Raw genomic sequence first — 144,179 nt, 5'->3', positions numbered from 1 at the left:
TGGACATTGCTGCTATAAACATTGGGGTGCACGTACCCCTTCAGATCCCTACCTTTGAATCTTTGGGGTAAATACCCAGTAGTGAACTGCGGGATCATATGGTAGCTCTATTTTCAACTTTTTGAGATGACATGATACTTTATGTGGAAAACCCAAAAGACTCCACCTCAAAGCTGCTAGAACTCATACAGGAATTCAGTAAAGTGACAGGATATAAAATCAATGCACAGAAATCAGTGGCATTCCTATACACCAACAACAAGACAGAAGAAAGAGAAATTAAGGAGTTGATCCCATTTACAATTGCACGCAAAACCATAAGATACCTAGGAATAAATCTAACCAAAGAGGCAAAGAATCTGTACTCAAAAAACTATAAAATACTCATGAAAGAAATTGAGGAAGACACAAAGAAAAGGAAAAACGTTCCATGCTTATGGACTGGGAGAACAAATATTGTGAAGATGTCAATGCTACCTAGAGCAATCTACACATTCAATGCAATCCCCATCAAAATACCATCCACTTTTTTCAAAGAAATGGAACAAATCATCCTAAAATTTGTATGGAACCAGAAAAGACCCTGAATAGCCAGAGGAATGTTGAAAAAGAAAAGCAAAGCTCGTGGCATCACAATTCCAGACTTCCAGGTCTATTACAAAGCTGTCATCATTAAGACAGTATGGTACTAGCACAAAAACAGACACATAGAGCAATGGAAAAGAATAGAGAGTCCAGAAATGGACCCTCAACTCTATGGTCAACTAATCTTTGACAAAGCAAGAAAGAATGTCCAATGGAAAAAAGACAGTCTCTTCAACAAATGGTGTTGGGAAAATTGGACAGCCATATGCAGAAGAATGAAACTGGACCATTTCCTTACACCACACACAAAAATAGTCTCAAAATGGTTGAAAGACCTCAATGTGAGACAGGAGTCCATCAAAATCCTAAAGGAGAACACAGGCAGCAACCTCTTCGACCTCAGCTGCAGCAACTTCTTCCTAGAAACATCACCAAAGGCAAGGGAAGCAAGGGCAAAAATGAACTATTGGGACTTCATCAAGATAAAAAGCTTTTGCACAGCAAAAGAAACAGTCAACAAAACCAAAAGACAACTGACAGAATGGGAGAAGATATTTGCAAATGACATATCAGATAAAGGGCTAGTATCCAAAATTTATCAAGAACTTATCAAACTCAACACCCAAAGAACAAATGATCCAATCAAGAAATGAGCAGAAGACATGAACAGACATTTTTCCAAAGAAGACATCCAAATGGCCAAGAGACACATGAAAAAGTGCTCAACATCGCTCGGCATCAGGGAAATCCAAATCAAACCCTCAATGAGATACCATCTCACACCAGTCAGAATGGCTAAAATTAACAAGTCAGGAAACAACAGATGTTGGCAGGGATGCGGAGAAAGGGGAACCCTCCTACACTGTTGGTGGGAATGCAAGCTGGTGCAACCACTCTGGATAACAGTATGGAGGTTCCTCAAAAAATTGTGTACCTCTTTATTCCTTCCAAGTCAGATCATCTTGCCCAGGAGATATTCTTCCATCAGGCAAATTCAGATCAGGCATGGACTCGATGATGGTTCTGCCCAGTTTTCAGTAGTATGTCTCATCTTGTCTGTGCCTTCAAAGCACAGATTCAAAATGTCAAGAGTTCCTGGAGCATATTCCTTCAAGACACAGGCAGTATTTGCAAACCTGTTGACAATTACTGTCACCCTGAACATTCACCAGATAATTCTTGAGTTCTATATTGATCTTACTGGGTTTTTTCCAATATGTACAAATTTTCTATATTAAAACTATTTGATATAGCTGTCCTAGTCTTCAAGGGGGCTTTCCAAGTGTGCTGACTTTGACTCTGCAGCAGTTTTAATTGAACTGTGTGGTTCAAGGTCAGTAATTTCTCAAGACTTATTCTTTTTTTTTTTTAAAGATTTTTTATTTATTCATTTGACAGAGATAGATACAGCGAGAGAGGGAACACAAGCAGGGGGAGTGGGAGAGGGAGAAGCAGGCCTCCTGCAGAGCAGTTTCATTCTTCTGCATGTGGCTGACCAATTTTCCCAACACCATTTGTTGAAGAGATTGTCTCAAGGTGCCCCTCAAGACTTATTCTTTAGGAGGCAGTCATTTTAACCTGCTCTTTAAGATCTTGCATCTCTTCCTCTATTAGAAGTTATTGGACCCTAGTTATCCCTTGTGAATTACTGAAATGATTCCTCTAGTTTATATATTCTCTCTAAAAGAAATGAGATCTGGAAACATTTCCTTTTCTTTTTTTAAAGACTTTTTAAAAAAAAGATTTATATATTTATTTTAGATGGGGGTGGGGGGAGGGGCAGAGGGAGAGAGAGAATCCTGAAGCAGACTCCCAACTGAGCACAGAGCCCGATTTAGGGCTCGATCTCATGACCCTGAGATCATGACCTGAGCTGAATCAAGAGTCAGCCACCTAACCTACTGAGCCACCAGGCACCCCATCCTTTTCTTTTTTTGTATCTGTTTATTATGACCTTGAAGATCTAATGTCATTTTCCCCTTCATATCCCTCTGGAATATCTTCTATGGTCTCAACATTAAAGAATGCTTTCTCTTCCTCAAGTTTAATTATTTGCCTTCCTTGCTTTATATTTATTCTTCTCTTGCTTCTTTCTGAGTATATGTCTGAAGCCTAATTTTTTAAACCAATTCTTGGGCACTGTGATTCCAGGAAACATGTTGTTGCAGGTACAGACCTGTACTTTGCAAAAGGTTCATTGGGTTCTTTCTCTGTCTCCAGCAAAGAAGAAGGGATATCCTCTTTATGGGAAGGAATGACGTAATTTTATTTTTTTCATGAATCATGAAAACTAAAATTGACCACACTAATATGAATAAAATCCCACTTTGGGCCTCTATAATGTGGAGGTCAGAACAGTCGGAACTTGTGTAATGAACAAAACCACAGCCATCGTGAGCCCCTGCGGTGACGGTGGTGGAGGGTATGCACGTGCAAACATGTGGACAAGGAATATGAACAAAAGATGTTAGCTCTTACTTTACCAAGAATGAAGTTTAAGACAACACAAAGAAGGATGAGATTTCAGGCAGCTGATACGGCACCGTCTGTTCGGGCCGGGCACTAATAATTTAAAGTCTGAAATTCACTAGCAGAGTCCACTTGGAACTGGGCAGCATGTGCTGTGTGAAGTCCCACCTGACAGCCTGGCTGAAAAACAGCACAAACAGCCAACATTTCTCTCCCTATTAATGTTCAAAGGAACGAATCCACATTCTGTCTCTTGCAGTGCCAAGTCAAAATAGAGTTTATAGTCAAGCTACAGCGGCTTGTCTTCCAGAGTCTATGCAGCAGACATCTGCCAAGGCCATTATGGCCCATTTTTGCTGAGATACAGTCAGCTGCCTGAGGATAAAGCCACCTTCCACTGTGATGACCTGTCAAGGTCAAAATAACCATGTAGCCTGCACACAAAAAATCCCAAGTCTTACAGCCACTCACCTAAATCATGCCAGTTTAGTCAGCTCCACAACCTTAAAAGCATGTCATATAGTACAGTTTTGACTACCATCTGAGTTAAAAAAGAAAAAAAAAAACAGTTGGTTCAGTAAATCACCATCCAAATCTTAAGTCCTGGTTATATTACCAGAAGGCTAAGAGCAGAGCACAATATATTTGCTAACGGCAAGAGATTGCAAAGGAAATCCAGAGAGGCCGGACCACGCATGCTTGGTTCCTTCCCTCAGCGTCTCTAAAGAGCTAAGGCATTCCTCCCTCACAAGAGGCCTAGAATTTTATTTGAGGGCCATCATACTACGTCATTAGTTCTTAATTGGGAGCCATTTTGTCCCAGTGGCAATGGCTGGAGAAATTTTTGGTCATCAAAATTCGGGGGTGGTGTTACCAGCATCTAGTGGACAAAGGTCAGGGATGCTGTTAAAGAGCCTATGATGAATAAGAACGCTCCCACAACAGAGACTTCTTGGGCTCAAGATGATAGTAGTGCAAGGCTGAGAAAAACTGCTCCATGCAGAAGTATGAAAGCTGGGAAATAATAATTCTTCCTCACACTTAGATTTACTGCCTCACTAAAATTCCACATGAGGGAGGTAGACCAGGACAGCAGAGTGCTGGTAGAAAGGGGGAAGATACCAGAGAATAAAATGATAAATGACCTTTTCAAAATTATGTGCCTCTATATGTGCTTGTATTTGGAATTGTTAACTGTCTACGTGGCAGTATTTTAGGTGACTTCATTGTAATGTTTCCTTTTTTATTTATATTTAAATGTTTCTACAATGGATAATTAGTATTTTTGTGGTGCTACATTTTAAGAAGCAAATCACTGCCTTTACTTAAGACATCCGGTCTGAGGCCAAGTCAGGGGAAAAAGAAGATATCCTATGACATGATCCTGAGCTTCCTAGACACACCAGGGAGCCTGTGTCCCCAGTTGCAATATTGCAAAGAAGTATGTTCAGATTCTGACAGTCCTGCTGGGAATAAAGAAGAACTTATGACAATTATTATTACTTATCTTTCAAGTGGCAACAGAACTCTCACTGCTCTGCGGAATATAAAGGAACAGATGACTAGGCAAATTCTTCATCACAAGTTCCCCGACGCCTGCATTCTCCTCTTTTGTGTTGCATAAAGGGGGAGACAGAGTTGCTTGACTCTTAACATATTATTAACTCTAAATCACATCTGAAATGGGAGCCCTGTGAGGAGGATTTAGATAACAACGCATCAAAGAAAAAAAACACAGTCTAAAAATATTTGGTTTAAAATCTCATTTACAATGTGCCAAGTATTATTTTCCTTGACATGCTCTCTTGCCTGCCTTTGCAAAACCATAATCGCAATAATTTCCCAATCATATTCAGTGGGGAAGAAGGTGGGGATTTCGGGACCCAGCCGGCACATTTATAGAAACTGACGAAAGTCCAGTTCAGAGAACTCTGGAATCATACAATTCTAGAGTGAAAAGGCAGTTGTGATCATCCAAATTAACTTCCTTATTTTCAGAAACATGGAAACTGAAACTCAAAAATGGAGGTATATCTTGCTGAAGGTCACATAGTATGTTAATAGAAAAGCTACATGTCTTAACTCTTGTACCAGTCCTGTCTCTACTCTGTGACACTTTCTCATCTATTGTATTGTCCTTCCATCAAATATTCATTGAACATCCATTATATGTCTTCATTTACATTCATTCAAAAATGAAGCACAGAACTCTTACAGAGCTAACAGTTGGGGAAGAGGAAGGTCTTGTATATCAGTAATTATAAGAACAGAAGGTAAGTGATACGCGCCCTAAAAGAGATACAGGCACCAAAAGAGAAAATAAGACAAATGAAATTCAAACTTCTCTAGAAATGAGACAGGTTACGTAAACAAGTGAAAGACGCTGTGTGTGATTAAAGGGATTAGTGAGGATCGGGGCAAACAGAGAATCCAGAGCGTTTACACTGTCAGCTCTAGCTAATTACCACCAAGAAGGAATGCAGGCTCATTTTTTTCCCCCCAAGAGACACTAAGCATCTCAATTTTTATGTAAAATGGTCATGTTTTTAAATGATGTCAACGAAATAAAATTGTTTTAAAATCACGAATTTTGTACGTGGAAAGGGAGGAATGATCAGGAGAAGAGAGAAAAGGGATAGACCCACCGGAAAGGAGCTGACAGGTTTGGGGACGAGATGGCCATTAGACAGAATGCCAAATATTAGGCAGGTCGGCAGCTGACCTCGCGCAGTAATCTCTCTCCTTAGGATCCTGTCGTGTTCTATATTGATTTCTTCGGTTTTGTTTTAGAGTAAGGTAATTCTTGAACAAGCTATTTTATATATGTTTTCATTATCTCAATAATAACTGGCACATTTTCTGACTCTAACAGCCTTCATAGGTACCCTGGGTCTTACCATTTGCCTTCTTCTTACAGATTGAGATGTGAAACATCTTTGCCGCTCTGTGCTACCCCCTTGAACCTTAGGTGGGCAGTGAATCTCTTTTGTGACAAGTCCATATTGAAACTGAAGAACAGATGGGAGTTGGTTAGAAATCATAAAGAACAGAGAGAAGCCAGCCGTGAATTATGATTGCCAAGAAATCCTCCAAAGTTATTCTGTATTAAGTAGCATGGAATATACTGGAAAACCCAGAATACTGAAAGGATAATGGAGTTCATTGTTTTTGCCTTTTTGCCAAAGAGTCGTAAAAGCTTTTTGATAGATTTTAAGCACCTGCTTTCCATCTCCTGAGACAGAGTGCATGATGATTTCCTTTCAAACCTGGACTGGTCAGGATACAGGGTGGGACGTGGTTGGTCCCCAGGTCTTTCTCCCTCCCACAACAGGAGGAGCTGTTCCACTAAAATGTGAAGTCTTGTGCAGTAATGGCACAGCAGAGGAGACGGAGATTCTGTCCTTTAGGGTGCTTACAAAATACAACACGTGAAGGCATGAATGCTATTTCAGCCACATATTGGTATAACAAGAGAGAGAAATTGTGCTGCTCTTAAATCAGATCAAGGAAAACACAGAGACACTAGACTTTATTCATTATGGGTGATATTCTCATTTCCATAGTTGTTCTCTTTGTCAATGGAGAAGCCATACAACCACTGGGATAAAATATTTATTGAGTACTTACTGTGTGCACGGCATTGTCTTCTTGCTGAGATTTGTCAGATGAACAACGTAGTTCTTGACATATACCATGCTCGACTTGGCCTTGGAAAGGCCATTTCTTCTTTCTGAAATGCAATTCCCTTCTATTCATTCTTCAGATTTCAGCTTAAAGAATCTCCTGTTCAGGAAGCCTTCCTGACCCTGCAATGCTGGATGAAGAACTCTTCCTTGTGCACTATCCTAAAGGCCTGTGCACATCTCTATCGTAGCACTGACTTCCTGTTTCCTCCTCTATACTGTAACAGAAGGTAGAGTTTTATTCAACCTTACAGCCTCAGTGTCTCTCATGGTGCTTAGGATACTGCACACACTCAGTGAATGTTTATGGCATGAATGAAGAAATGAGTGAGTGGATGAATGAAGAAATGAATCATTGGATGGATGAATGCCTGGATGGATGAAATATGTCAGGAATATAGAGGGAGTGACTTACTTCACCTCAAGAAATCAGCAAGGACTTTACAGAAAGATAGAAATACTTGTTGGGACTTTTTAAAAAAGATTTTATTTGTTCATTTGAGAGAGAGAGAGAGCATGAGCCGGGGGAATAGGCAGAAGGAGAGGGAGAAGCAGACTCCCGGCTGAGCAGGGAGCCCGATGCGGAACTCAAACCCAGGACCCAGAGATCATGACCTGAGCTGAAGGCAGACTCTTAACCATCTGAGCCACCCAGATGCTCCTTGTTGGGACTTTAAACATTATTTAATTCATTTAGTGAAGATTTCTTGAGGGTCTACTTAGTGCCATATGCTTTTTAAGGCAGTAGGAATACAGTACAGTACAAAACTGCCAAGTTTTCTGCTCCCATAGTTTACAGAGTAAACTGGAAAGAGAGAGAAAGAAAGAAAGAAAGTGGTAAAGAAAGATAGGAAGAAAGAAAAAGAGAGAAAAAGGAAGGAAGGAAGAAAGAAAGAAGAAAGAGAGAGAAAGAACATTTTAGGTAGTGATGAGTGCTATATGAAAATAAAACAGTATTATATGAAAGGGTGTGAATAAGGGCAAAAATGAGTAAAGATTTTCCACAGCAAAGCTCAACCAAAACTCTAATTTTCTTAACAGATTCTCCTCAATTCTCAAGCTTCCTGCTTATGGGAGGTGTCAAAGCTTGTTCTAAAGGATGATTTCTTTAGTTGGGCTGGACCTTCGGTCCTTCACTGTTTTTTCCTCTTTCCACTCTGAACTTCCTGAAATTTTCTACTTCACTCTCAACAATTTCTCAACCCCTTCTTTCTGCTTATTTAAGCCTACAATCAAACTCTAAATCTCTTGGAAAACCATCTGTATCCTTTTTGCCTCCATAGCCAAATGATCCAAGGAAAATGAAAGGAAATCAATTAGAAGGTGGCATGTTTTGTTTAGGCTTAGAAAGAAAAGAATGGATTGCAGGAGTGGGTGGTTACAGCAGGCACTGAGACAACACTTCCTCCCAGATGGGAGAGTCAACACTGGGAAACTGTCTTGTCTTTGGGCTTTCTGCATAGATATGTCATAAGTCTTTGGCAGCATGATGGGGCGCCCGGGTGGTTCAGTTGTTAAGCATCTGCCTTCGGCTCAGGTCATGATCCCAGGGTCCTGGGATCGAGTCCCGCATCCGGCTCCCTGCTCTGCGGGAAGCCTGCTTCTCCCTCTTCCACGCCCCCCCCCCCACTTGTGTTCCCTCTCTCGCTGTGTCTCTCTCTGTCAAATAAATAAATGAAATCTTTAAAAAAAAAAAAAAAAGTCTTTGGCAGCATGAGATGCATGGCAGTCCAAAATTCTCAGCAGAACTATGTAACTAATAATCAAGGAATTTAGATACTGGTCAACCCAGAATATATATTACAATTAAAAAATATCTAGTGGAAGCATTGACGTGTCAACAGAGTTGTCAAAATTCTCTCTTTGATTGAATGTGAGCATATTCAGTGTAGGCATCTCATGACTCATGCCCACAGGCACTGTGGCTGTGTTCCATAAAAACCCCCAAATTCAACAGAAGAACTACAGATGCTTAATGAGTCAAATTCCACTCAGGCTTACTGCATAGTAAGCTGTGTTCTTCCAATGGTAATGCATGGATGTTAGGCACTGGGACCTAACAACAGGTCATCTTTGTTATCTGAAACATCACTGAGCATGAATGATAATACCCACTATTCTAGCTTCTGCATCACAAAGGCAAAAAAATCCAGTTTGGTGGTAGATTTAAGATGCCTATATTACATACAGCGCTTCTCAGTATTCAGCTATCCCCGCTTTTCAAAAGTTTGTGTTACAACCACTTTGCTATATTAGTCTCTGTTTTCACTAATCAAAGGAAATTTGAAAAGAATTTTCACTTCTAGGAAAAAGGAGAAAAGCGAAAACTAGTGTGGCGTGTTTGCTTTGCTGTGTGCCGTTATGGAGGCAGCGGGGGCCCGAACCGCGAGAGCGGCTCCGCCAGGCTCCTTCTCCGGGACCTGCCCTTCGGCATCGTAGCATCAAGATGCATCTGTGAACATCTGCGCTTTGTCTTCATGCATTTTGTTCATCCATGAGCAAGATGTGTCCTAAGGTACCAGAGGAGCCTAAGAGAGGTTAATTTTGGGGTCTGGGAATGCTTAAAATTTTTCCTATTTAAATTAGTATCATCGCTTCACTTTATGCCATTTCGCCTTATAAAAGCTTTCGTAAGAATGCTTGACTTTTGGATAGCCAGGGGAAACCTGTAACTTGCTGCTTCCAACTTGGACTTTTTAAGCGAACAAATACAAATAGGCACCTTAAGAAAGCTGCCCTGTTCCACTAGAGCCCAATGACAAGTGCATTCTAGTTATTTATTTATTATTTATTTAGAACAGGAGCGGGAGGGGCAGAGGGAGAGAAAATTTCAAGCAGACTCCGCATGGAGCCCAATGCCAGTTTTGATCTCACGACCCTGAGATCACGACCTGAGCCCAAACTGAGTGGTTGCTTAACCTGGAGTACCAGGTGCCCCCAAAAGTGCTTTCTTTTTATTGACTTATTCAACAAATATTAATGAAAACCTACCCTGTAATGTAACATTATGGTAGTTGCTGGGGGTGCAGTGGAGTTTACTTTTTAATTAGGAAAATATTAATCAAATAATTATATAGACAAAAATAAAAATACAAATGATACAATGGTTACAAAGGTAAGACATACGGTGCTTTAAGAACAAGTGATAGGGACCTAGACAGAGTCTGGAGAGTCAAGAAGTCTGCCCTGAGGAAGAAGTAAATGATGTGAGATCTAAGGGAGTTAACTGGGTGAATGGAGGGTAGCCGGGAGCGGGACTGGGGAAGAGAGCTCCAAAGAGAGGAAACTGCATACGAAGTCCCTGCACTGACCTGGGTGGCATCTCAAAAAGGGCCAGTGTGGATGAGAATGATCATTCTGAGATCAGACCGGAGCGGTGGGTTGAGGCCAGACCTTGTAGGGTGCAGTTGGCCACTTTAGATAATTTCGTCTTTATTCTTAGAACAATAGGAATCTCTTAAAGAATTTGAAGCAGAAGCATGGTCAGGCATTCAAATAAATTTTTTGTTAAGTATGCCTCATCCTACATTTTAATAAAAATGAATAAAATCTTGTTTTGCTGTGCTTTAAGGGTGGTAAACAACCTTTCCCACTGAGACCATTTCCTTGTTGTGAACAGGTTTACTTCGTTTCGGATCAGCAGGGAGCACCTCACTCAAAGGAGATAAAGACCTGCTGTACCTCAAAGATGTGAATATATTTTGAAAAGTAAAAAAAAAAAAAAAAAGTTCTAGAATGCATTTATAAGGAACGACATAACTTACAAAAACATTATATAATCAATGATGTAATGGCTTACATAACTTTGGGCCTAACCAATCAGAATGAGATTGATACCATTGCAAACCAATAGAATGTGAGGCACTTCCAGAGTTCCAGAGTGCCGATTTCCCCAATTAGCATACCGCCTACTGGGCCGACCGTTAGACACATTGACCCATGTATCCTAGAGAGTGTGCAGAGCTGGCTGCAAACTGTTACATGCAGTTAGGTACCCCCTACCCTTGGCAAAAACATCTGCAAATGAGACCCTGAGATAAACCTGCTGGCAAGGAGCAAAGGCTAAGCTGGTGAGAAAGACATGTGCCCTCCAGCCACACCCCACCTTGCTTACTTGTAGATAAGTTTCAGCTTCTAGAGCTTCAGGTTCTAGAGGAAATAAAAAAGTAAAAGCTTTTTAAGCTAAGTGTTTATGTATAATTTATCTTGGTATCGAAAACCACAAATGCCAAACCTGGGTCCTTGTTTTGACCTTAGCTGTATTTCCATAGACCGAAAAAGGCATGCCTTTTGAAAACCTTTTATTACACCAGATGGAGAACTGCCCCTCTGGACACATTTAGCTTTTTTGTTTTGTTTTGTTTCCTTCATCTGCCTGATCTACAAATGTTAGTGTGACTGAGGCATCAGCTTTTGGATGTCTTCTCTTATTCTCCTAGTGAACTCATTCCATCTCATGGCTTTAAATACACTGGTCAAATGTTGAAGGCTCTCAAATTTATATCTCTAGCCAAGATTTTTCCCTCTGAACTATAAACTCATAAATCCAGCTGTCTGATCAACCACTCTGCTTAGATGTTTAATAAGCATCTCAAACTGCACATGGGAAAAACTGGATTTTTTTGATCTCCCCCCCTCAGTAATGACAATTCATTATTACAGTTGCTCAAGCCAAAAACCTTTGACTCTTTTTATTTCATAAACTATTATGATTTATTAAAACATTCTGGCTCTATATTCTAAATATATCAAAAGCCAAATAACCTCTTACCACTTAACTAGTCTCCCCACTTGTGCCTTGCCCCTTTCGGTCTGTTCTCAACACAGTAGTCAGATCTTGATGAAACATATCTGATCATGTTATTCCTCCATTCAAATATTTCAGTGGTTTCTCATCTAATTTAGTACAAAAACTGAATTCCTTAAAGTGAGCTACAAAGCTGTAGAAGAAGAGATTCCATATCGCTTCTTTAATCACACCTCTACTATTCCTTCCTGGTTCATTCTGCTCTAGCCCATGGGCCTCTTTGCTGTTTCTTGAACACATTAGTTCACTCTCACCTCAGGACTTGAATTTGCCCTTTCTGTACCTGGAATACTCTTCCTCCAAATACCCATATGGTTCACACCTTCACTTCTTCTAGGTCTTCATTCACATATCACCTTCTCAGAACCCAAAACTGTTTTCTTGACTGTCCCTTATCCTTGCACACTTCTTACACATCCTCCCCTGCTTATCTGTCTCCTGTAGTTATTATCATCCAACATAATCTATGTTTTACTTATTTATCTTATTTACTATCTGTTTCTACCAGCAGAATATCAATTCCTGAAGGGCATGGATTTTTGTCTATTTTATGTGCTCTTATTATCTCCACGGCCTAGAAAATTTCCTGACCCTTAGTTGCATTCAAAATATATGAGTCGAATATAAGAATTCATGTTCATAGCACAGTGAGAAAAATGTAGTGAATGCATCCAGTAAAGACTAGGCAGCAGGGGGAAGTACTTAATTAGATGAGCAAACAGTGTCATAAATAAATATTTTTTTTAACTGAGGTAAAAATGACCCCCCAAATAGTAAAATTTGGCAATTTGATACATTTGAAAAGTACACCATGGTGATTTGATATATGCAGACATTGTGAAATCTTAAGAGCATAGTGATGAATGAATAAAAATAAGATACAGAGTATAATCTTTCACATGGTAACATTTATACAGTTTAAAACCCCATTATGCTGAAATAACATCATATTTCTTGCAAGTATATCTGCCTATAGGAATATGCAGAATGAGAGAAGTAAATAATGGTGATGGGGGTAGAGGGAGAAAATAGTAACAGATAAAACAAGAGAGGAATGTTGTATGGACTGGTGATGATACTGTGCCATGAGGTGAAAACTATGAGTCACTCGGCTTTTGACACCCAGGGCCCCCCAAATAACCACACATGCAAATGGGAATCGCTCCTGACACAGTGTGGAGAATGGCTTGCAGGAGGCAAGAGTCCATGTAGGATGACCAGATATCAATGCAATTGTCCAGTGAGATATGGTGGTAGGTTGAACTAGCATGGCAAGAGATGGAGATAAATGTATGCATTTGAAAGGTACCGGAGAGGTAAAAATCTATAGGATCTGATGCTGAATTGGCTCTTGGGTGAGGGGAAAGATAGGGAGATTTCAAAGACAATTCCTAAGTTTCTGGTTCTGATTTTATCATTTACTGGGAAAGAGAATATTGGCATAGGAATTTCCTCATCATTTTTGGTTCGGTCGTATATTTATAATTTTGACCATCTATATGAAACACAATCAGGTAGTAGTGTTCATGAAGCTAATACCACAATATTTTTCATTTGATAGATGCTTGAATTATGCTTTATGGGAGTCATGCTTCATATCTCCTGATTCATTCATTTCTTCAGATAATAAGATGAATTAAATTGAGTCCAGTAGTACTTTAGATTATGGGAATTTACTAGATTAAAAAAATAATCTTTAAAGCTTCAGGATTCAGGGCTTTGTACTTTGCAAAGCATTACTTAAACAAATTGAGGGAATGACAAATGAAGAGCATAGAGTCTGATAACATAAAATAAAAACCCATAGCAATTATTTGCAACTGGCTGAGGTCAATTTAGTTGAAGCATCTTGCAAGAGATAAACACGTGCACAAGTTTAAAATGAAATTTAAAAGTGAATATCTCCGAGTATTGGAATTAATCATTCTCATTCCTGTCTTCCTATTGTGCTCTGTACCTTTATGATAGCACTTATCACATTCTGTGCTGAATTATAATTACTAGTGGTACATGTCCTGGGTTTTCTACTCTTACTGGGCAAAGACGATGTCTCATCTGGTATTCTACTCAGTGCTCACACTGCATAATGCACTGCATAATAATGCATAATGGCCACTCATTATATGTTTGTTGAATTTAGTTAATCTTTTATTTTATTTTTTAAAGATTTTATTTGCTTATTTTAGATAGAGAGAAAGAGCATGAGCTGGGGGAGAGGCATAGAGAGAATCCCAAGCAGACTCCACGCTGAACATGGAGCCTGATGTGGGGCTCAATTTCACAACCCTGAGATCATGACCTGAACTGAGGTCAGGAGTCGGATGCCTAACCGACTGAGCCACCCAGGTGCCCTGAATTTAGTTATCTTTTAAATCTAAGTTAAATTTAAATTTATCTTTTATATTAATTATTATGTTATTGATTTTAACATTTTTTAATAGTTGAAAGAAGATCCAAACCAGTTTTCCTAAGAAAATGACTTACAAGTGTGAGTTTATATTTGACAAACTCAACTGCTGGACCCAGAAACATGTGAGGTTTATACTTACTACCTTCTGAAGCTCCATTCAAGGAATTTGCCATTTTCCTGCCTTTCTGATTCTTGTTCCCTATTCTTCTTGTTGTTATTGTTTTGACCCAATTACATATGAAGAGGTAGTGATGTGACTATTGTGTCTCAGCATCTACTGTGGATACCTGAAAAGCAAATCTTAGGCAAGAAATGATACAAGTCTGGGTTAACAGAAGCTTCAATTTTGTTACTCATATAAAAGAGGAAAACAGGTAAATTTGTATGTGAATTTGTCAGTGATCAGCCCAATAAATCTTCAATTTACCTTAAATCCTCTCTGTGCACTACTTTTCTCCCTCACATCATTCAACAAATATTTATTGAGTGTTTTAAGTAGTTGGGACACATCAATGAATAAAACAGACCGAAATCCCTGCCCTTGTGGAGCTTATGCTCTAGTAGAGGGAAATAGACAAAATAAAATAAACAGTACCGAAAAATGGACAGAGTGAGAAGAGAGAGGATATATAGATATATATGTTGGGTGGTGGTAAGTACTAAGGAAAAAGAGTAGATAGAACAGGGTAAGATGGGTTCAGAGCATGGGGGGTGTGAACGGGCAATTTGCATTAGGAACTAGAGAGGTTAAGATAGGTCATGCTGTGAAATTAAGACTCGAACAAAGCTTTAAAGAATCTGCAGGAATTAGTCAAGCAGTTGTGTGGAGGAGAGTATGCTGGGATGAGAGAAGAGCTAGCGCAAAGCCTGGTGTTTTAGAGGAACAACATCGAGGACAGTGTGATCGATAGGAGTGGGCTAATGGAGCCTTGCAGACATTGTAAGAAACTTGGGTTTTACTCTAGGTGAAGAGTCATCACAGGGCTGTGAGCGGAGGAGTTACACAATCTGACTTGTCATTTTAAAGGATCTGGCTACTGTGTTGAAAAGAGACTGGGGGTGGGGAAGTTACTACAACCATTTAGGTGAGAGATGGTGGCCCAAATCAGAATGATGGTAACGTGAGTAGTTTCCACTACAGTGGTCAGCTGCTGGATATATTTTTGAAAGTGGAGTCATCCGAATTTCCTAACATACTGGATGTGGGTTGTGAGAGAAATAGCGGATTTGGGGGTCACTCTGAACAACCGGCAGGGGAGAGCTGCCATAAATTAAGATGGGGGGCCTGAATGTGGGGGTGGGGTGCTCAGGAGTTCCGTTGGGGCTGGGCTGAGCTTGAGATGTCTGTTAGTCATCTGAGATCCTCCCTTCATACTTCTTAGTTGAGAAAGAGCTTGGGGACTCTGATAAATACAATATTTGTTGGTCTAGTCAATACTGTTTCTTTACAAATTGAGGGGTTCATTTGTCAAAAAGATTGGATGACGCATACAGAGTTCTACAGATGGAATTGTTGTCATGAACAGTTGTTCTGGTAAACTGCCATCTAGGCATTAAATCAGAGCCAAGCTCAGAATGCTCTGGCCTATTTAAGGGAAAACCGGCCAGGGGTAATGATTTCAGTCACTGGAGAAAGGGCTTATAAAAAAGAACTCCCTTGTAATGAAGACATAGAACTAACACTCATTACGAGTTTGCAACATGCCAGACACACTGTCCCATGATCTCCCTTAAGGCTTAAACAGCTCCATGAGCTAGATTCTATGACTACTCTCTCTGTTTTACAAAAGAGGAAAAGAAATCACACAGAAGTTAAGGAATTTGCTAGTATGGGCAGAGCTGGGATTTAAACCCAGCCTTCTGAGTCTAAAGTTTTGTGCCATTACCTTCTTCCCTCAGCTTTAAGTATTTGAGCCCTATAAAACTTCAGTTGGTGCTCAGAAGGGTAATTTGGGAAGCTGGTTACTATGTCTTTTATAGCAATTGAGGTTGTGACAACAGGTGTTGAGCAATCACATATATACTGGCATACAGGGAAGATGGTGGGGGTGGGGTGGGTGGGGGGGTTGGGGGCGGGTACAGAATGAAAAGGAGTTAAGGAACTGGGAAGGGAAGATTAGGACTGCCAGGTTTCAAAGTCAAATTTTAGAACTTAATTCTAAGACTGATTATTTTTTGGAGAAGTCCTGTCTAAAATAAAAACCCGGGGCGGTGGTTTTTAAACATGAAGTGATTAAATTAAAGGCATACAGGAGGTGGATCTCTCAAATTATTCAAGAATAATTTGTGTAAACTTGCCTATAAACAAGAATTTTTACCATGATTTTATTGATTGCATAGTTGATGGCCTGGAATTTAATTTAAAATGTGCCATTGACTAAACCAAACTCTTGGTACTTACACACTAAGTGAAATTGTGGCTTTGCTTGTAGTTTTTCAGCTAGATTTTCTATGACTCAAGAGAACTCCTAGGGAAGTCTGTGTCTGCAGCTTAACTATGGTGATATCACAATGTCCCCTTTTTTAGACATGTGAAGTCACTTCAGGAAGTAAGCGGGGTACATATGTACCCCCTTCCTTTCTTTAGTACTTGCTCACTTTCGGAGAGAGGAGACACTGCTTCCTCAACTCAAACCAGCAAAATGATGATTGATGAAACCCTTTAAAAGATACTGAGATGAAAAATGGCTGAGATGGTTTGTCTTAGCTACACCTTCTGGCATCCTTTATTTTCAAAACAAGAGAACCAGTGTGTTCATCAATACACTTTATTTCTTTGGCTTTGTTTGCATTTCCTTTGCTGTAAGGATTTGACATTTTCACGTCTTCGTGATCGAGGAGCTGTTCTTTCAAGGCCTTTGTCTGCCCCCTGGTGGTCAGATAGAAAATTGCACTTGCGAGCAGTAGACAGCCATTTGTATATTTCTAGGCCACGTGAAAAAATTGTACTTCAAATTTGCATTGGGAAGTTCATTGTCTCTTATTTTAGCAACAGATGGATGCTGCATTAGGTTACATCACTGTTTTCTTAATTTCACTGAAGGTTTTAAATGATATAATGTATATCCTAACATGTCTACAAATTTCTATTTGCTTCATTTCAAGTGTACAGAGCTATAGTCTGGGGAGGTCAGTTGTTAGGAAACAAAAAAGGAGAGAAGCAAGATTTAAGAGTCATTCCTGGAAGAGAGAGGAAGACTGGTGTTTCATGAGATGCTTCCCAATTGCTGGAGTGGTAAGACCAAGGCTTTCCTCTGGTTCCTTTTCTTTTTCTTTAACACACACACACACACACACACACACGCTGAATGGTGATTCAGTTTCCTCTAAGAATAAAGTATGGGTAATGGCTTTATGTTTAAATTAATTCCAACTTCTTCATTCAATCCCCAGGGTGAATTGCTGTCTCTTTCTCTAAGGGGAAAGAGACTTGCTTCTATACTTCGAATTTGCTACTCTTCAAGTCTTTACCATCACCATCACGGAAAAGACAAAACAAAATCCTAACAACCTTAGAACCTCAATTTCATCTAGGGCCCCCTCCCCACTATTTTGTAACTAATGACAATTCTCACTGACTTTACCATGCTTCCCATGATTAGAAATAGCTCTCAAGATATACCTATTTCTTTTAAAAGTAAAAAAAAAAAAAAAAAAAAAAAAAAAAAAATCCAGGTACCGCTTGCACAATAAGCCGTGGCCAGAGAAAGGTAAGCCATGACTCTCGAGTTCTTATATAGCAGCTCTGTGTTTTGTGGGAAACGGAGCATGTGTTCGACTTTCTTTGTTCATAATTTCCAGTCAAGGTATGCATGAGAATGACATCTTTATACTGTGGTGTATTTCTGTCCAATATGAAATAGGAAATGCAAATCTCTTAATGCTATGTTGAGTGTGATCCCTCTCTAAAAGTATACTTGAAATGAAAATTGTAAATCCAACAGCTTGCTTTTTTCCTGAACATACGAATTTCTGAAAATTTCTCAGCATAGAACTACAACAGGCCTCGTTCCCTTGGCCTATGCAGTTTCTTTGGCAGGCTGGGAAAGCAAACTCTTGTCTGAGAGGTTTGTATGCTTCTCTCTGACCTGAACCAAGCATTCATCTAAATGGAGCAGGAACTAAGGAAGAGTACTAAGGAGATTTCGTTTTAGACCCAGGAAACACTGCATGAACATCATTGTGTTGGGTGCCTTGCAATTGGTATTCTGACCAACCAGCTAGAGACTGGAGGTTCCAATGACCCCCATCATGGTTTCCATTAATTTGCTAGAGCAACTCCCAGAACTCAGAGAAACATTTTATTTACTAGATTACTGGTTTATTATAAAAGGGTACAGCTCAGGAACAGCGAGCAGAGGGCAAGGTGTGGGGAAAGGGCATGGAGTTTCCACACCCTCTTGGATCACACCACTCTCCCTGAATCATCCTATGTTCACCAACCGGGAAGCTCTCTGAACGTTGTCCTTTTGGGATTTTTAAGGAGGCCTCATTACATCAGCGTGGTCGATTACATCGTTGGCCATTGGTGACTGAACTCAATCTTCAGCTCCTCCTCCCTCCTGGGAGGGTACAGGGTCGGTCTGAAAGTTCCAACCTTCTAATCATGTAGTTGGCTCAGCCAGCAATCAGACCACATCCTTAGGAGACTAGGGAATTTCTAGAAGTCACTTAATTAATATATCAAAAGACTCCTTAGTGCTCTCTTCCCAGGAAGTTCCAAGGGTTTTTACGAGCTTTGTGCCAGGAACAGACGAAATACTTCTTATTATAAATAACAGTATCCCACAGGACTATTGCTCTGATTGGTTCAGTTCTGAAGCAGATCCATTGCTGTGGTTGGACTTTATTAAAACGTAAGCACTCATAAAAGGGTAAAATAAGTTTAAACTTAGAATGAGAATTATTATAAGTTCATGAATTTATTGAACATCTCTGTACCCTACGGTATAAATGATATTGTTTGTTTTTCAATTTTTTTCAGCAATTTTTTTTTTTCCTTAATTCTCCCTTGCAATCTTTTTTTGGCAGTATCTTGGGCAGATTCCACAACTTTCTGTTTGCTTTTGTCTATTGAAATTAAATCTAGGTTCTATTTAAAGCCGCAATCTTTATATTTGATCCAAAGTTCTTCTGCAAAGTATACATAAGCTGTGCTGTTTGTAGCGGGGGAAAATTTTTACCTTCTTTCCTTCTAGATTCTTTGGTTGTTCTAATAATTAAATTGACACATGACAGATTAACAGGAGAAAAACAAATTTAATTTAGTCCATATGGGAGCCCCAAACATATGAGACTCCAGGGCAAGTCAGGCAATTGAGGCTTATATATGCTATCCAGAGCTAAGGAATAGGATAGGGGCCTTCAAAGGGGAGGAGGGTAATTCACAGGGCAATAAGAAGAGCAGATGTTTAGTTTAGTAATTAGATGTTTGCCCTGCCTTACAGATAGGTCTTTTAGATAAAAACTTATCTCATAATAGTTCTCTTTCTGGGCCAGGGCCCATATCTAAATTCTTTTCGGTAATTAAGGGAAGGGTAAAAGTTTTTCTTGAGTCTGCTGGGTCTTGATTGCCTTGAGCTCAAAATAATCCTCATGCCAAAGTGGCATATTCTGGCAAAACCCCTTCCCTTTCATGTTCATAGTGTGGTCCATGGTTTACTACTGATAGTGAATAAGTGAGAATAAGCATTTAGAAGCTTGTATAACAACTTGACATTGATGCAACATCCAAGTTCATTCAAGCCCCTCCTCTAAATTCTATACTTCATCACACAGACCTATTGGCACTACTGAGAACCCTCTTCTGGGTACCCTGAGGGCCACAGGCAATTGGAATGAAGCAGAGATTTGTCCCCATCTTCTTCCCAGGCACCACATTCCCTTCAAGCCTTACAGCACAGGTCCTGAAGGAGGCTCCCTGTCTTTGGGCTCCTTGTTCATGTGTGCCCCACACCCAAGGGACACATCTCAAAGCTCCCCTAAGAACCCTCTCATTGCTCTCAGCTACAGAAGCAATGACACTGTGGGGAACGATGTATTTCCACAGTTCAGCAATTGTTCAGCGAGGGAGTGACTTTCCAGGGACTTTTTTTTCTTATAGTTACCCTTACGTCTTTATGAGAGCTTGTCTTGAAGCTCTCCTCTCTCTCTCACATGGCTTGGGCTGGATGGGAGTGGAGGCAGAAATGGAAAATTTTCTCTCTAAAAAATTACATTCTCTACATCTCTCTGTCTCTTTGTCTCTCTCTCTCTCCCTCTCTCAACTGTTGCGATGTTTAGTGATTGGGTAGAGGTTGAAGTACATGGGGCCAATTCTGCTACCTCTTAGAAAGTTTAAAGCTGTCTTCAGATTCTGGTAATGTTTGGTAAATTCTGCTTTCATCCTCAAGCCTTAACCATAATTCTGGCCAGTAGAAAAAAAATCATCTCAACATCCTATTACATCTGCTTCAGTAGATTGCATTCTCTTTGGGAGGAAGAGGTTGAAACCGTCTGTGACGGTTAATTTTATGTACCATCTTGAGTGGGACAGAGATGTTCAGATAGCTGATAAAATATTATTTCTGGGAGCATCTGTCAGGATGTTTCTGGAAGGGATTAGCATATGAATTCGCAGACCAAGTAAAGATCACTCTTACCAATGCAGGTGGGTGTCACCCAGTCCATTAAGGGACTGAATAGAACAAAAAGGCAGAGGAAGTGTGAATTTGATCTCTTGCTGGAACTGGGGCATCCATCTTCTTCTGCCCTTGGACGCAGGCTGTGCTGGTTCTCAGGAGGCCTCGAGGCCTTCAGACTCAGACTGAGTTACACCATCAGCTTTCCTGGTATTTTAGTTGGCAGATGGGAGATTGTGGGACTTCTTAGCCTCCATAGTAACGTGAGTCGATTCCTAAAATAAATCTCTATCTATTATCTATCTATCTATCTATCTATCTATCTATCTATCTATCTATCTCCCATTGCTTCTGTTTCTTTGGAGAACCCTAATACATCATCCTATTAGTTGTTATATTCTACATGGGCAGCTGGGAACCCAAGCAGCAATTATGCAGAGTAATCTGAATTCTGAGGACAATAGCCCAGAGTTCAGGGAATTCCTGGCCTTGGACTTAACTATGGTTACATCTAGATTTCTAATAATAAGTCACATCTAGATTTCCATACGCAGGTAGTCTATTTCTCTGAAATGAAAGATGTTGTAAAAATTAAAATGTGTCCATGTATGTTAGGCTCTTAGAACAGTGCCTGGCACACTGTAAGCTCTTAATAAATGTTAGCTGTTAACTGTAGCTTTGTCTACCCAGGATGCTTTCTCAATCTTCTTATTTTTGTAAAAGCATTGTTGCAGACTGAAAAATGGCTCAATTTTCTGTCCCTCTCTGTATCCATGCCCTCTGCATTGAACTTCTCCTATCAAGAGGTAGAGGCTCTTTCCCCAATCCTTGAATCTGGGTTGGCCTTGTGACTTGTTTTAATCAATAGAATGTAGTGGAAGTGACATTGTGTCAGTCTGAGCCACGTTCTTTGTGGACTTCAACCTTCTCTTCAGTTCCTTCTTTGGTCAAGAGAACAGGCCCAAAGTAGCCTGCTGGAATGAGGAGTGCTGAGGCACCTCAGTTAGAAGATAGCCGCCCCTGGTCAGCTAAGCTGCTGAGCTGATAGGCAACTGACTGTGGACACAGGCAGAGGCCCAGCCAGCCACACCCCAGAAGAACTGTCTATCTGAGACCAGGCTAAACTGGTGGGCTTCAGAATTAAGAACTAAATGAATGATTCCTGTTTTAAGCCCAAGATTTGGGGTAGTGCTCCTCCTCCAGTCAATGGCCATCTCAGTGTGATTCCACACCTGTCAAATTCCACTTAACTTTTAACAGCCATTTCAACTGACATCTCTTCTAAGATGTTTCTAATTTCTTCAAGCAATGTGTTCTCTCACCTGGAGTTGAACCTTCATTTTTATATTGTGTCCCCTTTGTAGTTCTTCTCTTAGCAACTCATATTGGTTTCTCTACAGCTAATAAGTGAACACTCAGTAGACACAAGGATGCAACCCAGACCAAGGTACTCATTCCACTTTTTCCCATGTGATTTGACCCAAGAGGGCCAAGCAGAGCCATTCAGAGTCTGCTTTTATAATATAGACCTGAGGAAAAGAGTCTAGTTTCTCTTTTAGATTAAGAGCTATAAGGATATAGATCTGGTGCCACACAAGGAGAGGAACAGATAAGGGAGAGGAACTGAGTGCCGGGGAGAAAAAGGGCCACGAATAACGCGGAGAGAGCAGCATTGCTGAGGATGGGAAAAAGGGGCATGAAAGAAGTGAAAAAAGAGGTAAGAAAACTGTTAACATTGAGACCCTGGATCTGGCCTGCTTTGGGGGTTGTTAATTCACTTTTTTACTCAAGCTCTGTTGGGTTGCGTTCTGATTATTTGTAACAAGAAAGATCCTTATAATCATCTTGTGAATTGAAGGTTAATATGAACCATCATCCCAGCACTTTATCACCTCTGAGTAGGTTGACAACATAATGTGTTGTCTAAACTGAGGCACTTCTAAGGGTTAAAGGGAGTGCTCTTAGTAGTTATTTTGAGAAAACAGGTATTAACTGAAACCGTCCCTGAGTTCCCCAGAAGAACAAACTGGAACTGCAAAGCTGAGGACCAGATGCTGGGAAGTCGTGTCACAAAAAATCCAGGCATGGAGCCTCTCTGGATTTCCTACCATGGCTGCCAGTCAGCATCCCACTTTTACAGCCTGTTTAGATATAACACAGTTAATGGACAAGAACCCACAGGAAGTTTATTAGACAGGTAGCAATTGAACTCTTTGAAACTATGTTGTGCTCATGTAGGAGATTTCTTGGAGTTCTTTTTGTAATCATTGTAACTTAAATAATTAAAAAGAGTGCAGGTTTTAGTCTCTGCATGGGAATTTTCCTGTAAGATACTGTATTTTCTATTCTGTGGAGAGAAATAAATGAATATCATGTTTAAATCAGATGTTGAATGTGTTTGGTATATACATGCCATACTCAGATAAAACTGTGTTGGCCATTCAAAAGAACACAATGTGTGACCAGAGCTGGAGAAATTTTAAAATTTCCATTAACTTTGATTTTCCTATATGAGCTAAAGCAGAGACAATATATTTAGTCTCCCAGCCCCCCATTGCAGATGTAGTGGTTTGGGGGCTCAGGGAACAGGAGGGCTAATAATGGGTAGCTAGGCCTGTGTTCTAGTGAACAGCAGAAATAGTCGGGACCATTAATACAGGACTGGAGTCCAATCAGAATATGGTGCCCATCTTGTTTGTTCGGTTGCTGACTTGAAACCTAATTTTACCCTTTACCATTTTTTCCCATGTAATATGCAACCAAATAAATACATGGGAATAAACCATCAGTAAAGTCACTGTATGTGTATGTATGTGTGTAGAGGGGGTGGTGGTGGTGGTAATATCTAAAATATTTACATCAACCTTCATATTCATCCTGAGAGCAAAAATCAGATCAGAAAAACCTAAGAAATAAGTGATAAGAATTAACACTATTATCTTTATCTTTTCTTTTTAATAAAAATGTTCAGAAGTTAGCTTTTTTCTCTTTTAAGAGTGTCTGGTGTTCTCAATTCAGATGAATTTCATGGGTGAGCTACTGAGATAGGCCCCCAAATAATCCCAGAAGACATTCTGTGAAGTTGACAAGTGAAAGGTAATTCCTCTTAAGAAATATTAAGCACCCATTCCATATGAAATTACTAACTACAGGACAAATTAGGATGATAAAGACACAAATAGTTATACTATAAGAGAAGCTAAGAAAAGAGCTGAAAATCGTACAAATACCACAGTGAAGTTTGATGATGGGGTAGATAACATCAGGCTTGGGGAAATAAGAAAAAGCTTCTTGGAAGAGGGACCATTTGAAATGAGCCTTAAAATTTGAGCAATTTTTTTTCAGGCATAGATAGAGGAAGGAAAGAGGCCTCTCACAAATAATCAAAAGCTCAGGGGAAGGAAAGTTTGGGACAGTTTCCAGGAATAGGTAGTGGTCAACTTGGACCACGAGATAGAGCAAAATGACTAAAAATGCAAAGCTGTATAGTAGGGAAATACACATCTCAACCTATATCTCTTCCTAATGTTAGCATGGTAGCCTATCTCTACACACACACACACACACACCTCAAGCAAATACTTTGGAATATGTGGGTCATAATCTGATGGAATCTTGATAGATATCTTTGCTATAGAACACTGCTAGTCTGTCTTTGTATTTAATTTCACCTTGAAAAAGAACTTGTAATTTTTTCAGCATCATGAAACCCATGACTTCTATTTCACAGTCTATGCACCAGATTTCAATATTATCACATCTCATGTTCTATATTTTGCACTTGTGGATGGGAGGGCACGCTACTGTCCTCCTTCCTCAACACCATACTATTGTTTTGGTTCAGACTAAGAATCTGACTTTGTGTGTGTGTTGGGGGGTGGGGGTGGGGTGATAGGGGAGCCGTCAGAGGATTTTGAGCAAAAGAATAGCTTCGGAGGGGGGTTATCTAGCATTGACATATAGGGAAAACTGGGGAGGCATGTTAATTGTGAAAACATTTAAAAGCTCATGAAAGTCCTGCTAAAAAATACTAAGGTTCTATGCATGGGTAAGAATAGTGAGAATGGGTAAAGGAAGATAGTTTTTTTTTTTTTTTTAAAGATTTTATTTATTTTTTTTTAGAGAGCGAGCGAGCGAGAAACAGCATGAGAGGGGAGAGGGTCAGAGGGAGAAGCAGGCTCCCCGCTGAGCCGGGAGCCTGATGTGGGACTCGATCCCAGGACCCTGGGATCATGACCTGAGCCGAAGGCAGATGCTTAACCATCTGAGCCACCCAGGCGCCCGAAAGGAAGATAGTTTTAAGAGACTTTGCCAAGGTGAAATCTAAAGAACCTAAGACTAGATATAAATAGAAGTGAGAAAGATGACAATATTTGTACAGAGAATGGTAATATTTATCAGTAGAAATAAAGGGGACAAAAGGGAGGAGAGAGGTAGAGAGATGTAACCGGTTTGATTTTGGATATAAAGTATTTGAATTTCTCCACTGGTGTATTACGGGCAAAGCTAAACTTCTTAAAATGTTAATTATTTTGAAGGGGCTAATTACTTAGTACTGGGGAAGAATAATGACATAACAAAAATTTTCTTAAGAAGACTCCTTGCTGCCACCAACAGGAACCAGCACTTAAGTTGCATCATGTGCCCATTTAACTAGGAGGTGCCGAGAGAGAACACATGTAAATCACACGTAGGATTCCTCTTTGTGATTGAATGAGATGGAAACAGGAGTTTGCTATTCCCACAGAAAGTGTCAGTTCTTGTTGGCCTCTGGAAATATGGTCACATCCACTTGATTATGGTTCTAACATTAGACCAATCTCAATTTCTGCCTTTCATATTGGCTTTAGAACCTACCCCTTCAATAATATGACCCCACTGTATGGTCTGGAATGAAAAAGTACAAGGAACTTGGAATCCAAATATTCAGGCACCTTCAGCATCTAAAAATATTTCTATATTCATGTTTTATTATTTTTTAAAGATTTATTTATTTGAGAGAGAGAGAGTGGGGGTGGAGGGAGAGGCAAAAGGACACAGGGGGAGGATCTCAAGCAGACTCCACGCTGGGCACAGAGCCTGATGCCGTGCTCTATCTCAGGACCCTGAGATCATGACCTGAGCGGAAACCAAGAGACAGACTCTTAACCGATTGGGCCACCCAGGCGCCCCTATATCCATGTTTTAAATGAACTTAAAAGTCATGTGATAATGAAGACAATACTTCCAGTCCGGTGTCTAATACTTTTACTTCCCAGCAGCATAATACCACTTTGGTCAGGTTGAACCACTGCACAATTTTGCAGCTCTTTCAGAAAAATAAAGAAAACAATTGGAAAGACACAACCACATGCAATGGTGAGGAAATAGTACTATTGCCCGATCTTTCCCTGGAAATGTGAAATATCCTTGGTTCAGCTCCACACTGTGTACTTATTAGAAGCCCTTACAACAAGGGATTTTGTTTCTTGTAGCACCAGATAGACACAGTGGCTAACATATAATTCTGAAGAGTCATTGACATATTTATCACACGTCAAAAATTTTCGGAATCTGGACTTTATCCATGTCCCTGGCTTGAAGTGTTCTTCACGAGAGTAAGCTGTAACGTAAGATTGAGTTCTCAGTCTGCTTCTGCCACTGATGTACTGTTGACCTTAATACTTGACTGCTACCTTTTTGTATACTACTTTACAACTTCAAGGTACTTTTATATACAGTGACTCATTTAATGTAGTGGTGTCCCCCAAACCACAGATAATGGTTAGACACATGAACTCTTGTGTTACGCTGCGTGGGTTCAGATCCCCATTTCATCAGCTAGCTGTGCAACCTGGACAAGTCACATACCTGTGCTTCAGTTTTCTTGTCTATAAAACGAAACCTACTAGAGTTGAAGAGATTCCACGATATAGTCTATGGGAAGTACCAAGCACAGTAGAACCTAGTAAGAGCTAAGTGTTATGAGTAAATTTTTACTTACCTACCTTGCTGGGATCTAACTATGGTGTGTGGATAAATTGAGCAGTATTTTTCAGTGATGCGTTTAGAAAAGCAAGCTCACATAAAATATGAGCAGGGGGTCTGTCAAGATTTCCACAAGTTTGGGATTTTATTTCTTCTGTTGGCTGTGAAGAGGGAGCTGATATACAGTAAACTCTAGCTATCGCCAGAGTTAAGTGTTGAGGAGATCCCCACAGTAAGCCCCAGAAGGGCACTATGTCTGTCTTGTTTGCCATGGTTATTTCTAGAACCTACTAGGTACTCATGTTCTCGGTGTACAATAAATATTTGCTAAATGAATAAATACATGAAAAAGGCTTAGTAGCTATGTGATTCATCTTTAGCTCAGGTACAGTCTAGAAATCAAATAGAAAAGAGGTGATCTTTTGAAAGCAGAAGATTTAGAGATGTGTCCCCAATTACTATGAACTCCTTAGAGAGAAGTTATCAGTAAATATTAAAGGCGATATTAATCATGTGCTTGATGTCATGACTTTTCTTCCTTTTTTAAAAATTGAAACAGAATATTTTATAAAACTCATAAATGGAGTTCTACGTTTTAATCACCCTTGCAAAATAACCCAGGGAGCTTTCATAAAGAACTAGCAAGTTTGAGCTTTCTTCGTTGTTAAAAACTCTTAATTCCCAAACACTCTCCCTTATCTAAATGGCCTCAAATCCTTGAAGCTTTTCAAGTAATTGATTCCAAATTCATCTATCTGAAAAGTATTTATTTATGAAAAGAATCAATTCTGGTTCTATGAAATTCAGAAATTACAGTGCCAATTACTGTACGCTGGTGAAATTTTTCAGATTATCTGAAGGCAAAATTAATTTATTTGTCTATCCACCTATATCCAATCATTCATTCATTCATTCATTCAACAAATACCAATTGAGCAGCTGTCGTGTGCCAGGCCCCACACTGGATGTCAGAGATCTGACAGGTCCACAAAGCCGTCACAGACCTTTTACTCATGGAGTTTATGGTCCAGAGAGGACGCGCTGGGTAGGACTGCCCCATGTTTGGGGACATATTGCCCACCGATGGCTTCCCTAAATCTTCAGAGCATTGATTTCTACTTCACAATGCTATCGAAAGCTGGTCTTATTAACAGGCTGTCCGTATAATAAACACAAACTAGCTAAAAGATGAGAAATTCAGGCATTATTCAGACATTCACAAATATCTATAGATGTTTAAGATAATGTAGACAAAATATCCCCATGTCTTGGAGTCCTATAGGCACAGCTGAGTAAAATGAACTGAGATCACATCAGTTTGATTTGTCACGGTTGAGAACTGCATTTGTAAATTGATGTAATCCATCTCTAGCCAAGTTCTTCAGAGACAGCTTTGAATTCTTAAAAAGCCCCTGACAGCTAGATTTTACATTTAGATTTTAGCATTGTCTTTAAAGATAGTGGTAGTTCACAGAAGGAGAGAATTCCCTATTGATTACATGATTGAGGAAGCACAAAGGTCTGTTACTCTTTCCGAAGTCAATTATAATTTAAGCTCATTATCTCCCTGCGGATGTTCTATTTCAAATGGCAACAGAATCAAAATGTAAATGCCCCAAATGGAGAGGTTCAGGTATTCTTTTACTAAACTATGCTCCATGTACTGGCCTTCAAAATTACAGCAGCAAAGAGTTTAGCAAAATCTGGCCACCGACCTGGCCAAGGGAAAGAACTCAAATTCACCAGGATCATGGAGGAATAGTCATACCAGATTTCCCCCCTAACTTTGAATATCTAATTTATTTATGATTTTCAAGACTGACATTCACGTAAGAGCAACCTGATAAGTCCTTAATATGATTTTGGACACATCGGTGGCTCTACCGTGATCACTACTAATAAAGAACATTAGTACAAGTTGTGGTAATTTTTTTTTTCCCTTTCCCTCTGGCTTCAGTGAAACTTAGAGAACCACAAAGGGCCTCTCTAAGTCTTAGGGACAGAAACTTTGGATTAAAACTTTAGGGGAAGGCTTATATTTCAATAACCAGATTTTACTAAAAAACAAAACAAAACAAAAACTGGCCATTTGGTCATTTGTATGTAGGACCACTGTGACATGTAATGTGTCTTTAGATGCCTTAGGTGTGATGGATTGCCCCTTCACTTTGACAAAGGACTTGGCATAGATTTATTAGCATTTAACATTATGCAAATGAAGCATAACATACAAAGACATCTAGACAACACAAATGTAAGGTATCTGCTCACTTGATAGCTGCTTCCATAATACCATGACCATATTTATATTGATGTGAAAACATATGATCATTTCATATCAACCATACACTTATGGCTAAATGAAAACACACCTTAAGCTCTAAATTTATACAAGGCATTGAAATGTGTTGAAATGACCATTTTCTCATTACAAGGGTGCAATGATTTCCCTTTATGAGAATCTGTGGCATCGCCTGAATAGCTTTAATATTTCTTTGTTAAATGATAACTAAAATATATGTCTTATTAAATTTTTCTTATAAAAATGAGAACTACCTTTCAAACTGAGTAATACTCACGCGTAGTCTCCATTCACTCCTTTTAGTCATGCTTATCTCTTTTGTAAACCTATTTTACATAACATTCAGGGTCCTCCCCCTTGCCCCCCCCCCCCCCCCCCCCCCCCAGTTTTCTCCAGTAAAAAATGATATGTTTTCAGGACGGTTGTTGAAATTGGTGTACCTCCTAGTTTCCTCGCTCTTTGTTCTCTGATGGGTGATGTACTGTGAAGAATAGGCAGAACTTGGTATTGACAATAATACCCCTTGACAGGGCAAAATAAAATGTGCTGGGTAGTTCCGACTGGTTTTATTTTGTTTTCAAGCAATAGCTCTTGAACTGAGCTTCATCAGTTTCTAATTTGGGGGACTATCTGAAATGTAAACTTTATTTATGTTGGGGAATCAATTTCTGCATTTGAGAAAAGGGAACATTCAAACATTTGCCTCAGTTTTAATGCTTTATCTAGAATGTTTTAACTGAAACATTTATTCTTTTTTCAGGTACATTTTTGTGCCTAACTTATTTAAGTGCCCAAATGATTATTGCTTCTTATTCATTCCAATGAGTAAAGTCAGACTTATGTGCTTAGATTTATCATAAGTCAAAAGTGATGATCTGTATAGGGGGCTCTTAACAGATCATTTTCCAGCAACTGATACTTTCTGAAAGATGATATCTCCTTGTCTGTTTTCCTATATGAATATGTGTAATGAATTAGGCATCTTTTCTCTCTTGAAGGAACAGCTTCTTTTCATTCACAATATTATATCCTGGTTTACATCTGCCTAATTTTAAAAGGAATAATACTTTTGGTCTTAGATTGCCAAAAATATCCAGTTTATCTTTGGGGAAACTGATCAAAACTTTGTGTGACATATATATTTGTATATATATATGAACACATATCATAATCGAGCTTTGTGAAGCCCTAAGCTTTAAAATATTAAATAAATTTCTGTAACGACGTATCGGTGTAGGTAGAAAGAGTTTAGATTTCTCCAGAGTTTGTCAATCAAAAAATATAAAACTTAACCAAAAGCTAGGTCCTTTGCTAGTGTTCTCTTACCAAATTCGTAATATTTGGTAAGAAAAGACCTCAGTTTGTAGCAAATACACTCTGATAATATATATTTTGTGGAATAAATATGCATAATATTCTGTTAGAATTAATAATCATAGATACAAGCAATACTCAAATTAAAAAAAAAATACCCTACTAGAGTTCTCTATCCTTGCCTCTAGCAAACCAAAAGTTGAGCGAAAATTGTCCCACTCCATTAATGCATGATTAAATTCATGGAAACAGAAAATAAAAAGCCAATTTCTTCTAGAACCTGAACAGAGTATAAATAGCATAACTTGCCTTTTTCAAGAGGGGAATGAAGGTTGAATTTGCAATTAACTGGAATTCTAATTCAGACAATTCAGCAATATGGATGTGGACGAGGTCAGGGTACCGGGCAATGCGTAGGTTTCTTTTAAGTGGTTAACAACCTTGAATTGATGCAGTTTGAACTATAGCTTAATGAGGGATTTGTTAATCTCTGGAAAAGCTATAGACCAAAGATTCACTTCATCTTGGCCTGGTGATTTATCTGAAAGTCATGGACTTGATTCTTCTTGTACTATTTCAGTCTGCAGAGTGGAAAACCTCTCCCTTTACACACTGAGAATTCCCACTGCAGTGAATGGAGGGCCTGTGTGTGTAAAGAGCACGTGAGCAGTGGGATTCAGGCCCAGAGAAAGAAGATGTCGAGTCGCCTTGGTAAAGAATTCATACACCACGTGTTCACAGCTTCTTGACAGGTATAATTATCAATGTGGTCTTTTCCTTTTACTATGTGCTGGGATTCGGAAGCACGGTTTCGAATTTGTGACTATCAGATCTTTGATCAGGTAGCTTCTCTCTAAGGACCTGAAAGAGGGGGAAAGAGTGAAGGGAAGCCAGTGATTAGTATTCATTTGTCAATGACAATATGCTAAAAATATCAAAAGAGCGTGTGCTATGTGAGAACAGCAAGAATTATTTTAGGCCCTATCATTCATGCACAATATTCCACATATGAAAAAAAAATCGTTTGATGTTTGCAAAGGAAGTAATTATCAAATGGGGATGGAAAAGAAACAGTTATTCCCTAAAATGAAATACAGAACACCAGTTGGGAAACATTTCAAGTGTAAAACATTTCTTCTTCCCAGTTCCAGATGACTCTTTTTCTTCATGAAGGCAAAGGATAGTTAACTTTTACAGTGTGATTCTTAGGGTTGGGGTACAGCCGGCAGAACCTCTCTCTGATAGGCAGGAAGCCCCAGCCTCCTTGCTCTGAAGCAGATTCTCAGACCCCTTTCTTCTCGCACAAGGTCAGCCTGACACCAAGTAGAACGGAGTACGCAGCTGCCCATGTGGTCAGATCTGGAGGATCAGCCTCCGTGAACACTCCCCCCAAGACCTGTCACTCTTCTCCCATCATGGAATCTTTCCTTTCAGAGAGAACAGTGGTTTCCGATCTTTGTTTTTAAAGCTGCAGATATTTTTATGCCCATGAATGCAAAGCATCATATACAAAGCAGATTTTTATAAACTGTGGCAGGCCTTGCAATTGGCCTACTTTGCATCAACAGCCTCCAGCTGGCATGCCTTCTGCAGATGTGCTTAAAAACCCCTGGGTGGGGGCTTCATAGCCACGCACAAGGCCATTGTGCTTCTTTAAGCCCCACTTAAGAACATATCACACGCAAGCACCACCTGGTACCGACGTTTTCCCTCCTACAAAGCGACCACTAATCTACTACTATTGAGTGCTCACTAATCGCCACATATTTTGTTAAAAGTTCTACGTATTTTTTCCTTACTCAATCTCCATAACAGACCATTTCACTGAGTCTTCTATTGAATAACTTCCCATAGGTCCCCAAGTTAGCAAGTAAGTGACAGAGATCTAGAGACTGAATTTTTTAATGAATTAATTTATTATATAGTACATGTCCCAGGGGAATGGGCCTTAGAACAACAGGTGAATTTTAGTAAATTCCAGAGGGTGGGGAGGGAGGAGGCCTGAGGGATATGCCAGGAGCTGAGAGATCACCGGGCATCCAAAATGTGGGTCGCTGAAATACCCACTGGGAAGAACCATCTGCACCAAATGTTCTCATTATTTCTCTCATCCCCTTGATTTGTAATTCAACAGATCAGTGATTTTTTTTTTACTTGTTTAAATAAAAGCCTTTTTTTCCCATATTAGTGTAAATCTTATTGCTCAAATTGCTTTGCTAACTTTTAAATGAGCCGTTGTGATAGGCAGAATAATGGACCCTAAATCTATCCTCACCTTAATCCCTAGAATCTGTGAATATGTTAGATCCCACGTTAAAGGGAGATTAAAGTTGTAGATGGAATTAAGGTTGCTAAACAGCTGATGTTAAAACAGGGAGATGATCCCAGATTGTCCAGGTGGGACATATAATTAATATCATTAAACGTGGAAGATGGAGAGAGAAGGAGGAGCCAGGGAAGGGGGGTGTGATGAGGAAGCAGAGGTCAGAGCAATGCAGTGTGAGCACTCAGCCACCCTTGCTGGTTTTGAAAATGGACAAAGGACCACGAGGCAAGGAATGTGGAGAGCCTCTAGAAGCTAGAAAAGGCAGAGAAATGAACTTTCTCCCTGGAGCCTCTTAAAGCCCAGAGAGACTGTACTGGACTTCAGATTTACAACATAATACATTTATGTTCTTTTGAGCCACCAAATTTGTGGTAATTTTTTTTTAAGGCAGCAGTAAGACATGAATACAGCTGAGGTGATGGAGTACTTTGAAGTGTGGGGTAAATGATAAGGGGGAGTTGGATAACTCTAACTCTAACTAGCATGAGAATGAATCCCTGGAAAGCTCATGTGAAGATGTCTGTGAGGAGGGAGGGGGGAAGTCAGGGCAGGTGCCATCGAAGAAAGAAGTAGAGTAGTAGCACAGCGGTGGAGAGAAAGAGGCTTTGAAGCCTGTGTTTCTGGGTTTGAGTCTTGGCCCTATCACTTATGAGCTGTGAATTGTGGATAGGTTTTTTAAAAAAAATCCTACATGCCTCAGTTTCTCCCTTTAAAATGAGATTAAAAATAGTACCTACCACCCATAGGATTGTTGTGAAGATTAAGTAATTGAACATAGATGAAGCACTTAGAAGAGGTTTTTGGCATACCCTTAATTGCTTAATAAATGTTATCCAGCATTAAGGTGATTATTGCTATTATTCCGGTTTTCTGCTTGGTAACTCTGGGTTCCTTGGATTCAAGCTTATCAGAGTCGTCCTTTGAGGCTGGTTTCCTCAGTTCTGCAGTGGTTCCCGGGATCGGACCCGAAGGACGGCGGCTGTGGCAGTGGTCGTCTGGCAGAGGCCAGAACAGTCAGGAGCGGACAAGGGAAGGGAAACGGGGGCCTGACAGTTGGTGAGGCCACTGCTAAACTCCAGCTACTTTGTAAATCTGTGACGATCCAGCCTGGTTTCAAATGCAGTGAATTCTCCGCTGTCAATGCAGCAATAGGTCAGAGAAATTTGACAATCTTTTAGTCTTGACTTCCTCAGAATGTTGACAACTCAGGAAGGATTCCTCTTCCTTCCTCCTTTTATTCTTTGAGAATCTGGGTGAAATATGGAAGTCTATAAAATCACGATTTAAAAAATAAGATGCCTTAAGCTGAATAAATGTAATGCTCTTTGTCAAGAAAGTGGGGATAGCATAAAAATAGCCATACTCCTAACCTCTGTTTAGGTTTCTATAATTCGGTTGTATAGTGATCATCTCTATTACCTTTCAGAAAATGTAATCTACTCCTGAGTATCACACATGGAAGTTAGGGGAAAAGACAATTGAGTTTTATTTCAGGCGAGTTTGAAATTAAAAGTGGGCATAAGAGATAAGTCTCCACACACCAAATTAGCTTCAAATTTCTTCCCCAAAGCAACCATAGTATGAGTTAGGAAGTGTAGCAAATCCCATTTAATCCTTAAAATTTTAATTAATTAAGAGTTGAACAAGAGCTAATGTAGGTCTCTTTGACTGAATTCACCATAAAATCCGTGGATGACCTGACTCGGTACGACGTCGCTCGTACTTGGAATGGCCGCTATAGGCATTGGCCTCCCAAAAGGCCACGAGCGTGTGTGTAGCGAGGGCTGTCTTGGCAGGCATAAATATAAATTGCATGCTCATTTAAACAGAACTTTCCCGTACCCTCTACAAGAAAAAAAAACTGTTTGTAAACGTCTTTTATTAAAAAATGTTAGTCTTTGGCGATGAGACAATAGGAAATTCTGAAGTGATTTAATGAAGACTGATGGAGCAGAGAAATGAAATGGAGTGCACGGCCCAGCAAATACTGATGGCCAAATTGTATCCTTCCAAAGATGACTGAATGGGTAGAAGAGTGGAAGCTTTTAGTAAGACCTCAGAAGTCTGCATGGCAACACATTTCTTTCAAAACACTTTAGAATAATTTTACTGTGGGCCAGTGTGGCAAATCAATTAGGAAAACAGTACAAGTTCACATTATTGAGGATGGAAGACAAAAATGAGTTAGTGGAAAGAGTTCCATGTTCTACTAAAGAACTATGGATTGTTATTAGACCTTTGAAGGGATTCTGACAGTACTGAGTGAGGTAAAGTACCTTTGTATTCAGAATGGATTAGAGAGGAGAAAGATGTGGGCAAAATGACTTGTCCAGATGCATCCTTATCACTCCATCCCAACCCTATCATCCTAGTCCAACCACCATATCGCTTGCCTGGACTACTCTATAACAGCCTTCTAATTAGTCTCTGCTCTCACTTTTACCTTGCAATAATCTGTTTTCCTCAGAACAGCACGAGTGATCTTTTTTAAAACATAAATCAGATGTCAGTCCCTTGCTTAAAACCTTTGGTGGCTTCCACTGCAATAAAATCTAACTTCCCTCAGTGATTTAAAAAGCTTTCTGTGACCTGGCCCCCATCTATCTCTCTGTCCTTCCTCATTATTTCCTAACTAACTACCCCAGCTTTCTTTCTATTCCTCAAACATCAAGTGGCTCATGTCTCTCTTAGAGCTAGGCACTGGCTAGTTCCTCTTCTTCTTCTTCTCATTTCTGGCTTCTCCTCAGCATTCAACCCACCTTACACGTCATCTCCTTTGAGACGTCTCCCCTGATCACCTAATAGAAGGCTGTCACCTAGCCAGTGTCTATCAGAGCACTCGATTTTAACTCTGTGAAGTACTGGTCCCAATAGGTTATTTTCATTTACCTGGATATTAACTATCTCCTCCAACCAGGATGTAAGCACCATGAGCGCAAGGACTTTGCTTTGCTCAGGCTGTTTCTACCGCCCACTGAACAGTGTCGAGCCCATGGCAGTACCAAATAGATCCTTACTGTTGAATAAATGTAGTTTTTAGAGTGAATGGAAGGTGATTTTAGATGAAGTCACCCAACTATGGGATATATACAATAAAAACTCACAAGCTATGAAAGAAAGATAGACAGCTGAATTCTCAGCAGTGTCTGAGGACAAATCCTGGAGTCTTTATACTTCCCCACGTAGCTTCTCCTTTTTGTGAGTGTCACAAACCATTGAAAGTCTCATGTCATATCCAGTGTTTCTGGTTGTGCAAATAGTAGTCTGATAAAACCACCACTACCCATTGTCATTTTCCCAAGAACATCTGAGCCTCCCTTCAAAATCCCATTTGCAGACATCATAGCGGAGAGGTGTGTTATGCTATTAACTGTCTCTTCCAAAGGAGAGCAAGGACAATTTACAGAACTCCAGACTATCTGATGTTGGCAGATGAAATGCCTGCAAGAGCAAAAAGGGAAATATATTCTATGTTACTTGAAAGTGTGATTATGAGGGCTCCACGAAGCCATTGCAACTTCATATCATTCATCTAAAAAATGGGGTTTTAGGGATACTTACCTGGAAGGGTTTTTCTGAGGATAAGGAATAACATGGGAGAAGAGCCTAGCACATAGGAAGCACTTCAAAGATGGGGATTCTTACTCCTCACGTTTTTTTCCCTGGCTTTTCTTAAAAAAGGCAAAGTAGCAAGACCTGACTGAGAATTTTTGTCACAGTGGAATTTAGAAAAAAGGCAAGAGCATCACATTTTCAGTGAGCACCCACAGAGAATTTCAGATTTCTCAGAGCGCGCCCACTGGCAGGTCTCCATGTCTTTCTCCATGGAGCAGTTTTCCAGTAATTTGTATCAGTATTCTAAAGGGCTCTTCCCAGGATCGGCACTATACGGTTGTTTAGTTCGTACACTGTGCAAAGGCAGCTGGCCAAGAGGCCCCCCCTCTTGTCACGGAGCTCTGTGCCCGGGGATCTGGGTTGCACAGAGGCTGCATTTTCCTCATGTGCCTAAAGGCATCCTGTAGTCTGTACCCGGCCCTCCCAAGCACATGATTTTCCAAAATATCTTACATTTGCAGAAAATATGGCTGAATGGCATTATAAAGTAAGCGACGGTCTTGTTTACATTTTCTGAGGTCATCGGGTTTTTTATTTGCTTGACTGATTCGGGCGGGGGCGCTGTCATAACCTAATGATTGTATCCCAGCTGCCTCAGAAACCGCATTAAAACCCGAAACGAACTTGTAGGTGTCGGGCGGTCGTTGGTGCGGAAGAAGGCGCTCCTCACCTAGGCCATGTGGTTCTGCTGTGTTTGTTGCTGCCGCTGCTGTTGTTGCTGCTGTCGGCGCCGGGCGGTCCGGAGCTTTTCGAAGCGCGCCTCCATTTCTTCCAGGACTTTTGGGGTGTACCGGACCACCAGCTTGACGCTGTCTTTGGCAGCCTTGAGCAGTTCCACAGCTTTCTCGTGGTGCTCGCCTTCCACGCTCTGGAAAGACAGTGACAGCTCTTAAAGGGGAGAGCTCGCATGTTCCTCTCCCTGCGGGACCAGTCTGCCGCCAGGATCAAGTTAAAATCCCACTTTGACACTGTATGGTGACTGACGTAACATAATAAAATTAAATTAAATGTAAAAAAAAAAAATAAAAAAATGAAAAAATAAAATCCCACTTTGAAATGTCAAGAAGCGACAGCAGATGGGATGCATTGCCATCATCACCATTCTTTATTGTGTTTGAGGTGGAAGTGGAGGCAGGTTAGGATGCACTAGGGTACAGAACGGATTGAGTGGGGCTTCAAGTCTGGAGGGTGAGAAGCCATCAAGACCTAAGATACCGCGCTAACGTTTAGCGTGGGATTTCTAAATTTCATCTGCAAGAGTAAATGCACTGGTCAAGGAAATTCTGAAAGAATTAAAAAAAAAAAAGTAATAAAGGGGAACTTTCCCTATCAGATATTAACGTTATTAGGGATCTATCATGATTAAAGCAGTGTCTTGTTCTTGCAGTAAGAGAGAGAACACAGAGTCCAGAAGCACATCCAGCGTGTGTAAAACTTTGTTATGTGATAAATGTGGAATTTAGACCAAAGGGGGAGAGGACTGTTAAATAATGATGTGGAAACAAATAATAATTAAATGATAGAAAATAACGTAGAGCCCAATCTCCTAGTCTATGCTAAATATAACTGATTAAAAATTTAAATGGAAAAATAAAACCATAAAACAACTAAAATGAAGCAGAGCTGAAATGTTCATCTTGCAATGGAGAAAGAACTCTTAAGTAAAAATGCCAATGGAAAAAAAATCACAAAATCAGATTTATAAATTGTAAGTTTCTGTATCTCATATACCATAAAAAGGCCAAATAACGAACAAGAAAAAATATTTTTAATATATGACAATTCGTTCACATTCTTACCATGAAGAACTCTTGAGTCTATGAAGACCTAAGCAAAATGGGCACATGAACTCAGGATGTCTAAGCTCCCTTGCAATGAAAGAAGTACAGATGAACACAAAATATTTCCTTTATAATTATAATTTAAAAATGGTGAATATGTATTTTTAAAAATGTGTATTTCCAAGGATGTAGGGAAATGGGACTGTCATATACTGCTAGTAACTTAACACAAACTGGCACAATTTTTCCAGAGGGCATTATAGTTATGCATTGAATAAGCCCCTTATAAAGAATAATTTATTTTCACAGAAATTTACTAAGGATATAATCATATGCATATATGCACACATACCTATAAGGTAGGAATGATGAAGCAGAAAGCAAAAAATAAATCACTTCTTGGCTTTTGAGTTCCAAGTCTTTTAAACATCATGGTACAGATAATAGCTGGGAAACCATGTTTTTACTACAAGTAAATACAAAGAGGTCTCTTTTCCCAAACCTTCTAAAGATTCTCCAGGTTGGGATTAGGGAGAAGCAAAACAGAAGAAAGCTGTAATCGGACATTACAGGGCCCCAAGAAAAGGAGATAATCTTCCCTGTCAGCTGATCCTCAGGGCAAATGACCTAATTCATATTTTATAGGATCAAAGTGCAAAGGTGTTTTTGACTTGCTTCCTGGATGAAGCTCCCAGAAGAAAACATCTGCGTGAGGAGATAGGCTGAGAGAGTGCAAGAACACCTGAGAGTGGACGCAAGTGGCCAGGAAGGCCACCCCAAATTGGTTGAGATCACATTTTACAACCCAAGCAGAAGGGGGACTAAAAATGGATATTACATTGAGTTACAAAAAAATAAAATAAGTAAGTTGCACTTCAAGCACACTTCAGTTATATCTGGAAACTCATAATTGCTACATTATACAGATTTGGAGACAAGAGATTGTGTTCCAATTTTATCACTTGCTTCAGCAAGGTGGATGTGGTCCGAGAAAAAGAAAATGCTTTGAATTTAGCAACAAGGCAGCCATCATGGTGTGTAAGAACGCTATTTCATCACGTGTTGGAGTATTAGGCAGATACTAAGGATTTAAGAAACGACCATGATGAGCCCTGGAGGCAATTTACAGAGCCACCCCTTCACCAAGTCTGGGGTAAATCGAGAGCAAGTGGTTATAAATAGCAGCTGGGCAGAGTGAGTTTTTGCCTGTGGCTCAAGCCTAGGAAAATAGGCTTGTTCATTGATCAATTCATTCTCTTAATTATTCATTCAATCATGGACTTGGTCACTCACTCAACAGATGCTTATTTAGCATTTATTCTATGAATTCTATTCTACCAAGTTCTTTGGAAGAACGCTAAAGGATAGGGGAAAACTTTGACAATTCTGCACAATATCATCCCTGTTTTCAATGTGCTCAAAATTTCTAATTTGCCTCAAGATGAATTGTTAAGATATGAAAATCTCCTTCAAAAGGAAATCTGGGCTACTTGGTTGTTTATGCCTTTCTCTAATTTCTTTTTTAATATTAACATTTATGTGTTTATATATCTCAGTAACACTGGTTCACCCGTTTTCTAGGCCAGATGATTAGTCTCCAAACTCCTTTTTGGCTTTTGTTCTGTTTGCTTTCATTTAATAGGGTTGGAAATTCTAGGCCAGACCTTTAGAGGCCCATTATCTCCGCGTAGGCATTATGCCTGCAGTTTAGAGTTGCCACGGGAGGGTTGTGGTACTAATACATGGGGCCATCAAGCTCTCACCATAGGGACAAAGAGCTGCGAGAAATATGGCTGGTGTGCCGTATCCAGCCCCACTGAACCATCAAAGTTACCCTCTCCCACCCCAAACTCTGTTGTCCCCCAGAGTTAGCAATTTATTAAAAAGCAGACTCCATGGGCTTTGAATCTAGAATTGTTGCCCTGATGTTCTTTCTCTGGTTTAGATGATGACTCAGCCTCCTTTGGGCTCACCAGAGTTAACAGGTCTCCTGGTTTAACTCTACCTTTTGCTTTGCTTTCTTCACCAGGGCACAGAACCTTCTGATGGGATCTGGGCAGAGTGTCATATGTCTGCTTCCAAAAATGCTTTGTTCAAATAATACAAGTTATATAATTGAATGGTACAAGAGAAACTAAGAGGTAACTCAGAGATTCGGGAAATATAAGTATGTTTGTAGAATGTACTATTTCAAACACTCTTTAACTTTATTTTTCAATTGTTTTCAGAAAAATGTTTCAACTCTTGTCTTAATGACTGATCTGGATGGCTTCTCCATGGGCTTTGCCTACTTTATGAATACTTTTGAGTGCATATGGTTGCCTCTTTAACATATAGTTTATCTTCTGAGTGCTTTTAGTCCCTCAGTTCAACTTTTTGGAAGAATAGGCTGGGGCGCCTGGGTGGCTCAGTTCGTTAAGCGACTGCCTTCGGCTCAGGTCATGATCCTGGAGTCCCTGGATCCAGTCCCTGGATCGAGTCCCGCATCGGGCTCCCTGCTCGGCAGGGAGTCTGCTTCTCCCTCTGACCCTCCCCGCTTTCATGTGCTCTCTCTCATTCTCTCTCTCTCAAATAAATAAATAAAATCTTAAAAAAAAAAAAGGAAGAATAGGCTGTTTTTTCTACTTTTTTTCTTTCTTTCTTTCATTTTTTTTTAAGGTAAGAACGAAAAAGCAGATCACCTTTCCATGGAGGTCTTATTCCATGCATAAAAAGAAGCCAAACTATCTGCTCAGTTAGGGTATACGTGTTGATGCGCAAACACTTGTTAATAGGTATTCCTTGAGCCCTGAAAATGTATCACCTATCCCTAACTTTTGGCTTGTTCTACTACTCACTCTTAATGAAAGTATGCCTTATTTCGAGCTAAATATTTAAAACATGTTTTGAAATGTAATAGTTTATTTGTCGACAATTGAACTGTTTCTATCAAAGCTGTACATATAAAAGCCATCCTGATTCAGAAATTGTCCTCTGTGACACCTCGCTCAGTTGGAGCAGTCACTGAAAACCTGCAGCACCAGCTTGTCACAGAGCAGGAAAATGTGGCCCTTCAGTAATTTGGAGAAACTTAGCGAGGCTTCCCATTTTAAAGCAAAATCCCCTCTTGCATTTAAAATTGGAAATTCTGTATGATTAGATTTCATTCTCTTGCTTTAAGAATTGTGGTGTACCTACTGCAATTTTAGGAACTCATAAGCAAGGATTCATTTAGTAAAGACATCTGGTAAAAGTTAAATATTATTAAGAAGGCGAGGGGTGGTAAAGAAGGCATGGGGGAATAGTAGGTACCTAGGAAACATTTAGACTAAGAGAAGTATGGCCCTGAAAGAAAAAAGGCCCTAAAGAGAAATATTATCGACCCCACAGTTATGCATACTTTGGCCATGATCATTCACTGAAATGAAGTAAAAGACATTTCTATCCTGAAAATAATGTATTTCTCCTGCTAAATCTTTTAAAAGTATACATAGAAATCAATATGAGAGAATTTAAATCATTTTTTGTCACTTCCAAATGCATAAATACAAGCTAAAAATAGTAAATTGATATAAAAATCATAATCCTGTAATGTTAATATGTAAGAGAAGATATTTCATTCAGGAAGCTGGGAAAAAAATAACTCAGTAAAAACCAGATGCGTACTGGTTTCATCAGCAATCTTATGCAGTTGTAAGCTCTAGGAAGCTTTAAAGTTAGTTAATTTGATGAAAGTTTAGTAAGTCAGTGACTGGTAAATGAACCAACTTAACAACATGACTACCTTCTGATCTTTCTTTTTTTTTTTTTTTAAAGATTTTTTTAAATTTATTTTTTAGAGAGCGAGCGAGAGAGAAACAGCATGAGAGGGGTGAGGGTCAGAGGGAGAAGCAGGCTCCCCGCTGAGCCGGGAGCCTGATGTGGGACTCGATCCCAGGACCCTGGGATCATGACCTGAGCCGAAAGCAGACGCTTAACCATCTGAGCCACCCAGGCGCCCATACCTTCTGATCTTTCAATAGCTCTTCTATTTCCACAGGTTGGGAGATATCAAAATGGTTGCTATTTCATGGTATGCTCAATTTCCTAGTTGATTAAGAATCCTCTCTAATAAAAGAACTTTGGATCACACTGCAGACACTAATTTGCTCATGACTTGTGTTTTTTCCCCACGGCAATAGGGAAACTAGTTATTAAATTTTGACCCTGGCTAGCCCTCAGATGGAAGAGATGCCCGTCCTGGGAAGGAAGCTTGTTATCTGTGCATAATTAGCTGTCAAATGGTCTATGCCCAGGTCTTCATGCAGGTCTTACTCTGTGGGGATTACTTGAACATAATCCCGGCAGAGTTTGCTAATAGAAAAGTTGCTTAAACACTTTTTCAGATAACCAAGAATTGGCTATACCTCTCAGTTATTCTAGGCATATCTAGAGCCAAGTTTATGCCTGGGCTCCTAACATGACATCAGTCATTCCTTTGGATGTGACCAGGGAGTAAATTACATTAAGAGCATTGCATCATAATATCTAGGTAACTCAGGAACTCAGAACATTATAGCTGTAAAGACCCTTAGAAACAATCTTAGTTATCTCCTTGTATTTAATCTTTTGTCTCGTTAAAACAGCCATCACCACTTACAGTTACAAAATGATTGTCTTGTGATGAGAACTCTTAAGATCTACTTTGTTAGCAACTTTCAAACACACAATACAGAATTATTAACTACAGTCACCAAGCTGTACGTTACACCCCCATGACTTATGTTATAACTGGAAATGTGTACCTTTTGGACAGAGATTGGTTTTTTGGGGTGATGTGAAAGGATAGGAACTAATGACAAGGGTAAGATCGGTCAACTCCTAGCTCTAAAGTGTATGAGTTGGCTAGTGAAGGAGCGGCATGAGGGCTACGTGAAGGGCTCGCTATTAGCGGGTTATGATTCTCACATTTGAAATGATCCAGTATAGTCAAAGACAGACCAACTCCTTTTCCACAAAGGTTACAGTGACTGATCATTTTGTTCTTATGATAGTTTTTCTTTTAGTCCATTAAGGCATTTTATTATTTTAAAAGTACGTATGTCTATATATAAAAACATGCGTGTGTGTGTATACTCTAACATTTATTGAGCACTTACTAAGTGTAAAGCACTGCTAGCTACTTTCTGTGCATTATATCTAATCCTTATAACTCTATAAAAATGGGAATGGAAAGCTTAAGAAATTTATCCTAAGCCCCCAGGTAGTTAAGTGGAACAGATTAAAATGAACTGAGATCTATCTGTTTCCAGAGATTAGACTCTTACCAAATCCATAGCATTAAACAAGATATTAAAGAGAAAGTAAATATCATAGGGGTGGCTATTCCCTGTTTCTGGCTTTTTTTAGACCAGTAGTTCTTAAACGTGGATGTCCATAGGAATCAACTGAGGCATTTTTTAAAATATTAGAGGCCTGGCTGTATCTCAGACTTGCCATATACTCAGCGATACGCCCTAGGAATATGTGACTTTATAATACAGCCAGCCAACCAGGCACTGATACGTAGGTCAGTGTTTGGACACAGTACTCTAGGCTATAATTAACCCAAATAGTAAATAGAGTTTCTCTACTATGTTATTCTGGGAAAGAGAGCTCGGTAGGCTAGAAAATCTTGTAATTTTGCCTTGGTGTAGCTCTAGAATCATCATTTTTGGTTACTGAGAAAACCCTATACATATTAATCGGGTATTTAATTAAGAATGGAATATCTCTGCACAAGCTGCAGGACATATTCAGAAAAAACTTCTGTGACTTTTTGATCCATTCCTTTCCTCAAATATGTTAATTTCCTGTTCTAAATGTATTCTCTTTTGCTGAAGAAAAGTGGCAAGTGTATAAAAAGTATCACATTTATCCCTTGGAAAAAATATGCTAATATTCTCCCATAGTACTCTGTTCCTGCCTAAATGCTAATATCTATTTCAGTGCACTGTAATTTATCAGTTTACAATCATTCTGCTGTCACCAGACTGTCCAAGGGCAAGACGAGTCTTATTTATCTCTGTGCTCAACATCTATGCTGTGTTCAATTAATAGTCAATGAATAAACCATCTTTCTCCCTTCCCCCCGGGCCCTCCCTCCCTCCCCCCCCCCCCCCCTCTCTTTATATATATATATATATATATATATATATATATATGTTATAACACACTTTTTTCTATTAGGCTAAGGAGCCAGTACTGCTTTGGTTTGAATTTGAGCTTCTTCACTTATCAGCTCTATGAGCTCAGACAAGCTGCTTATTATCTTCAAGCTTCAATTTCTTCCTCTGTAAAAGTGGTATCATAGAGTATCTACTTCTAAGGATCATTACAGGCATTAAACTTAATGTACACAAAGCACCTGGAAAAGTGTGTGATATTTAAAGAGGATCCAAGAAATGCTAGCTCTTTGTGATAACCTTACTGTAGGGCTTCAGATGCTTAAGGACAATAGCAACAACAAAATCTAATTTTGGAGTAAGTAGACATTTCCTTTATATTATCTAGGGGCAAAGTTTGCTAAATAAATTAACAGTGGATGGAGTTTGTTGGAAGAATGTTTCCAACTATTTAGGTAAATCAACTGCTTCTAATTACTGTCAAGTAATTTAGAAGCACCATTTCCATACATGCAACTGATATGTTAATTACAAATGATCATTATTTATTCATGAAAAACTATTCTTCTCAGTCCCTCCACTGTGTCCCACTTTGTTAAGGAGAGGAACAGTGGGTAGGAGATTTGCTTGATAGTAGCATGCATAATGTGAGCGAACCTGAGAGGGGAAAATCAACAACTAACCCAACACTACAAAAGAGTGGAGAGGCTGACAGGAGAAAAGAGTGTCTATAATTACACATATTTTCATCCTGTGAGAGTAGTTATAAATATAAAAATTTCTGAACCATGAAAGCAGAGAGTGCAGAGCATTGCCAGCAGGCCCAGGGGGCAAGAAACCTAGAGGGAACAAAAGCTTTAGAAGAAAAATCAGCACCAGAAATCACAAATCTAGCATATGGGTGATCTCAGCTCACCTTTCAGATCTGGAGGCTAAAATTGGAAGCAAATGCAGCTACTACACTTCAGTTGTAATGCTTTATAGTAACTGCTCAACTCTTGATGTTCTGGCACCAAATGAAGGAAAAAAATTCCTGATGGTTGTTCGGATGAAGATTAAACACACACACAAATACACACAAACATGTCATAAATGCACACACACATTCAATAAACATATGTACACACACACACGTGCACATACACACAGGAAACATACACACACAGACACAGACACGCAGGAAACATACACACACATACACAGACACGCACAGCCATCTTCAGGAGTACAAATGTGAGCACTAGAGATCTGGTAACAGAAGCAAGCAGCATGGGAAAATATTCCCGGGAAACGAGATCTTCCAAGCAGTCTGTTAATTTTTGAGGAGTAAGTTTCACCAGGAAGTCGAGGTTACAGCAGACCCTTCCCAGCCGTGATTCACCTGACTCGTCTGCTAAAATGCATGCCGTGTCCGCCCACGCTCTCCGAAGCCTTGACACTGTGACACCAAAGCCCTGAGGTGCAGAGACTCCTGCTGACGTTCAGAAACAGTCACGTAGAAACTGCCGGTTTTCAGCGTTTGCTTCCGGGTGTGGTTTGGCAAACGGGAGGGGTGTGGAGGCATGATAACCACCATCCCACATACCCCCAAAAAACTGCCTCCCCCATACTCCCCACTCTTATACTTCACTGAAACATGCAAATAATATCTCAGCCACTAAAATTTAGTGTGACTCCTTCATCAAATCATCAAACTGACCCTTAGTATAGCCTGTGTGACAGGGCAGAAAGTCCAGGGATTGGAGTCAAGAGGGTCGAGGCATGTGAATAGTAGACAAATCATTGATTAAGAGTGTGATCGTTAGGGGTGCCTGGGTGGCTCAGTCGGTTAAGCGGCTGCCTTCAGCTCAGGCCATGATCCGGGGGGGTCCTGGGATCGAGCCCAGCATGGGGCTCCCTGCTCAGCGGGGAGCCTGCTTCTCCCTCTCCCTCTGCCTGCCGCTCTACCTACTTGTGCTCTCTCTCTATCTGTCAAATAAATAAATCTTTAAAAAAAAAAAAAGAGTGTGATCTTTAGAAAATGCTCTTCCTCTTTGTGCCTCAATTCCTAGACAGAGACAGTCTCTGGTTTTAACACTCATGTCCCAGGAAAAGCCTCAGTCCCGGGCAACCCGAGACGGTCGGTCATCCATTAAGATGCAAGAAGATGTTGCAAAGAGGACACGGTAGCACCTGGTACATGGTCTTTCTTCAGTAAATATTTGTTTGTTTTTAAAAAATCAGCAGCCCTTGGGGAGTTTGAATTTTCAGTAGACACGAGGGGAAGCGATTTTATCAAAGAAGGATGGGTCCACTGAACACCAAAGGGCAGCGTGAAGAATGGGAAGGGAAGAAGAGATCTGACTTAAGAGAAAAGTTTGAAATGGTAGGTCTCCTGGCACCTAGGTCATTATTACTCAATTTGCAATTCTGCCCAAGACCCTAAATGCAGACCCAGCATGATCTGCTGCTTTTGCAGGATCCCAAGAATGGTGGAAGCTGGCTTAACATGTCAAACTAGTTTAGAAGGAGTACCCAGGTTCAGTTGAGCTCTTTTAAATGTTAATGAAGTAGTGTTTCATACCTCAACACTGGCTAAGATCCCTGAGGACAAATACCAGAGCCCACCCTTCAAACAGTCCCCGCTGAATTTTAGGATCAGTGGCCTGTTATCATGATGGGGACAAGGCTAGTACTGGAAGGTTCTATGAAAGATTTTGCAAATTAGAAAAAAGGCTTAATCAAAGGAGGTATGGGGGAATCTTATTTAACTAAGCACGGTACACATTATCCTATCTTCTCTCCCTGCAATAACAACTGGGATTCTGTCAACCAGAATAGTGTTTTGTTTTTGTTTTGTTTTTTTCCCCTTTGGTGTCTTACTCTAGTGATCTCACGGAGACCATTGTTTTCTAAGGGGCGTCTGAGAAAATAATAGGTTCCTGAAATTATTCAGTCAAACCCTTCAAAGGATACACTTTATCATTTAACCTGTTTTAGAATCCTAGATGCCCAGGCAATTCATATAAAGCATAAGGGAGAAACATAAAAAAATCTAGGCAGAAGTCGTCTGAGTCCAGAGCCGTCAAATGTGTTTCCTGTGAAGTGTAAAAAGCAGCAGGGACATTTATGTTGTTGCGTACCATGAATAATAAACATTGATAATAGCTATAACATTTAATTTAATTGCAGAGACTCAACATTACAGATGCCTTCTTGCCGGAGAAGTGAACATTTAAAGGATATTTTGGGTTTAGTGTCCAATATCTCTCTGGCTCTGCGTATAAATGTCTTTTCCAATTAAAAGCACACCCACAGAATATTCTTGGATTTGTCACCAGTGACTTACACTAAGATTTTTCATGTAGGTCCACAAAATAAAACATTTCAAATGCTTTAACTGGCTCTAACCTCCAAAGATTCTTTTCACCCCTCCTCTCTGGTTCTTGCTGTCACTGGCCATGCAGCCAACCAAACTAGACACTTTGGGGACATCTTTCATGCTCTCCTCAACCCACATCCAATTAACCACCATACTGATTGATACTGATTCCCCATTTACCATCTCATCTCTCCTCCCTCTTATTTCTTATGATTTCTTGCCTGGATTTTAAAATATCCTCTATCTTCTCTCTTATCACCAAAACTCTTCTCCAGATTCTTGTCTGAGTCCCTTGGTCTCTCCATGCTGTTGCTTAAATCCAGTGAAGAGCAGAATACCCACAGCTCTGGTAGACACTGTCCTAGAGAGCAGAGACTGGGCCACATCAATCGTTTCTCCCCAGTACCCAGCACAGGGCACAGTACTTACCCAACGTCTACTTCACCTATCTGGGGAGAGCTGGCTTAAAAGCTTTGACCCACAGATTACCAGCTGTATGATTTAGGGCGAGTTATTTCATTTCCCTGAGCTTCAGTTCCTACACCTGCAAAATGGTGTAACATTTTCTTCAGAGGTGTCATTTAAGATTTAATGAACTACCTATGTAAAGTACCACGTACTAAACCTGGCCCACGGAATGCACCCATGCACCCAAGAAAGGCAGGTTCCTCTACCCGATGAATATTTTCTCATTTTCTAGAAATAAAAATAAAAACTTGTATAACATGCAAAGTACTTCCCTCAAACAGGTGGGCCCAACCTTGTTTCCTTATATTCATTTTCAGTATATTGGCAACACGTATTTCGTTTTTACCATGTATTTTCATGTTTCCATAATCTCTCAGTCTTATTCCCCCAGCCTAGAATGTCTTTCCTTCATTCTCCTGTGGTAGTAAATCTCCACCCATCATTCAAAGTCCATTCCAGATAGCACTTCTTTTCTTTTTTCTTTTTTTTTTTTTAAGATTTTATTTATTTATTTGAGACAGAGAGAATGAGAGAGAGCATGAGAGGGAGGAGGGTCAGAGGGAGAAGCAGACCCCCCGCCGAGCAGGGAGCCCGATGTGGGACTCGATCCCGGGACTCCAGGATCATGACCTGAGCTGAAGGCAGTCGCTCAACCAACTGAGCCACCCAGGCGCCCAGCACTTCTTTTCTATTAGGTCATTTTCTTGCTCCAAACACCTTACAGCGACCTGTAAGGACTTTCCCTCTGCACTCCCAGCTGACCTCTTCAACTTTACCTTCTAAGACTCTCCCCCTCCCTCATACCCCAAATCACACTGGAGTTGTTTTTTGTATTGTAGTGCCTCATTCATTTCTGCCAAAATTTTGGTATGACTAGCTCCCTGTCATGAAGGGCTCAAGTAAAAAAAAATGCTCAACTTTACTATTAGCTAGGGAGATACAGATTAAATCCAGAATGGGACAAAAATGATCCAATTATTTTTAAAAATTGATAATACATTGCCAAAGATTTGGTGAAATTTATGTTCTCATACAATGCAGAAGTATAAACTGGAGGTCAATTTGGCAGTGTCCATTAAAATAAAGTATGCCCATATCTCCCTAACCTTAGCCCCATGTCAATATTCACCCTAGAAAAACAGTCACTGGTACACATGAAGATTTCCATTAAAGCCGTGTTCACAATAACAAACAAAACAGAACAAAAAGCCAATTGGGTAACGAGCTAAATGTCCATCAAGGGGGAAATGCTTAGATTAACCATGGTACTCACACACCACAGAATACTACACAGCAGATTAAAAATGTAAGTATATACTGACAAGGCAAGATGTTCAAGACATACTTCTTAAAAAAAAAGATTTATTTGAGAGAGAGAGAATGTGAGAGTGAATGTTGGGGGAGGACAAGAGGGAGAGGGAGAGAGAAACCCAAACAGACTCCCTGCTGAGTGTGGAGCCCAATGTGGGGCTTGATCCCACGACTTGGAGATCATGACCAGAGCCGAAACTTAAGAGTTGGATGCTCAACCGACTGTACCACCCAGATGCCCCCCAAGACATACTTCTGAGAAAGCAAGTCACAGAATAATAAGTACATATGAAAATATCAATGCATTTTAAAAAATTACTTATAAAAATAATAATACCTAGCATTCATTGAGTGTTTACTATTAGGTATTGTTCTAAGTGCTTTAAATTTATCAAAATAGTTACCCTTCCTAACAGCCTGGTGAAGTATGTAATGTTATCATCCCAATTTTGTATGAGGAAACTGAGGCACAGTAAATTTCCAAGGGCACACCATTAATGGGTAACGACTCTGTCTCCCCATTTGCCTTGTAATCACCACTCTGTATTGCCTTATGTGTTTAGGTCTAAAAACAAATAAATAAAGTTGTGTGTAACATTTAAAGTAATTAAATGTTGTGTGCGTGTATACTGAGTGCAAAGAAAAATGTTTGCATAAATACCCACTCTCACAGCGTTTCTTCACGAGGGCAGGTGGAGGGAGGAAGGAGCTAGAATGGAATGAAGAAAGGGAAATAGTTAAAGGGATTTAAAAAAAAAAATTGACTGCATTCTTTTCACACTGAATTACTTGGAAATTTTATAAGGATGTATTCATATTTTTTTGTATAATTTGTTTTAATACAATAGCCCAGTATCATCATAAGGAAAATGACAGGGAAAGTCATTCTAGAACAAACCAAAGAAGGTGGGACAAAGGGAAATTTTGTTTAAAAAGTGCTTTGAGGCACATCTTTGAAGTAAGTTGAGCAAAAATAAATTACAACTGTAATTGCCTGGGTAAATTAGGTGAAATGAAGGGATTTTAGCTGCATGACCACAGAAATTATAGATATAGAAGTGTGGTCTGTGTGAGCCACCGAGATTCCGTTTGACCAGTCGTGACTGAATGTTTTTTCTGTTGGTACCGTTAATTTGCTGAAAGCTGTCCAAATTTTCCTTTCTTCCACGTCCTCTCGGTTGTTTATTGGTCTGTGCTAGCATTTTAGTTATATGGCCTGGTAGATCATTCATGCTGAAGCAGGAATGCTATACATCCAGGTTTTCAGGGAGTGATGTTTGAGTAAGAAATGGTGAGGAAGGATTATGAAATACTGCAGGTTTAATTTTTGCTTTTCACCTAATGGCTCCTGAGATGAAAAACTGCAGTGATTTCAAGCTTGATAGATGTGAGATCCCAGAGACAGGTACAAATCAGTCCACCCAGGAAGTTTTTTGAAAAATGACATGAGTCGGCTTTATAATCCTACTTTTATATGATGATTATTGATCCTCTGCCCCCTGTCCCCCAAATAACAATGTGGGGCAACAAAGAAGGAAACAGAGTTATTCCCTACACAGCAGATTCAAAATGAGATCTGTTTCTCCTCTTACTAAGCAGTAATGTCCACGCCTGATTGCCCTGCCTCTGATTGTGGCCCTTTTCTAAACCACTTTTCACACTGCAATCACAGTAAGCATTCTAAAATGCGCATTTGATCATGTCACTCTCTTGCTTCAAATCCTTCTCAGTTGCCCTATCGCTTAGATACAGCCCGAAGTCGTCAGGCCAGTGTGCCTCATTACAATCTGGCCCCTGCTTATATTTTCAGGCTCCAAACAGAAGAACTGGCAATTTTGTCTCAGGTCTGGACTCTGTTATTGCTCCCTGTGAGGTGGCTCTTTCGTATTCCTTGCTGCCTCCACCTACCTGTAGCATCTACTTGCCTATGAGTCTCGTCTGCAGGAGGAGCCAGGTCTGGCCCTCCCATGTCCCGGTTATAAATAAATAATTGCCCATCCATGATCTCCCACAGAACCCCACACTTATGCTTATTTCTTCCCCAGACCCATAAATATGAAATCAGATTTATTTATTTATTTTTCTGTCACCAATGACTAAGACAACACCAGACCCAATGATATTTTGCTGAATGAATGAATGAATACCTAAATTTTACAAATTGGTTAATGTTCATCAACAACTTTGTAAGTTAGCTATGTTGTCACTTCTCTGAAAAGACAACAATTTCCTAGTTAATGGCCACGGCTGTAATTACAAACGAGTAACAAGGATCACAAACATTTTTTTCAGTTCTTACTATGTGTCAGGGACCGTGTTATGCCATTTTATTTTTTAATTTTTTTAAAAGATTTTATTTATTTATTTGACAGAGAGAGACACAGTGAGAGAGGGAACACAAGCAGGGGGAGTGGGAGAGGGAGAAGCAGGCCTCCCACGGAGCAGGGAGCCCAATGGGGGCTCGATCCCAGGACCCCGGGATCACGACCTGAGCCAGAGGCAGACGCCTAACGACTGAGCCACCCAGGCGCCCCCGTGTTATGCCATGTTAACACCAAAACATAAAAACGAGGAAGCCACTGTTATCATCTTCTGTGATGAGGAGAGCAGGGCTGAGAGAAGTTACTAAATTTCTCCTCAAACTCCACACATTCCACTGAATTAGTCTGTGAGAGTTCAGTCGCCCAGTGCATTCAGAGTGTCTGGCAGATGCCTGGGCTGTAAGCTCTCCAAGGAAGCCTTTCCTGTTACTTTTGCTCCTGATTTTGGGACTATGCTTGTGTTTCTGCCTGCGTCATTTCTAAGCCTAGTATCTGGGGATTTTTAAGTTGCCATTTTTAAAAAAGATTTTAGTTATTTATTTATGTATTTGAGAGGAGAGAGCATGAGAGCACAAGCAGGAGGGAGGGGCAGAGGGAGAAGCAGACACCCCGCCGAGCAGGGAGCCCGATGCGGGACTCGATCCCATGACCCTGGGATCATGACCTGAGCCGAAAGCAGATGTCTAACCGACTGAGCCACCCAGGCGCTCTAAGTTGCCATTAATGCAGTGGCAGATATACTGAGTAGAAGATATATTTTTAAAAAAGTTACATTTTTTTAATCAGCAAAAACTTTAAAAATTTAAAAAAAAGGGGGGAAGAAGCTACTGCCACAGACCTCATCTGTAGCCCCTTGTTGCTTCTCCAACATGCCAGGTGCTCTTCCATCTTAGGGGCCTTGCACTCTTTCCCGGGGATGGAATGTTCTTCCCTACATACTCATGGGGCTGAGCCCCTCATCTCCTTTCGTCCTCTCCTCAAATATCACCTCACTGATGCTCCTCTGACCACCCAGCCCCACACCCTCTTCTCCTGGTACCCTGGCACTCCCCAACCTCCTTATACTGTACTGATTTATTTTTTTTTCCCTTAATACTTGCCACCACCTAACATTATAGATGTTTATTTACTTATTTCATTTATTGTTTATCTGCCCGACTGGAATAGAAACTCCATGAAGGGAAGAATTTCCCAATCTCTCTCCTTTTTTTTTTTTCCACCAGAGGAGCCTGACTGCCTCAAATAGTGCCTTGCACACTATAGATGCTTAAAAAATACTTTTTTGAATGAATGAATGAATATCAAGACTATAACTGGGCAATGTTATATAACCTTGTTTGGCTACATATATGATCTAGATACAGGGAATTTAACTATCTTTTGTCAACAGATAGCCCGATTTTTATCTGTCAAACTAAAATTTTGGTGGAATAACTGAGCAGCTAATGTATTAGAGAAAGCAGATGATGTGGTTAGATCTAGAGAGAGTAACACGACAAAGATAAAGTTTAAAGTTTGACTCAAGTCCCACATTTCTATAAATAACTGAAAGTGCATCAGAGGGAATGTTAATGACTCTATTTGATTTGTTTTATTCACAGAATAATCAAATATGCCTAATAAGTTGCACATAATGAACTTCTTGATGATTTTCTTAATAAATTTATTAGAGGTCAAACAGGTTAAAAGTGATTGGGGCTTCTTTGTGGAACACTCCAAATATGTGCAAAATATTATTCAATACAACTGGAGGAAATATTTTTAACATCAACAAATATTAACACCATAAAATGATGTGTGATCTGATAACTAGTATCATACAGCTTTGTATTATCCCTCCCGCCAATTTCATTTAATAAAATAAGACCCATGTGAAATGGCGTGTGCAATGGGTTCCTGTGGGAATTAGCTCTGTCTCAATTGCTATGGCATGGGCAGTGATATTTAAAGTTGCTTCTTACATTGCTTAAGAATGAATAATAACATAATAATCATTTAAATTTTCTAAAAATTTAAACAGGATCAGAGACACAAAAATAAAGAGAATTTCAGGATTAGCAACAGTCCCCCCTCCCAGCCTGGTGGTCAGCCTCATTCCAGACCCATTATAAAACTCAGAGAGCTCTCAGGGTCTCAGGTTCCCTGCAGACTTCAGTTCTAGACTTTATGGAGTGGTCAAATATGATACTGTGCCATCTAGATTCAGGCAGAAAAGTGGAGAGTTCTTAGCCTATTTCTGTTCATAACATATCGGCACAATATTTCTACCAATCACCCAAAGCTAAATCTAAGGCCAGTTATGAGTAATGTAGCCATTTCTATTTATGAAAAACTTAACTTGATGCTTCCAGGAGAATTAGATAAAAGTGAGCCCCTTTAGGGTATGATCTATGTTTTGTTTAAACTGCTTCTTTCTCAGTGCCAGGCATAAGGGCACCTGGTTAATATATATATATATATTTTTTTTTTTGGCAGTCTGATTGACTCCTTTAAAGTGATTTCTTAAAATACTGCCTGCCTGTAGAGAGAGATTCACTCACAGTGAGCTGTCAGTCTCTGTCTTCGTCACCCATGGTAATTAAGGTCAATGGCAGGGTTCCTTCTCATGGATCCTATAATTCTGAGACAAGCCTTGGATGCAGTCTCCTTTCCAGAATGGTTGTCATTTGTGAAATTCCCTACATGCTATGATTCGGTAGAAGTCTATGGTTCAATACGACACACTTTGCAACTTCCTTAAACGTGGTTATACCCGATGGCTGAACTTAGAAAGGTGTGGTTCCGGCACCGCGACTGCCAAGACTCCTTCCCTCCTTTTCCCGTAGCTGAGGCTCAGCAGCTAACCTCTAAGTGTGGGCATCTGACATGAACCTCCCAGTAACCACACAGAGCTTATGATGTGTTATATGACTGCCTTCTGTATCAGCTTCCTCTTTCTTTGTAAACGTAATCAAGAACAAGACAAGATCAAAATCCATTGTGCAAAACTGCACAAACTTGGCTTAACTTAGGTATACCTATGGAGCCGTGGTATATTAACAACATCCTAACTGTGCTTTAGGTTGGTGCCAGCAGTCTGTAGGCCAATATTTAATAACCTAAAAGAATATTCTTTCTCAAGCCAATTAGGCTTAAACTGAATCATTAAGCACAGCTTTTAGGCAATAGAAATTGGCTTCTCTGCTAATGGTTAAAACAATAACCTGTAATTGGGTCTGGTGAATTCCTCAAAGCCAAAATGATGCCAGATCTTGATGTAGCACAGAATTTGAGGACAAATGCTGTATTCCTTCGAGATAAACCACATAGTTCTCAGCCAACAGAAGAAGGATGATTACTTCCATTTTCTGCATTTGCAAATCAAGACTCTGTAGCAACAGGAAATACAGACAGACCCATCTGCGAGTTTGAGGAAAAAGACTGTTGGATAATAACATACAGCAATAATGGTGCATGTTTTGTGGAAAGATGAAGTCTTCTTTTTGCCAATGCTATCTGTATTTATTAATTCTCTCTTTACCCTCATTGCTATTAGGCAAGGTAGATAGGACAGGTGCCCTTAAATCAGTTTTGAAGATGAAAGAACACCAAAAGATCCAATGACTTGCCAATACCAGCCAACTAATAGGATCCATTTGCCTCTGGACTTAGAATGGTCAATGGGGGACTTTTACTGTCTCTTGAAGACAAACAGAGAGCAAAGGAAATGACTTAGTCTGAGATGAGAGTTTAAATATATATGCAGGCAAAATTCTAAGATAGGAAAGGGACTCTTGCCTGTCTTAAAGGAAAGTTATTTACATTTACAGTTAACATAAATAATAGTTAATAAGAATTAATGTTAGTGGCAGGTACTTTCACACACTTTCTCTTAATCACATCTGCCCTGCGAGAAAGGTATTGTCATTTCTGCATTATGCATAATGAATTAGAGTTTCAAAGAGTAAATGATCAGGCGCCTGGTGGCTCAGTTGGTTAAGCATCTGCCTTCAGCTCAGGTCATGATCCCAGGGTCCTGGGATCGAGTCCCACATCGGGCTCCCTGCTCGGCGGGGAGCCTGCTTCTCCCTCTCCCACTTCCCCTGCTTGTGCTCTCTCTCTCGTTCCCAAATAAATAAAATCTTCTAAAAAAAAGAGTAAATGATCATATTATGGTTAGAATATCCTTACGCTCCTCAGAAACGATAAGAACTTGAATTTTAACGTCTTAATTGAGATGGTGAAAATATCAATTGTCAAGAAAGTAACAGTTTTCTAATTTCCATTAAAAGTAACATAGAAAGACAGAAAATGGTTTCTAAAGTTGCTCTCAGGTGCCAGATCTTAGTCAAGTGGTACAAGGGTATAGAAAGAAAATGTAAATAGAGAAAAAACAATACCATACTTAAACAGTTAAAAAGTATTATACATTTCATTTCATAATGAATAGCCATAGAAGGTATCAGAAATCCTTAGACTATTACCAGATTTCAGAATTGATGGACATCAAGATTCCTCTCACACTTAAAATAAAAGGAAATAAAACCTTTTTGGTAGCACCTGTAAGAATCTGCCCCATCTGGTTCCCAACCAACTCTTGAGTTCATCTTACTTGACTCTCCATGATGCAGTCGCTCTGCTCATATTCAGCCAGTCCCACGTGGCAAGTCACGGACTTCCTTCTCTGGGTGCCCCCCCACAAGCTCTGCCCTTGCTGTCTGTCTCAGCGAGACTATCCCTACCACTATTAAAAGTAGCTTCTCATACTCTTTTACACAGCACCTTGTTTTCTTCTCCTTTTCTCTTTCTGACACTTGTCACAGTGCTTAATTATAAGGCAGCTTTATATCAGGAAGTATAAATTTGTGTTTTTTGTGTGTTCCCCCCCCCCATGCCCCTTGGCTTCCTTCAGTCCACACCCAGGTAAAAAAAAAAAAGAGAGAGACTCAAAAATAGCTGAAAACCTTTGGCTGTACAGCAGAAAGAAATGGCAGCATTGCTTTTCATCATCCAAAGACGAGATAGAATTGGGGCTGGGAGAAAGGCAAAGAGGAGGCCACAGGGCTCCATTGACTGTACAGACAAAAAGTAAAAGGAGAAAAGTTCCCAGAGTGGGAGGGGAAGAACAGGAGTAAGGTGGGAAAAGATTCAGCACATGCTGGCCTGACTATGGAAAACCAATTTGCCCCCAGCCTGTGGACAACTGGTCCTATTCCATAGTCCCGGACAAGTGTAAGCCCTCTGGATTTAGGACATTAGCACACTGCAGAAGGCTGGATAACGGCCCACAGTGGTCTTATTCCCTGGAACCTATAAATGTTGCCTTACATGGAAAAAGGTTCTTTGCCGATTCTTAATTAAGTTAAGAATCCTGAGATGAGGCGATTATCCTGCACAATCTAGGTGGGCCCTGAATGCAACCACAAGTGTCCTTATACGAGGGACGTGGAAGAAGATTTGACACAGAAGACAGAAGGCAGAGACCTGAGCGAGGTAGCCACACGTCAAGGAATGCAGGCAGCCACTAAAGCTGGAAGAAACGAGAAAAGGACTGTCCTCTAGAGAGAGCCTCTGGAGGGAGCACAGCCCTGCTCACACCTTGGCTTTGGGTCATTCAACTGATTTCAGACTTCTGGCCTCTAGGACCATGAGAGAACACTTTTCTACTGTTTAAGCCATGAGGTTCGTGATAATTCGTCGGAGCAGCCATAGGAAACTAACCCACATCTGGAGTGAAAATCTCATTATCCTGGCCAGTGCAGAACTGAACTCAATCATCAGGGTGATTTCCTTTAGGTTGCGAGAAGTGATAGATAGATATATCACCGGTTACATATAGATTTATGTGTACATACTTATTATTATTATCAGTATCATTTTCTTCCTCTCTGCCAGGCAGAAAGTTCCATGAGAGTTACAACCTTTTTTATTTGGTTCGCCATCTATACCCGGGGCTTAGCTCAGCAGCTGTCACATCATACTTGCTCTACAGATAATTGTTGAATGAATGAAAAAAAAATTGCTAAAATAGCAGCACAAAATGAGGAAAACAAAAACAACACATGGTAAAAATAACTCTGAGAAAGACTGCACCAACAACTACACTGAACGGTCGAATACCCATTATCAGCAATCTAAATAGGGATTTAGGTCAGTCTGACCCCATGTGTAGGAAGGCTTTCTAGCATCTAGAGATTTGTCCTTTATTACTGACTAACCGTGAGTGTTCCTGGCACCGATACGTTTTCAGTCAGTTTTACCAGCACAATCTCAGTGGATGCTCGAAGCTCCAGGTTAGCTGCTAATAACTGAGAAGCAATATTCGCAGTGCCCATTGCTGCAGGCTGAGACCACAGGGCGGGAATACAGCAACTGTAGCCCGTGAGCTATTGCTACCTTTCTATGGGGGGGGGGCAGCCTCACGAGCCACCTCCCAATGAGGGGGACCAGACCACCACCTGCTCAGCCTTGCCATGTACTGGATGATATGGTGCCTTGCGTGTGTGTCATTCCCAAGGTGACTGGGATAAAACAACACGGTTGCATTTTTCGTGGCTCCTTCATAGCTGTGAGTGCAGTGTCACAGGAAGTCATCCAGAGAACAAAAACTTTCAGTACTTGACTGAAATTCCAGCTTGCACTCCTATTTAATTATAACCGAAACAATCCTCCACTCAGCTGGCGAGAAAGGTGAAGAATCTGGAAATGAGTCCCAGGCAGAGAGGAGACGTGAGGAGACTAGCTTTCCTCGAGGCCCCGGGGCCGAGAACGGAGCTGGGGACCCTCACACCAGGCGTCTAGGGAAAATGAAGACTGAGGCTCTGCCTCCCTGCCTGCCCCCTCTGAGGTCTCCGCCTGCTCCCCTCTGACAGGCAAGCGGACGTGGGCAGGGGCCTTGCAACAATCCGGGCTGTACCTGGCTGGTCCGGCCACGCGGTGGCCTCTGAAATTTCTGTGTCTGGCACGGAGCGGAGGGAGGGGTTAGGCAGGTATGGAACAGCTCAATACATCCAAACCAAGCTCGTCAGGCCCCTTCCGTACTCGGAGCCACCTGAATTCAAGTAAACGCATCCTTTTCCAAAACATTACTATTTTTAGGAACGGTTCTTAACTTTCGAAAGGTCAAAGTCCCTTGTGAGAATGTGAGAAAAAAAGGACAGACCCTTTTCCCACCAATAATGCACTTACGTAAACCCATAAAGGTTAAGATCCCTTGATCTTTTCTACAGATGGATAAAAATACTACTTTATTAATGGCTGAGAAATCTATTTACCTTTAAATTACAATGAATAAGGCCATACTGCCTGAGTTAGAATGTCCAGCTCTATCATTCAGTAGCTGTATGACCTTGGGGAAGTTACTTTTTTTTTTTTTTATTTTAAGATTTTACTTATTTGTTTGATGGAGAGAGACACAGCGAGAGGGAACACGAGCAGGGGGAGTGGGAGAGGGAGAAGCAGACTCCCCGCTGAGCAGGGAGCCCGACGCGGGGCTCGATCCCAGGACCCTGAGATCATGACCCCAGCCAAAGGCAGTGGCTTAACCGACTGAGCCACCCAGGTGCCCTGGGGGAAGTTCCTTGATTACTTTCTTCCTCAGTTTCCCCATTTTGAAAATGAGAGTACTAATAATAGCACCTACCACAAAAGATCATTATGGAAAGCACATGGAAAGTGCTTACAATGGTGTCTGGAGTTCAACAATTCTATATGGAGCCTTGGCTATGTACAGGGACTGTTCCAAGGCTGAAGGTAAGGCAATGAACAAAAATTACTGCTCTCAGTGGGCACACATTCTGATGCGGAGCTTAAATTTTCACAGAAAATTTAAATTAAATTAAATTAAATTAAATTAAATTAAAATTTCATAGAAATCTTATTTCACAGTAATTTTTAAAAAATCACTTTATTTTTGTTTTCTCTTTGTTCAGATAACAGGTAAATGAGATTTTCATACAGATTTCCCTTCTGGGATGCTGTAGCTCCACAGAGCTCAAATCTAAGGAATTCTAATTTTTGTTTCATCCTCATTCCACACCCGACAGCATTTCTGCATAAGTAATTTAGACTGTGAGTACTCACCCTTAACTTGGCATAGGTATTTATAAAATGGGAAAAAAGCCAAATTCCAGGAAAACAATTTATTCTGTTCCATCCCTAAACTTTTACTCATTCATCTGTTATGCTTAAAAATCAATTAGCACTGTGCATACACTGTATCAACAGCTTTATTTAGGATTAACTACAGAGCTGGGCAAATTTAACTGCAATTTTCCCACCAATGATGCTCTAAAAACACGCATGGATTTCAGAGGCTAATGAAGAACTCTTCTCGCAGTGCCATATTTTTAAAGTTCTTGGGCTTTTACTTTATCTTTCTGTCTTCTGCTGTCTGCCTCCCACCTGCCCTCTCTCCCATCAGTACCAGTAGGATATCATACTTCAAGTTGATTCTTTTGAACTCTCTCTGTTTAAAAAGATTATTAGGAAATAATTATAGATTCAGAGGAAGTTGAAAAGAAATAGAGAGGGAAGTCCCATGTACCCCTGACTCAGCTTCTCCCAATATTAACATCTTGTAAAAGTATTGTTTAATATTAAAAATAGAAAATTGACGTTGGCACAATCCCATGGAACTTACTCAGATTTCGTTGGGATCGACTTTTTAACTAATAATTACATTTGGTAAGCATCAGTTAATGATCACAATAAAGGCTGGAATTCAGTTCATGTGTGTGTATTTCAGTGTGGGTTTCTGTGTATCCATTTCTGTGGGGGCGGGGGGAGGACAAACTCTGGCCCTATCCATTTCATGCTCGACTGTTCCGAGGAACAATTGGGAGAATATCACGTAAATGCCGTTCATAAACTGTAAAGTACTAAATAAACAGAAAGTATTATATTGTAGTAGATTTCTAATCTTTCTGTTCAGGAAAAATCTCTCATTAGTAGTGTACACAGAGAGTAGATGGAGCCTACATCCTAAACAATTCCCTTCCTTCTTTAACATTTCATCAGATACAGGACTGCTCATCTCTGGATGAAGTTAATTGTTCTCCACAAGGATGGAACCAGGACTGGAGCACAATGGGGTGTGAGCTGGATAGCACATTCCAGAGCTGGACCGGTCTCCTTCCATGTCTGTACACTATATTTTATTAATGCCCTGACACTCACATTAACATGTTTTTGTGGGGTTTTTTCCCAACTTCCCTCATATTCCTCTTGAAATCAACTGAAATTCCCAAGCTTTTTTTTTTTTTCTTTTTCCTCTCAGGTTTTGATGTTTAGCCATTCCTCCCTGATTTTGCACATAGATAGTTGTTTTCTGGGCACAGGAGCAAGACTTCATGTAGATTCTCATTAAATCAGGCCTATTCTACCATTCTACTGAGATTTTTTTTATATGTATCTGGACTCTATCACTAAATTTATTTACTGTCTCTGCCGGCTCCACATTGGCTCCACCCTTTACAAATGGTCCTTTAGTCCTTTCTTAAAATTGCTGAAGACATACTTGTGCATAGAAGGGTGAAAAGGAGATCATTAAAAAGCTATAAATTCGAACTGTAACATTTTGACCTTCTGTTAATGTTAAATTTTAATTAAGCACTCAGCTCTGTTTTTACTGAGGGTTGACATAAGAGATAGCCCTACACAAAAGGCCTATGTATTTTCTAGAAAACTGTATTAGGTGATTCGATGTCTCATTTGTAAGAATCCTATGGGAAATTTCTCTGGAGCTCAGGTTTAGAAAAAAAAATTTTTCCCTGCAATGATAGCTGAGCTGGTATGAGTTTCCTTCTGTTTTATCTTCCAAGACACTAAGAGAGAAACTGAAAATCACTTGCTCAATTGCTATACCTTTTCTTTATTTCTATTTATTGATTTTTCCTTCTTTCCATCATCCCACTTTATTACCTAACATGCCATGTTAATGGTTCTGTATATACATATTTTTTTTTTTTACCAGACATTATGACATATCCTTTCTAAAAGGAGGCAGGGAATAGAAACAAACATACATAATCAAGACATCTTTTCAAATATCTTTTCAGATGTTTAAAGATTCCACGGAATAATTTCTTCACTTTTTGAGTAGGACTTTAGGAAATGTTCCCCAGAGTACTTGTACTGAAGTAGTTTAGGTTTGCTTCAGCCCTTCAGATCACTTTTTTCTAAATTTTTTTTCTCAGTTTATAATGACATGTTCTCAAAATCTTCCACAGTAATTTCCCCAAATGGTACTTTAAGGTGTAAAGAGAAATAATTTGATCATTTGCTAATCTTTTCTCTTTTTTAGCTCTTCCATTAAAGGGTTATTGTTTTTTCTTTAATTAAGTACTTCTATCTGACTGAAATTTATACTGAAAAGACTTCTGGATTGGGTGTTAGAAGCCCAGGGTTCTTGCCTGGGATTAACTACTCTTTGCACGGCCAGGAGAAACTCATGAAGTTTCTCGTCTATAGAATGAAAACTACCTCTTGATGAACATCTGTTCAATATTAGGCACTCTTAAAATGTATATAACTTACTTTTAAAAACTTTAAAATATGTAGTTTATAATATGTAGTTTGATTATATGGATGTGCAATATTTGAAAGCCCAATTTTAGGAGCTTAAACCAGGTGGTCAGTAAGAATTATATCAGAAAGGCAATATTCTAGAGCTTGGCCACTATAAAAGCATTTATTATACTATTTCACTGAATAAATGATGCTTTGCTTATTAGCAAAAATATGTCAGAAATGGATTCAAAATTGGTGAAATTAGTGACTCATTAACTACCATGATAAATGGAACTTAACTGGTAAAATTAAAAGTTTTAAATATACATGGAATATTAAAGACTTCTGGAGCCATTCCCCACCTTTGCATGAACAGGGTGCAAAAATCTTAAGGAGGCTCATAGCCCATACCATAGGATTAGTGGCCTAAGTTTGATATTTCCAACTGCCAGTTTAATAGGATTTCTTGTTGTCTGAGACTGAATGTAAGGGTAACAAAATCCTGGCCCTGGAATGTCATTTTATCTGCCTCAAGTGAACCTTTTTCCCCACGTAATGACTGAAACATCTGAATGGACAGAGAACTAGAATTTCTCTCTCTCCCTCTGCTCCTCCCCACTGCGTGTTCTCTCCTTCTCTCTCAAATAAATAAAATCTTAAAAAAAAATAAAATAAAACAGGCCTGCATGTGTAGCAGAACTTGCCTTAAGATTTACTTTTAGCAAGGCTAGCATTAACTATTATAGGGCTACTGCTAACCCTCTTCAACCTTCTTCAGTAAACACACTTACTTATCAAAGGTGTGTGTCACCAAATTATCACAGGACAGTTCTTAAAAGACACTTTGCCTCATTTTAATCTTCATCAGAGCCCTTCGTTACCACTCGCCTTATTCCAGCTAGGAAATTCAAGTGTGGAGGATGTTAGCTTATAATCATATGAATATTGAGTGATAGAGCCTGATGCATCTGATTCTACTCTCCAATACCCCCTGCAGCCACCCAGATAAAGTCACATGGTCATTGCAAGGAAAAGATGAGAGATTATGAAATGCCTACAGCTGTTTCCTTGCAAATACATGGGTTAAACAAAGGCTCTTTAGCTCCCTTGACAGATAGTTAAAAGTCAACCAACCACCCAGTAAATTGATTTCATTGACATTTATTGTTGCTATATGTATAATCACAATTCCTCTTAATGTATTTTTGGCTCTTTTTTGTACTTTTCCTTTTTTTCAAAATCTATACTTTAGATCTTCCCAATATATTCAGATAAACTGTAGTAAATTCATACACTGAGGCACAGAGTACTTTGTGACATAATTGCATGACCTAGCTCTACTGGAAAGTTGGACTCTGAAATGATCAGTTGAAACATGCCTTGAAACAGTCAGAGTTACCTAAAGGTCAACAAGAAAGCTCATCTCAAGCATTGTTACATAGAAAGAAGAAAATGAAATGGTAATTTTAGAATTGGAATGCTGAAGTGATATAGAATATTCGTGGATTGATGATTTTAATGGCCATCAGAGCTCAGCAGAGTTGAATAAGTAGTCTGGGGTTCTACAAAACTACTAGTCAGGCCAAAAATTAAAAAAAAAAAAGGAATAAACAAAATACAAGATACAAATACACAAGAATTTACCCCCTAGTTACCAATATCACATTCCAGATGCATTTTATTTTGGATGTTGTGTTCTAAGCAGAGATCAACATGGTCACAAATAACCCAGATCTAGTTGATCAATTAAAATCTTAAGTTCTCAAGGAAAAGATCTTAGGTGAATACATAGGTAAACATTGATCTATTCTTATTTAAACTTCTGAAATTTATGCTTTTCGATTATTTTTGATGTAAGTAGAAGTTAGGGGGAGAAAATGATTCATTTCAGATAAAGTTATTTCTTTAGCAAGTCCTTATTACATGAGGAGGTAATGGCATCCGAAGAATACAAGGGAATGAAAAAAAAAGTATGTTCATACTTTTACTTTAAAATGTTATATATTTTAATCTACCTTAACTTCATGCCAAAAGGAAAATATATAGGATGAATATATAACATAACCAAACTTTTTTGGGGAAAGAGGCTAATATATTTTTATTATAGTTGTACATTAAGGAATTAGCTGGGTATTATCTTTTTCCATTAAAATCATCCTTCCTCTTTAATTAAAATAAAAAATACAGGGTGAGGAGTTCTATCTTTATTTTTTAAATGTGTGTATTTTTCTATAGTAATTTGAATAAAAAGTGCCTTGGAATTATTATGTTCTTCTAAACATTAAATCCATTAGAGTATCATATGGGGGGAAAATTCTACTAGTTGGGATGATTTTGTGGGATGGTTTTCTAACTAGTTCATACTTATCACCCCCAAACAGATGAAACGAGACACAAAAACTATAAAATGACTGCTTTTTGTAGGTTTATTGTCCATCAATGCTGAGGAAGCTGTTTAGACACAAAATTCTGATTTGTTCTAGGATTTCAACGTTGACTTTAGTAACAGCAGTGGGGGGGAATGTGCTTAGGGGAGAAAAGCTCTGGTTATTTTATGAACATACCACTCCGTTCACTGATAGCAGCTGGTCTCCCCTTTTGAGGCCTCCGTGTCTTTCAGCCACCCCTCCAGGAATGATGCGAGAGATATAAATGGGGGAATTTTGCTCCTTTCCTCCCATCACGTTAAAACCAAGGCCTTCATCAGTCTTTGGCAGTTCGACTACCCGAGGGTGGGAGTGGCCTTCACTAGCTGCAAAAGCTGCAACTGTTGCCTGAAAGAAAAGATGGTCATTTGGTAATAAAATGAGGGAAATAAGGCTCGTCGTATGCTTTGAGTGGGTAGGATCAGGCAACTCCTCTTACTTTTATTAGCATTCTCCTGTGAAAAAAAGAACACAGTGGGGAGGGTGCTAGCTTCATTTAAATGTCATCTATGACTCTGTTCCTTGGCAAAGCCCTGCCTGGCTATTTCCGGCTTTCTAGAATTTATCCATTATGATACAAATTTCCCTTCTTCATAAAACTCTGTCCCAGTTACCTGAGGCAGCTGTAATTCCTCCTTTTCTTGGACTCCGAAATAGCTTTCGTCCACAGACTACATCCTTACGGTACGTCTGCTCTAACTATTCCGTATATGTGTTGACCGTGAGCACCCGAAGGGCAGAGATGATGTAATTCGATTCTTTGTATGACACAGTCTACCCCGGTGCTTGCACATAAACGTTCATGAATATTTATCCAATGTACTTAGAAGCACTTATATGTATAAACTCTGGCGGATACGTATATAATCTTGCTACTGCCAGACCACTGGCTTCGCAAATTTAGTTTTTGGGTTTTTTGTTTTTTGTTTTTTTTTTTTGACTGAGGATACCTAAAGGAAAATAAAAGCTAAAACAAGTAATAAATTCAAACAGATGATTATTATTTCACATCAATATTTTGCATTATTATGAGAAGTCCTCTTATCTGGTAAGGATGTTTTCCCCTACATTTTACATTAATATTTCAACTCCTATAGCATCGTGGGCAAAATGAGCAGCCTATGGTTCTATACCTACGTGTACAAAATTTCATTTAATATGGACATCGTTTTAAGATTCATATATTAATTTTTAAAAATAAGTTGAAAACACAACTTACCATTAGTTCCCACCCCTCATGGAAAGAAAAGAACAGCATTGAAGTAGTTTCTATCAAGAAAAGATTCTCTGCCTGCTTCTTATTTTCCACTTCCATTAACCTGCCTTAACCACAGTTGATTAGATGCCTACCATAAAGTGATTTACTCAACACTGTGAAAATATTGATTGCCAACTACTGTACATTCTTTTCCACACACAACATTATCACATCAATTGAGCATTATGCTACTGTCTGCATTTAGTGAAATTTAGTGAATGATATGGAAATAATGGCTTGTTTTTAGCTACATGCATTTGCTCATGCAAACCTTGTCGTCATGCACAGATTTTAATGGCTGACATGGATGCAATGCAGACAGCCCAGAAACAACCAGAAAATATTGTGCTATTGCAACATTATGCTGCTATCCTGCTGTTCTACATGAATAAGAAATGAGAATGGTAAAACACTACATAATTCACTTTCCCCTTAATTAAACCATGTAGGGATCATTTTTCTGTGTGTGTTCCACTTCAGTACAAGCAAAGCATGATGTAATGATAATAACAACCTCCTTTTGCCTGGGTTAAAAAAAAACAAAACAAAACAACTTACAAATCTACAGTGTTCAGTTACAGAATGACAACTAAAAAATCAAGAGAGAAACCAAACGAGGTGATATAACACAAAAGAATTAAATGGAAAATGCTGATTATTTTCACCAGTTCTTGTTTCTTATACATTATTGGAAAGAGAAGAGCTTTTAACAAAGCAAGTCGTTGTGCATCTATTAGAACACTTCTGTGTTTGTAAAATGAGAACTACATAAGTGATCTTAGTTTAAAGTTTAAAACTATTATTTCCTAATGGTCTATTTTCCAGATAATTTCATGATCCCATCGTTATAAGATTTCTGTTAGTGTAAGATTTCCGTTAGATTTCTCTGCAATCTCTGGATTTGAGTCTTTAAAGAACGAATGTGGTAACTACTACAAAAGGTGACCGGCTTTCCCTTTAGGTCAATGTCACATTCTTTCAGCAAGCTACCCACTGCTCTGCTGAAGACAAGGAAGAATCCTGTGTCAGTGGGTCTCAGGTGAGTTCTCTTCATGTCTGACTCAAGTCAAATCTTTGGACTTGTGCAAATAAATCTTCATGCACTGAACAGGGAACAAGTTCTTTTGGATCAGAGGCCTGTATCAGAAAACCACGTATTATTTCATACAATGAACCAGTAGATTTGCTTGTGCCAAATGGACGTTTAGTGAGTTTAATGAAATCATTCTCCTTTCTTAAGCTACAGAAGCAGCAGAAACGTTCAATTTTCCATTAGGATTTTTACCTGGGAAGTAGTACTGGTTCTAGACTCTGGGCTGCCACTGATGTCTAAATTCTCTTACAGTGTACACACGAGAATACCTGAAACACACACGCGCACAGTCAATTACTAGATCACTGGGGTCAAGTATATTTTCAAAGTTACTCAAGCCTTACCTTTGCTGTGGCCCTGGCACGGAATTCAGGACAGCCATTAACAGTTATCGTTTCATGCATATATTGATACACCTAGAACGTTCACATAAAAAAGAAAGGAATGCGTAAGAACATTAGGAGTATCAATTCTTTCACTGCAGAAAGGATGAAATATTTTCATTGTAAAACACAAGTTCTCGGTCACAAGGTGAAATAGGTCTGGATAAATTATCCCGGTGATTAGGACCAAAGATCCCTCCTATTTTTTTTTGGTGGGGGACGGTTGCGGCAGAGAAGGCAAACACTTTTATTATTTGGGTATCCGTGTTCATCAAATATAAAAACTTGTATATTTGGTTTTATAAAAACTACTTTGTCAGTAAGATTTTTTACCACTTCATAAAGCTCTGTCTCTCAAATATGTGATAAAATTATATATATATAATATATTATATATAACTTCCTGAATCTAAGTAACACTTTAATTCTTTTTTTTAAAGATTTTATTTATTTATTTGACATAGAGAGAGACAGAACCACCCTAAGTAACACTTTAAAAATAGTTTTCAGGGCGCCAGGGTGACTCAGTCAGTTGAGCATCCGACTCTTGGTTTCTGCTCAGGTCGTGATAGCAGGGAGATAGAGATAGAGCTCAACACAGAGTCGCTTGTCCCTCTCCCTTTGCTCCTCCCCTCTCCCCACCCACTCTCTTTCTCTCAAATAAATAAATAAAATCTTTAAAAAATAGTTTCCTAAATTAATATTCCACAAAACTGGGATAACAATATCTTTTCCTTGCATGTTGTAAGGTATGTTACCATCCATGAGACATTCATAATTCATAAATATAGGAGATAAATGGTATTCAGGGGCAGGGACAAGTAAAACAAGAGATTCTTAGAACTAGTAACAGAGAGCAACATATCAGCTATGGGTTCATGTTAACATTTAAATGAAATAAAAAGAATAGAAGTAAAATCTGGACTCAGAATGATATTGTACAAAGCACACAGTTTTCGCTGACTAATGGACCAAAGTTTGAGACTTGCAGTCTAACTGGGGAACTACGAGGTCCTGGTTGAACCACTTTACCACTTTGACCCTCTTTTTTGCCCATCTGAGAAATGGGTGAAGAATATTTATTATGTTTTTTTACTTGAAATAATACTTTCAAGACCCCTGGCACTTAATGAGCTCTCCTTAAATATCAGGTATTATTATTAATCACGATTTTAGACAAAACTATGAAAATTGTTGGAATGTAGTAGAAAAAAATGCTTTCCTTCTAACTGTCAGGGATGGGATTATAAAATCTGTATATCAGTGCAAAATAAATTGCTTCATCATAAATAAACTTAAGTATAGAGAATAACTCTTAAAGGATAGTTTGAAGATGTTATTTATTTATTTATTTATTTTTAAGTATTTTATTTATTTACTTGACAGAGAGAGAGCAAGAGAGGGAACACAAGCAGGGGTAGTGGGAGAGGGAGAAGCAGGCTTCCCGCGGAGCAGGGAGCCCGATATGGGGCTCGATCCCAGGACTCTGGGATCATGACCTGAGCTGGAGGCAGACGCTTAACGACTGAGTCACCCAGGCACCCCTGAAGACAATATTTAGAAAAAAACTAACAAGGTTAAATACGTTAGACTTTATGCCCATTTTAAAGTTTTAAATAATAAATTGTAAAAATCAATTGTATGATGTGTAGAGGTAAAAGTCCATTTGGAATTTTGCTGGGGTATTTTTTTTTTTTTAAGATTTATTTATTTATTTGAGAGAGCGAGAATGAGAGAGAGAGAGTACCTGAGGGGGGGAGGGTTAGAGGGAGAAGCAGGCTCCCCGCTGAGCAGGGAGCCCGATGCGGGACTCGATCCAGGGACTCCAAGATCATGACCTGAGCCGAAGGCAGTCGCCCAACCAACTGAGCCACCCAGGCGCCCCATCTGGGGAATTTTTTGAGAGTGACCCATTAGCTATTCAGTAAAAGATGAAGTATAAAATTAATATTATTTTCCACACTTAAGTAAAAAGTTATTAAAGTGAATTCAGAATGTGATTAATGCATCCATTCAACAATCGCTCTTCGAGTGTCTCAGATGGATCTCTTCCGGACGTTTCTTAGCTGGCTCATTATTTCTCAAATACATTTGGTTGAATTTCCATTAATGCTGACTCATCTTTCCCAAGTGGCATGTTTAGAAGGAAAAAGACAAAGTGGCCTGGACTAGGAAGGTAGGGACACCATTCAGAATCTACCATTTAGCTTTATACTTCACTAAATAACTGGGGTATACAATTTTGGTGAGCAATCTGAATGGGAAGGGAATAGTTTTCCAGGAAAGCATTTGCGCACCCCAGGACTGGTTAATGCAAATTCTGCAGGTTACCAGCAGAGCTGCTTAACATGTTGACACGTTATTTCCTTGAAAGTGCATCACTTTGTTTTGTAGAGCTATCTCTTCCACAAATTAATTCCACTTATTTGATCTTACAGCCCATTTAAGAGCAAGATTCTCCTTACTCTGCTTCTCTTGTTAATAATCTCTCTTAAATCTGATCCCTTCATTCTATCTTTTTTAAAAAATATTTTTATTTATTTGCGAGAGAGAGCGAGAGAGAGTGAGCACGAGTGGGGTGAGGGGTCAGAGGTGAGGGGCAGAGGGAGAAGCAGGCTCCCCGCGAAGCAGAGAGCCCTAGTGGGGCTCGATCCCCATCCCAGGACTCCAGGATTGTGACCTGAGCCGAAGGTAGAAGCTTAACCCACTGAGCCACCCAGGCGCCCCTCCTTCGTTCTATTTTAACTCATTATATCTCTTGCTCAAAACTCTGCATCAGTGTCTTCACTGGGTCTCTCACCACCAAACACTATTGACTTTAGTTATCATTGTTAAGGACCTACCTGACCATGTCACTACTGTGCTTCTGGCTGTCTACAACTCTTAGAGTAAAGGTTGCAAAGTCAAATGCCTACAGGAGTCAAACCAGTGACAATAATGCACAACCCAGGTTTTTCTCTAATTTCATTTCCCTAGTTGTTTTCCTCCACCCTCACTGTTCCCCAAACATATACACGTTCCTAACTGCCTAGACCTTTGCTCTGTTTGGAATGCCCTTTCACCTGCCAGACTCTCATTTATCCCTGTTTAACATGATGCTAAAAGACCCAATTATCATTTTCTCTGTTCCTTGTTCTTGGCCTCCTGCAAGCAGAGAAATCTCTCCCTCCCTCCTCGGTTTTGAACCATTTGAATTTGTCTGGGGTCATTCTGGTGATCTTTTCCAGGGAAAGTGCTATCTTTGCTTGCATCCAAGGATGTTTATGAGGACAATCATTAGCCAACAATTAGGACGATGAAATTGATGAAAGCAAATGCTAATTTTGTAAGTTCGTAAAATAAAGTAAATAAAAAGTTAAGAATAATTATCTTTAACATTGCAATTTGAATTGTGAATTAAAGGGTGGAGTATGCAAGAGGCAGCAGTATGTATAGATAACACACAGGTCCTTCAGACACCACATATGCATTGTATGTTCTTGGGTTGGTTACTTGATTTCACTGGGGTTCAATTTTCTCACTTGAAAAATAAGTCTTAGAGTTGTAACTAACTTCTGGGTCTGTTAAGAGGATTAAATAAGTTTAGAACAGTTTGCAGCATGTAATAAGTTTATTTTAAAAATAGTTATTATTATTACTATTATTATTAATATTCAGTGTTTCCCAACTTATTTGACACTGGGATCTTCTGGGAAGAATCTCCTAGGACTGGTAGTCCATGAACACATTTTACAGAGAATTGATGGAAGACTGTAGTTCTCAGCTGGGGTTGTTTTTGCACCCTAGGAGACATTTATCTGGCAATGTCTGGAGACATTCTGGATTGTCACAAATGGGGAGGGGAATGGTGCTATTGGCATCTATTATTAGAAGACCGAGAAGCTGCTAAATACCCTACAAAGCTCAGATTAGCTCCCCATAACAAAGAACCATCTGCCAAAACGTCAATAGTCTTGAGATTGAAAAACCCAGAACTAAGAAATCATGCTATATCATTTCTTCTGATACATAATGATTAGTAGGCCATAAAAAGGCACTTGTGTAGCACTGGGTAAAGGATCTTATAAATAAATAAAAGGGTCTTGTTCAACAAATATCTTTTGGAGTAAATAATCATGATTCTGGTGAGCATTTAAAGAGGACTTGCTCTAGGCCAAGTGTAATGCTAAGCATTTTATATCTGTAAGTTCATTCGATGCTCACAGCTTATGATTCAGGGATTCTACACAAAAGGAACTGGCCACAGAGACCGTAACATGCCTGTAACCACACAGGGAATGGCAGATTTGGTGCAGAGATTCAGATGTAATTGCCTCCAAAATCTTTTCTCTTTCAACCACACAAGGCTTTCTTATTAAGACAGCATCAGACTACTATTATTTTGGCAGCATTGGGGAAACAAAAACGTGGAGATATCACCAGTATTTACTTATATTTTGAATAAAGCCTTCCAGGTTTAATATGATGCCTATCATTATACAAATGGTAACTGCAAATGTATAATACAATTCGGAAACTAACAAATTCATCACTCCAAATGAAAGTGAAATAGCATTTTTAATTGACTTTTATGATTGTAATATGCTAAGATTCAAAGAAAAGAAGTCAAATATTATCGTCACTCTTTTCTCCTGTAAAGCACCACAGATTCTTATCAGTTGGTCTTTAAACACTGGCTGACGTGGTCTAGTTAGAGAGTCAAGTCAAAACTGGGAGATATTAGTTCTATTTCCATTAGTTATGTTGCCTTATGAAAGTTACTTAGTTCATCATTTTCTGGGGACCCAATGTATCCCTACTTAGCTTACTTTTCAAAGACAATTGTACAGATATTTGTAAAACTTTGAAGGAAGTTGTTATAGAAAACTAAAATATTTTACCAGATGCCCTGAGAGAATTCTTTTTTTTTTTTTTTTAAGATTTTATTTATTTGACAGAGAGAGACACAGCGAGAGAGGGAACACAAGCAGGGGGAGCGGGAGAGGGAGAAGCAGGCTTCCCGCGGAGCAGGGAGCCCGATGCGGGGCTCGATTCCAGGATCCCAGGATCATGACCTGAGCCAAAGGCAGACGCTTAATGACTGAGCCACCCAGGCACCACTGCCCTGAGAGAATTCTTAAAGGGAAAACAGAAAATGGTTGCATGAGCTTCAACAAGGGATGGTGGGGCTTACAGCTTCCAGAATCAGTTGGGTCTCCAAATTTCTGGACAATTTCAGCTACAGCATTTCTAACCCCATTCCATTTAGGTAAGATGGGTTTAATTCCTACTGAAAGTAAAATAATTTCTAGAAACTCTTGTACAGGTTTTAGCTTACATTTTTATATTAGTAATTTACTAACTTTGAATAAGTCTCACAGATTCAAAAGCGTTTTGAGTATCTGGAACTTACTCCAAGCTATTGAAAATTTACAAATACAGATCAATTCAATTAAGGTGATGGGGTTGCTGTCAGTTGATTCAGAAAGTGCATTTAGTCATTCATTCAGCTAACAATCATTTAAGAGTTACTCTAGTCACTGGGCCAAAATATGAAGGAAAAAAAAATTAATGGCTCCTTCTAAAACTTCAAATGAATGTTAACTTTCACTGTAAATTTAAAATTTTTTAAGATTTTTTTTTTTTATTTTTTATTCATGAGAGACAGAGGGAGAGAGAAAGGCAGAGGGAGAAGCAGGCTCCCAAGGAGCAGAGAGCCCAATGTGGGACTCGATCCCAGGACCCTGAGATCATGACCTGAGCCAAAGGCAGACGCTTAACCATCTGAGCCACCCAGGCACCCTAAAATTTTTTAAATAAAAGATTTATTCTTACTTTACATTAACAAGCCAATAGACTACTTTTTCTGGATGGAAATTCCATCACTGAGAGAATAGCAAGTACAAGTGAAGTAAAAGCTTCTCTTTTACTCCAATTCATTTACCAAGTTTATAACAGAATTACCACTTAGATATGTTAAGCTGAACAGGTAAAATTCTACTGCGATAGGATTTTTGCTTTTGAGCTTTCATTTATACACAGGTTATGTAGACCATATCAAAATATACACTTTACATTGAATCATTCTTCTTGGTCTTGAGAACTCTGATTGGTACAGAGAGGTAGGTAAGGGCTGACAAATCTATATCATGAGTTTCTCATCCTGGGTCTCTTTTCTTTGTAACTTTAAGTGACCTACTATCTATGCATCTACATAAAACCCTATCTTCAAGAGGCAGTCAAAAAGGATAAAATATGTGGCTTCATAAACCATAACCCATGATTCTTATTAAATTCTTATGATAATAGCTACTATATATCTATTATTATTATTATTATTATTATGTGCATTCCTAAGATGCAATTGAAACTATGCCTTTAGAATTTAGCTGCTTGGCCAGCAAGTGTGGAAAACACCTTGAATTCGAAATTAGATTTTGATTGTTCTGTCTTCTGCTCTTACAGTTTTACTGTCTTTTGTACTTTGGTGTTATTTTGAAATTGCTGTGTGAGGCAGATACTGGGTAGGCTCACCTTCCCTAGCTCCCATTCTCAACCTCCTCCTCCCTGCATTGCCTCACCATAGGACCCAGTTCTGTCCGGTAAGAATTTAACTGGAAGTAGGTGAGAGGATTCTGGGAAAGTGTTGTTGTCTTGGTATAAGCGCTATCCTTTTTTCCTTCTCTACTTCTTGTCCTGAGTGTGGATATGATCAGCTGTAGTACCAGCCTACCACTGCAAGAGAAAGGCCATGAAAAAGTATAGATACCTGGTCTGATTACATGGAGCTCCTGAAACACTGTAAGCAGCTGCCTTTATCTCTCAACTTGTAATGAAGAAAAATAGCCTTACTTGTTTAAACCACTGAAGTTGGATTTTCTGCTACTTTCAGCCAAGAGAATTCTTGATTGCTATACTATTCGAGTAAATATTATACAGAACTGTGCTATCTTTAGAGTCCGTTTTCTTTGAGACCCCTCCAATTCCAAGAGTTATATAATTTGTTCATTAAAAATTAATGCAAATTTGTTAATATCAGGGTTTAGAAACTGAGAGAGGAGGGTAGTTTAAAATGTAGTTAAAAAAAGTAGACACCAACTCTTAGGAAAACTTTGCTAAGAAAATGAAAATACAATTTGACTGGGAGAAAATGTTTGCAAAACATGTATCTGATAAATATTGGCTTCATATCAGGAATATATAAAGAACTTTCAAAAGTCAATAGTAAGAAAACAATCCAATTAAAAATTGGATAAACTCTTTGAATAGGCATGTCATCAAGGAAGATCTATGGGTGGCAAATATGAAAAGACACTCATCATCGAAGATACTCAATATCATTAGTCACTATGAAAATTCAAAGTAAAACCATCATTAGATACATCTACACTCTTTTAACATGTCTAGATTTTTTTTAAAAATTGACAACACCTAGTATGGGCAAGAATGTTGACCAACTACACTCTTGTACATTGCTGGTAGGAATGCCAAATGGCACAGCCATTTTTGAAAACAGGATAACAGTTTTCTATAAAGTTAAACATACACTTATCTTAAGATTCCCTTATCTACTTCTAGCTATTTGTCCAAGATAAATAAAAACACATATTCATACAAAAATGGTATGCAAATACTTATAGCAGCTCTATTCATAATCACCACAAACTGGAAACAATTAAAATAGCCTTCAACTGTGAAAGAATAATTAAATGGAAGTACATGTATACAATGGAATACTGCTTGGCAATAAAAAGGAAGAAACTACTCATACATGTGATGACGTGGATGAATCTCAAATGGGTGTTGCTTGAGTGAAAGAAGCCAGACTCCATGATTATTTCATGTATATGACACCCTGGGAAAGGCAAAATAATAGGAATAGAAAATAGATCAAAGTTGCCAGAAACTAGAGGTGGGGACGAGTTGACTACTAGGCATGAAGAAATTTTGGGGGTGTTGGAACTCCTGTATCTTGATAATGGTGATGATCATGTGATTGTATGAGACGATTAAAACTCTTAGAATTGTACACTGAAAAGAGGAAATATTATTACTCTATGTAAATTATACTTCCATAAACCCAAATTTTAAAAAAGCAGAAAATATTTTGAGATGAAAATATTCTGAAACTTCATCATGATTTTGGAAATTAAAAACAAGGGCTTTGATATACTAGGACCTACATATATTTAAAATGTTGAATAGAATAAAAAGATGACATTAGTTCCAATGCCTTAAAGTTTATAAATGTGGAAAGCAACATATACTTTAATGGATGGCAACATTTCTTTCAAGTACAGGATGCTCCAGAGATTTTGTAGTACCTCATTCTGAACAGGCTGGCTCCTAAAATGTCAATAGAATTACAATTAGGATTAAATACACTCCTCTATATCAGTGACTAGAAAAAAGAAATAAACCTTTCAGCAACATTGTGAAAAATGAAAATTACATTAGACCAAGGTACCTCAAGAGGGGGAAAATAAAGTGGAAAGACAAATGATCAGACTTATTAGAGCAAATTAGTGAGAAACATAGTCCAAATGGGAAAATGATATGGTCCAAATCCTACCACATTATAGTGTTCATTAAGACTTGTTAAATGTATAGTTTTTATTTAAAAAGCAAATAAGAATGTGCATTTTGAAAATAAGAAAAAGCCAATAAAAGTATTAAGACTGATATTTGTATCTGTATTTATAATTTTTAGTGGTTTTCTTGATTTTTCAGATTTGGAAACTCAGAGAAGAGTTGAATAAAAGAAAGTTATTTGATATGGTATCTTGATTTCAAAATATTTAAATATTCTAATGATATTAAAAGCAAAGATTGATCCTTTTTCATATCCTTTTATAATTATAGGCCACCTGGGTAGTTGGACAACATTTACAATATTAAGTCACAATATATCTATCATAATATATAAAAATATGGAAGGTTTTCTGAAAGCAGATTTTAGGCAGGGGAGGTATTTAAAATGAATTTGTGGCTCTAAATTTAATTGCATTTAGTGGAGTGGAGTTCATGAATGCAAAAATCAAGTGCCCTGATGTGAATGTGTATACTATACTTCACATGGCTAAAATAAAATAGAGATAGAGCTTAAGTTACTGAAAATATAATCTGTTTATTTTAGGAGGTTTTATAGAAATAATTCCAGATCAACTGAAAATTGGTTCATCTATTAAAGAAGAGATACTTCAAAAATACCTAATTTTTGCCTTGAGTTTTTCTTCCATTTTGGAAAAATGGCAACCATAAATAAATGTTATATATTTAAAACTATAGCTATCTATGTATCTATCATATATAGTTTCCATATGCTTTTGTAGCTGTGAAACATTTTGTTTAAAACTGCAGTGTTAGAATTCCTATAAACGAAGGAATTTAAGGTATAAAACTTAATGTCTAGAACCTACCAACCATTGTTTGCAAAAAGAAATGAAAATGACACATGCTTGTCATAAGTCATGTCTGCTACAATTAGACCATCAAAGCTCAAATCAATCCTGTGAAAGTCCAAGAAGGATAAAATTTCCAGAGTAATGTCTTTTTCTACAGCTTTCTATAGCCATCAACTTTGATGAAAATATGCCACCCACTGGACAAGAAAAATACTGACAGGTATAAAGTAGCAAAGGACAATCTCTTAGTAGGTTGAAATGATTTGCAAAAGAGGGTTCAGTCATTAAGGCAGACATCTGATGGTATTGCTGGAATAACCAATATGGCGACTGACATTGCTTCCAGAAATGAGCCTTGAAGTAGAAGCATTCCTCCTTGGTTCAGTGACAACTGTGCCATGCAAAATACTCTTTATGTCCTCAAACCAGGAAGGGGAAGATAAATGGACTGTGCAGTTTGTAGTCACAAAGGACACAAAATACCTTTTTTTAGGCAGTATGCCTCCTAACTTCATTACTATTTTTTTCAACTATGCTGATACAGTATATAGTAAATGCCTTTGAAAGAGAGCACTTCCTTTTAGCACTGAAGAAAAAACCTCAGTTAACACTCTCCAATACAACTATTATTTTCCAGAAGCAAATCAGTTTCCTACAGAGCCTCCTACTTCACTTGTCTCCTGCCAAGATGCAGCTGACAACTAAATCATCAACAGGATGGCATTACCTATAATTAAAAGCAAAAACAAACAAACAAAAAACACTGAATTTGAAGATTGAAAACAAATATGACGTTGTGGGACTAAAAACTTCTGGCCTCCCCTCCCCCCTGTTAGCCTCTGCATACCTGTTTACTTTTTGTCCCAATAGCCACAGGGAAGGAAGACCTCTTGGCTCATGTGATTGGTCAGCAACAGGAACTGTATTAGGCCATGGTTTTACTGACGGTACTGATTGTGTTTCTCAAAGCTCAGCGGTCCATGAGACACGCCTTCATCCCTTTCTGTATCCATGCCCCAAGAAATCAGGCAGGAGTTGCTCGCTTGGGGCAGAGGTAGCTGATCTTGTTGTCTTATAGTCTACTTTCTTAGGCCTAACCAGACATCTCAGATTCAGACTGGAGAAAAGGGGGGTTCATTTAGGCGTCTGGGCCCAACCTTCATTATCCAATCTATATTTTACCAGACAGAGCTGCCCTAGAGAGGATTTGGTTACTTCCCATGCCATCAACAAAGCAAGGTGGTAATGTGTTTCCTATTCGGTTTTGGTCCTTTCCTCTAGCCTCCTTGGTTGGTAGCTCCCTGAGAAGGAAGGGCGAAATGCTGAAGAGGATTTGAGCACTGCTGGAACCACACTGGCTATGAAAGCATCTTAACAGCGCTGAAGCTTCAGGTCTGTCTCTCACAATCCACTTGTGTATGTCCAAGTTCAACGACCTGACTCAGACTTTCTGCTGCAACGTGATACATGCCATCTATTACTTTCTTCAAGGGACACTAAGTAGACCGCAGCAGTAGAAAAGCTGGATTGAAAAGGTCCATAATTTGTGACCAATCTCGTGTCTTAGAGGATTTATGTGAAAATAGTATTACTCTACTGAAGGAAAATATAGCCTCAAATTGCAAGTGATCTCCAATGCTTAGAGTTAGATGAAGATGAAGAATATTTTGGACAAAAGGATGCCTTTAAATATCTACCCATCTGCCTAGCCAAGTTACAATGGAACTAGGAATTTTTCTGAAATGCTGTTTATAGGTTAATTCTAATGAGAAGAACACATTATGAAAGTTCTCCAGCACTCTATAGCCTAACTGATGTGGGAGGGATGAGAGGACCCTTAAGGAGGGTATTCTGGGATCACTTAACAAGGAGGATTAAACGCCCCCTCATGCCTGACAGTAAATGGCACATTTGTTTTTTAATTTGTTTTTGGTTTTGTAGGGACTCAGTAGGAAAGCCTCAAAACTATTGCTGTGTTACATAACATAGTCCTCAAATCTCTATGAATTTTGAAATTTCCAGAGGTTATTTAGATCACGTGTTATAAATGAATTAAAATGACTATACTTATACTTAATTTTCCAAAGGGAAGAGAAAATACTTTGTTCAGTTTTATAGATTTGCAATGAATTATTCTGTTATATAAAATACAATAATTAGTTGTGAAGCTATAAAACTGAGGAATGGCTATAATTAAAAAAACTGTGTCATTAACTATTAATATCTCTACTTATTTTTATGATTGGTTTATATTTCCTAGTGGGTTCTTTATACATATAACTTTCATAAAGTAAGACAAATTAAATGCTTTGTACAAATCATTTCATAACTGCAGGAAAAAAGTGAGATCATAAATAACAGCATTTCCACAGGGTCCACATGGCAGGTGGCCAAGCCACCAGGGAGAAATCTCTTTCCTTATGGTTGTCTAAAAAATAATTCCCTTAAGGCAGCTCTTCCCATCCTGTCCTTGTTACACAGCCAGAGTCCTCTGTGACAGGAAATGCCTGAGCAAAATGTTAGGAAGATGTCATATCCAATTAGTGTAACACCATTCACGGGGACTGGATTATCTCTATTTGTTTATTTGGGGTAAAATTCAAATGAGGTCTGGGGCTTAAAAATTTGTCTCGTTTTACTGATTGGATTAAGATGATGTGAAATTTCACAAAAGATCCCAAAACACTAGAATATTGCTCCTTGGAAGCAATTTTAAAATTTAAAATTTACGAATGTAGTTAAAATTTTGTGAGTATTGTAAAATTCATTTCCACTTCTTAAAATAGGTCTTTATGTGGTAAATGAACTAATCATCTTGGGTCAATTCGGTGTATATGGTCATTGTCATAGGAGTTATATGAACTAATAAGTAAACACTAAAGAAAAATTTAGCTGTTATTAAAAACCAACATGATTATTCAGTTGACTGAATTAAAATTATTATAGCTAATAATAAGTTTTCAGAGGTAGCAGTAAAAATACAGGATGCCCAATTAAATTGGAATTTCAGACAATGGGTAGATTTTTAGTTTAAATATGACCCACACAATATTTGAGACATCATAAATGGACTGGGGTTGAAAAAGAGATTATTACAGTTTTGTTTATTTTTTAAGATTTATTTATTTATTTGACAGAGACAGACACAGTGAGAGCAGGAACACAAGCAGGGGGAGTGGGAAAAGGAGAAGCAGGCCTCCTCAGAGCAGGGAGCCCGATGCGGGGCTGGATCCCAGGACCCTGGGATCATGACCTGAGCTGAAGGCAGACACTTAATGACTGAGCCACCCAGGTGCCCTGAGATTATTACAGTTTGGCAGGCAAGAAATGTTGGATAAAATTCAGAGCAAAATAGTGAATACCATTAAGGAGTAGACTGAACGGAACTTGGTGTTGGTCAGCTCTGGGTGAGAAAAGATGGGAAGAGGTCCAGTTTGGAGGTGTGGGCAGGGAGGCAGGATAATGGGTTTGTCTTTGGATGATATTGAGTTGTCTTGTGATCTCCAAGAGATGTTCAGGAGATGGCTAGATATGTAGATCTGAAGATCAGAGGAAGAATATAGACTGTAAGATACAATTTGTGAGTTATCTACTTAGTTGTAGCAAATGAAGCCCTTTGTGTATGTTATCCTCTAGGAGAAATTTAGAGTGAGAAGATGGGGTCTTGAGGGGCTGGCTCTAACATCTACTTATGTAATTAACAAGTTGAGCCTTAGTCTTATATTTAACCAGTGGAGCCAAGGCATCTTTTTTGAACTTAAATAACTCACATATATGCCTTTTTCCAACAAAATACATCCAGGAGAAAAAGAATACAAAGAAATACATTTTTTAAAAGGAGTTGACAGCAAATGTAATTCATATACATTACAGAAAATTTGTACAATATAGAAATGTACAAGCAAAAAATTAAAATCACTTATAACTCCATATTAGGATACAACCACTGTTAACATTTTGGGAGATTTATTTCTAGTCTGTTTTATTTGTTCAATTTTAAAAATCAACATCAATTCAGTCACTATATGCTTTTTATAATCTGATGTTTTACTTAAAATGTTAGGAATGTTTTCCTCATGTATTAAATACTCTTTCACATTATTTCATTTTATTTTTTTTTAATTATTTATTTATTTGAGAGAGAGAGACAGAGCGAGCCTGAGCAGGGGGAGGGCAGAGGTAGAGGGAGAAGCAGGCTCCCCACTGATCAGGGAAGCCAGACGTGGGGCCTGATCCCAGGACCCTGAGATCATGACCCGAGTGGAAAGCAGGCACTTAAACCACTGAGCCGCCCAGGTGTCCCCGCTTTCACACTATTTTCATGGTGCCATCATATTTAACTTATAATGTGCCATAATGTATTTATGAACAAAGGACACAAGAATAAAAGGCACTCTATACCCTATGTATAGATCTTATCATTGTCCATGTTCAAGAGTTTATCAATTACTATTGTCACTAGAGTTTATATACTTGATACTTATTCATTCCTACCTCTTCTCTCATATGTTCAGATAGACTCAAGAAAATACAGACCCATTTACTTGTAACTAGAAGTCTGTTAAAAAATGGAAGAAATGGGATAGGGTTGCTAGAAAAGAGAAATGGACTATAATTACTTCCCGATCAATTACAGTATGTTCACTGCCAAATATACATTAGACTTGTCCTGATTTTCTTTAAATCTTAAGCATAAAAATACAGGATATAAAATTAAACTCAGCATTTTACCAATTAGATCATAGCCATTAAACACAAAAGCAGATTGTATACATGATCATTACTCATCAGAATCCTAGTGGCAAAACCATGTTAGATAGTGAGTGGGTCCTGATTGTCATTAAAAAGTGTGAATTAGAAAAAAAATCCTATTGGTGACAGACATACGATTTTTAAACCATAAAAGTTTGTTGCTAATGCAAAAAGAAAAAAAAATTGGGATCAGATCACGTGACTTACTTTTATAATCTACTAATTACTTTTGTTTTGTTTTCCTTTTTTCTATTTGATTATTTGAAAATTTAATGACATTAAAACTGGGTTACAGACTGTTGAATAAAAAGAGAAGATATTAATAAATTATTTTTAGTAATTCCCCATCTGTGCCTCCTGTCAATTTAGGTGATATAAAGAAACAAAGTTTTCTTATACTTACTACAGGAAGCAATTCTTGCTATAGATAAAATTTCTCATAACAAGTAAGAAAATTACTAAAACAGATATTTCTGAAATTAGGTTATTATCAAAAAAAGACTGTTTAATAACTAAAGCTTCAGAATAGGAGAGGTTACAGACACATGTTGAAAAATGAACAGAAAAGAATCCTGAGTTTTGGTCTGGGCCTTAATACGAAATTATTGCATAATCACTGATTTTTTCCAAATGTTCCATGGCTCCTTCTACTATTTAGAGAACAGTTTTAAAGTGTGTGCTAATTCACCATTTAAAGACTTTGAGATAGGAGTTGTGCAGTCCTTGAAATACATCTTCAAAATAGAGAAGTAGAAGATTTGGTTCTTTTCCAAAAAAGTTATCAGATGGCAGATGTCTTAACTGTCAAAGCTCTGACCAAGTCTTTCAGCTTACACTAACTTTACTGTGAGGCACATTTTGGTGATCTCTGTGAAACTTATAAAATTAGTTTCATCATAACTTCTGAGTCTCCTGGAAAATGATAAATCATGAATCTTTATATTAAAATTATATATTTATATATATTAATTGCATTCCTAGGCCTGATCTCTCCTCTTGAATGATTATATTGAAAATGAGCACTACAACTGATTCTTGTGATTTGCAGTAGTTACGGTCTATAAAGACTCTGCAAATACTGAATTAGCTAATACTGAGCCATTGTTCCTAGGGAAATATATGGTTAGGTTCCTACGAGCTTCTGGTCACAACATTCCCATCAACCAATCAATTTATTAACTTGTTTTATGTGTGTTTTTGTTTAAAGACACTTTATTCAATAAACATTTTTGATCATTAACATTGAACTCAAGGCCAAAAGCACTACAACTTACACCGGAATGAAGTTAATCTAGTAAGAACTTTCTCCCGTAAGGAACATCACAGCCTTCTTGCACGCAGGAACACTGGCCAGAACTTCAGCACTATGCTTGGGGGCCAATCCAAATGGTGAAATTGCCAACAAAAAATACAAAAATGAGATAAGCATGACACCAAATAGACGACGAAAAGAACGCTTGTTTATGGTATAAGAGCTGAAACAAGAAGGTGGAGCGCTGCCTTGCTTATTTTCAGCCAGAAACATGAGGGTGCTCATTGGGTGACTCACATTTTTCACAACTCTGTGCATATTCGAGAATGACGACAAAATAAATTTTAGCAAATAGGTGAATTCATAAATATAGCATCCCCAAATAATGAAGATTGATTATATGAGGATAATTCATTTAAGGAGCTACAAAATGAAGAGTATCAGAACAGGCTTGCCTTTCCTGACACTGTCCCGGCTCACCATTACCAAAACACCAGACTACCCTCTGCATGAACAGGAGTTTTCCATTTCCTCTTCTCTGATGTGCTCTATTAAATTCAACTTCTGTTCAAGGCACTAGGCTTGGTTCTGCTCAATTAATCTCATAAAGTGCATAAAGCAATCACTAAGTTTTAATTTTCATCAAAGACAACCCCTAGCTCTTAAACATGTGCAGGTTTGATAAAAAGAGAAAGGGAGGAAATGAAGGGGATTTTAAAACTGCTGGCTTAAGCACTCTAACAGAGTTAGAGTTCTATTTCAAGCTCATTCATTCAAGGGCTAAATAGACACACAGAAATGATTTTGTTCTCCATTTTCTTGTTAGATTCAAAAGGTGATTGAAGTAGAGGAGGTAAACATAATTAAACACACTTTGTTTGTGAAGGTAGAGCCTAAAAATGTTCTAAGGCTGATCATACAAAAGGGCAATGTGTCCTCTCAAAGATAAGAGAAAGAGAGAACAAAATCACTTATCCATAGGTGCACACAAACTTAACCAAGTTGCTACTAATGACAGAATTTATTTGGCTTGAATTACCCAGACTGTTCTGGGCCCTCCCCCTCTATTCCGAAGAGTGTTTTACTTATATGTCCTATGACCATGATGGCTCATTCACCTAAGAAGGAGAGAAAGGAGAATCAAAATAGCTCCCCTGGTGGCAAGTAAGTTTTGAAAATAAGACTATTTTGATGTGGCCCATCAGATATGGCATTTTGACATAGTTCTCTTAACACAGACAAGTAAATTTAAAATGCTGTATTTTTTTAATGACCAAGCAATGGATACAATGGGTATCTCTGGTCTTTACCTCATTCTGTATCCCATTTAGTGGTATGGGTCAGGCTTGCCATGAGGTTGAGGAATAAGCAGTCATGACTTCAGGGCACGCATACCTTTTCAAGATCTTGATTTCAATTCTTTTGGATAAATACTCAGAAGTGTGACTGCTAGATTATATGGTAGTTCTATTTTTAACTTTTTGAGGAAACTGCATACTGTTTTCCATAACAACCGCACCATTTTGCACTTCCACCAACCATATGTAAGGGTTCTAATTTCTCCACATCCTAACCAACATGTGTTGCCCTTTGTTTAAGCTAAATGAAATAAGCTAGTCACAGAAAGACAAATACTGCATGATTCCACTTATGTGAGGGATGTAAAATAATCAAATTAATAGAATCAAAGAGTGGCCAGATGGTTGGTTGTTAGGGGCTGGGGGAACGGAGAAATGGGAAATTACAAAACAATGGGCATAAAGTTTCAGTTAAGCAAGATAAATTCTAGAGATCTGTTGTACAACATTGTACCTATGCTCAAAATTACTGCGGTGTATGCTTGACTATTTGTTAAGAGGATAGATCTCATGTTAAGTGTTCTTACAACAATAAAATAACATTTTAAAAAATGAATAGTGAAAGACATCTCTTGTGCGTATCAACTGGAAATTCTGTTTTAAAAGCTGACAAAGCCTTGTTTTTTGGAACATATTAAAACGTTCCTTTGAGGAAAGAGCAGCAGCAAACATTCACTTAACCCCAAAATACATCTAGAGTTCAGTTTTGTGAAACTCTCAGCTGCATTTTTGCAAAATTTCACATCTTTGTTCAATGTAAAAAGATTTGTTCAATTTTACATCAACTATACCTATAAGAGGATCCGTTAAAGATTATTTACACAGGTCTTTCATTATTTTCATCTCTATAAATCGCAAGAGCCAAAGTTACATTCCTGAGTTTAAGGACATAAGACCGATAGCAACTGTATTTCTTTCTTTCTTGAAACCAAATCAGCTCACCTGGACCTAACATTCAAGATGACATGGCAAATCAATTTTAAGAGTCAATTTCGCAAGGCTTGAACCCTCCACTCTAATTACACCTGCACTGCTTTAAATACCTCCAGTCCACTTGGAACCTGCATAAGCTTTTGTAAAGTTGGCTCCATATCAGAGCCAGAAAAAAAAAAAAAAAGAAAAGAAAAAAAGAATCACTTTATTGCTGCAACAGAACACAGCAGAAATGATGTGGAAAAAATAATAGACTGTTTACACTGGCCATCTTAGGATGAAGGCATTTGAATTTCCTTGCTTTCAAAAATGATTGTTTTTATTTGCCAGGAAGTAGGCATGTGTTTTCATTAGGGATATTGTTGGAAGATCCCTACAAAGAAAAACATCTGCATCATTATCACTACTGTCAGAAGGATTCTCTGGCAGGCAAAGTAGCAAATGCCACTTGTCTCAAGCAGCAGAGATGCTAACTCATTGCATAGCCCAGACCTGAAAATGAACTAAACTTCATTTAACTTTTGGAAGTGATATGCCAGGTTTAATTATAGAATGCAAGAAGAAAGACACCAACATGCAACATTTTTTATGTGAAAATATTTCAGAAGACATTTTGCCTCTTGAAGAAAAAGTAGGTCAGTTTTATCAACATGGAAGATGATGTGAATCCGAATGCATTATTAACCTGTCCTTAGGCATGACAAAAATCTGCCTTTGTATTTCCATATCCTTCAAATTAAATCCTATAAAAAAAATCTAAGTTTCAAAAGGGGGAAGAGGGGTGCCTGGGTGGCTCAGTCGTTAAGCGTCTGCCTTCGGCTCAGGTCATGGTCCCAGGGTCCTGGGATCGAGCCCCACATCAGGCTCCCTGCTCAGCGGGAAGCCTGCTTCTCCCTCTCCCACTCCCCCTGCTTGTGTTCCCTCTCTCGCTATGTCTCTCTGTCAAATAAATAAATAAAATCTTTAAAAAAAAAAGGGGGGGGGAAGAAAAGCTCAGAAAGTTTAATCAGGTTGAAGTGCTTCACTACTACCTACCCTCAATCAGGTAAATGCTATCAATTCAGATTGATGCAAACAATCTCTCTCTCAGCCACTGATTATTCCTGTCACATTGCCCATTCATTTTTATTAGAGATAATTGTCAGCATAACCCAGCATTAAAGGGAAACAACCTTCTGATCTCATGCCTTTTTTTTTTTTAAGATTTTATTTATTTATTTGAGAGCCACACGGAGGGAGAGAGACATGAGCGAGGTGGGCGGGGCAGAGCGAGAGGGACAAGCAGACTCCCCGCCGAGCAGGGAGCCCAAAACAGGGCTCGATCCCAGGACCCTGAGATCATGACCTGAGCTGAAGGTGGATGCTTAACCAACTGAGCCACCCAGGCGCCCTTCATGCCTGTTTCTAAATCTGTAGTGTCCTCTTCATGTTCTTACTGCCTATGTAAATGCATATTCTTGAAAAGTCTTTTATTTAAAGAAAAAGACTGGGTAGTCACTTTTCTTGTCTGTTGAGGAACTTACCTCTCTGTATTGTAAAATTAAAGAAATTCTACACTGGTATGGCCAATGAAATGCAAAGCCCATTTATCTATCAATTTACTAGGCTTGTTTTTTTTAATTGAGTGGCCTATCCTGCTATCTAATGAGACTAGAGACACCTACCTATATAGTACCAATCCAGTTTTTGTGATCTTACTTGAAGACAAAGTAGGAAGTCAAGGCCCCAGTCCAACGACTGAACAGTGGAGAAGAATGGGATCCATGATAGCTAAGGGATATCAAGAGCATTTTCACAAAAACTGGAAGCCATCATGTTAGATTATGATGTGATGTATGATTATAAACAAGGTTAAAATTTAGGGTACCAAAAATACCTACACTTGGGCTGGGGGTGACACTGAAATTCTCAGCAAGATCCCGAGTCCACCGCACAGTGTTTTTTTTTTTTTTTTTTAAAGATTTTTATTTATTTATTCATGAGAGACAGAGAGAGAGAGAGAGAGAGGCAGAGGGAGAAGCAGGCTCCCAAGGAGCGGAGAGCCCGATGCAGGACTCGATCCCAGGACTCTGGGATCATGACCTGAGCCGAAGGCAGAAACTCAACCATCTGAGCCACCCAGGCGCCCACACCACATAGTGTTTTAAAAGTGTAAGAAGAGACAGAGGCTGCTGCCCTTTGACTCTTAGATAAGGAAACAACTGATGGATTATCGCTCTGTAGTCTCTACCCTGAAGAAGTAGAAAACAGGAACTTCCCCTCCTCAAGATAAGAGAAAGTATAACCTTCTGGAGAGTAGAAAATATGACTTCCTGGTTGAGTCCTACAATTATTGCCATGATCCCCGGTGAACTGTTAGGTTTGTTGCCTGGGTCTCCCCATGTGGAGTATGAGTGGATCATTTCTTAGATGGTTTCCTAAATTCAATATTATAATAATTATGGACTACACAACAAGATATCAGAGGGACTTAATCTAGGATTTACCAGGGGTTAAAAAATGATGTGCGTCTATGTGTGTGTGTGTGTGTGTGTGTGTGTGTGTGTGGTGTTTATGTATGTGCTGTTTATGTGTGTGGTTAGGGAGATTTGTAACAGCTGACAAAGATAATGAATCTTCTGTTCTTGAAATTATATATAACAGAAGCCAGTATTTGTTTCTGTTATGTGGACATTCTTCAAAGACCAAATTTAATAAAGATGGAAGGATTCTCTCTCTTTTAATTATTTTACATAAATTAAACTTCAGGTTATTAAATAGATAGGAAGCTTTATCAAAGGAAATAATCAGTAAGATTACTCTCTCAAGAGTAGTGGGTACTTGATTACATTTGAATATGGTTCAATTAAATTGCTAGGTAACTGACTTAGAGTTCCTTTTGAAAACTATTAAAGCATTTTTGACTCTTTATTATACTCTCCTTAATATTGTTTCAGTTTTCTTATTCAGTGTAGCTACTCATACAAATAATGTTTTTAGTTTCTTTTTTCCTTTTTTTTTTTTTTTTTTAGTTTGAATTCTGTCATTTCAGTTAGGAAGCACTTGGATGGAAATAACAAAAGATACACTTCAAAATGGCTCAAACCAGATGGTTTCCAAATGTTGCTACATAATGGAATCACCTGGGAATCCTTGAAATATACTGGTATCTGGCTCCCACCCAACACTCTGATCAGACTGCAGTGGGGTGAGAACTGGGCATTGGGATTTTTTAAAAGTTCTCCTGGTGATTCTCCTGTGCAGCAAAGTTTGGGAAATACTGGTTCAAACACTGAGAAAAGCTAGCAACAAGAAAGTTCAAGATAAGGAGAATCTAGAGAATTAGTTCAGGGACTTAACCTTTTCATCAAAGACCCAAAGACTTTACTCCTCTGGAATGCTCTGAATATCAGTTTTGTCTTTGGAGGCTTGTTCTCCTTATATCCCTCAAAAGGCCATCACAGTTCCAAAAATCACAGCCAGACAGGATAATACCCAGTAGAAAAGAGGTAATTATCTGTTTCTATATCTTTTCTTAATACCTATAATATATTCCTCAGAAACTTGTTGGACTTCCACTCATGCCACATTAGCTATATCACGGTCACTTCCCCACCCTGCTAAACCCATCATTCACAAGGGGATTAAGCCAGTGAGATTTACCCCCTAACTGAGGGAGTAAACTCACCCTTCCCTGAATTATTCTGGGGGAGGGATGAAGAGGTAGGAGGTGTAGGCACCTAAATAAAATCATCTTTCTGGCAGTTGGAGAGAAGTGAGGGAAGCTATTTGGTAGGAAACATGGAGTGTCTGCACTATTCCTTTCTTCCATATTCTACTCCATCACCTGGATTGGTTTCCTCTTATGTAAGACTTCTATCCATTTTTTCTTACATTTTTCTTTGGTCTATAAAAATGAAAAATCATGAAGATGGCAGAGCTCAGAGGAATATCCACTAGAAACAATCCCATTCTCCAAACATGTTTCCTTGGTGGTATGGTCTTATTATATAGTAAATTCCCATTCTTTTCAATTTGCATTTTGTTAGTATTTGCAACCCATCCCCTTCAGACCCAGAAATGTATAAAAAACATGGCTGCTGCGTGTGTTTTATATTGCCAATTTAACATATTAGTAGAATTTCCATTTTCATTTACGTATACTTCGGATATACAGTCCACACCAAAATACTTATCCCTAAAGTGTTCCTACACTGACAACAGAGCAAAGGAAAAGCTGGAAGCAGCTATGGGCCTCCCGTAGTGAAATAATGGATGGTTACCAACTTGACTGCGCCTTGGTAGCATTTCTTGCCTTTGGTAATGCTGAAGTTGCCTTCCACGAGAGTGTAATGGTAATTATGGGAGGCCATCTGCTTAGTAGCAAGGTAATCACTCACAGAGTTCTTCCAACACGTCAGTGTTTGCCTACTCAAGGATCCAGAGACATCAGCCCTGCTGGTAAGACAGGAAAGAAACTGGCAGGAATTATGCCTTTCTCCACAGCTGTGTGTTATTTGTCTTTTAGGTCAAACTTGCCAGGAACTAATTAATTCAGAAACCAGGATGTGGCTAGGATCTCACTTAACTGTCTCCTGACAAGATAGATCAGAAATGCTACCTGCCGAACTGCTCAGCAAACTTATTGCTCAGCTTCAATTAACTAAGTAAGCATATGCAACCTACTGGATAAGATCACTGGAGGCTAGAACTTGCCTCTTGGCTGGTTTCACAAGCTGGTTCCTATCAGTTATAATCACTATCAGTTGGCAGGATTGGCTGGGCCTTGAGGAAATCCTAGAGCAGAGATGGTTCTCCCGTGTCAAAAACCAGACCCACTGCATTGCAACTGTTCTGCATTTGACACTTAAGTAAGGTCGATAAGGATGTGGTATCTTATTTAAACAATGACATAATTGCCATCGAGAAGCTGCAAGGTGAAGCACAAAGTGAAGAAGCTAAGGTAAACTGAGTTTTGAATTAGGTGGAGAAAAGGCATTGGCATTTAACAATTTAAAGCAAAGTATCTTAAACTTTATTTTAAATGTCACGTAGTATGAGACAAATGAGCAAAGGCCTATGAAGCTCAACTGAAGGCTTCATGGGAATTCACTATGGTGTTTAAGACGCATGTGGTTTCTGGTCGCACATAAAGAAAGAAAGCATTTCAATATGAATTCGAGGATTCCTCAGTGGGGAGAATGCTGGGGACATGTCTGTCCCTTCTACTCAATTCAAATTGCTTGGGTAGATTGTTGAGTTGGCGGGGTGTGGAGTTACTCTTGGCAGATGCACTCCATCACGGCACTGTGTCATGAGCTTGGCAAAGAGTCCAGAGGTTTGGGCTGAGAACCATGTCTGTTGGAACCCTGTATTTTTTAAAATCACATCTCAAGTGTCCTTAGAATACACATATTCTTATTTTAAAAATCTTTGGAAATCGTTTCACTGAATAACATTTATTTTGGAAGATTCCAAGAAGTAGATGGCCATACAATAGTATATGTATTGTTAGAAATGTAGACGACTATATAAGCATTAAGAGCATAACTCAACTGAATTATGCCTAAGGTCGGATATATGTATTAGCCCACGGGGCACTGAGTGGGCATGAATTACATAACAGCGTTGCATGTAAACCAATCATGCAAAACTTAAAAGTAGCATTTCTCATGAACTTTGGCATTTACAGACAGGTAACCAGATGATCGAAAGGATGGGAAACCATACTGTATAAGGAAAGTTAAAGGATATAAGAATGCTTAAATCAGGGAGAGGAAGGTTGCTGGTTGTAAGGCTCTGGGGACTTCTGCTAACTCCTGATAGGTTTGGGATCTCTTTTAGAATCTCAACGTACAAAGTATTGCCTTTCTATTATAAATGTACAAGATGACAAAGAGTATGTTATGGGAAACCCAGTCTTGTACTTAGCACAGTTGGTGCCTCTGCGCATGTTAGAAAAAGCTGGCCCTTCTTCAAGACACAGCCATCTGCCAGAACATCGTAGTAATAAATATTCAAATCCAGGATGACCACATAAATGAACGATGTCCCTAAAACATGCAGTGCACAACCTTACTTGGTACCCTTGAGAAGTTCCAGAAGAATAGCTAGAGGAAGTATACGCTCCTCTTCAACAGGAAGAAAGTGCAATCCTGCCAGTCCAGGTGATCAGCCTGATACTACGAAAAAAACTCCCGGACAAGCCCTGGGCACAGAGAGGAGGAGCAGCTGCTGATGTGAGGTAAACAGAAGTGTGTGTGTGGCTGGGGGGGGGGGTGGTGCACAGCAAGCACAGAGGACTGAAGACATCTTCCAAAGATGCATTAAATTACAACTAACATCACAAACACCTACTCGGTGTCTGGTGCCATCATCTACGGCTTACTGGGAGAGACCACAAAGGAAGAGAAAGTCTGTTGTGACTAGGGAAAGTCTGTTGTGAAACAGGAGAAAGCTTGCTGAGCCAGGACTCTGGCCAGACTATGTATAGCAGTCATTCCTTTCACCAGGAGCTCCTCTGGGTGCTAGCTACAAACAGAAAAATTCACCGATCTGGGGCCTAATTTACCATTGTACATGAACACTGTAAATGTAATGTGTTTGTATTCTTTTCAGCAGCAAAAAGGGATTCTAAGGAATTATTTGTATACCTTAGGAAAGGTCAATGGAAAATTCTGCTATAAATGGAAAAAGCATTCACGTAGAAATGATCTAAGCCCCGAGGCGCTAAAACTAGTAATTGCTACATTTTTAAAAGAACCAAAATCACAGTCAGAATTAAGAAATCTTCAGCTGAAAACAGTGATGGGGGGTGAGGGAGGCATCCATCTCATTCAGCTTCTTTCCCTTTTCCAGACACATTCAAGGATAAAAGCAGTGGGATGAGAGGAGGTAAAGAGAATGTATCAGTGGTTACTTGATTTTTAGAGGCTCAGAGAAAGGGAAGGTAGTGGAGAAGAGTGGGAAACAGGAAATGTCCCTGAGAGTGAGCGCACAACACATAATGAATTTATTTCCTAAATAACCTGCTACATTAAAATAAAATTATGTATATTGAATTGCAGTGACTGGAACAATATCTCTAAAAAATTATTTCTATATTATCAAAGCAAGTCAACAAGCTTAATTACAATGCATCTGCTTTTAAAGCTGACTAAATAGTTTTATATATTCAAATTAGCCATTGAGGAAAACTCTCCTTTTACTGTTTTTTTTAGCAGCCAATATGTACATCAATACCAAATACACTGAAATATGTAGTTCAATAAGCATATGTTTTCCTAACAATTATAAATATTGCTTTCCTAAAAGAAAATCCATGTTTGTAAACATCTGAACATTTGACATTGAATAAACAAAACAGCCTGACAGATGAAGTTGTAAATATTTTGCTTGTAAACTCATGTTTAATTAAGTATCCATTGTAAAACATCTTAAAAAATTAAATGTAAGTATTTGATGGTCAAAAAGCTTCTGGAATCTTACAATAAGTTAACAAATGTAAATCTTTTTATCACTGGGAATTCAATGAAAAAAATATTTTATCTCCTACAGAATGGAAATATTTTATGGAAATGGAAGTATTTTATGAAATACAATTTTATGAAATATGAAATAGGCAATATTTCTTTTTCATCCTAGTAGATCATTATACCTAACTCAACTAAAGATAGAATAAATGTTCTGAGATTTTTTTTTTACACTAAGCTATAGCTTAACAGGGTCCAGTTTCCAGGGTCCAATTTTCGTTACATAGAAATTCAACTTAGGGAAAATTCATTTACATAGTCACATCTTCAAATGTGTGGCTATTTCAATCTGTTTTTATACTTGGCAATGCAGATATTATAAAGCCATAATTATACTAATAAGCAATTTCATTAAAAACAATTTTAATACCATGATGATTAAATCACCATTTTAAGTGGACTCTTTATTACCCAAGTTTATCCTTTCTAAGATGAAAATATGAGTATCGAGTATGATTCAGTGGCTCTATTACTTTCTGTCAGTAAGTCATGGAGATCTTAAAAATTCCTCCCTCGGCTGTAGTAATGTGTCAAAATTAATTAAGGCAAATGAACATTCTAAATGAATCCCTTCCTCTTAACTATTGTTCGAGTAATTGCCTATGCTTGACAAGGTATTTTGCATGAAATATCAACAATGTGATTTGAATCATATAATTACAAACTCTTCAACCATGGTAACTAATAAATTATTGTCCTCTCCTGGGACTATCTTCAGACATTTAAAATATTTATTATTGAGAAGTTCTATTGAAGAATTATGGTGTCTTTATAATTTTCTAAGACCTCAAATTTCTTCCAACCTTATGATTTGGCTATTTTAATTTTTATTGAAATATAATTGACACAGATCTTTGTCATGTGTGGGAAAAAGATTTTTTTTTTTCACCTTGTTGTGGAAAGTCTAATTTACTTAGCTAATGTCTAGCAATCCCAATTCTCTTAATGTATAGTGGTGGTGGGCCAGTCTCTATCCTAGAGACAGAAGTAATTACTGTCCCGTCTGTGAGGAAATGGAATGATTTTCAAAGAAACTTTAATAGAACCCAGTTATAATTCACTTTCTGAAATAAGGAATAAAAAATATCTGGTAGTTATGCAGGTGGTCATAAAACAAATTTGACAGAATATCCTTTCAATTAGAAACTCCAGGAGGTAGGATTCTTTAATTTTGCTACACTGCCAGAAACCTTGCCCACACTGACTCCATATGGGCTTATATTCCACAAGTATTCTTCAGAAAGATGTGTGTGGCACTGTCATCCTTGTTATGACCACATGCCTGTATTGATGTCCCCAAGTGGATAGGACCTGAAAATTATTTAGGAAATGATGTCTACAAAATCAGTGAGAGAGAAGTTATCTGTTCTACTGGATGTTCCAGAAAGACTAAGTCCCCTCTTCTTTCTTCACCTTAAATAAAGAGGGACACTATTGCATTTAACATGGAAAATACACATCTGTCCACTGTCATCAAGGTGATGCTTCTCATTGGCTATTCAGACCTCCATGAATTCCCTGTCACTTGGGTCCCTGGTCACTGGCCCCACCCTTCCAGAAGCAAGACTGAGGAGAAGAGGATATATCTCTGTTGGCCCCATTGCTGATCATGGGAAACAATGTGGAGAAAATGCAGTTCAAAAGGTTTCCAAATATCAGGCTTAATAAATATTTGACATCTCTTATATAATCAACAGGTAGACGTGAGGAAAACAAAGTAGTCTGGAAGACAAGATTACCTGTAATAGATTTCTTTTCTCTAACTAGGAGAGCAGGCATTCGCCCTAATACAGCTATCTGTTGGAAATGGCTTTGCTGCCTCTAGGACTAAGTTACTAAGAAAAGGACCAAAGGCATATTTGAATAGGCACGCATATTTGTGATAGATTCTGAAACACATTTGCTAAAGTTTGATCTTAAAAATACTAAATTATTCCAGTAGAGGCTGAAATTTTCTGGAAATATTATAACCCTTTCAGTGATATAATGCCAATTACACAATGATTAGTAACTAAAATTTTTACGTCGCCTCCAGGATATTTGGATTACAAATACATGAGAGGATATAATACTAAACCACAATGCGTTGTCTTGTGTTAAATGAAGCAAAGAAAGAACTAGAAGGCAAAAATTTTAAAGAATGTTGTTGGTAGGGGAACCTGGGTGGCTCAGTCGTTGGGCATCTGCCTTCGGCTCGGGTCATGGTCACAGGGTCCTGGGATCGAGCCCCACGTCGGGCTCCCTGCTCTGCAGGGAGCCTGCTTCTCCCTCTCCCACTCCCCCTGCTTGTGTTCCCTCTCTCACTGTCTCTCTCTCTATCTGTCAAATAAATTAAAAAAAAAAAAAAAAGAGTGTTGTTGGTACACATGGAACACTGATATGAATAAGAATTATGGAAATGGGAACCATGATGCAATTTTCCCATTATTTTGGCTCATTACTGATAAGTAGTGCAATAATGTTTCGTTGTTTCCACATTTCAGAATGTTCTGAAATATTGCCCAAAGCAAGGGGAATTAGAACCGAACTAGCATTCAGGAAACTTTGCTCTGATACTAACTCAGCCACTAACTAGCTTGAAAAGACAAAGTCTAACAACTACAGGACTAGGGGCTTCCTAAGGTTCCTTTTTCACCTTATACACATTACTAGATTTTATGTCAAATACAGTAGTTATACATTCACCACATGAAGACCAATGTGTTACATATTTGCACATCCATACCAATGTATACATTTATCCAAATAAATAAAAAACTTTGAAATTTTTATTTTAATTACAGGTCAGTTTTCATAGTTGGAAACAATTTTTAAAATGTAAAAAAAAATTTTTTGGTTATAATCACCTGATCACCTTTGAAGGTTGGAAGCCATTTTAATGTAAGTAAGATCTTATTCTGAACTAGAGGTGCTATCAGGTTTTACCTGAGATTTGTATGAGCTCAGAGTCCCATTTGAAAATCAAGACCCATGAAAGTCAAGTATATGTTTGTCCACTAATAAAAAGGTCATATTAATGAATTTCTTACACATCCAACAAATATTTGTTAAATGCTCACTACTTGGCAGATACTGTGGTAGGCACTAATTTTGCTGTGATAACTGAAACATTCTCTGCCTTCAGCTGAATAAGATAAATGACTTTACTTAAAACCTTAATTAACCTTGATGAAAGGAATTGAAAGAGACCCACAAATTATGAATATGAAACTATTCTGTATGAAAACACTAAACTGTGTTATTTTCCCCCATTGGACCTCTAGTGCAAAAAAGAGAATTGGAATTATCATAATAATCTTTAGTTTATGGCACATACTCATCATTGTTCATTGATGCATGAATGGTTTGTTTTCATCAATTTCCACACACACACACACACACACACACACACACACACACACACACAATAAGCAGTCATAAATCTCCTAATAAAACAAAAGCTAGGATTAAAACTATGCTCCTCACCCCATACTCATTACCTTGACTCTCCCAAAAGGAATAAGTAGGACATTAATGAAAGGTTAGGTAAATTAACTAATTAATCAGAAACCCAGAAACAGATACATGTGTATAGTCTGGTGTGTATTAAATATGGCAAATCACAGAGAAATTTATGAGTTATTCAATAAATAGAACAGTGAATAGTTACCCTTATAGATAAAAGACAAAATCAGATCCCTACCTCATACTACATACAAAAAAAAAAAATCAACTCTAGATGGATTAAGAACATAAATTTCAAAAATAAAATTTTTACTTTTAGTAGAAAATACAGATGAATATCTTTTAGACTTTGGGGTAGGAAATATTTCTTAAGTAAGATAGCCCCCCAAATCATTGATTATTGAAAAGATAATTAATGTGAATATTTAAAATTAAGAATTTTATTTATGAAAGACATCTTGAAGACAAGTTATAACATAGGAGATACATCACCAGCAAAAAATTAATAATAAGAATATATAAAGGGCGCCTGGGTGGCTCAGTCGGTTAAGCATCCGACCCTTGATCTCAGCTCAGGTCTTGATCTCAGGGTTGTGAGTTCAAGCCCCGTGTTGGGCTCCATGCTGGGCAAGAGACTACTTAAAGAAAAAAAGAATATATATAAAAAATATTAAAAAAATAAACACAAATCAACAAAAAATACATGAAAAGATTTTTCACAGAAAAAACCATAATGGCCAATAATTACAAGAAGAGGTATTAAACTATGTAGTGATCAATTAAATACAAATGATGACTGCAACAAGATACTATTTTAGTATATTCAGTTAGTGTAAGTTTAAAAGTCTCCCATGCCAAGTTGGAGGTAATGTGGATGACACAACTTCTATATTGCTTGTTGGGCTATAAACCAGAGCAACCAAGCTTAAAAATTGTTTGGCATTATTTCTTCAAGTTGAATATTTTTTACACCTTATGATCCAGAAATTCCAGATCTAGATATGAACCCAAAAGAAGTCTTGGTCATGTGACAAGAAATGCATGTATGTTAAGAGCAGCACCTGGAAACAATTTAAATGGTCATCAGTGAGAGAGTGAATTAATAAATGGCAGTATATTTACACAATGGAATATCACACAACAGTCAAAATAAGTGAACTACAGTAACACAATAAAGTATGATTGAATCTTAGGGGTATGATATTAAGTGAAAAAAGGACATCCCCAAAGATTTCAGCAGCATGATACCTTTTTATAATATTTTAAACAAATACAATTAAAATAAATATATTTGAGGGGTGCCTGGGTGGCTCAGTTGGTTGAGCATCTGCCTTCAGCTCAGGTCATATTCTCGGGATCTAGGATGGAGCCCCTTCTTGAGCCCCGGATCAGGCTCCCTGCTCAGTGGGGAGTCTGCTTCTGCCTCTCTCCCTGCCTCGCCCCCCACCAGCTCATGCTCACTTGCTCTCTCTCTCAAATAAATAAATAAAATCTTAAAAAATGAAATAAATATATTTGAGGAAAATACACAAGCACTCAGACTATATAAAAAACAAGGAAACGATGAATACAAGATGTCGTGGTCAGTAGTCAGCCCTAAATCTTGTATGAAAGAAAAAGGGAAGGAAGGAGGGAAAGAAGGAAGGGAGGGAGGAGGTTAATGATAACCTTGCATATATTCGAATTATAAGTGATACTAATGTGCAAATCACACCCAAGGGATAATAGCAAGCAGCTTAAAAATGACAATTTGTAATTTAACATTCACTTAAGATGGCTTGTACAATGGACTTGTCTACACTACACATATATGGGCAATACTGAAGCAAGGAAAGCTTAAATGACTTGTTCACTGAAAAAAAAAATTGTCATCCATGGTGCCAAAAATAGAAGTTCTGATTTCCAGTCCTATGATCTCAAGAGAAGACAGGATGTTCACTTTATCTGACTGATATAAAATACAACTTCTCAGAGGACTCTATTATTTTGAACGACTATGTAAGTACATACAATTACAAGCTTCTAGAAATATGAACTGTTTATTTTATCATTTGTTACAGCAAATAGAAAGCCTGAGCTGAGTATTTACCCAACAGTGAATGCTAACAGTCCTCAGAGTCATTATGGGCTGTTTGTGAGGGTCTGTTTAGACATCTTCAAGATCAATGACCCATTAGTGCAATTACAGCCTCTGATGGTTCCTGCCATACAGACCCCGTTCCTGCTACCAGAAAGTGACATGTTGATGTTACAAACACTCCTCACATTGTTACAAATGTGTTTTCCTGAGAGAGCTGCAGAAATATAACTTAGTTTAAAAATTGTTTCCCATGAGTTAGTCATTCTGTTTTTGCAATTTCCTGTGATAAAATTATAATTATATTCTTCGAAAAACTCAATGAGTACATTTATTTTTCTCATTATTTTTATCAGTTTAAAAATTTGCATCGTATCTGTCTTCCCTACCCCAGTAATACACAGCCTCACATAGTCACATATTCCTACCATCCATACATGCTCAGCCTTATATAATTCCATGTCGTTTATGTGAAGAAAAACATAGGTTACTTGCTATGTAATTACAGATTTATAGAATTGGAAGGATCTTAGAGATGGAGACCAACTAGTCAAGTAGTGTATCTCAACTGATACCAGAATCCTTTATTAGGGAGTAGTCTTCATTCTCTGAGAAGTGGAGTAGGAGGATATATCATGGGCCCTTTTGAGAATCTGATAAAGTTATGGTGTTATCCCAAGAAAAATACAGCCACCATAACTTTATCAGATTCTCAAAAGGGCCCATAACGTAAAAAATACGTTCCATTTTTTGCTTTTGACACTGAGTTATTTTATTAAGATTATGTGACTCTTTTTTTTTTTTTGTAAAAATTAATGGCTGCTTCCTGGAAAAGAATTAATCAAATTAACCAAATCATATAAAAGAAGAAAATTCTGTGTCTGCTTAAAATATATTTCAATGAGAAGCCTGTTTGATTTGGAAGAAGTCAAAGTTTGGGGTGATCTTTTACATGGAAATATTTATGTCACTTTTAGTATTCAATCAATTTTGAATCTGTTTTAATACCAGCAAGGGCTCAAAGTTGCAGCCCACATCACTTTCAAAAGCAAACAGAATTAAACTCTCTTATGGCAGAACAGGCTTGTGTCAAGACACCTGAACTTTCTTCAAGACACTTCAAGTTGAATTTAGGCCCTACCAAATCCCGTGTCCTCGAGGCAAATAAAGTTATTTTTAGAAAGGTTGGCATCAACAATGCAGCCTCTGTCAGGAAAGAAAGACGTCTGAAATCTTTTTTCAATTTAAATCATCTAAGCAGAAATAACTTTTAAAAGAGTTTTGCAGTCTTTCCAGTTGCTATAGTTCTTTCCCATGGTTAAACTGACAAGGCTTTCTCATTTTCAACTCCCTTTCCCCTCACAGATATCCCTCCTTCAGCTCTGGAAAGGTCACAAGTTTTCAGCTCTAATTTCTCCTTCCAAAATGGCAGACATTTCTAGCAGCAATCACAGTGAATCTGGAATCTGATGACTAGCTTCCTTCTTACAGCCATTTTAGATTTTACTACAAGAAAGTCTAGCCACAAATGAACCTCCCTTGTCAAACTGTTCTAAGATACAAGGAAAAATAAATCAGATACTTAAAAAAATGAATAAATAAAGTGAAATTTCTGACCCAAGTTCAACAAAGTGCATTAACACTTATCCTCCGGAAAGCCAAAAAAAAAAAAAAAAAAAAAAACCCCAAAAAACTCTTGACAGTAAAAAGCACACAGTTTGCTCTATTTCTAAATAAAACTTTAAAAAATATAGAAGTTCTAGGATATGGCTTTGAAAATATTGGACCACTTTTCACAGAGGAGGCAAGGCATCTTTTAGGATAATCATCAGAGTCTTCGACACTAATGCATGCTGATGTTGAAAAGTAGTAAGTCTTCATAAAAAGTGAAACTCCCTATGTATTCCACATGTACACTGAGTATGAAGAATTTTCTTCCATTAGGAGTTTTGCAGAGCAAAGAAACTTTTTACCGTTGGAACTTGGTCTTTAAAGTATCCATGGGGTAACACACACACACACACACACAGACACACACACACAGAGGGACTTCAGTAGGACCATCAGCACTCACAGGATAGACAAAAATCAGAGCTTTACTGAAACAATCATAGTTTTCATCAATTGCATGCCAAGCAGGAACAGCACAGCTGCTATTTTCACCATAACTGGCTTCAAAAGATTAGCAAAATGTCAGAGTTCAGAAGTAGGTTATACCAAACGAACAGAGGCATTCTTTTAGATTTTTATTGTTCTTGTAGTTCTGAGCAACCCACCAGCTCAAACATTTCTAGAGTACCTGATTTGATCAAACTTTCCCCAATTATTTATGGTTCCTTTTGCTTGGAGACATGTCAAGACACGCTGGGGAAAATGTAAGTTTTGGTAAAGAAAATAAAAATCCTCTAATGTGCGATGTATTTTCAGGATGCTCAGAAATAAGCTTTATTGACTTCATGCTCTTCTTGGCAGGAAACTTATCACACAAGAAACAATCTAGCTTTATGTCCTATCACATTTGGCAGTGCAAATAAAATCAAGGGAAATGTAAGAGCCATCAAGCTTTCTTTCTTTTGTCATCTGCCACTTGAGCTAAATTCAATATGAACAGAAAGAGATATGTGCAAACATATGTCAGACACATTTTTGTTAATTCCCATGAATGTAATACTATTCTAGATGCCATTATATAACAGATTGATAATTTTACATAATGAATCCATGCCATTCTATCCATGTTTAAAGTAAAACATTAAAAACATATTTTGCCATAAAACTTTTGCACATAAATGGAAGGGAACAAAAATAAGGCATATAATATAAATTCTATAATTTATATATATTTATATGGAAGTATATAAATATACATTATTAACGCATATAAACATATTTGCTTTTACTTCACCTACAACATGAAGTTTATATGTGACATTAAGTTAAAAACTCTTGTGCAAAAATGATCTGAAATATGACCATCTAACCTCTGCTATTGTTATAGGAAGCTTCTTATATTGTAAGTGAGCTCATTGCTGGTTATTGCTAGTTAACTGAAATCTGCTTTTCACCCAGTGGTCCACATTGGTTACTTCCCTTTCACTTTATCTTACCAAATAATAAATGACAAATATATTACCTACTATTTTTTTCTTTTGTGGTTAACTATCACCAAGTCCTTAACTTTTTGTAAAATGACAAGGTTTCCAGATTCCTTACTATACTGGTTTATTCTAAAACCACTCCAGATTGTCAACATCCTTAAAATGTGATCTTCCTATTGAGAAAAAAATTCTTCATTTGTTTGGGTGACTGATAACTACAGAACCATTATTCTCTGTATTTATAACTAATATTTCTATTAGAACACAGTAAAATGTTATTGTATTGTCACTAAAACCACTGAATTTTTCACCAGAGTAGCTACCATTTTGTAACTACTTCCTCTTTTAGCTAGGCACTGTGTTAGTCAAGGTATTTTATCCTTTTTAATCTCATTTGATTTAACCTTCCCAAAAGCCCCATAAAATTATTATTGTCTTATTTTATGTTAAAAAAACAAGGATACACAAAACCAAGAGCATAGAAGTTAAGTAAAGAGCACAAGCTCATATAATTAAATGGCTAAGCAAGGATTTGAGTCCAGGTTGTCAGAATTCGTTGTCGGTGCTCTTTATGACTCCATGTTCTTGCCATTTTTCCAATACACAATGCTAAGCCATGATTCCACATTAGCCTGCCGCCCTTCCTTCCTTCCTTCCTTTTTCTTCCTTTCTTGTTTGCTTCCTTCCCTCTCCCTCTCTGCTTTCTACCTTCCTTCCCTTCCACTCTCCCTTCCTCCCACTCTCTTTTCTCCTCCTATGTAGCCTTACTTCACCTGATCTTGTCAGTATTGATCCATGTATGTGTTTTCTTAAGCTAATTATAAATCTGTATTCTGTCATACCACCCACCCTTAGTTTTCTCATAAAGCTGATTACATTTACTGTCCACATTTTCATCCACACAGTAGATTAAGATGTACAGAACAGCACCAAAAACAAACATGTGTGTCACAATGGTATGTCCCATATGGTTGTAGCATTAGGGTACAATGTTCAATTTATTTTGTTTCATGACTAACACTGGGACAATGAATATGTCTATTAGTCTTATGGGTTTTCTTAAATCTAGCCTATAGAAACTAACACTTCTCTTCCCATCTATTTTTCATGTCCTGACTTACCAAAACACTCTACCTAGTGATAATTTGGGAGTCTACTCTTTAATTACAATAGCATCCTCTGATCATGTAATTATTGGATGCCAGACTCTGTGCTATGTGACTTTACATATATGATCTCTAATTACATGAATCACTTCAAGACTGATGGCATCATTCCATTATTTAAAATTGACAAATTGAGGCGCCTGGGTGGCTCAGTCGTTAAGCGTCTGCCTTCGGCTCAGGTCATGATCCCAGGGTCCTGGGATCGAGCCCCGCGTCGGGCTCTCTGCACGGCGGGGAGCCTGCTTCTCCCTCTCTCACTCCGCCTGCTTGTGTTCCCTCTCTCACTGTCTCTCTCTGTCAAATAAATAAATTAAAAAAATCTTTAAAATTGACAAAATATTAGAGAGGTCTGAAATGAGTAGCCAAGTTGGGATTTAAACATTGGTTGACTTGACTACAACACTGCTCTAACGGTGTTGCTACCCACCCCCCCCCCCCCCCCCCGCCCCATCTGACAGATGCCTCACAGTGACATTTCACACATTACTGGTGGGAGGCACTATGATGATAATTCCTAATCTATAGATCCTTCCAGGGAAAGACTCTCACTGGGGACTAAGAGCGATTGAATAGCAGACTGTAAGCCAAGTGGCTTACAACTTTAAGTATATAAAACAAAGAAACCCCTTTATAAAGCAACAGTGTAAGACTTAGATGGGGTGGGAGGTGGTGCTGGAGGGTTAACGAGCTCCATCCTCAGGGAGAAAAAAAAATGAGAATAGGAGCAAATGGAAAATAACCTAGAAGCAAAATCTATGGACTAAGTATCTCAATTTTTAAAATTTATGAGCCACCCAATGGGCATGGGTACTTATATTGGTTATCAATTTCATATAGTTTTAAAAAGATTTACCATAGCTTACTGAAAATAACAACATAGACTTTAGAAATTAATTTTGTGTTACAGCAGTTAAAGGGTTGCTTGCTACTGCTTATAACTTATCCAAGCTAAATTTGGCTTGATGGTTGTGTATTATCAGTCAGGATGGCTTGAATTATGTTGTGGTACCATAACCCCAATATCCTGGAGGCTTAGAGTAACAAAGGTGTATTTCTTGCTCAGGCTATATGTTTGTAAAAGCTTGGCTAAAGCCTGTACTTCTCATTTTCTCCCTCTGCAGCCCAGGCTGATTGATCATTTATCAGGTAAAACATCACTAGTCACGTGGCAAAGGGGAAGGAACACAGCATATCACGTACTGATTCAAAGGCTTCACCAAGGCGGTGGCACACATCATTTCCACTCACATTTTCCTCACCGAGCAGTTGTTATAACCACATCCTGCTTTAAGGAGTTTGGGGAAATCCAACTGTAACATGTGCTAAGAAGTAGAGGAGAACGGGAATGTTTTCCAACAATCCTACTGACTATCACAGAATGATTCCATATGGAGTTGGATTATTTTCTTAATCTACAGTTCTACTACATGAGAGCATACCAACACACAGCATCTGGTGATTGGCCAAGGAAGGCAGTTTTTGGTGACAGTCATTCGGTTCTGCATTTTTGGTTCACACATGCATATGATAGTCATAAATATGGGAGCAAGTCCCTGCCACGGACCGCTCCCAGCAGCACATCAAACACCAGATCAATGAGCACATCACCCTGGAAAGCAGGAAGCCTGAATGTTGTAAAACTTGGAAGATGATGATGGTAAATAAATTCATTGTTTTTTTTTATTATTTTAGTTTCAGAAAGAGTTTCTTTGAACTTTGTTGCAGAAATTGGATGTCCTCTTAAAATATGACCACTCATATACTATTGATTTCTTTCTCTGAGGCACAAAGAACAGGAAGTGTCAGGACAAAGTTCGTCTCTTGGCAATCGAGCTATGTGAACTCAATTCAAGTTCACCCTTCAATTCTCATGGGAAATTCTCTTATCAGAAGTCAACGTTTTATAATCCCTATATTTCAACCCATATATTTCCTTATATTTCAATTTATAAACTTAGGTCATGCAATAATAGAGTGAGGAACTAAATAATATTTAGTAGAGTGAGGAACTAAAACTTGAAGAAGCCACTTAAAATTACAGAAATGGTCCTTACTGGGAATATCAGTACCATAAAATTTTTTTATTTCATCTCCCATTCAAAAAGTTCTGTGAACTTTTCTCTTGTCAGCTGGTACCTCTCACTACGGAAGAGCAGCATCATGTGTCAGTCCATTTATCTGCCATGTACTGCAAAATTATTTGGCCAGAATTGGTACAATTTAATTATTAATCAGGTCCTTTTAAGATCCTTCAGCATAAAACACAACATTAAGGTAAGTATTGCCAACTACTATCTGTATTGTGTGACTAAAGCTGTGTGCGGATTGGCATTCAAGTGAAACTTATTTATTAATAGATCAGTGCCTTTTTTAGTTATATACATAAATGGTCTTGCTTCAGTCCTGAGCTCAACATGATTTTGTTCATCTTTCTTAGAGATTACAGAAGAATAGTTAAGGACAGAAAACATCGAATCTCTTTTAATCATTCATTTTCAGCAAAAAACAAAATAAAATTTCATGAAACCATTCTTCCCATATAAGTGCTGCCCATAGGCTAAGAGCTGATTCAGTGGTTGCATCCAAATGTAAAGCAAAATATGGGATTGCAACAGTAACCACTGTTATACTTGTGTAAGGCAATTTTAAATATTGGCAATTGATTGTCCTTCATTTTTTTAGCATAATTTAGGCTTTACAGTCTTGTTGACAATGACCTGTGCCTGTTTTTGCTCTGGTAAGTGCAACTAAGGATGATGCCCCTATAGTTCTTTGTCTTTTCTCTACCTGTCATGACAAATTCATAATTTTCACACTGGAAAGTATTAACTATCAAATATTCCTGAAAAATCAAAGAATTTAACCACAGAGATTCTGAGCATAATTTGAATAAGAAACCATAACTTCAAAGATTTCATGCCAGCATAATAGTCAGGACCCAAGAGACCAGGAGGGAAAGGATCCTTGACTCAAAACACTTTAATTTTCGGAGATTTGTTGTTGTACATCGTCATACTTCCCAGCTGCCCTTTTCTTTCCTGGCTTGTGGATTCACCTGTCTGGGAACATGGGTTCATATTTTACATTTGTATTGAAGAACTTTTTACTAGATGGAGATACAATATTCTTCTATGATTCAGAATTGTTGAAGACATATTGCTATTTTTACCATTACTTCCCAGTTAATGTAGAGTGACATAATGAGAATAACGAGGAACATTCCAAACTTAAATATGAACAATATCATAAAACTTGTGTGGAATGTGAGTCAAGATGAAGTGATGAAAACAACTTTCTGTATAACATGCATTGCCCTTAAGGACAAAACTATTATAAGGACATTACTATGAACCTAAAATCAATCTTATGAGTCCAGATTTATAAAATGTAAGGCAGACAAATTATATCATCTGTTTCCCTCTGAAATTGCTGGACTGCCCATAGTTCAGTTATAGATTTACATGGATCACTAATGATACACACAGAACACTTTACCACAGACAGGGTTTGGAAGATATATTTATAATGCCAATACAATGTCTTAATATTTATTTTCTTTTTTACTTTTATTCTCTGTTTCCTTAGCAAATTCTTTAAAGAAAAAGGCCTGTGCATTTATTTGAACAGACAGTCATACCACATTTACATCTCCAGACCCAACTTCTCCCCCAACCTCCAGACTCAGACTCTACTTGGATGTCTGAAATGCATCATCAACTTACTCTTGTCTACAACAGAGCTCTTGGACAGTCCAAATTTGGTCCATTTGCTAAGATTCCTATCTCATTATGTAACCATTCATCCAATTGTTCAAGCTGAAACCTAAAAGGCAATAGAGACTTGTATCTCTCTGCCATGTACCCAAAGCACGAACAATTCCTGTTGACTTTACTCTCAAAAAGCACACATGGAACCCGAGGACTTCCCACGACTTACACTGTTGACCCTGCAAGTTGCCATCATCTAGTCTCTCACCTGATCTCTCATTACTTGGTTCCTGCATTCTCTTGTTTCTTCTCTTGCCCACACATTTGTATTCTCTCACAGCAGGCAGAAGGAGCTTTTAAAAATCTAATCAGGTCAGGGCAAAACTCTCCAAGGGCTTTCCCCCATGCTTAGACTGAAATCCACTGTCCCAACCATGGCATGCGAGGCCTTACATGATCTGCTCTCTGGCTGCCTCGGGGAAGTCTACCTTGCTTATTTTACTGCAGACAGTCTGGCTTTTAGGATATTCCTTCCATGGACTAAGATCATTCTTCGTTTTTGCATCTGTGGTCTCTTCTGCCTGGAAAACTATACCCCACTTATAATTGTGAGATGTTCCCTTACTTCAGTTAGGTTATTTTCTTACCACCCCAGCTTAATAGAGCTTTACTCCTACTTCCCCTAACCCTGCTTTATTTATTTCCACGGTTTTGTCACCCTCTGACATTGTATTGCATATTTATTTAATCATATTCTCACTGGGATGTAAATACCACGAAAGTAGAGACTTTGCATTGATCATATGCCATATTCCCAGTGAGCAGAGTTATATATTTGATGTGTCCTATCATTCAGTTAGTTCTGTGGAAAGTAAAAGAGATGATAGGATATCTAAAAATGAAAAATAAGCCATCAAATCTCAGAGGAGTAGCACTCTGTGAAGGAAGAAAAGAGTGTATAGGGGACCTAACCTTGATCTACAGAGTGACTACAGGAATTTAACTGAGAGTGGCCCACGGGGTTTCCACATATCTATTCCTTTCCCACTGGGCAACTGGTGGCCGAGAACTCATACACTTTGAGAAATTTCCTTTCAGCCTTTGGTTAAATTCATAGTTTTGAACTTAGAGACACAATTATGGTTATATACTTAAGCTGTGTTCATTATAAACAAAAATTAAATATGGAACAACTTCACCTGATAAAGATTTAGCACAAGCCCAGTCTAAGTCAAATCTCAGCAAAATCTAAATTGTAACCACACTGGATAGGCTATAGTTTAAATTTGTAGTGAAAGAGGTTTTGTATGTCTCTATCTTAGTCACCTAGGTCTTTCCCATGCAGTAACTACTCATATATTAGCATTGCTGAAGTAAAAATAAGTGCATTAGCTACAGGTAGAATTGCAAGGAGGAAGGGAAGTTGATAACAAGTATTCCTTGTCAAGTGTATGTCCTCCACTAGAGAACAAACTCTCCAGGTAATCACTGGGTTCAACTAGCTTTGGAGAGGATAACAGTAGATAATTCATTATTGGGGACTTCTAGCAGAGCAAATATGCTGGATTTATGGACTCTAGGTTCTCAGTAATGAATTATTACTTAGTACCTGATGGGGAAGAAATGATGGGCTTACTTAATATTATTTTATTCAAAAAACAATATGGCATATACATCCCAAATGAACTCTACTGTAACCAATTAAATTCATTAGTGGACTAGTCAATTCCACCACAAGTCAATACAAAATTCAGTCATTTCTACACACTTGTTTTACATTAGGCTTCTTGCACCCACTAGTGAGGAAAGCATTACAAAGATTTGTTAGAAGGGCGTATCAGTCTGTTCAGAGATTTTCCATTATTGCACTAGACAGCAATGTTTGGATGACTATAACATTAGTCTGTAGGAGGTTACTCTTCCAGATTTATCTAAGATTCAGTTGAGTGTTCTTTTAAGAAAAGCTCAACCCTCATGAATTATGACTATTTTGAGTTGAATTTCCATATGACTTCATGTGGCCACTAAATAACTGAGACTACAAGCAAGTAAGAATTACCTGCCGAGGCAGTGACCTCCACTGGTACTATAAGGTCAATATTCGGTTTTAAAAGAATGTATAAATCCCGACTGGATCTAATTTAAGAATTTAGCAGACTAAATCATACTTTATCATCTGTCCAAGCAGCTAAAAACAGAAAGCTTAGATGTAGCTCCAGTCTTAACTATTCAACTGTTTGTGTGGAAAATTCACGTTTTCTCTTCAGAAGACAGATGGCTAAATATAAGGGATTAAAATTTTAGTGTCATACCTCTCGAATAGCAGTACAAAACTCACTCTGAAGCACTTTTTTGAGGGATTGTAGCTTGTGCACTGGTACTTCTCCAGATTCCTGTAGTTTTTCCAATAATTCAATTGCTCTGGCAACATCTGAAAAGAAAAATCAAAATAGAGAGATCTAGAGTCAACCATATCTCATCAGCAAAGTACTATCATTCCAGTTGAATGGTGCAATGAAAAATAAGTGGTGCAAAGTCGCAACTTAAAATTCATAGCTTATTGATCTAAGCTTTTGGTAAAAAGTCATTTTAATTTGTCCTACACAATTCGTCACTAATATGCCTTCTTCGGTGGCATTCCATGTATGTTATTTCTGCCACACAAATCAGTTTGAATATTCTTTCAGGAAAGAAGAGTAGGAGACGTGTCTTTTATTGATACCTCAATAACCAAATAAGTCCTGTCAATTTTACCTCTGAGATGCTGTGTGCAGTCTGACTTTTCCTTTCCCATACTACATTTATCACATCTGCAGTTATACATTTATTAGTGTCATGATTTGATCAATGTGCATTTCTTCCACTTATTGATAAACTCTTATAGGGTAGGAACTTATCTAAGTTTGGTCACCTTTGCATCCCCAGAGTCTGGTATAATACAGTGAATAAATATTTCATGAATTTATTAATTAGCAAATGGGCTCTATCCATTTAACTGCTATTCTATTATTCTAAGCCCTCATCATCATCTCTCCTCTGTTCAAATAGAGTCATTTCTTCTCCTCCAGCCTCTTCATATGGTCCATAAGGTTATCTTCCTAAAGAGCCTGATTGTGTACCTACCTACCAGCTTCTAGGACAGTACCAAGCAAAAGAATTTTCTGTAACAATTAAGTTAAATGTTCCTCCTTTATTTGACAATATCAAAAGTTAATGTATCAAGAAATATTGTCTTTTATACCCATAGCTTTAAAATTCCCAGGGTGGTTTTGTACTGCCAAGAAAAAATGATATGATGAAAGGCCATTTAAAAATACTTAAGGTGATCTCTTCTACCTGTTGTTGTAGTCAATAGCTCAGTGAAGAGTCACATAGGTATTTATGTATAAGATAGAAGGTTTTCAGTTCCTAAGTGATTAGCTCCAGAAAGCATCCCATATTTCTGCCATCAGATTATAAATTCATCCATCCATCCATTCATCCATCCATCCACTAATTTGGGTTCCTATTAGACCAGGCACTAAGTTTAACAAAAAGAATAAGACACACTTCCTTTCTGAACTCACAAATGAGAAGAAGAGAACAGCATTGCTACCTATAATAAAATCATTACCTCCTCAGAATTTAGGTGCAGTTGGCATACCTGTATGTATCTAATCAAAGAAAATAACCAGTAAGTGACTTTAATGGAGACTCTTCCTTGAAGTATTGCCAACTGATTGCCAATTGTGGCCCAAAGAAGCAAAAATCATGAAATCAAAACAACACTGACAGTTTGAAAAGTTTGTCTTTTTTGTACATAAACTGGAAGTTAATGTAGTCAATTGGACAATACCAGCCATATCCACAGTCAGTAAGTTACCAAGCTAAGAATTTTATGCATTTCTAACTGTACAGAAGACTCTACCTAGATGCCCATAGGCATATGGAACTCTCAACATGTTAAAAACTGAGCTCATTAATATTTTTTTTTCTTGGGGGGCATCTGGTGGCTTAGTTATTAAGCGTCTGCCTTCGGTTCCGGTCATGGTCCCAGGGTCCTGGGATCGAGCCCCTCATTGGGCTTCCTGCTCAACAGGAAGCTTGCTTCTCCCTCTCCCACTCCCCCTGCTTGTGTTCCTGCTCTCACTATCTCTCTCTGTCAAATAAATAAATAAAATCTTAAAAAAATATTTTTTTCCTTGAAACCAGCTCTTCTCTTTCCATATTCCACAATTCCATTAATAGCACCCCCATCCAGCTGTCCTCCAAGCTAGACAATGGCATCATCTTTCACATTCACCCCCACATGCAGTTACTCAGCGATGGCTGGAGATTCTATCTCAAATATGCCTTTTGAATGGAGCCCTTTTGCTTGATTACTTCAGAAAAGCCTTTATTATTTTTCACTCATAGTACTGGAACATCTCCCAACTGTTCTTTAAATTAGCTTTTTCTTCCTCATTCCATCCTCCACCTTGCTTCTGGAGTGACTATCCTGAATGATAAACCTCATTATTATCCTCCCCCACATAACACCTTCTCTGGCTTCCCACTGCTTACAAAGTGAAGTTCAGACCATGTAGGGTTACACTCAAGGCCCTTAACAACCAACCTCTTCTGACTCATCTCTAAAAACTCTTCCCTCCCATTCTTATTTTGGACATCCATAATTTTTGTTATTCTAGGATGTGGCACTGAATTCCAACCTGTGTGGCTTTGCACACATCATCCCCTGTTCCTGGAACACAATTAAGTCATTCATCCAGTCATTCATCCAGTAATGCCGTAGCACCATGCTATGCACAGGACACAGTGGTAAAGGATACAGCTGGTTGTTGCCACTTTCATGACATTTATAGGTTCGAGGGGTCACAGACACGCAGTAAAGTGGGCGTGTCCTATAAAAGAATCACTACAGGTTGGTGCATGGATGTATAACAAAGGCATTTATCATCATTCAGGAGGCCAGGAAGGGCCTCTTCATGGAATTAGTAGCTAAGCAGAGTCTTAGGTAGGAGGTGCAGGTTGGGGAAAAGGGGAAGAATGTTCCAGGCAAATCAATGCAGATTGAAGTCTTGTCAAGAGAGTGTGGGGCAGAGAACTGAAAGGAGTTTGGTATGGCTCAAGTTGAAACTATGGCAAAAGTAGGAGAGAAATCACATCATGGAAGGTGTCTTAAATCATGGGGTAAGACTTGGCTTAATAATATCTCCTTAGACATGTCTTTCCTGATTCTCCAAGGCAGATTAAGTTCCCATAGTTCTCTTTTCACTCATCCACTGTAATAATTACTACTCTCTGCTATGCCTCTGTTTGCATGTATATCTCCCTCCTTTACCCTTGCAAATCTATAAACTTCTTTAGGTGTCAGGAACAATATCTTATTTGCCATTGTATCCATGGATCAATGCAGAGTACTTGACAAATATGAGAAGTTTAATACACACTTACTGAATAAGTAATAGATTAATTAATGAAACTAACTCAGGAAAGCAGGGGTTAGAGGTTTGTGTCTAGATAGACGCATAACTCCTCAAGAGACTAGATCTCCTTGGTCAAGACTGGCGTGGACCTGGTGTGGGAGACGGAGGCAAGCCTGCATCTGTAGGCTAAAGGCCACTGTGTAACCACACTGAGGGAAGGTCAGAAAAGCTGAAAATGACCCCAACCTGAATACTCAGGAATTCCCAACCTTGGCTGCACATTATAATTAGCTGGGATACATTTGAAAATTATCAATGCCTGAGACCCCCCTGACCCCACCCGCCCCCCAGATTAAACCAGAATATTCAGAACACTGGTTCTCAACCTTGGATGTAGACTGGTATCACTTAGCGAGTTGTAAAAACCACAGATGCTTGGGTCCCGACCCCAGAGATTCTGATGTGATTGGCACAGTGTGGGGCCTGGGCATGGTGCTTTCAAAAACCCTCCAGGTGATGCTAAAGTGCAGCCAAGATTGAGAACCACTGGTCTACTTGGCATGGGTATTTTTATAGCCCCTATGTGATTCTAATGTGCAGCCAGGGTTGAAAAGCTCTGATACAGATTAATGGCTCTAAACCATGAAGGTGCTTAACAATCACCTGGGGGAAGTTATTAAAACATATGTTCCTGACCTTTCACCCCCACTCTAGAGAGGTTAATTCAGAAGGCGTGAAAATAAGGCCCAGGAATAGGCCTTTTAAACAAACAATTCAAGTGATTCCGAAGTTGTTGGTTCACAGACCCCATTTGTTGAGAAAGTAAATAAAATGATGTTTCAGGTTCCTATCGGTCCCAGCATTCCAGGAATCCTCACATTTCCATTATTCTTTAATACCCTGTGTAACACTGAATAGGGTTTTTCCAGGAGTCCCCGAATGACTGGTAAAAGCTCACGAATGAAATTAATTAGTGTTAAGTACCACCCCATTCTAAAACAGTGTTCCCAATAAAGGCTGTCTTTAGAATCACCTGCGGAGTTTTCAAACCAGCCTGCTACCCAACACTAATTAAATCAAAATCTCCAAGACTGGGATCCAGTCATCAGGACTTTTGTTTGTTTGTTTAAGCTTTCAGATGATTCCTATGACCATTCAAGGCTAAGAAATATTATTCAAAAAAAAGCCATCAAGGAAACCAGTCACATCCCATTAAAAGCTGGTCCAGCCCTATTACATTACACCATAGACCTTTTCCAGTCCTTATTAAGAGGTAATTGTGAGAGGAAAGAAAACTCATGGAGAAGTGTTACGTCATTAACTTGGGTCAGAATACTAAGTCTTTGCTTCCCTTCTATCCAATGAGGAGTGTTCCCAGTAGAACCAATGGTAGCTGCTGGGGGTGCCTGCAAGAAGGGAGACTAGAATCTTTCCTGGTTGTACAAACAGGACTAATGGACTTGGTGGCCTTCCTGCCCTCTATGTCTATCTGATCAGAGGGAGAGAATTGGAAAGCAGAGCCCACTGGAGCCTGAGCCATCTTGCTGGAACCCACCCAAGAGAATCGAGCAGGATGAGGTCATGGGATATACAGCAGTTGGTAAAAGTCAAAAGAGGTCTAAGGACCAAAAGTTGGAGAAATCAGGTCCCACCAGCCCAGACCTGGCTAGTGCTGCAAAGAGTTGGTGAGTAATAAACTGGATATGAGACTGGAGTTTTCAATGGAATTCTGATTCCCTTTAGCTCCGTAAAAGTACCAGAAACCTGCAAAGCCAGGATCTGGAAGGGAGCAAAAGAAGGCTCGGAGTCAGCAAAATACTTGTTCTTAAAACCACTACAATAATGTGCATACTTTATTTATGTGTCCCCTCAAGGTTCTTATTCAGAACCTCCTTGCACTTATTTCATGAAACTATTCTACCAAATTTGGTTACTAATATAGAAGTTTGGGTTTGGTAGTTTAGCTCAGCCTATGAGGAATATTAGATAAGGACTGGGAAGGCTGCCAGACAAACAATGAAAACAAGAAGATCTCAGAATATTTTCCTGAAACCGACGACTCCTCCTCTGGCCTGCCAACTCTCAGATTCATCCCTCTACGTAGCATTTATGCCATTATCTAAGGAAATGCTGGGGTATTATCCTTCCCCCTCGCTCTTTCTCACATCCTGGATTTTGTTAATCCTCACTTCTTTATTTTAATATATATTACTAATATAATTTTTACTGAAATATAATTAACATACAATGTGATATTGGTTTCAGGCATACAACATCCTGATTCAATAATTCTATACACTATTCAGTGCTCATTGCAGTAAGTGTAATTAACATCTGTCACCAAACAATGTTATTATAATCTTTTCTTCCAGGTATAAAATTTAGTGATTTATCACTTACATACACCCTGTGCTCATCACAAGTGCCCTCCTTGATGTCCATCATCTATTTGACCCATCCCTGCCACCCCTCACCACTTCCCCTCTGGTAACCATCAGTTTGTTAAGAGTCCGTTTCTTGGTTTGCCTCTCTTCCTCCAGCTCCCCGCCATGTTCATTTGTTTTGTTTCTTAAATTCCACATATGAGTGAAATCATATGGTATTTGTCTTTCTCTGACTGACTTACTTCACTTAGCATAATACTCTCGAGATCCAACCACACTGTTGTAAATGGCAAGATTTCATTCCTTTTTATGGCTGAGTGATATTCCAGTGTGTGTGTGTTTGTACACATATATATATCACATCTTCTTTATCCATTCATCAGCTGATGGACATTTGGGCTCTTTCCATAATGTGGCTATTGTAGATAATGCTGCTATAAATATGGGGGTGCATGTAGCCCTTCGAATGAGTGTGTTTGTATCTTTTGGGTAATTACCCAGTAGTGCAATTGCTGAATTGTAGGGTGGTGCTTTTTTAACTTTTTGAAGAGCCTCCACACTGTCTTCCAGAGTGGCTGCACCAGTTTGCATTCCCACCAACAGTTTAAGAGGGTTCCCCTTTCTCTGAATCCTCACCAACATCTGTTGTTTCCTGTGTTGTTAATTTTAGCCATTCATTAATCCTCACTTCTAAAAGCAACAATAACAATAAACATTTAATGCCTATTAAGTAGGGGGCATTGTATGCTAAGAACTTTACATCTTTAACTCATTTTATCCTTACAACAACCTTTATGTGGTAGTAAATATCCACATATTGCAATGAGAAAATGGAAGCTTCTAGAGAGTTTTAAGGACCTCATTAACAAACAAGAGATCTGAGTGTGGAGTCCAGATCTAAGTGATTCTAAACCCTGTGCCTTTTATTTTTATTCCATTCACAGCTTTTCTTTTAGCAGCTTTTGCCTTCAACATTCAGTACTTTTATAATAGCTTTACGCTCTGCAGGCTTTCCTGGTCGGAGGCTGAGCTCTTAATCTTTCCTCCCTCAATAAAGATTAACCCCTATTCCATTTGCCAGTATACCTCTCTCAGGTAGTATTGTCTGATCATCAGAATCACCCGGAGAGCTTTTAAATGGCAGGGAGGAGTGGTTTTCAGTCTTGGCTACCCACTGTTGTCACCTGGGAACACTGGAAAAAAAATAAAACCACATACCTAGATCCTACCTAAATATATTTCTGATTTCATTATTCTGGGGTATGGCCTTGCCATCAGGATCTTCAGAACTCCCCAGTGATTACAATGTGTGGCCATACTGAGAATCACTGATGTGGAATCTCAGCGTACACCCCAGGGATTTTAAATAGCAATGCTAACTTATAGTAGTAATAGCTGTTATATCTAGTATTTAATATGGCACTGATTTAAACATTTTACTCCTTTAACAGCACTATGAGGTAGGTACTATTATTATCCCCATTTTACAGAAAAGGAAACTGTGACCAATAGAGTTAAAATTACTTCCCCAGGGAAACAGTAAGTTGTAGAGTTAAGATTTGAATCTAAGCAATATGGCTGTAGAATCTGGGCTACATTGAGATGTGACTCAGGAATCCATATTCTTAAAATGATTCCCAGCAGCTCTCCGAAGTCGTTAACAGAGATTAAACTAATCTGATCAACAAATCCTTGCTTGAGGGCTGAAAGCAGTGGTTCTCAAATTTTAGTCAACATGAATATTTAACCCTGGACCATTTATTATTAAAAATTGAGATTAAAAAAAAAAAAGATGTTGAGGGTTGAGAATCTGCTTTTGTAATAGTCCTCTCAGATGAGGCTGATGCAGGAAGCAGATCACTGATAGACTCTTCAGGTTACTACTAATAGATAGTTTAATATGTGATCCAGAACAAGGTGAGGTCATCATCTATTCAGTGCTTATTTGCTGTTTTTATATCATTTTGTAAAATCCTCACCAATATATAAAAGAATTATTATTGTTCCACTGTGTAGTTAAAGAAAAATAACAAATAACTAAGGCTCAGAAAGATGAATTATCTGGCTCGAGGCAATACAACTAGTAAATGATAGGGCCAGGATCCAAAACCACATGTGTTTGACTCCAGTGGCCATGCTCTTAGTTATTTCTCTATCCTGCCACAGAAAAGGGATTAGAAATAAAACAATAAAGGTATGGCAAAAAAAAATTTTTAATATAGCATCATGGACCATTGTAAGCTGGGGCAAACAGAGTCATAACACTGCCCAAAGTCCCAGGAGGTAACCTCTCAATGTGTTATGGTATAATCAGTGTGTTAGTACTGATAACATATTTTTTTTAAGATTTTATTTATTTATTTGAGGGAGAGAGAGAGTAAGGGAGAGGGAAAGAGAAGCTGAAGCAGACGCCACACTGAGCACTGAACCCGACCCGGGGCTCAATCCCACAAATCCGAGAGCATGACCTGAGCCAAAACCAAAAGTTGAGCGCTTAACCGACTGAGCTACCCAAGTGCCCCTGATAACATATTTCAATTATTGAAAAATGATCAAATCATCAACTACCTGTTGATAGTAAGATAACCTATTTTGGAAAGATTTCCTTTAAGGTAGGTTGGACATTACAACCCAAAACAAGAAAATATTAAAACTTAAGTGGCATGAGCTTCCAGTGATCTGGAATGATCCAATTACTGTTTTCTTTTTCCTTAATGATGAATTTTTATTAACTTGACTGACATTTAGACTACAGAATCTGACCTATGACTCATCTCCATCTGGAACTTGGATGAAGATGGAGCTGGGTCATTTAAAGCATAGTGTTCACTAATTCCATAAACATATATTGGGTACTGTGGCAAACAATATGAATTATCTACTCTAAAGCCATCTAAAACCCTCATGTCCCTTGCCTTCTACTACAAAAGCTGGAAAGCAAACATACTTCTCTTTCCAGACTCTTGTCATTTGGCCAATTGTTTTAAGTGTAAAGTCACTGGGTACGCTTCTAAGAAGGTTTTTTAAATGGACAAACTGCTGGCATATGCCTTCAGCAAGTTGGTCTTTGCACCCTTCCTCTTTCCCCAGCTTGTGATCATGCAAAGAACCTTCACGTGTTAAGGAAGGTGGAGCAGGAAAAAGAAAGGAGCCCAGCCCTTGATGCCATCACTGAGCTGTTGTACTAGCCTCGAATGTGCAACCCCATGATTCCTGCCTACGAGACAAATACAGGCTTTACTGTTTGGTTTTCTGTGGCTTTGCAACCAGATGCAAGCTAACTGATACACAAGCACATAACTTTAAAGACACTATTCTAAGTTACAGAGCTAAGGTTGATGATACTGAGTCACCTATGGTCCTTTGATTAAGATAGTCTTGGAAAGCCTCTCTGGAAAGGTGACATTTGGAGTGAAACCTGAATGTTCAGAAGGAGCCAGGCTTATGGAAATCCAAAGGAGGGGCATCCAGACAGAGAATAGCAAGGGCAAAGACCCTAAATTGAGGGGTGCAAGTGTACATGTTAGAAGAACAAGCAAAACCAAGGTCAATGCAACATGGTCAATGTCCATGGCTTATGCTTTTTACAGTCAATCTAAGAAACCTTGGATTAACCCAAGGACTTAAAGATTTTCTTCTAAACTTTTTATTATTATTATTATTATTATTATTATTATTATTATTATTATTATTTAAAACATGTATTTATTTATTTAAGATGGGAGGAGGGGGAGAGAGAATCTCAAGCAGACTCCCCACTGACTGGGGAGCTCAACACGGGTTTCGATCTCAAGACCCTGAGACATAACCTGAGCGGAAATCAAGAGTCAAATGTTTAACCAACTGAGCCACCCAGGGGTCCCCCCTTCTATACTTTCTTTTAAAATAATATAGTTTCAGATCTTACATTTATATTTATGGCCCATTTGAGTTGATTTTTCAGCAGAGCATATGGGTATCCAATTTTTATAGTACCATTTATTGAAAGGACTAACCTTTCTTCACTTAGTTCCCAGCACACGTACTGAATATCAATTGGCTATGTATCCGTGAGCCTGCTTCTGAGCTCTATTCTATTTCATTGATCTGTATATTAATACTTACACTAATATCACACTTTCTTGATTACTATATCTTTATAGTAAGTTTTGAAATGAAGTAGTAGTATAAATCCTCCTTGTTCTTGCTTTTCAATTTTGCTACTCTATACCCTCTGCATTTTCATATAAGTTTTATAATAATTATATATAACTAGCTTGTCAGCTTTTCTTTAAAAAAAAGACTGCTGACATTTTAACTAGGATTGTGTCAAATCTATTTGGGAAAAACTAACATCTCTACAATGTTGGGTCTTCCAATACTGTAAACATAGTATGCCATTCCACTTATTTAAATCTTTAATTTCTTTCAGCAGTGTTTTGTAGTTTTTTTGTAAACAATTCTTGTACATGTTTTGTCACATTTGATTCTAAATATTTCATGATTTTGATATTATATTTGATTCTATAAATATTACTGTTTTTTAAATTTTAGTTTCTAATTGCTCACTGTTATTATGTAGAAATACAATTGATATTTTAATGTTAAACTTATATTTTCTCATCTTATGAAAATCAGTTTTAGTAGCTTTTTTGGTAGATTCTGTAGGATTTTCTATATAGACAATCATGTGGTCTGTGAATAAAGACAAAACCCCTCCAGCTTCTACTGGTACCATGTTCAATTTTGAACTTTTATTAAAGGCTCACTCTTCTTTATCTGTCATGTTCTATCTTGTCACCAAGCCTTGTTTTTGTTTTTGTTTTAGACCCTCTTCCTATGCTCTTTGCCAAGTGAATGCCTATTCATGTTTCAGATTTCAGGTCAAACATACCTTCCTCAGTGAAGCTTTTTCTTTTTCTTTTTTTTTTTTTTGCATTTTTTTAATTTATTTTTATTTTTTTTAAAAGATTTTATTTATTTGACAGAGAGAGACACAGCGAGAGAGGGAACACAAGCAGGAGGAGTGGGAGAGGGAGAAGCAGGCTCCCCGCTGAGCAGGGAGCCCGACGTGGGGCTCGATCCCAGGACCCTGGGATCATGACCTTTGAGCCGAAGGCAGACGCTTAACTACTGAGCCACCCAGTCGCCCCTATTTTTTTTTATTTTATTATATTATGTTAATCACCATACATTACATCATTAGTTTTTGATGTAGTGTTCCATGATTCATTGTTTGCATATAACACCCAGTGCTCCATTCAGTAAGTGCCCTCTTTAATACCCATCACCAGGCTAACCCGTCCCCCCACCCCCTCCCCTCTAGAACCCTCAGTTTGTTTCTCAAAGTCCGTAGTCTCTCATGGTTCGTCTCCCTCTCCGATTCCCCCCCTTCATTTTTCCCTTCCTACTGTCTTCTTTTTTTTAAACATATAATGTATTATTTGTTTCAGAGGTTCAGGTCTGTGATTCATCAGTCTTACACAATTCACAGCACTCACCATAGCACATACCCTCCCCAATGTCCATCACCCAGCCACCCCATCCCTCCCACCCCCCACCACTCCAGCAATCCTCAGTTTGTTTCCTGAGATTAAGAATTCCTCATATCAGTGAGATCATATGATACATGTCTTTCTCTGATTGACTTATTTTGCTCAGCATAATACCATCCAGTTTCATCCATGTCATTGCAAATGGCAAGATTTCATTCCTTTTGATTGCTGCATAATATTCCATTATATAATGGAATATATATATATATATACTATACATAATGGAATATATATATGTATATATATACATATATATATATATATATATATATATATATATATATATATACACACATACCACATCTTCTTTATCCATTCATCTGTTGATGGACATCTTGGCTCTTTCCATAGTTTGGCTATTGTGGACATTGTTGCTATAAACATCGGGGTGCACATACCCCTTTGGATCACTACATTTGTACCTTTGGGGTAAATACCCAGTAGTGCAATTGCTGGGTTGTATGGTAGCTCTATTTTCAACTTTCTGAGGAACCTCCATACTGTTTTCCAGAGTGGCTGCACCAGCTTGCATTCCCACCAACAGTGTAGGAGGATTCCCCTTTCTCCACTCCCTGCCAACATCTGTCATTTCCTGACTTGTTAATTTTAGCCATTCTGACTAGTGTGAGGTGGTATCTCATTGAGGTTTTGATTTGGATTAGGGAAGCTTTTTCTAAGACAAGTCTCTGTACTATCCCCTTCATTCAATTATTCTTTCATTAATCCAGCAAACAAAGATTAAGTGCCTACCATTAAATATCTACCATGTGCCATCATTCTTTCATAGTACCATCTACCCTTGCTTCCTAGTATTTATCATTATTGTAACTTTACATTTATCTCCATGATTCTTTGGCTACTCTCTCTCTACTGTAAATTGTAAGTATCATGAGAACAAGAACCATGATTGCTTTTTGTTTTCCTTTGATGTCCATGCCTAGCTTAAGGCCTGTAACATGGCAGGTACTCATTAAATATTTATGGAATAAATAAATGAGCCAAAAGAAAATACCTGTCCAGAAGATGGAGGAAATATTTGGGGGGGGTGGTATTCGATGCCATTCAACAACACTATTCAAAAGACTATTCACTGACTCCACAATCATTTTTCAATCTCTGTATACATGAAAATGTATCAGAAACATTTTTTAAATGTAATTTTAAGGAAGTTCTAGGAGATGAAATTGGAGGTTGAGTTGTAGATTCTAAGCATGAGGAGTTAATTTTTAAATTCACAAGTAAAACATTTAATTGGGTAAAAACAAATGCTACAAGCACATATTAGATTAATAATTTAATATTTTGTCAGATGAAAAAATTTAATCCCATAGACCACTAGATGTCCTTAAAATTATGCTTTTACCTTTTCTATTTCATGAGTCATTAGGATCTAATTAACTCAAAGTAAACAGGCAAATGCAATAAACTTGAAATGACTTACTCAACAAGGTCTTGAATACAGTAAATAACTTGGTTTTGTTCCATTTGAGAGACTATTAAATAAAATAAGCTTAGCTTTGTTTTATCTTTTGAATCAGATGAGGTCCTAATCTTTAAATCTGACCACGAATTCTCATTTTTTTTTATTTTACTGCAAGACAAATTACTCATACATAAACAATTTTAATTTGAAAGGCATTGTTTTTCAAGTGGTATTAATATAAACCACTCCTGCCATAATTTACTGAGTAGTTTTATCTTATCTTTAATTGTACATGCCCTTTAAACACATTTATTTTTCTGCTACATTTATGAAGGGTATCTCTAACAGAAAGAGAAAAAATAATATGTATCTTTTAGGAATCACTTTTCTTTTACATGAATCTCAATGTTAACACTTATCAATGCATAGAAGCAATGCAAAAGAAAGTGGAAATTATTGTGTTGGTTTATTAAGCACTGATGGTGGGAGCTTACTATCTTTACTTGACATTTCAATAATAGAATGCCAGTTCAAATGCCAGAGAAGTTTGAAAGCAGTGACTGAGAAAAGTACATTCTTTACTTGGAAATCATTGTTTATTTAAAGGCATTATGTTCTTCTCATGTATGAGGGTAGATGATGTACTTAACACGTGACTATCATATTCAAGGAACATTTTAAATTGAATTAGGTATGAAATCCATATGGCTATTCTTATCATGAATCATAGATCTACTTTAAAAATACACTCTAACAGAAGACACGTAATATATATTTTGAAACTGAACAGAGGCGCCTGGTGGTTCAGTCGGTTAAGCGTCTGCCTTCCGTTCGGGTCATGATCCCAGTGTCCTGGGATCAAGGCCCCGCATTGGGCTCCTTGCTCAGCAGGGAGCCGGCTTCTCCCTCTCCCTCTGCCTGCCTGTCTGTCTACGTGTGATCAATCTCTCTCTCTCTCCTTGTCAAATAAATGAATAAAATCTTTAAAAAAAAAAGAAAAGAAACTGAACAGATCTTAAAAGTTACTCAAGCCAGTCTCCTGAAAAGTGCAAGAAACCCTTTATGTGTGTCAAACCACTATATTTGCATTTCTATTATCATAACATATTATACAATTTGAATTGTAAAATTCAAATAAGCATTTTAGGAATCCCCAAATATGAATGTGTTATTGCATTCCAAGAACAGATAAGAGTAAAAAACATAGGATTTTGTGGGGGTTTTTTGGTGAAAAAAATCAGGATTTATTGTTTTTATTTGCAATTAAAATGTCAAATGAAAGAATTCACATGGCAGGGAGTGAGTTGAAGAAAACACAGGTGCCTAATTCATGAGCTACAAAAACAGTATAAAGGTGACCATCTGGGGAGAGCTGGCTGACTTAATTTTCCTATGAGCTTACCGTCTGCTCCATATTTTTCTTCCAAACTCCACATTCTGACCTTGAAAATGCATTCACAGGTTTTGCTACATCTATTTCCTTCTAAACATAAATGAAGGTAGACTTAATTATGTAAAGGATATGAATACAACAAAGGGCAGAGTGTGTTGTAGTTTATTTAATCTCAGTTTTCTGATTTTTTAAAAGGTTTTGTTTCTGATGATGGCACCTTGTCAGCTTTTCAGTCATTCAATAAATTCCTGCACTTTCCATGATGCACCTGCAAGGGCTGACAGGCACAGTTCTAAGAATAAATACTTCTTTGTGAACTAGTGGTTCTCAAGAAAGCCCAGAAGGTAGATCTCTGAGCATGTCAAGGGGAGGAGATGGGAACCTCACACTGTAATCCTGATGTGATACAATGGATCACCATGAATACTCACAGGAAGGATGACAAAGCTAAACGAGTGAGGATTTCCTGACTTGTCACAAAATACTGATTGCCCAAGTATCCTGAGGATGTCAGGATTTCTGAAGGAGGCATCACACTTTTCTGCCATGGTGAATTAATATGCTGAGCAGAAAAACATTTTTTTACATTGGCTTTCTTTTTATATCCCAGTCTGAATACAGGAAATAATGCTAGTCACGCTAAAAAAAAAAAAAAAAAAAAAAAAAAAAAGTACTTACTTTCAAGTACTTTTTGCCATATCTTTTCTAAAACTAGTCTTTTGCTCTATTCTGCACTTTTTTTTTTTCAAAAAAAAAAATCTGTAGCTACCATTTCTTCAATATCCCTACTTCATGCTCTAATCATTCCCATTATTCTCAACACGATGTACTATTTGGTATCTGTGCTTCTGAAACTTCTTTCAGGGTCAAAGCCCTAACTTGTATGTGGTTGTCCCCACAGCATCTTGAAGCTCATTAAGTGCTAAGCTAAACTCATCAGCTTTATGGACCAATATGTTTCCCTTTTGGCTTTTCCCTTTCCCTATTTTCACCACCTATTAGGCAATAAGGCATGCCCATTATCATCTCCTCCTTCTTTTCCGTTCCCATAATTCCTCCTCAGGTTCAGGTTTGGACATCCAGATCACAACGATAATACAAACCAAAATTGTCAAACTGTTCCAAAGAATAATAGAGTTCCTTGAATAAAGAGTTCCATGATGTGCCTAGCCCATATGACTTGGAGATTCACAAAGCATGTCATAGGCTACCTTAAAGACATCTTTAAATTTGTTTAATCCAGTGCTTTGGAAACCTGGTATCTCCTCATTTGTTTTACCGTGGAACTTTTTTCAAGGGGCATCCAATGAAATCTTCCAGAGTCATGTTTGTAAAACATTGATCTTCTCCATACATTTCAATCTTGCAACCAATTTTTACATTAGTTAATAAATACACAGCTCAGATCATTTCACTTCCTGGCTTAAAATTTTCAAACATTCTTGATTATCCATCAAACAAAGCTAAGCACCCCTATCTATCTGCAGCCTGTGTTTCATCTTATCTTTCATGACTTCCTTCATTTGTGTAGTTTCCCAGATATCAGGCTGAGGATCTATAGAACGACAACTGACCATCTTCAGATCAAATACATGTGTTTCATCACATAAATGTGTACCATCCCTCAGCAATGAATCAACCTTTCACACACAACTATGGTACTCCTTAAAGACTTCATGGTTTCCTGATGCTCTCCAAACTTAAAGTCTACTTTGTTGAAGAAAAATAGATTTACTTTCTTTTTTCCATGATTTGAAAAACTCTGCTCCAGATAATTAAAGCTACCTGTGCTGAATATTTTTAGCAAATTAATTTGTCACATTGCATGGTTTTTCTGAAATAAAGGTGGTATGTGGTGCTTTGCATAATTAAGTCAGATGGGGAATTGGGGAGTAGATATGAAATAATCATTGTCTGTGATCGCTTCATTTTTTTCACGTGTCAAAATACATATTTTTGTCCAATTTAAAAGAAAAAGCAACGTCAATTGAAAATATTTCCAAATGATAACAAATTCGGGGTTATAATTTTAACTGAAATGGTACTTGTTTAAGAAATATTTAATTGTGCTTCTGCTTTGGGTCAAGTATTATAGTAGGCAAAAAGAAGTCAACAAGATGGACAGAACTGTTATCACAAATTACAATTCTTACCATTCTTATAGGCACAGGAGTTTTAAGTATGTTGAGTATTCTATCTTCCTCCAGCTACTCTGATTTCTCTACCCTTTGGAAGCAAAAGTTCTCCAAAAACTCCTTCATTCTGTCTCTAAAATATCTGTTCCCATCCTCTGTTGTACCTATTCCAATGAAGCCTTCACCTGCTATTCCAACAAGTTGTCAGGACCATCAATGACCTCCACACACACGAGACACGATGGTCAATTCCCAAATGACATCTTACCTCACCTGTTAGTATTTCACACAGATAATCCTTGCCATCTTCTTAAAAGACATTTACTTGGCCTCTGATCACCACTCTCTTTTGGTTTTCCTCTCTAGTTGGTGCTTCCTCATCTTCTCAACCTTTAAATGTTGGAATTGCCCAGAGCTGAGTCAACAGTCTTCATCTTTCCATCCTCCAGATGCCTTAAATACCATCTATATGTTAATAACGCCCCTATTTATATCTCCATCCTGGACTTTTCCCTTGAGTTCCAGAATTTTATACACAGTTGCCAACTCAAACTCTTCATTTGTGTGTCCAATAGATAACTCAACATGTCCAAATTTATATTCCTCCTGGAATAACCCCTTCCTTCTGCTCTTCTGTAGTCTTCCCAATCTCAGTAAATTGAGCTCACTTTTTCCAGATACTCAGGTCAGAGGCCTGATCATCATCACCTGCTTTGTTTCTCTCATACCCTATATTCAATCTTTCATCAAATCCTGTGGGCTAAATGTCCCGAATGTATCCAGAAGTTGACCAACTATCACTGCTTTCCCTATTACTCCCCAGGTCCCAAACACCATCATCTCTGATCTGGATTTTTTTAATTACTTTCTAACTAATCTCCCTGGAGACTTTTTACCCTCTATGGTCAACATAGCAGAGAGCCCATTCAAACTAAAATCCTCCTGTGGCTTTAATATCTTAGGAGTGAAAACCAAAACCCTTAAAATACCAAGCCTCAGCCTCAGCCAGTCCGTGGGCACAGTGGCCTCGCTCCAGTGCTTGGCTCATCTCCACGAAAACTTCCATGCCCTCTTCCAGGAGGCGGCCAACGTGGCGTGGCCCTCAGCAGCCACAGTTGTGGGGAATGGACTCTGTGGGGCCCTCCCTTACGCGACCGCCCCAGCAGCATGGAAAGGAGCTGGGTACTGACCTTCTGCTGAGTTGGCTGGGCTGGACCCACTCAGTCCCCAGGCTGTGACCACAGGTCTGCACCTCAAGCAGAAGGGCACCACCACGGCCATGCCCAGACCTTGGGAATGGGATCTCTTAAGTAGAGCGAACCCCATCTGAGGCTGAGGAAAGGAGTTCCTAGGCCCACCAGCTTTGTGGAGGGCTGGTCCTGGGGTCCCCTAGAATCACTGGTGGACACCCAGCTCCCAGCCCGGACCCCACATCCTGAATCGGCCTGTGCTGCCCAGACCCATCTTGCTGCTGGTCCTGGGGCTGCTGCACCTTCAGCACCTGGTGCTCCTTTGAACCATCTGCAAGACCAGAAGCTGCACCATGCCCCTTTTCCCTACACCATGCCCAGCCCACTCAGTGGTAACTGTAATAACTAAAACGACATCACTTCTAAAAAAAAAAAAAAAGAAAAAAGTCCCTCTCTGACTTCATCTCCTACCCTTTCCCTCGTTCACTCTGCTCCAATCACATGGGCCTCATTGCGGTCCTACAGTACTTTTAGAACATTCGCCCCTCAAGGCATTTACCCTTGCTCTTTCCTCTGACTGGTCCACTTTTCCCTAGTTACCCTCAGGGCCAATGCCTCATTCACTTACAGATTCTCTTTAAAAAACATCTAATGCATGAGGACCTCCCTGGTCCCCTATGTAAATGAGCCACCCCCACTTCCTTGGCTCTCTCATCCCCCTAAGCTTGCTTCCTGATTCCTCCCACTACTTATAATTAAATGAAGTACTATGTATTTACTGCTTTACTTAGGTCTTGCCTGCCCTCCCCACCCCCACCACACTGGAATATAAACTTCACAAGAGTTCAGACGGTCTGTTGTGTTTGCTACTGCATTCCCAGGGCCTAGACCAGGGGTTGGGTCATCGCAGGCACTCAAAAACTACTTGTTGAGTGAATGATTGAGTAACGTTACAAAAGGGCATTATAAGGTGCTGTGGAAGAATAAAACAGGGATCTAAACTAGGCTGAGAGAACAAGAAAAGATTTCTTGCAGAATCTGAAACCTGAACGCTGACAAATAGAGGAGTTTGCCAGGAAAAGGGGAAGAAGAGGATGGGAAGAGCTTTCCCACAAAGAGAACAGCATTGCCAAGACCTTGACTTTATCTGTTCATTCAGCAACTATTTATTAAACACCTGCAATGTACCAGACTGTGTTCCAGGCATTTGGGACATAAGGAGTAAAAGGGAAAGGTCATACACAAATAAATATTTGGCATATGCTCAATTAATAAAATTAAGAACATATAAAACATATTAAGAAGGTTGGACAATGGGAAATCACTGAAGAGTTTAATGCAAGGGATGACATGACCAGATTAATATCTCAGAAAATCAAAACCAAACATAAGGCTCACCCCCCCAGTTCCTGGCTTGTTTAATATTTAACCCACAATAAATTCCTTTCAGGTTCCCCAGTAATTTCTAATACAAGCCTATAACATCAGATAAAGTGAAAATGTTGCTATGTAAGTGAATACAAATGGTCTTATAAATTGAAGTTTTCAAATTTTTCACAACTTTAATATAATTGAATATAATTTTATTTAAAAAAACCTTTCAGTATTCTTTTCTTTTTTTTTTTTTTTAAAGATTTTATTCATTTATTCGACAGAGAGAGACACAGCGAGAGAGGGGACACAAGCAGGGGGAGTGGGAGAGGGAGAAGCAGGCTTCCCGCTGAGCAGGGAGCCCGACGTGGGACTCGATCCCAGGACCCTGGGACCATGACCTGAGCTGAAAGCAGACGCTTAATGACTGAGCCACCCAAGGACCCAGCATTCTTTTCTTATAAAATGGTCTTATAAATTGAAGTTTTCAAATTTTTCAGAACTTAAATATAATTGAATATCATTTTATTTAAAAAAACCTTTCAGCATTCTTTTCTCATATTTTTCAATAATGTTTTTCAAATGTACCTATTAATTTTTCAGTGTCAGGTTATCTCCTTATAGTTTCCATTCTTTTAAAATACATTTTTAAAGTAATTATAAATATGTTTATTTTATAGTCTCTTTCTGATTTTTTCCACATCAAGTTGTTTTTGTTTTACAGACATACCTTCTCTATGAATTTCTGTTCCCTCTGCTGGAAACGCAGGGTTCATTCACTCACTGATTTGTTATGAATATTGACTCAATCCAAGGTTCTAGCTCCTTCTCATATATTTCTAATGTTTAATTGTGAGCCCGCCTTTGGCAGGGATTATTTGTTCTATGAGAAACCAGTGTAGCTAGATGTTTCTTAAGAGTACTGTCTTTCATTTTACTTCTTCTGGTTTGTTCTAGCCTAGCAATCATTTAGGTAAATTTCTTTTTTTTTTTAAGATTTTATTTATTTATTTGAGAGAGAGAGAATGAGAGAGAGCAAGCACATGAGAGGGGGGAGGGTCAGAGGGAGGAGCAGACTCCCTGCAGAGCAGGGAGCCCGATGCAGGACTCGATCCAGGGACTCCAGGATCATGACCTGAGCCGAAGGCAGTCGCTTAACCAACTGAGCCACCCAGGCGCCCCATTTAGGTAAATTTCTTGAGAGAACATTTCCTGAACCAACTCTGTGGCAAAAATTTAGATTCCAAGCTAATTAGTGAAGTTTAAGGTATGGGTATAGAGCATATCTAACACCTCACCCCTGGTTCCTGCTTTGCCCCCAACCATGGGGCTAATTTCTAAGTCTGGAACCACTTGACATGTCTTTCATCCCCCTCCCTCAACTTCTACCAAGATGTCATTCCAGCCTTCACTTCCCTTTTCATTTCTGCACCTGGAATCACTTGCTTTCTCACTTGCAATCTAAGCTATAGATAGTTTTTTTAATTGTTAGATTTTATCTGGCACATTTTGATGCTTGTAATGGGAGAGGTTCTGTGTTAGCTCAGTCTGCCATATTACAGTCACTCAAATTAGTCTCTAAATTGGATTTTAATTTGAAATATGAGTAACAACATAAAGACAGTCTGCCTAACCAAATAGTTGCTCAGATGTGCAAATCAGTACCGAAAATTAAGCTGTAAAAATGCTTTCAAACCCTGTCTTCCCAACTGGGAACACAATTCCTTACTCAACTAGGTTAGTAGGAATTACAGCTCACACAGATTGAGTTAACCTTGCAAAACAATAGTAACAAAGGGTATGGACACTCCTCCAAGCAGAGAGGGGGAGTGAGCACAGGCAAATACGGGCTTTTTTCCACAAACTTTTACTGGGAACTCATAAGAAAGAATGGATCAAGATGAGGACAAGAAGTGAAGACACATTACAACAGGAAGATGGTAAAAGAAAAAATCTCTACCACAAGGGGGAGGGAGGAGGCCGGAAACTTCTAGTTCCAGGACCCTATGGCAATACTATTAGAAATCTCCTACCACTAGGGAAGGCGCGGTGAACTCCTACCTAAGACCCTCCAACGATGAAGGCACAGTTTTTAGTCTGTAGACCAAAGAGAGGCAGGATCGCTGAGAAAGCCCCATCCTTGGGACTCAGGCACAGAGCCTTCCTGAGACTGAGGCTGGGCCAGGACCATAGAGAAACCCCTGTGTCCCCCACCGCCAGACTAGTATCAAGAATCAAGCAACAGCAGTCTACCCTTGGGGGAAGGCAGAGAGCAAGGAGGGAGAACCAGCTGGGACACAGGCGCACAAGCAAGACAGAAAGCTGAGGGTAAAGACCCTCAAACGGTTAAACTGAAGATAAATAGAAAAGATATGTTCTCTCCTCTATTTTTCTAATGCTCTAAAAGCAGAGGTCAGCAAGCATTTTCTGTAAAGAGTCAGACAGTCAATAGTGTGGGCTTTCCAGACCAAATGGTCTGTCGCAACTCCTCGACTCTGAATGCCTTTGTAGCTGAGAACCGCCATGCACAATATGTAAATGAATGATCATGGCTGTGTTCCAATCAAACCTTACTTATGGACACTGAAATTTGAATTTAATAGAATTTTCTCCTGTCAAAATATTCTTCTTTGGAGTTTTCTAACCATTTAAAAATGTAAAAACAAAGTAATAATCTTAGCTCACAGGCTAAATCTGGTTTGGGGGCTATAGCTTGTGACCCCTGGTTTAGTAGGAATGAATTATGGGTTTCTAGCATAAGTACAACTAGCACAAAAGATGGGAAGAAGCAATTTGAAGTGTATTGTTTGAAGGACAGCGTGCTAAATTAAAGGCTATACTGTCAACCCTAGGGCTACCACCACAAACAAAAAAAGGAAGATAATAGCAAGATAAGCAAAGGCCTACATCAATCATAGAGCAGGAAAGTATTATTCATTAGTTAGACCTCCTTCACATTTGGAAAACATGCAATTTACAAATAGAAAATCTCCGCTTGGAAAATATCCCAGAGAAACTTTTAAGAAAGAATAATTAAATATATTTTCTTTTAAAGCTCTGAAAATAATGGAGAGCAATGCAAGAGAAGCAGCTTTGAAAACTTGTTAGCACATGTAAAGCAGAGATTTCTAAACCCAGAGAGGGGAGAAAAGGAAAGTAAGCAGGAAATTAGGCATACCTTAATGTGTATCTATGCACAACAAATCTTGCCTGTGGCTAATTTGTTCAACTATTTAAGACAGAGGACAGCTGAGGCCAAGGTCATGTGATGATTGCCACACTGTCTTAGCTTAGATGGCTATAACCGAATACCATCGACTAGGTGGCTTAAAAAAACAGGCATTTGGGGCGCCTGGGTGGCTCAGTCGTTAAGCGTCTGCCTTCGGCTCAGGTCATGATCCCAGGGTCCTAGGATCGAGTCCCGCATCGGGCTCCCTGCTCGGCGGGAAGCCTGCTTCTCCCTCTTCCACTCCCCCTGCCTGTGTTCCCGCTCTCGCTGTCTCTGTCTCTGTCAAATAAATAAATAAATAAACAAACAAACAGGCATTTATTTCTCACAGTTCTGGAGGCTGGGAAGTTCACAGTGCCCGCTAATTTCCTCATTCTGTTCCTTCAGCTCGCTTCCTGGCTTGCAGCCTCTGCCTTCTGCATGTGTATACTCACCTGTTGAGAGAGTATTCTGGTCTCTTCTTAGAAGGGCATTAATCTCAACATGGGGCCCCCACCTTCATGACCTCACCTGAATCTAATTACCTCCCAAAAGTCCAAATACTATCATGTTGGGGGTCGGGGCTTCAACATATAAATGGGAAGGGGAGAGACACGTTCAGTCCAGAACATATGCCCATCTTAATATTCTGCTATTCAGAGTTATCATTTGAATGCCGATTTGGCAATACTGGGAACGTGTGTGACATCAGAAGAAATGAACGTCTACATGATCCAGAATACTTCATTTATCCAGAGGCATGTATCTGTCAACCTCAACTAACTACATACAGTAGGTCTGAGAAGCTGGAGTGATGCAGAATTTCCCTTTGGGCCATCCAAGTAAGTATCTCATCATTCCTTCAGTAATGTGTATTAAGTTTTACTGCCTTATTTATCTTCCACAATTCCTTCACAAAAATTCCCTTTTCTAGAGAACAAACACTGTATCAAAGAAGGAAAGTAAATGAATCCTATACTTTTAGGTTAAAAATTAGTAAGTTTGGGGCCTAAAGGAGTAAACTTCAGTTATCTGGAAGTTTTACTTAGGTGGAACATCTCCTCCACACTTAACGCTAGACAAATGCAGCATTACTTGGGCCACTGAAATCTGTACGAAAACCTCAACGCATGTACTTTAATAATAATGGGTAAGCAGAGTGTGTTTAATAATAATGGGTAAGTAGAGTATGTTTTCAAGACATTGAAAGCTAATTTTGAGCACAATTTTCTCTGTGTGCCTGAAATTTGAGTTCTGCCACGTTCCCAAATCCCTCTCACTAATCCCACTTAGAGGCAAAGACTGTAAGGAAGGGGGATTCGGGATGCTATCATTACTCCCTTATGAGAGCCTGTGAAAATTCTAGGTCTATAAAGAAGTTTTGGCTGGGCAGTACAGAGCACTGAAAGGTAATCTGAATGCCACAGTCATTATCTTTTGGTTCACAGGCACAGCATGGGAAGGAACAGAATGTTGCTAGTACTTTCTTGTAATTTTATCTACGGGTATTCTCTCTTCGGTACTAAGAAATTAATAATAAGCACAACCATTTGTTAAACACCTGCTATTTTACAATAATTGTGGTAGACCCTTAAAAATACATTCCTTAAATTAATCTTCAGCAACATTAGTATACATTCCTTTTGTAAGCATTGGACAAAGTCATTTCTCTCAGCATAACATGCATTCCTGGTGTGGCTTCCGTCTGTCTGTCTGTCTGTCTGTCTTTTGAAGACTTTGCAAGCACCTCTGCATCCTTTGTCCCTTACTAGTTCAAATTCCTCAAAGCTTGCTACAGTCCCCATCACAGACCTATGCACTTGCCCTCTGGGTAGCATAAGGCCTCAAGCTGAAGGCCTCAAGAATTAACCAGCCTGAGTCTCAATCACTTTATTTAGCCTCTTTATGCCTCAATTCCCACATCTTCAAAATACTAATAGCATCTGCCTCAAAGTCTTGTTTTGAGGACCAATTGAAATGAAACAAGAAGAGATCCAAGCAAAATGCCTGGCTATATAGTAGTATATGTAAGGTAATGCAGTGTAATGTAGTAAATGCTCAATGCGTGAGCCATTGTTACAATACTTAAACTATCTTGCCATAAAATATCTGCTTAATGTCTATCTTCCCTAGACTGCAAACTCTACCTCTGGCCCTTGACTTGGTACCAGGCACAAAGCAGACTCATTCACTTTTCCTTGAATGGCTAGGAGAGGGAAGAATCGAAGGAATGAATCACCATACAAAGTGAGTGTCATTATTCCTGTATTAAGAATGAAAGAAAGAAAGTGTGGACAGAATAAGAAATATCTGAAGCTTCCACAGATAGTAAGTGGCAGAATTGCAATTCAAATACCCATCTGTCAAAATCTGAAGCTTGTACACTTTTCATTTATTGCACTGGGAAAAACACATGCCCTGGGGAGAAGAGGTGGAAAATAATCAATCAAGATTGAGCACTTATATGGACCTGGCAGTGTTTTGAGCACTTGCATATGTTTTCCCAGTTCATTTTTAGAGCAACCTCAAGACGTAGAGAGATATTATTTTCAATTTTACAGATGAAAACTAAAATACAGAGAAGGTAGCAACAGGCCAAATTGACATAGCAAGGGAGGGGGAGGGATAGGTAGGACTTGAACCCAGCCGTCTGGATCCGGAGCTCTTACCCCTGACTGGCATATACATGCCTCTCCCTGTTCGGTGATGCTTAACAATGAAATAGCACTACAAAGGAGTAAAAAAAAAAAAAAAAGTCGCTCTTGGTTATATTTTCCCCAGTCAACAATTTAGTACACTTTTGATAGCTGCATACAAATAAAATAAAATAAAAACAATGAACATCTACATAATCTCTAATCCCTGTCTTAAACTTTTACTGAATCCTAAAGTCACTCTGTAGCTTTTCTAATCTGTTATTCAACTTTTGCCTGTACATTTCCAGTAATCCAGTAGTAAGATGTTCACTAATTCCTGGAAGGCACACATTTGAATTTTGAGCAGAATAGATGTAGAGAATTTTCTTCCTAAGTAAAAATCTGTCATCTTGTGTCATCTGCTCACCTACCTAGTCTTACTCCCTTCACATGCAACATGTGAAGACCAACCAGTAATTTATTCAGCACACATCTGAGCACTTATCTTTCAGGCACTGTGATAGGTAATGGGAACACAAAGATGAACATAAATAACCTATTTTGTTAGGATGACAGCAGTGTAAAAAAAAAAAAAGTCAGTCTTGTGTGCTAAGTACTCCAATAGAATTATGGGGAAAAAAGTGTTATTCAAGCATCAAGAAAAAAGTGATTTGGGGAGTGTGGGTTGGCAAATGAAGTATGTATACAGGAAACTTTTGGTTTTGACCTCTAGGCATCTCTAAATGCATCTTGCTTCTAGAGAATACAAAAATAAATAGCCTCTGCCTCTTAGTATAGCCTGAAGACAAGAATATTATCTGTCTCTGCCCCTGGGAGTAGGGTGGGAGTATAGAACTTACACAACTCAAGGAAGAAATAATTATCATTGTTGAGTGGTTGATAGGATGACCTGTTCTAAGTACTTCATACATATTAGCTCCTACAAAGCCAATATTTTGTGAAGTCAGTGCTATTTTTGTCATTTGCCCTTTTACAGATAAGAAAATAGAGATTCAAAAGTGTCTGGTAACTTCGGAAGTTGCAGAGCTAGTAAATGGAAAAGCTGGGATTCAAAACCAGGGAGGCTGACTCTGGAATGCATCTTTGCCATTTAATACACCCCTATTCCAGCCCAGGACTGAGTCATGATGACGGGGCCTCTCTGAGGTTTTCAAGGTGGCTGAGTGGGGCCAGTGGGGCAGTATTCACTGGGCAGTGTGACCGAGAGCAGTAAATAGCTAGGGCTGGCTCCTTTTTCCTGGTGAGTGAATGAATGAATGAATGAATGAATGAATGAATGAATGAATGAATATTTTATTCATTGCCCCTAAATTTTGTCTCTTATGCTGTAACCTGCCATTCAAGCCAGGTATAATTTTAGAATACCGATATGGTTTCTTTAATCATTTGCAACCCCGCCTAGTTCTATGTCATCTATACAAATCTTCCACGACTCTCATCCAAAATATCGGTAACCATGGTGAATAGGACAGAGAACCAAACTGCCTTGGAGTAGTGTTTCAACCACTAGAAATCCAAGAGTATGATCATCCACTTCATATATTTCTACATTTTCCACAAGGCTTCTCTAAAAGTTATGATGTCATGAGTATAGTATGGTCATAACACACACCTGAAATTTGACAAGATCTATTCTTAGTGATCTCATGTAGGCTCTGTGTGATCACCACTTTCTTTTATAGATAAGCGCCAAAATCCCATTCTTCTATTAATATTCTTAGATTTTTCTGTCAGCAAGCAAAAACAAGTAGATTGAACTATAGTTTCCTAAGACACTTTTCTCACCTTTTTGGAATCAAGGATATTTGCCTATCAGCAATTACCGCTGTTCTCCAACTTTCCTCGAAAGATCACTTTCAAGAGTCTCTCAGCTGTATTCTCCCAATTCCCTCATTACTATTAAATAGACTCAGCTGGCATTTAATGGTTTTCTCCCCCATCTAAACTGGGGGCTTAACGTGTACTGCTGTTTTGTGATTCCCTTCATTGTAGCCTTTTTTGGTTAAAGATAATTATTTCATAGGGAAAAAAAAACAGATTTCATACTGAAATGTCGTAACTATCACCACACTGGCCAAGTAAACAAAAATAGCAGAACTAGTTGGACTTGAAATAGCTACAGTGTTTCTAAGGGAAATTGCCATCAGTTTAAAGAAGGAGCTACAGTTTTCTGTCCAAGATAAATAACTATCTGAGTATAATTTATCAAATAAGTCTTAATTCAACATAATTTTTTTCAAGTAGTGTTTGGGCATATTTATTTTTTTATTAGACCAGTCTTCAAATTCAGCTAGCACATAATGTTAGTAGAAATCATAAAACAACTTGTCTACCACCTAGCCCAGAAGTAAATCATTGGTGTAATCAATATGACTTTTAAAGTATGTTCCCACTTGCCAACACAGAGTGATTTCAAATTAAATCCATTTTAACTTGCTTATCAGGACACAGCTTCATCATTCATCCATTTGTAGTTGAAAAAAAGGGGGATGAAGCAGTGTAGCTTATTTGTGTGTGTGTGTGTGTGTGTGGAGGAAATTCTGCTAGACCCCTCCACACAAAAACACACATACGCGCGCACACACACACACACACACCCTTTTTTTTTTAAAACCTTTTCAGTTGTATTTTGGCATTAGCTTGCATGGTTCAAATAACAAGTTAAAATAGCAGGTGGAGGGCGCCTGGGTGGCTCAGTCGTTAAGCGTCTGCCTTCGGCTCAGGTCATGATCCCAGGGTCCTGGGATCGAGTCCCACATTGGGCTCCCTACTCCGCGGGAAGCCTGCTTCTCCCTCTCCCACTCCCCCTGCTTGTGTTCCTGCTCTCGCTGTCTCTCTCTGTGTCAAATAAATAAATAAAATCTTAAAAAAAAAAAAATAGAGGTGGATGTGAACGATGAAAGTAGGCCATGATATCAACAGCAGCGCCTCACACCCTCTCTTGGCCCTGGAGAGCATGCCACTTTTAGGAGTCGGCTACACATACACAGACACACAGAAGCAAAGTGATAAAGTGAGGCAGCCACCTGTTTCACATTATTATAGGTTGGAAGCTCTTTTCGTTTCAAGCACTACATGTGTCCATGAGAGGTAGTCGAGCTAAGTCAATTTCATTCATTCATTCAATCAGCAAATATGAGGAGTGTGCCGACTCTGTGCCAGACAATGGGTTGAGCTCTACCTAAACAAGTCCAGCACCTTGATCTGATGAAGGCTGTATCCTAATAGACTGATATCAAGACTAAGATAAGAATTCTCGGGCGCCTGGGTGGCTCAGCTGGTTAAGCGACTGCCTTCGGCTCAGGTCATGATCCTGGAGTCCCGGGATCGAGTCCCGCATCGGGCTCCCGGCTCAGCGGGGAGCCTGCTTCTCCCTCTGACCCTCTCCCCTCTCATGCTGTTTCTCTCTCTCTCTCTCTCTCTCTCTCAAATAAATAAATAAATAAATCTTTAAAAAAAAAAAAAAGAATTCTCTCCAAGAGGTATTGGCTTCGCACCTGTAATAGCATCCCTAATACCCAGTATACAGCTTCCCACTTGATACTTTCCATTCAATGTTTCCTTTTCCTTACTAGTCCTAGTTAAGCCCTAGTTGTGATCCCTGAGGAAGCACTTCAAAAGCAAAAACACTAATTTCATAAATGACTGGAGCACACCAAATATATCTCAGGGCTTTAATAGCTAGCGCACCAAACTAGAAGGTATACATCAGATTTATTTTTCTTTTTCTGGAAGCTCTATCATTAATGCCTTGATTTCTTTTCAATCTTAAAACTGTACATATAACTCCCATTAAATGCAAAATACCTTTTTTTAATAATCAAAAGATTTCTAAAATTTGGGTCCTTCTTATTGCAGCTTTTCATCATCAAAGAAAAAGAGAAGATGGACGTGGCGTAATTCTGACTCCTGGAAAATGTTCTGTAACTATATAGTGCGGAATGAAAGACACAAATATTGATTTGTCAAAAAAAAGTTCAATAAAAATATATTTTTTTTAATGTGTAGTGAAGCTCACAGAAAACATGAGAAATCAAGAAAGCACTTAATGTTTATAGACAAAAACATACCTGGCTGCTGCTGTGAGAACGTTTTAGGACAAGAGCCATAAGACAGAGTCAATCCCTCTTTTCCTTCCTCCCGCATCTGACCATCAGGGCATACATGTGTGAAACAACAGAAGAACTAACTTAATTTTTGTTTTCCTTCTTCCTCAATTGCTCCTCATGTTAAAAGAAATAGCAAGGAGAGAGAGGAGGGGCAAGCCCCTTTGGACTGTGAGCAAAAGCAATTTTCAGGCAAATACAGATTTTATAAAAACTGGCAAATACAGTTGATTAGAAAGCTATAGGCTGCCCAAGGCCTGAATTGGGAGATACATAAAGTAATAAGCTCTGCATGCCTTGAAAAGTGAAAAGAGAAGAAAGAAAAATTTTATTGTATCACAAATTCCACGAAAAGTGTGGCACCCATGGGATTTTCATTTGCATTCAATTTTGCACCCATTTTTTTTCCATAAAGTTACAATCCACAAAATAAAAGCTATTGTTTTTATATTAGAATTCTTAAAGGACTAAAAGTTTTATTTTATTAAAAGGGAAAACACAGCAATATTGAAAACAATAAGGTATTGTTCAAGCAATATCTTAGATTACTACTCTTTTCAGAAACCAAGAAATCAAGATTTCCACTTATACTTTTGTGACTTATCCAAGTTGCATCTAACTCACAGAAACGTTAGATGACTGATACCAATGTTTTATTTTATGTAGGCACCTAATACAGATAGATTGTAAAAGACTGATCATGTCATCAACAAAGTCTCAAATGTTTAAAATGATACAATTTTAATTACTCCTAGAAATTGTTTTATTTATCCGTATTTCTCCAAGACCTGGTTTTGTGTTATATGTTTATAAGCCTTGATTTAAAAAAAAAAAAAAAAGCAATTCTGATTAAAGTTACAGAGAAGTAAAATTTTGAAGAATTTGGTTGTATTATCTTTTCTGACCTTGAGATGGAAAGTGAAGGAGAGTTGGAGCTACTGTATTTAAGTGCCTAAATCCATGAAGTCTTGAATGCAGTGAAGTATTCCTATGTCCTTTGTTATGAAAGTATTAAGTATCATGGATTGCATCCTGCTTTGTTCTCTTGAGTTTAGCTGAAGGTCATTCCCGGTTTTAGAGATTATAATCGGGGCAAACTAACCTCTCGTGTAGGGAAGAATTGCTATACCATTTTAAATTCTGGCAGAGAAGATTCCACACTAATCTCCTTATCAGCCTCTTCTCTCTGCCACAAGGGTAAATTACAGGTACTATTTTCTACATCACTGTCTAATATGAAATATTAGACTAAAAAAGACTATATCTCATATTATGACCACTTGGGTTCAACATGCAGATTTATGCATAGTGACGTGTAAATTACAGTGCTCGGTATGTCTTTGAAAATCTAATTATATGATATTTTATCCTAGCAATAAGAAGAAAAAGCTGATCTATCAATTTTCTTCGTATACTTAAAACCAAATTTCTATCCTAGGATGCATATTTGGAGTGTTACTACTTCTTGGTAATTTTTCTTTTTGATCATTTGTTTGGTTCTAGATGTATTAACGGGATGGTAGCCAAGTTGCACACGTACAAGTTGCTTTTATGTGTATTCTTCCCTTTATCCAGAATGCTGTTCCTAAAAGTTGTATTAATACATCAGAACTCAGTTTAAATTTTGCTTTCTCATGGACCATTCCTTGACCAACACCATCTAAATAGGTCCTTCCCCATTCTTTTCCATCCTCACATCATTTTTATTGTCTTCGTAGTACTTCATGTTTTCAACCAATCTAAAATCCTCATCATAACTTACATCATCTGATCCCTGGCCACCGACTTCACACATTCACTTTCCACCACTCTTCCCTGTGCTCTCGTTTTCATGTGGACCTTCCTTGATGTTCCCAAGATGCATAGGTGACATCCTTCTCTAGAGGGCATTCCCCCAGATATCTGCAGAGTTTGCTTCCTCATTTCCCTTGGATCTTTTCTCAAATGTCATCAACCCAGGAGGGAGGGCCTTTCTTAACTATCGCATCGACAATAGCAGCCCCTGCCCCTCTCCTTGGTCCAGTCTTACCTTTTCTCACTGGCACTTATAATTGCACGTGTATGCGTTCTGTGTCTCACTCATTAGCGTGTAAACGCCATTAAACTTTACATCTTTTGCTCATTAGCCACAAAGCTGAAAATAGTGCTTTTCATAAGGCTGGCACGCAATACTTATTTGTTGAATTAATTAATCAGTCCCTTACTTATTATCTGTTTCCCCCACTACACTCTTAAGGACCAAAGCAGAAACTCTGTTTATATATATAAAATATTTGTTTATATATTATATATAAAATCTTGTGTGTATATACATATATATACACATATATATGATATAACATTCAATGAATGAATTTATTGAATGAGTGAATTATTTGTGTATATGTGTGTGCGTATGTGTGTGTATGGATTAACCTCTCTCTCCCCATGGGCTCTAACTGCCACGGAGACTAGAATTATGTCTGTTTAGTTCACCACTCTGTTAGCCAGTTAGCCTTTCCACAGTAGGGTCTGGCTTATACCAGGCACTCAATGAGTAAGTGAAGAATCCAAAGGACTGGGACCAGAGTGAACAGGGGCCTGCTCCGGCCATAGCCATCGAGAGACCTGCACGGGGTTAATATGAGGTCTTAATGGCAGGTTGAAAAGAGTTTGGAATATGCACAGAGCAGTGAAAACCTTAAGTCCCTCTGTTCATCTTTTCAGGGCCCAGCCTGATCCTGGCAAAGGCTCCCTTCCCAAACAAGATCCAAGAAGCTGGTGCAGACTTCTGAGCTTATTACTTTCAGGCATCTTCTGAATTCTGGGAGGACTAAATCTTAATTTCAATCTACAGGTTTGATTTCTTTGCTTAAAACCTTTGCCCTTGGTGGGTGGGAGGATGGGTTAGCCTGGTAATGGGTATTGAGGAGGGCACATTCTGCATGGAGCACTGGGTGTTATGCACAAACAATGAATCATGGAACACTACATCTAAAACTAATGATGTAATGTATGGGGATTAACATAAGAATAAAAATAAATAAATAAATAAAACCTTTGCCCTTAAGATTCCAGATAAATCGGTTTATGGTGCCGAAGGGCATCAAACAAGAAGATTTAAATTTTAGCATAAAATCTCCCACTCACTAGTAGAGTAACCTTGAAAATACTTATAGCTTCTTCAACATTTTTCATTTGAAAAGGAAAGATGCTAGAAAAAAAAATCAAATTATGGATTTATGCATTCAGGTTTGCTGACATGCCTTTGGGAGGCTTTGTCAAGCATTTTCTTTCCTTCTCCTTTGCCTACTTGCCCCAACCCCTCTTGGTTACTAATCACAGCTTCTGTGAGCTATGGTTACTGACAGGAATCTGTCAAGCACATAGGGGGAAAGAAAGGTTAAGAACCACTGGCCTGTGTTCTTCCTGCCATCTTTCCAGGGCCAAAATTTCACGAATCTATGTACTGGACCTTGGTTCACGACTGAATCCCTATCTTTTAACATTGCTTAAATTACTGCAGTCCTTAGTTCACATTAATTTTTGATCTTCTCCTGTGAGTCAGGAACTATGGCAGGCACTGAGAATATGAAAATGAATTTAGAAATGGTCTCTTCCCTCAAGGAGCACCATTCAATAAGGAGATAGATGCAACAACATGTGAGAAATGCTTTGATGGGGCCAAATCAGTGGGTGACCTCTGGGCACATCAAAGGGCACCCAAACAACCTGGGAGAGGGCCTAATCTGGAAAATCTTCCAGTAGATGACCCAGAAACTGAGTTCTAATTTCAACTAATTGAATTATAGACTGTTAAAGCTGCACTATGTTAAAATTATCTAATCCAAATTCCTTACAGAGCACAGAGGAAAACTGATGCCCAGAGATGCTAACCAAGCCATATAAAGTGAGTATCACAGTTATAAGCAGATAGGACCCAGATATGTATTATCGGGCTGCCTTTTTAAACAGACTTGTATTTTTTTTTGTAGGAACATTTTTCAGAACCCTTTCTTTCATTGGTTTAGTGATGCAATTAATCAATTAATCATGTTTTTATAAGGTAGAGGGAAAAATATTTATACACACTGACTTCATGTACAGCAATGGTGCCAATAACTCATCATCCATAAATTACAGACTTTGTAGTTAGCTGCTGGTTAATTTATTCAGTTACATCCAGTCTCATTTTGCCTCTTGAGCTACTTACTAAATGGACCTAATCACACTGGAAAGGACAGGTACAGTCTGCGAACAAGAACAAACTTTAAGAACAGATTTAGGTCTGATTGCACTTCCTCTCCACAACTGAGTCAGGAGTCTCAGGGCTAAAGTAAAATCCAGAAAGTAAAATATTTTTAGTAGTCCTAATATATAAAATTGCTCAGGTAGGCAATTTTCTTGGAGTTTGTTTTTTCTCCCAATGTAGTCGTTTTACTTGGGATATTTAAAGGCTGATTTAGTAATGGGACAATATAAGAGCTCATTACATTAAAACAGAAATTCGTGGGAAATCCATAATTTCTAATAGCTTGCCATCTGTTTGGCTCTTAGTGGCAATGGATTTATCCTGCTTAGTGTAGATGATGATACTGGGGTGAAATCATGGATTATAACATGGATTTCTGAGCTCTTTTTCTACTGTTACTAATTTAGTAGCTTGCAAATCATTTCCCAACATAAAATTATTACTTTTTTCTTCTTCTTCTTTTTTTTTTTTTTTTTTTGTTTTTTGTTTTTATTTTTCAACTCTTACCCCAAGTAAGATTGCTATGGGCACTCCATAATATCTGTTCTGGCGCCAACAGATTGCGTTAAAGTCATCCACAACCTCTCCAAATTAAAACCCCACTGAGTTCACTGGCTTTTGCATTGTACTCGCAGCAGGATGCTCTTTTGCTTTGCCCCACAGTCCAGTTTAATCCGCTAGGAAGAATATTTTTAGAGGCACATCGGACTAAATCATCCTCGACTGAGCACACCATTTCCAAATGGCCGCCCAGGGTCCTAAATCCGGCTGCTGCGGACGGGGACGAGCAGGTGTCCTCTGCTGAGGCGTCGTGGGACGCCAGCGCCCGCATAACTAGACGTCGGAAGCCAGAAAGGAAACCTGAACACGCAGGGACAGGTATAACCTCGTACGCGCGCTCCAGAGAGGCCCCCCAGAGAAACGGAGGATTCTAGCTTTGGGCTTGGTGAGGTCCTGGGAGGAAGCAAACACTGCTTCCCCATTCAAGTCAGAGAGCAGGACGCACAGGGTCGCGGGTCAGAAGTTGAATCTCCAAAGGCAGCCTGCGCTGCGTCCCAGCGCCTTCCGCAGCCCGGACACCGCGCTGGCACCGGGCTGGGGAGAGAACGAACGAGGCTGGCTGGGGCAGGAGAAACTGAGTTGCCACCACCGGAGCGCTGCGGGCGGCGGGGGCAGAGGAGACCCCGGCCGCCTTCGGAGCGCGAAGCCGGGGAGAGTCGGGCTCCGCTGCAGCGAAGGCTGCGCCCCCAGCCCGGGCACTGCTGCCCGCGCTCCGCGTTGCCCTTTCGGCCGAGGGCAGCTCCTCGCCGCTGCAGCCCGGCCGCCGCGCGCCCCGGCACAGGCCACCCCGGGGTGCGCCTCCTCCGCCCCCGGGCGGCCGCCTGAGCGCCCGCAGCCCGACCGACCTTCGTCCTCCCGCGCCGGGACAAACTTCCTCCCTCCCGGGCCCCCGGGCCGCGCAGGCTGGCAGGCGGCTCCCTCGCCAGGCTTCCCCGGTCTCCGGCTGCAGGCGCCCTCGCCCGGCACGGCGAGCTTCCTCCCTGCCCCTCTCCAGCCCCGAGCCCCGGGCGCCTACCGGTCCCTGCGCCTCCGCTCCAACAAAGCCGGCGGCCCGGAGGCGACCGGCGAGGGGCTGGGAGTGGCAGCGGGGGCGCCAGAGCCCGGCGAAGGCATCCCTGGGCCGGGCGGGCGCAGCGTGCAGGGGCAGTGGGGACGTGGCGGGCAGAGAAAGGGGAAGAAAGTATCCTGCTCTCGGCGCGAACGCCTTCTACGTTCGTTTTCGCTCGCCCTCGCTCGCCCTGCTGCCTCTGCCCGAGCGCGTCCGGCTGTCCCGGTGGGAGTTGGCAGGGGCAGAGGCGGAGGCAGAGGGGACGCAGTGGCCTGGCGGGCGAGCCGCTCCCTTACCTCTGTCCAGAGTGAGCGGCTGGACCACTGTCAATGTCGCCATGTCTGCCGTGGGAGCCGAAGTGACGCTCGGCTTCAGCATCAGCAACCGCTTGTAGTGAGAAAAAGAGGAGGCGATTGGGGGCGGGGGTGGAGAGGGAAGACGGAAAGGAGGAGGAGGAGGGGGGAAGGAGGGAAGGTGGTGGTGGTGGAGGAGAAGAAAGCTTGGGTGGGTTGGCAGCCAGATGGAGACGCAACTGCTCCGCGGCGGGCGGACCTTCAGATGCGGCGTGAAGCTGAGCAGGTAGCGGAGAGCGGCTGCATCGCGGGCTCCGGGCAGGAAGGCTCTGCCCTAGAACTTTGCTATGCACCCCAAGGAGCGCTGGATGGGTGCAGCCAGTGTGTTGCTCTCTTTCAACTTTCCACTCAAATAAAATGCTCAGAGTGTACGTGCGTCTCTCAGGAAGGGAGAAGATTGAAAGGGGATGGGGGGAAGGAGGGAGGGGGGAAGATGGATTTTTGTTCAGATTAAGAGAAATTGTCAACCCAGTAATCCCATTCCTTAGAGAGAAAACGATTCTAGTTCAGAAATGTCAGGATTTCATTATAGTTGCTGTTAATTTCTGTTAAAGTTTTTTTGGAATGTTGAGGTATAACAGTATACAGGATAACTGACTTAAGGCCAGGGTTCCATCACTAGGTCTCCATTAAGGACCTGAGTGTTTTGCCTAGAAAATAATTTACCTTAAATACAAACTTCTTAAAAATGGTTTTAAATTAAAAAAAAAATACACACAAAGAAAAATTTCTATCACTCAGTTTGAAAAACATGTACCTAGCACTTTTGGGGTTGATTTTTAGCCAGTGGTTACTGAGAGTTGCCACTTACTGATTAATTAACATGTGTGACAGGAAATACACTAAGAGTGTTACGTGCCATGTGCTATGTGCCTAAACTCCCTGACTTGGGAGTTCAGGACAGTTCCTGCCTTCATGTAGCCTGTGGTCTAGGGGGAGATGATGTTATTAAAAGGATCATTTTAGAGTCAGTTGATCAGGATTCAATGACTAGAACCTCCAAATACTGGCTGTGACCCCTTCACCCCAACAGATGGCTTTCACTATCCTGCCACTGTAGGGACTTTCATTTCCGGATCAAGAAAATAAGCACATAGAAACCTTCTATAAGCAGAAAGGTGATGACTGTGGGTTCAGGATTGGAAATGACAAAGCTGCCTCCATCCCCTTCCTTATGACAAAGCAAAATTGTTTTGGCTAGCAATATACTCTTAAAGGCAGACACAGTTTTACAGCAAAATATATGCATATAATCTATTTCATTGTCTTCCAGTTACAATGTGGGTGGTTTCTGAAGATCTTTTCCATCCCATTTTTTACATTTGAAAAAAAAGAAAAAGCAAGATTTCACCAATGATTTGAGCAAGTCAAAGATGACTGGCCATACAC

The 144,179-nt window shown here is 38.9% G+C and overlaps 1 protein-coding gene across 1 annotated transcript; it reads right to left on the bottom strand.

Moving 5' to 3' along the window:
* Positions 1 to 29,394: 29,394 nt before the first annotated feature.
* Positions 29,395 to 142,815, bottom strand: LIN7A (lin-7 homolog A, crumbs cell polarity complex component). Its single transcript, XM_035002068.1, has 6 exons — positions 142,734 to 142,815; positions 108,104 to 108,222; positions 67,072 to 67,143; positions 64,515 to 64,724; positions 36,769 to 36,966; positions 29,395 to 31,018 (listed from the first exon to the last, which is right to left on the bottom strand). Exons 1-5 carry the CDS (start codon positions 142,813 to 142,815, stop codon positions 36,769 to 36,771), a joined length of 681 nt encoding a protein of 226 aa, XP_034857959.1. The 3' UTR covers positions 29,395 to 31,018.
* Between the last annotated feature and the right edge of the window lie 1,364 nt (positions 142,816 to 144,179).

Source organism: Mirounga leonina, unplaced genomic scaffold (assembly GCF_011800145.1).
Source record: "Mirounga leonina isolate KUSES-001 unplaced genomic scaffold, KU_Mleo_1.0 Mir_126, whole genome shotgun sequence".
NCBI lineage: Eukaryota > Metazoa > Chordata > Mammalia > Carnivora > Phocidae > Mirounga > Mirounga leonina.
The sequence above is the reverse complement of the archived record's forward strand: the minus strand, read 5'-3'. Positions and strand labels throughout refer to the sequence as shown.

Excerpts from the sequence above, each read along its gene's own strand:
- LIN7A (XM_035002068.1), bottom strand. The coding sequence starts at position 142,815 with ATGCTGAAGCCGAGCGTCACTTCGGCTCCCACGGCAGACATGGCGACA. Across the intron at positions 108,223-142,733 it reads GCCGCTCACTCTGGACAGAG|ATGTTGCCAGAGCAATTGAA; the intron begins GTAAGGGAGCGG and ends TTTTCTTTTCAG. Across the intron at positions 36,967-64,514 it reads TGCTATCAGTGAACGGAGTG|AGCGTGGAAGGCGAGCACCA; the intron begins GTATGTTCATAA and ends CTGTCTTTCCAG.